The following is a 144,179-nucleotide window of genomic DNA, read 5'->3' on the forward strand; positions in this document are numbered from 1 at the left end:
CAACTCCCTTTCTCCCTGCTAGTATTTTTGACTGGTTAGCGTGTTCTCGATTAGGTTAAAAAACCTTGCAGTGTTATAGTCTCTAAGGACACTTGGGTGCGCATAAAACTGCCACCCAATGTGGCAACTCTATTAGGGATAAGATAAGTTTATTCTAGTGTATTCTAACATTTTAATCTTATCACTTAATAGTCTATTCTTGCATCACTACACCATTTTCTCACATTGTGCACATTGGTCCCTACAGCCCCGATGGTGTCGGTTAGTAGTTTTTTGGCTCCACTTGAGTGGGGAGTTGAGCAAAGGAAGGGTATTTGATTTGTAAGAGCCTTTATCCTTACCTCAGACTTAACTCATAGTAATTATAGTAGAAATCTCTGTTAAAGTATGCCTTAAAGACAAATAATTGTTAGATAATCTTATACATCATAATTGATGGTATACAATTATACTAAAAGCATTATTTAAGTATAATAATATGAGTAGTCAGGTATTATCAAGGAATAATTTAAACCATTAGAGATGAACACAATAGAATGTAAACAGAAATGTAAAGAGAAATTATAAAGCGAGTTTAAAATGATGAGGTTCTCATTATATATGTACATAATCTTTGTTCATAGTCGATGTTTGATCAAGAATTAGATATTGATCATTGGATATTGATCAAATGCTCGAGACTACCATAATGCATTATCACTTACTTATGATGTAAGAAATCTATCTTATAAGGTTGAGGAATAGGGATTCTGAGATAAGCATATAGGTGCACGTTACAAGAACAAGTTCAATGAACACGACCCTACTGAGTAGTCCATATAGAATTTACCCCAAGTGTCTATGGACAATGCTCTTATGAAAATCATGTAAGACATCATCCTTAGACTTGAGAGAACAATATATTATCTTATATGAAGATTACTATACTTTGATGCTAACTTATGCTCTCCTATTCATAAAGCGCTCAAGGGATAATCTTTGGGTATAGTAAGAGTCATATGAAGATAATAAGTTAGTAATAAATAATTCATTGTCTAAGGTAATATGGCATGAGACCTTATCTTGTTGATTCTTAATATGCTTTAATATGGAAATCCTTGGCCAAGGTTGTATGAATGAAGATTATGAAAGCGTTTTACAGATCTTATTCAAAATGTTATGTGCAATTAACAATAACAAATATGATTAGAGCAATTATAGAGTTGACACTTGTATCCATGCTCTATGAATTAATTAGGATAAAAGTACATTATAAGGATTGAATTACATTATAAGATTGTTCATTACAAAAGTTGATTAAAGCACTTTCATTATTCCTACACATTTGGATGGTCATGATGCATTGCTAGATGCCAATTTTGATATATGAATATGGATTAAGTCACATTAGAGAATTAACATTGAATTAAAGGAGATTAATTCATAATCCATATTCATTTCCAACATGTTAGGAATCTTTTGGGTCACATAAAAATAGGCTTAAGTGAGGTTTAAAATGAGGCTTTAAGCTTTAGGCTTAAGTTGAGATATATTGGGCCTAATTAAAGGTTGATTAATTAAGAGCTAATGGGTCTTGTATAATGAGCCTATGATATGTTATTATCCATGTATTAATTCTTATATCAATTAAAGTCTATTTAAGATAACAAAGCCCAACTTAAAGTAAGTTAGGATTTTGTAGAAATCCTAAACCTATAAGGACTTTGATTAAAGGCCATATAAATTGAAAGAGATGCATATGGGACGACAAGGGTGAATGGTTGAATGTTGGTGGCACATCTAAAAGAGAAAAAATATTTTCTTTGAGATACATATCCTAGCTGAATCAATCAATAAGATTAATTGATTCATCCCCCTTGCTTGGAACTAGTATTCAATAGCCAACATCTCTTTTTAATCTTCTAAAAGTGGTTTAGTGAGATCTTTGCTTAGAAGCTTGTGTGGATCACCAAAAGAGGCTAGTCACTTAAGTATCTTTAAAGTGCATCAGTCATCCTTAAAGAATTAAGAATCAATAAACCAAGAAGCTCTCTTTAGATTGGCTGAAATCTCCCTTTGTAAGCCTTCTTCATCTTTTGCTTGTTTTGTGTATTATGATTATCTTAATCAATGAGATCCTTGATGGGAATTAAGAAAAGTTTTAAATTGCTTCCTTAGGTACCCAGTTGTTTGCTGTTTGAGATATTTTCTCTTGTAAGAGTTTAATGCCCACATCTTGAAAGGCCTTGGCATAAAATGTGCAGGCTTTATCCTTATATTGGAAAATATCATCTTGCCTATTTATTTCTTTGAGAGTTATTAGCATGTGCATCGGTATTTACTATCCCCTGTTGCTAGTAAGCCCAAGACCAAAAAATCCTAGGAAAGAGACTCACCTTGAACCGTGTACAAGAGTAATAAGGTTGGTAGGATGGTTATATTATACTTTATCTTTGTGTTTGATAACCTTTGTTTGTATGCATTTCACTTGCATCATGCATTGCATGCATCTCATGCATCATTCTGACTCTCTATTTTAAAACTACATATATTCTCCTTTAGATTAGAAAAGACAAGAGAGTAGGCTGGAGAGGGTACCAATAGCACTGAAGATCTAGTCAATGTTGGAATATCTAGAAAGACTGAGGAGTCAACCAGTTGTAACTGAGATCAAAATTGTGATTGAAACTGAAATGGCTAAGGAAAAGGCTAATGAACAAGATCTTGAGATCCTCAAGAATGTTGTTATTGATGACCTGAGGGGTGTGATTCGGGAAGAGCTCCAATAGCTATTGGCTGGGATGGCTACCACCCAAGCTCCTCCAATTGCCCCTACAGCACCAAACCCTCCCGTTATTGTTGATCTTGTTATTGATGTTGCTGCTGAAAGTGATACTGGCACTACTACTGCTACCGCAACTGCTACCATTGCTGATGATGCTAGAAGAGGGGTGCCCCAAGACTTTTGGGATTATGATGAATACTTATTGAATAAGGCTAAGAAAGAAATTGCACTTGTTACTAATGAAGTTGTGAGTGGTCTGAGTCAGAGGTTGGACAAGATGCAAGGGATGTTGGAGGCCAAGGTATTAGATTCGACTTATAATTTTGATGAGTTAGACAAGTTGCCTTCGAATGTCAGAATGCCTAAAATGAATAAGTTTAATGGAACCAGGGGTCCGTAGATCCATCTAAAAATAATATGATGCTTTTATGGGAACTACTCAACTAAGTAAATACCAAATTGTTAAGTTGTTTGTGTTGTCCTTGGAAGGACCTACTGTAAAATGCTACTATGGTTTAGAAAGATCTGTCAAAGCTGAGTGACGAGATTTGTGTTACTCTTTTTGAAATTATAGATCTTGAATCCACTAAGTAGAAATGGGGCGAAACATTTTCTAATTTTCTGACCAGATGGAAGAATAAGGTTAGACTAATAAAGAACAAGCCTTCTGAGAAGGACCAAGTGCGTATGGTATTTGAAATGTGCTTTTGTCTTGGGTTGAGAGGCCTTAGATGATGAATCCAAAGACATTCATGGACTTGTATGACTAGGGGTTGCAAGTCGCGGAGATTGAGAATGATAAGAGGAAGAATGCCCGAACTAGTTGAAGAATGAATTATCAGGTTGGAAGGAGCAGAACTCTTGATGTAAATGTTGTTCAGCAACCAAGGAGGTTTTCCAACTTCAAGCAGCATCTCTAGAAGATTTTCAAAAGGCTAGTGCAAAATGGCATACTACAACCAACTACCTTTAAGAATCCACCAAACCTTAATGGATACAAGCCAAATGCCTATTGCAAATTTCACCAATCTCTCAACTACCACACCAATAAATATATCCAACTCAAACACAAAATTCAAGACCTAATCAACATCAAAAACTAACCGACCCTCACTATCCTAGTACCAAAAGACATTACCAAACTACAACAGAACACCACCCTTAAACCAGTTTCCATAATCAACCCTGATTTCAGTGAGGAGGAGATCATGAATTTCTTCCAAGATGTACCTGAGCCTAAACCAAAACTAGAGAACCCACAAAGAACCTTCACCGAGCTACGGGCATCGTTTTCTATAGTGTCCCATCACTTAGTAAGAAGTAGGAAACTGATGCCTTTGACACTAAGGCATGGTCTGATTCTACACAATGGCTAGTGTTGTGAATTGCACCAAACCTTTGGGCGCATGACTGATCAATACAATCATAATGGCTTAGAGGTTAATTCTTGTTACCATTCCTTGATGAAGAATAGTATTTTAAATATTCAGCAAATTATTGATCTGGAAGCTATGATTTCGTCTTTAGGATAATGCATGATAATGTGCTAAGTGCTCTAAGATGAGCTTAATGAGCCTAGAGTGGCTTCTTTGCGATAATGCATTGATAAAGTGCCAAGTGCTCTAAGATGAGCTCAATGCTCCTAGAGTGGCGTCTTTAAGATAATGCACTGATAATGTGCTCAAAAGAAAGTATTTTATTAATGAGCAAAAATAGAAAATGAAATGAGAAAATAGCAATAAAAAGTTTACACTTTAAGGTGCCTTGGACTAAGCTTTCCTCAGATGATTACTAGTAGTATTTCTTGAGTACTTAAACATTCCATGACCTAGGAAGCTCTCTCCCTACCGTGTCGGCTATTGAATATGCACCTCCTTTAAGTACTTTGATGACCTTATAAGGGCCTTTCAGTTAGGTTGTAGCTTACCAACACCAGCTCTACTGTTGCCAATGCTGGCTCTTCTCATTACTAATTCGCCTTCCGGGAATGATCTAGGGCAGACTTTCTAATCATGTTATTTGGCTATTCTGTGCTTATAAGCCTCATTCCTTAGCTTGGCCTTTACTCTTCGCTCTTCCAACAATCTAGGCATAAACTCATATAATCCTCATTTTTCTTTTCATTAAGAAATTGAATCCTCAAGGTCGGCATTCCCATTTCAACTAGTATTACAACTTCTACTCCATATGCTAATTTAAAGGGCGTATCTCTTGTTGCGTTCTAGGTGTGGTTCTGTATGACCAAAGAACACTATGAAGGTCATTAACCAAATCTCCTTTTCAACCCTTGGAGGATTGTTCGATTTGTGACCTTTATTAGTCTATTAAACTGTGGATCGGCAATAGAGGTAATCCTTAGGTTGATTTTAATACGAGTATAAAATTCCTTAAACTCCTTACTATCAAACTACTTCCCGTTGTCGATTACCATGGTATGAGAAATGCCATATCTACACATGATTTCTCTCAAAAAGAAGTTGGTTGTTCTTTTCTGTAATGGTCACCACAACTTCTGCCTCAAGCCATTTTATAAAATGGTTAATGGCTACTAGTAGGAACTTCTACTGACCTATTATAGTTAGGACAAGCCCGAGGATATCCATGCCCTAAATTGTAAAGGACCACAAACTAGTTAGTGCATATTGTAGTGCATCAAGTATATGAGATATACTTTGATGTTCTTAACACTTTGTGCAAGTCTATGTGAGCTTCTTCACATCTTTATACATGATCGGCCAAGAGTATCCTTGGAGGATGGCTTTTCTAGCAATAGTGTTGGTTGTTTCGTCAGCACCACAAATCCTTCATGGATCTCTCTAAGGACATAATCTGCTTTTTCTCTTGAGATACACCTAGACCAAGGATGAGATATTAATTTTTTGTACAAGATACCCTCTTGAAAAGAGTACATAACCGAGGTCTTTACTATGTTGTCCTCTAGTAACTATCCTTCTTCAAGGTACTCAATGATCTCTTTCATCTATGGATCATACTCTTCAATGACTACTACCTCTTCTTTTGATATGCTAGGCTCTTCAAGTATGTAGAACAGGACATTATTGGTCAGCTCAATTTATGAGGCGAGCTTGGCTAGATAGTCTACTTATTTTTTCTCATGTCATAGGAATTGGATGATACTCCATTAGCCCCCACCATCCTTAATTTTCTACAACATAGCTTTTACTTGACTTATATACTTGGCGAGATCAAGTTTTTAATTGAAAACCCCTATTATTTGATTAGCCACCAATTATGAGTAGTTGATGGTACTCAAATGCTTAACTCGCACTATTAGTGCCATTTTTAAACTTGCAAGTAAGGCTTTATACTTGACAATATTATTAGAAGCTTTAAACATAATTTTTATCGAACTTTTAAGTTGTACATTGTTCGGTCCCTCGAGGAGTATACCTATTCCTACCCCATCAATATTTGATGCTCCATCAAAATGCAATGTCTATTTAATAAGAGCTTCATCAACTTTTTCTACACTTTTAGCCATGCTCATCTTTAAGACGAAGTCGACTTATATATTTGCTTTCATAGCCTTTCTAGGGTCATACCGAATATCAAAAGCTCCCACCTGGACTGACCAATGAACAAGTCGCGCAGATGTTTCTAGCCTCTGTAATGCCTTTCTCAGTAGCTGACTCATTCTAACTATTACCGTGTGCGCTTGAGAATACTGTTTGAGCTTAGTACTAATGATGATGATAGCTAGGGCTAACTTCTCTATCATAGGATACCGAGTCTATGTGCCTTTCAAGACCTTACTTGTATAATAAATAGGCTTCTACTTGCCATCATCCTTCCAGACAAGGATGAAGGTGATGGTTTCCTTAGTCACCGCTAGATATAAATACAGATTTTGCCCAGTCAAAGGTCTACTGTGTAGGGGTGGCAAGCTTAGGAACTTCTTCATCTCTTCTAAAGCCTTTTGACTTTCATCTGTCCATTTAAAATTCTTAACAGTCTTCAAAGTCTTGAAGAATGATAAGCATATTCTAGCTGAGCAAGGAATTAACCAACCAAGAACTATTATTTAGCAATTTAACTTCTACACCTCATTATTGCTAATAGGTGGTCTTATATCTATGATTGTCATGATTTTCTTAGGATTAGCCTCTATCCCTCTTTGCGAGATCATGAGTAGGAACTTCCTAACTTTAACACTAAAAAACACACTTGTCAAGGTTTAACTTGAACTGGTATTTCTCTATGACGTTGAATGCTTCCTTTAGATCCCTAGCATGACCCTCAGCTGTAGCTAACTTAATGATCATATCATCCACATATACCTCCACAGTTCTGTTGATCTTATCCTTGAACATAGTGTTTACTAATCTTTGGTATGTTTCTCCAGTATTCTTTCTATCAAAAGGCATTACTGTATAATAGAAGGTACATATATCCATGCCAAAAAAGTCTTCTCTTCATCAGACTTAAACGTCTTGATATGATGATACCCTTGAGCAACATCAACGAAGCTATAGACCTTATAACCACTCGTTGAATCCATTAACTAACTAATATTGGGGAGAGGATAGCTATATTTTCGGGCAAGCCTTATTCCATACACACATCCTCCACCTACTATATGTCTTCTTAACTAAAACCATATGCAATACCGAGTTAGAAAATATTACCGGCTTGATGAACCCAGCTTTCAATAGCTTGTTCACTTCTTTAGCTATAGCGATATGCCTTTCATGAGCAGAGTTTCTCTTCTTTTGCTTAATCGGTTTAAAGCCTGGATTGACATTTAACTGATGGGAGATTATAGTTGGATTGACCTAACTATCCTAAAGGTAAGTGATGGGCTCTTTATGCAACCTACACCTAAGGCAGTGGACCTACCGATGCAGTCTAGCACTAATGGCGAGTATCAAGGTCGTATTCCTCGGGAAAGTGAAAGCCCAGAGTTACTCCATTGTTCTTTGTTATATTAACCTAAAATGGATAATGAATAATTTCTAAACTAACTATTAACTACAAGCTAAGTTCCGAGGGAGATGCAGGAGTAATTGATAAATGAAATAATCAAGACAAGAAGACAAACCCAAAGGGAATCTAAACTAGTTGGCAACCGAACAAAAGATAAAGGATCGGTGAGTCTAATTATGCTACCCGTGGATGAATTCTTAACCGAATTCAGTTTCTCTCTCTCGATAACCGAATTCCTAAACCTAATAACCTAAAGTTGGAATCTCTTCCTAACGATTGATTCTTAAATTAGCATTAAGCTTTAATCTGCCTCTATTAAGCTTTGTTAATTCTTAATCCGGCTAGTTAATTATCCTTATCTCTAAGCGATTATTAACCAGTTCTTGTTATTCAAAATTCCAATTGCCAAACGGATTTCTCAATCTCATAAAGCAATCTAAACATCACAATTCACAACGTCTCATGAATAATGCATAATCTTATTAATACTGAAAACAAGAAGAATACAAAACCAACTCAAACAATCCAACAATATAATATCAAGCCAACATAGTAAAGAAATCCCAATGGATTAAATCAATCTAGCTAAACATGTTCATGTTTAAAACAATCTAGGAAATCAATTACAATGAAAGAATAATGAAAATAAAACATGTACACCCTTTTCTCTCGAATTGGATGAACAGCTCCAAATCTAGATCTACACTTTGATTAATCTCCCAAACTGCCTCTTGAATTGCTTCCACTACGGTTTTGCACTCGGAACCTTGCGATTCCGGGATTCTTACTCCCCGCAACTCTCTCTAGTACTCAATAACCGAACCAGCCTCCAAGGCTCTATGTCACTTCTTTTTTTTCCTCTCTCCTCTCCTAAGAAAAATTCATTTTTCTTATATATTCTTCGGCCGGCCGTGTTCAAGGCCGTCTTTGTCGGCTAAACGAAGTCAGGCCGTCTTTGGCTATGGATCTCACCAAGTAGGGTTTCACCACGGCCGTGTTTCTCCTCGTGTTGGCCACCACGGGCCGTGCTGAAGGCTATGGTGGCTACGGAAACCGTGCCCAAAGTGCAAATTTCAAGAATCAAAGCCAATGGTTGAGCACAGCCAGAGTCCAGGCCGTGCTCAATGTATGCATTGCGGGCTCTTGTCCGATCTTGATGAATTCTCGTCCATTTCCGCACGTATTGATCTATAATTGCTTAAACACCGATGATGGTCCTATAAATGTTCCTGAAATGCAAAAGAACAGAAAACACGGGTGATGTGGGAATAAAAGCACAATAATTGCTAAGAACATACGCAATAATATGCAAGCAAATATGTGTAAAACTATGCTCATCAGTAAGCTAGCAAATATGTGCTTTTTCTCTCGGTAAACACTCATTTTATACTTTGTATCACTTGATCGAAAAACTCGGTGTCGACTTAAACTGCTTTAATTGGATGCTGTCCTAAAAAGAACTTTCTTAACTCTCCTATTGGCTTTACTTTTGTCGGACCTTCCACTGTTGGATGCATCAAAGTTTCTACAGTGAGTTCTTGGCATATCCCTTCTAGCGTAGTAAGATAGCAATCCCTCACCATCTTCTAATTACCAAGCATAGTAATGACCCCTCTAGAAGTTAAAATTTTCAACTTTAGATAGTTGATACTTGTGGTTGCCTTTGTTTCCATTAGAATAGGTTGTCCAAAGACTACACTGTATGCGAATGGAATATCGATAAACTTGAAGAAAGTTTGCACTTCTTAATCGATCCTTTAAAAGTTCTATTTGCTTTTTGAGTTTCTTCTTCGAGCTCTACTATTAGCTCGGCTATCCCTAAAGGCTACATTGGCTGGCTACCTAACCCGAGCAATGGAGTTGTGCATGGCTTTAGATTCATCACTCCCCTCCATCCATAGCTTTATAACATTGTAGAGTCATAATGTTAACTACACTTCTATGATCCACAAATAACCTCCTTACCTAGTAGTTTATAATGAATAATAAGACGACTAAAGCATCCTAGTGAAGCATTTCAATTCCTGCTCGATCTTTGATAGGCATCATATTATACATATTTATATGCCCAATTGTTTATATTCTTGTGCATAATTATCTCATTTTATACTAGAATCACCTGTCTTTTGGTTCCTTTCACCTTTTAAGTCATTATCGAAGGACATTGTCTATAATCGAGGGAAATACGCGCAAGTACAGACCAGAAACCATCAAATTGAGCAAGGACTAGCATTTCGAGGTTGAGCACGGCCTAGACTCCGGCCATGCTGAATTGTCAAGTAGCTACCCCAAGAGTGCCATTTTGGCACGGTTTCCATAGTCACCACGGCCCTCGATGGCTCAACACCGGCTAGGGCACGGCTTGGAAGAGGTCAACAAAACTGAATGTGTAGGTTTAGCATGGCCTGGACTCCGCCCATGCTGATTAGCACAGGCTTGACCACGACCGTGCTGAAGGGACTATATAGGCAAAAATGATTTGGTGAATTGGGGTTCGATTTTCTGACTTGATTTCCATTACACAAACTTAAATCATTTGTTTCTAGAACTCAATTGTCGACTTTGGGAGATCAATTTCATCAATTGAAGGAAGGATTACACTTGTTTCAACATTAATTTGAAGATCAAGGCAAGATTTGGGAACATTCAAGAGGCAAATAGGGTTTGCTATTTTGAATTGAAAAATTAGGGTTTCTTATCCAACTTATTAAAGAAAGGTATACATGCCTTTAATTTACTTTTCTAATTTTATTCCTTATTTTGTGATGCTTATTAGTATGAGTAGCTAAATTGTTGAACCCAACTGGGGTTCCTATGTTATTGGATTGATCTTAATGTTATGAGATTTTGATTGTCAATTTTTGATTCTTGATAGGCTACTGATGCAACTTACACCTAAGGCAGTGAATCTATCGATGTGGCCTAGCACTAGTGAGTATCAAGGTCGTATCCTGGAGATCGGGTGAACTTAGAGTTACTACTGTTTGCTATATTATCTAGTCTGAACAACTCAATGAAGTGTTATGCTATAATTGAATATGAACAAACAATTAATCTGAAAGGATAATGGAGCAACACAAGAAGAAAGCAAACCCAAAGGGGACCTAATTGCGATGAAATTACTAAAGGTGATTATCTTGAATACCAAATTGATTATCCGTGCCTGAATCCTAAAATGAACTCGGATCCTCTCTCGAGCTCACCGAATTCCTAACTCTGGGAACTAAATGCAGGAATCTCTTCCTAACAATTAATCTCAGCACAGCATGGAGCTTAGATTCAAGTCTATTAAGAGTTGTTAATCCTTAATCCGGCTAGCCAATTAACCTTATCTCTAAGTGTTATTAACTAGTTCTTGCTTAATCAAGTTTTGACTATTTAACGAATTTCTTAATACCAATCAAATAATCTAAACAACATTTTACTCAACGTCTCAAGTGAAATGAAATTAACTTTTATTATTGATAAGCAAGAAGGTTACAATTTGGTAACTTAATAATAAAAATAAATCAAACAATCCATCAACAATAGAAACCCCAATGGGTTCAAAAGCTCTAGCTACTCATGTTCATAGTTAAAACAAAGTAAGGAACAAATAAGGAAAAGTAAATTGAAAGCATTTACACCCTTCTCTTTCAAGTTGGATGAGAAAATGTAATTTTCCAATTCAAAATCTCAAACCCTAATTTGCCTCTTGAATGCTCCCAAATCTTGTCTTGATCTTCAAATCGATGTTGAAACAAGTGTAATCCTTCCTTCAATTGATGAAATTGATCTCCTAAAGTCGACAATTGAAGTCTAGAAATAAATGAATTGAGTGTGTATAATGGAAATCAAGTCAGAAAATTGAATCACCATTCACCAAATCGAATTTTCCTATATAGTCTGTTCAGCACGGCCATGGTCAAGCCTGTGCTAGTCAATACGGGCGGAGTCCAGGCCGTGCTGAACCTAAGGATACCATTGTGTTGACCTCTTCCAGGTTGTGCCCAAGCTGGTACTGAGCCACCACGGGCAGTGGTGGCTACGGAAACTGTGCCAAAAGGCACTCTTAGAGGGCAGCTAGTTGGGAATTCAGCATGGCCAGAGTCCAGGCCGTGCTCAACCCTCGGGGTGCTAGTCCTTGTCCAATTTGATGGATTCTAGTCCGTAATCATGCGTATTTCCCTCGATTTGTTGATAGTGTCCTTCAAAAATGACCTGAAACGTGAAAGGAAACAAAAGACAGGTGATTCTAGCATAAAACGAGATAATCATGCACAAGAATGTAAACAATCGGGCATGTAAATACGTATAATATGATGCCTATCAAATCATCCCACACTTAAGCGTTTGCTTGTCCTCAAGCAATCAACAACTCACTCTTCAAACAGATACCAAATAACTCAATCAAATACATTGTAGGAAGTCAGCTCAAAACAAATCTCAAAACTCCGTAATGAGTTTTCCTAAAATCCCAAAATCATTAAATCCTTAAGAGAGATAACAAAGTTAATAAAGCTGCTAAAATTAAAATGATAAACCATCCAAACTGAGAATTTGAGAACCATGCCTCACAAGATGTCACTCAAAACACACAAGTGTATATAGGTGAAAGAAGATCGCCAAGCTCTCAACGCAAAAATACAGAAAAAGTGCTTACCATAAGCTTGCTTATAGATCCAATCTCCACTACTGTGAAATAATCAATAATCATGATCAAAGGGTCTTGAGCCAAGTTGTAATGGGGTTAAGGTAGGGTATGGAGAAATATGGAAAGTAGGTTAAAGTTGCTGGAAAATTATGCAGGTAATGCAAGAAAATAGCCAAGGATCAAATGTTGTACCAAAAATGAACACTAAGTTGCTTCAACAATAAGATGATGCTCAAAATGAACTAAAAGAATACTCTTCTCTTTTTTTTCTTCTTTTTTTTGTTCTTTTTATATATACTATGTATATATTACAACAGCTTATGTAGGGGCTGCTGTGGTTATTGACATAAACAATAAGAATGAATAACTCATTTTGGATTGAAGGGAGCATCTACGAAAAATCTAGCAACTTAGTGAATAAATATAAAAAGAATGCAAATTGATCCAAAATGAAATGCGGCATAAACTTACATAATTTCCAGCAACAATGGAAGAAAGAATGGTAAAATGAATAGAAGTGATAAAATGAGTGTCAAAGGTGAATTACAATGAAAGAAAAGGCTAAGGCTCAAAATTGGTTCACTAAGGGAAGAAAAGAAAAGGGTTAGACTTTTGGCCAAATTGTGTAAATCCTAAGTGCCCAAATCATCTCATGACTGTCAAAATTTCATGTAATCTCAAAAGGCATCATAAAGCAAGTTCTAGAAACAAAGATTTTGCACAATGCTCACTACTAAAAAACAAAAGGAGCATAAAAAAATAATGATACCCAAATTGGCTCAAAACCTCACCATTGGAGTGGGTTAAAATTGCATGAATTCTCAAACCAAAGTTTAAACAATCAATCATAATAATAAGCAACAATATTAACAGTGTTCTATATCCAAGATAAAGTAAAATGAAAAAATTAAGGAAAAATACTAGTTTTACCTGGCTCGATTGAAATTAAGAGATTCGTTCATTGCCTTCTTCCAACAAGATTCGATAAAAGCAATAAGGGTATCCATTCAAAAGAGAAAAATCATCAACTACTCGATTGAAACAAAACTCAAGATAATAACAAAATCGGTACCTGCACAAAACTAAGGTACCTAACCCATATTTGAGTATAACACTGTCCACAGTGTTAGAAAGATTAAAACTGGGTAAGCATATGACTCGCACATCATAGTTATTGAAGATCATGCTTAGTTTTCAAATTAGGAAAGCATAATATTCTACTAAAATAGCTTAACATAAAAAGGAAAAATGAAAGGAAATAACATAAAATTAAGCATGCAAAAAGCAAGAAAATAAAATAAAATAAAGAAAATAAAAAGAAAAAGGAAAAAGAAAAGTAGCATAATTTTTTTTCATTACTAGGAGTCTGCTGATGGTGTATCCTCACTGGTTAGATCTGCTAGAAGACGAGGAGCAGGGAAAGTCGCTGAAGGAGGGGGTTGTGGTGGATCAGGGTCCGTGAAGCATCCTGCCAGATTGAACTCCATATCATCGATGAGCCGCTGATTTTGTGCTCTAGCGTCTATCATCTTTTTCATTTGCTCCACTATGAAGCCTATCTAGGTGGCCTTCCTCTCCAACCCGCTCATATCTTGAAATAGTGTTCATTCCGCTTTAGCTGCCTTTTTCTCTTCTCTTGACTGCGAATTGGTATAGTCTTTGCTGCTTGTAGATCGCGGACTCGATCTAGTCGATCATTAAAGCACTAATCTGAGCACTCGATGTCCCTGCAGAATAAGAGGATGAGGCTCTAGATGGAGGCATAAACACTCTATCTGGGTTAGGAATCCTAACATCCGGGATCCCAGCTGATGGATCTTAGGCTTCTCTAGCCGCTGCCTCTCTACCCTCCTTGACTATTGTGTTCACAAGCCTGTACTCTATACCATGTGGATGTCTAGTAGCCGTGATCATCTACATGTTGATCATCTGTCTGATCCCTAGTGGTATTATGTCACTAATAATTGAAAGCTCTGATAGACAATCGTCTAATACATCTAGTCTCTTGGCTAACCTAGTTACGTACGGGCCAAAACAACAATGCATCTTCTTCTAGGCGTCTACTATAAATGATTAGACTTGACGAGCCAACAAATATCCCAAGTCCAACTTCTTCTGATGTTGCATAGCTGATGTGCGTAAAATACACACATCTAAATGGGGTTTTTAAGATCGATTTTATGGATATTTGGACGTGAATCGGTACCAACACTCACCCTATGCGTATGTTTGTGTGCATTAGGTCTAAAAGAAGTCAAAGAATGAAAAAGGAAAGAATTGGAGCATAATTGGACGTCATAGTTGCCGAAACGAGCTAAGTACGAGCATGAGGAAGCTGAACATGGCCGTGTTGGTCTCGACAGGCCAACACGGGACCCAACACGGACGTGTTGGTCATCAAAGAAGAAGTAGATCTTATGGAGCACGGCCACGAGTAACGGCCGGGAACACCGGCCGTGTCACGAACCTGACCGGAGAACCGGCCGTGTTTGAGGCGACATGGGGTATTAATTAAAAGAACGAATAGAGGAAAAAAAAGGAAGGCAGCTAGGGTTAGAACGTCCAAAACTCATCTTTTTCCCTGTCTAAGGGTTTTCTGAGTTGAAACTAAGAGAAAAGGAGACTTGGATCAAGGTTTTACTTGGATTCTCTTCAAAGATCAAAGATTGGCGAGGATTGTCGATTGGTTTCAATCTGAGTAAGAGGAACAAGAATCGATCCAAAATTGGGCACGAGGAATTAGAGCTGTTCACTCTCATCCAAGGGTGTATTCGGGTTCCTCTACCTTTACTCATTTTTTTTTGTAATTGAATTCTTATTGGTTGTGATTATGAACATGATTAGCTAAGCTTATTAACCCATTGGGGTTCTTTATCTAGGGATTTTTGTACTTCAATTTTGAATTGAATGTATTGATTGTCAATATTGGTTTGCAATGGAAGTATTTATTGATTTGTTCTTCATATCTTGTTGAATGATTTTTGAAATTTGAATGATCTTGAGAAAGACGTTTAGGTTTTGGATTGTCCTTTGCAACCTAGAATTGAATTCACCTAGAGATAGGGTTTTCGTTCTACCGGATTGAGAATTAACAACTCTCAATAGTGTTAAATGGTACATAATGCTAATTTGGGTAATTAGAGTTAGGAAGAGATTTCAACCTAATTAATCTAAGTTAAGATGTTAGTGTCCTTGAGAAAGGCATTAATTATATAGAGACTTTCCTATGGAAATTGGATTCAATCAATCAATTCCACCCTTAGTTTCCATTCCTTAGAGACAAGAATTCCCAAAGGGTTATTCTTTTACTTGAATTAATCATTCCCTAGTATACGTAGTTCGACAACAATTAGAGTAGCTATTATTTAATTTAGAAATTATTCATCAACACCATTTATGTTCTGTGATTAGATAATAGAGAAGATTGAGTAGATTTAGGTTCACACGTTCTTTGGGGAATACGACACTTGGTACTCGCCATTAGCTATACTCCACTGATAGGTACACTGCCTTAGGTCATAGTCTTGCTTGACTTAGCACACATCAAGTTTTTGGCGCCGTTGCCGGGGAATGGTTTCTGTGAACTAAGTTGAAATTTTTATATTTGTTAGTCTAGTCATTTCTCTTTTTGTTCATAATTTATTTTCTGTGTATAGTTTTGTTCTTATCCCGTTTGTTGGTGTTGTTGTTCTTTATTATGCTCAGGTAGTTTATGACCAGGAGCTCTAATCCTAATCTTACAGAGCCTTTATCTGAACCCGAGCGCTCTCTTAGATTGCTAAGGAGGCGTGTATGCGAGGCGATGAGGGAGGAGATTGAAGCAGAGATTCACATTCATGAAACTAGTGAGATGGAGAACCATAATGCAAATGGAGGTAATGATGAGAGGACCATGTACGAGTTTGATAGGCCCTCTCTAGCAGGGACGCAAACTGGGATAGTGAGGCCTCACGTGGCGGCCAATAATTTTGAAATAAAGCCAAATGTAATCCAGATGATCCAGAATACGGTGCAATTTGGAGGATTAGCGAGCGAAGATCCGAACGAGCATATCGCCAACTTTTTGGAAATATGTGATACCTTTAAGATTAATGGAGCAACTGATGATGCCATACGGTTGAGGCTGTTTCCTTTTCCTTGAGGATAGAGCGAAAAGATGGTTCTTGATCCTTGCCACCAAAAGCGATCACTACTGGACTTCTTTGGCTGAAAAGTTTTGAATAAGTATTTTCCTCCTGCTAAGGCACTCAAATGCGAAATAACATATCTTCTTTTGTGCAGGGTGAAGGAGAATTGATGTACGAAGCTTGGGAGCGCTTCAAGGACTTGTTAAGGTGTTGCCCACACCATGGTCTTCCTCTCTGGATGCAAGTGCAAACATTCTATAGTGGCATGAATACAACCACTAGACAAATGGTAGATCATTTGCGGGGGAGCTATTAATAGTAAAACACTGAGCAAGCCCAGGGATTTGATAGAAGAGATGGCCACTAACACTTATCGTTGGCAAATTCCACAGGCTAGAGGTCAGGCCGTTGTATATCGGTGGCGAGATCTCTCGGTGACCTTGGCGGCACAAGTGAAGCTACTTTCCAAGCGATTCGGCCGGGATGTAGAATTCTGTGGTGGACCGCATTACAGTGCCAATTGTAATGCGGGAGGTATGTTTGCATCTTCTATGCCTACTAATGTTTCTAACGTTGAGCATGTTGATTATGTAGGTAGGCAGCAGAATAATCCCTACAGTAATACATACAACCCAGGGTGGAGGAATCATCCTAATTTTGGATGGAGGAACTCCAATAACTAAGGGAGCATGCCAAAGCAATTACTTTGAGATCAGGTAAGGAACTTACTAGCTCATTTAAGCCTTTCGCTAATAATGATTCTAATGTGCAGGTGGATGAGTCAGAAAAGAAAGACAAGCCTGAAGAGAAAGAAAAGGGAGCAGTTGAAGAGAAGGAGGATTCAAATAAGATTCCCTTGAGGCCATACCAACCTCCCATTCCATATCCTACAAAACTCAAGCAGGATAAAGTTGATCAGCAATTTGGTAAATTTTTAGATCTTTTTAAACAATTGCGGATTAACTTGCCGTTTTGTTGAAGCTATTTCACAGATGCCAAAGTATGCGAAGTTTTTAAAAGAAATCCTAAGCAACAAGAGGAAGTTAGAGGATTTGGGATTGGTGACTGATGGGTTGCTAATCGTGTTAGCTACAATCTAAAATGCGGTGTACTGTCGATCGATCTAGCAATAATGCGAGTATCAGGTCGTATTCCTCGGGAAAGTGAAAGCCCAGAGTTACTCCATTGTTCTTTGTTATATTAACCTAAAATGGATAATGAATAATTTCTAAACTAACTATTAACTACAAGCTAAGTTCCGAGGGAGATGCAGGAGTAATTGATAAATGAAATAATCAAGACAAGAAGACAAACCCAAAAGGAATCTAAACTAGTTGGCAACCGAACAAAAGATAAAGGATCGGTGAGTCTAATTATGCTACCCGTGGAAGAATTCTTAACCGAATTCGGTTTCTCTCTCGAGATAACCGAATTCCTAAACCTAATAACCTAAAGTTGGAATCTCTTCCTAACGATTGATTCTTAAATTAGCATTAAGCTTTAATCCGCCTCTATTAAGCTTTGTTAATTCTTAATCCGGCTAGTTAATTATCCTTATCTCTAAGTGATTATTAACCAGTTCTTGTTATTCAAAATTCCAATTGCCAAACGGATTTCTCAATCTCATAAAGCAATCTAAACATCACGATTCCACAACGTCTCATGAATAATGCATAATCTTATTAATCACCGAAATAAGAAGAATACAAAACCAACTCAAACAATCCAACAATATAATATCAAGCCAACATAGTAAAGAAATCCCGATGGATTAAATCAGTCTAGCTAAACATGTTCATGTTTAAAACAATCTAGGAAATCAATTACAATGAAAGAATAATGAAAATAAAACATGTACACCCTTTTCTCTCGAATTGGATGAGCGAGCTCTAAATCCGGATCTACACTTTGATTAATCTCTAAACTGCCTCTTGAATTGCTTCCACTACGGTTTTGCACTCGGAACCTTGCGATTCGGGATTCTTACTCCATGACTCTACAGTACTCGATCACATGCGGCCAGAACCGGCCTCCAAGGCTCTATGTCACTTCTTTTTTTCCTCTCCTCTCCTAAGAAAAATTCATTTTTCTTATATATTTAACTTCGATGTAGTGTTCAGGGCCGTGTACAATCAAGTCACAGGCGTCTTTGAAAGCAACAGATCTCGCTGAGTAGGGTTTCCATGGCAGTGTTTCTAGTGTTGGCCACCACGGTAGTGTTGCTCCCCGTGTTATCCACCACGGGCTGTCTTTGAAAAGTACGTGATGGCTATGGAAACCGTGCCCAAAGTGCCAATTTCAAGAATCAAAGCCAATGGTTGAGCACGGCCGGAGTCGAGCCGTGCTTTCGATGTATACGTGCGGGCTCTTGTCCGATCTTGATGAATTCTCGTCCGTTTCGCACGTATTGATCTATAATTGCTTAAACACCGATGGTGGTCCTATAAATGTTCACGAAATGCAAAAGAGCCAGAAAACACAGTCACGGAATAAAAAGCACAATAATTGCTAAGAACATCTTAATAATATACAAAGCAAATATGTAAAACTATGCTCATCGGTGACCTTGAATGCGAATGCTCGGCGGTGTTTGAGGCAAGATTCCGGTCAAGCAGCGACCTAGGGAGTTTTACTATATCTTGTTTGATTGGAGATAAATTGAAATTGCTAGCATTAGTTGATTTGGGAGCTAGCATCAATTCGATGCCTAGTTCATTGTTTGAGGAGTTAGGACTAAGCACTTCTAAGCTAACTCCTACTAGGATGAGTATACAACTAGCGGTAGGTATTAAGTACCCAAAAGGGATTATAGAAGATGTGCTAGTTAAAGTTAACAAATTTATATTTCCTGTGGATTTTGTTGTCATGGATATGAATGGTGAGAGTGATGTCCCATTGATCCTAGGTAGACCATTTTTAGCTACATCTAAAGCTTTGATAGATGTTAGTAGCGGAAAGCTGGAACTTAGGGTAGATGATGAGAGCATTACATTTGATTTGACTAAATCCTCGAGATACCCATATGAGCATGATGGTACCGATTGATTTTATCAATGATATTGTGGAATCTCAATTGCAGGAAATAATGATTGATGATCCTTTCGCAAGTGGCAATGCAAGAAAATGAGGACAATTTATCCAATGAACAAGTGTTGGAGCGGTAGAGCACTTATTAGGCTGGCGATGTTGATGATGAAAAGGACTGATGGTTTTGTTGATCTTGACAGTCGGGGAGTAAAGAAAGTCAAGCCTTCTTTGGAGGAGCCGCCCGTTCTTAAATTGAAAGAGTTGCCGGTAGCACTTAATATATGCCTACCTAGATGAAGCAAACACTTAGGTTATTATTTTCGCCATCTCACACTTTGAGAGGGGAGATGGTGTTGTGTATTTTGAGAAGGTATGCAAAGGCATTTCGCGTATAAGATGGTGACATACCAGGAATAAACCCGAGTTCGCCTTCATAAGATTTTGATGGAGGATGAGTTCAAACCGGTGAGTGCAGCCCACAAGCGGTTGAACCCTCATATGAAAGAGGTGGTTAAAAAGAGGTAATTAAACTTCTTGATGTAGGTTTAATTTACCCTATTTCCCGGCAGTGCTTGGGTGAGTCTGTGCGGTGGTTCCTAAGAAAGGGGGCATGACGGTGGTGAAAATGAAAAGGAGGGCTGATCCTTACCGAAGCAGTAGCGGGCTTTCGGGTTTGCATAGACTACCGACGCTTGAATGACGTAACCCAAAAGGACCACTTTCCCTTTCCTTTTATCGATCAAATGCTTGAGAGGCTTTCAGGCCATAAGTATTACTGTTTCCTTGACGGTTTTTCTGGTTATTTTCAAATTCCCATAGCACTAGAAGACCGAGAGAAGACGACATTCACTTGTCCTTATGGCACATTTGCCTATAGGAGGATGCCGTTTGGCTTGTGTAATGCGCCTGCGACCTTTTAGCGGTGTATGATGGCCATTTTCCATGACATGATAGAGGAGTCGATGGAGGTCTTCATGGATGACTTCTCTGTATTCGGTAACTCTTTTTCCCATTGTTTGAAAAATTTGGAAAGGATGTTAGCTAGGTGTATTGAAGCTAACCTGATGTTGAATTGGCAAAAATGTCATTTTATGGTCCAAGAAGGTATAGTCTTAGGACATAAAGTGTCACATGCAGGGTTGGAAGTAGATAGAGCTAAAGTGGAAGTTATAAGTAAACTACCCCCCCTACTTCGGTTAGGGCTGTTAGAAGTTTCTTAGGGCATGCAGGGTTTTATAGAAGGTTCATTAAGGACTTTTCTAAGAATGCTAGGCCTTTAACTCAATTGCTAGTAAAAGATATACCTTTTGAATTTGATGATGATTGTTTAAGAGCTTTTGAGTTATTAAAGGAAAAACTAACCACGGCTCCCATCATGGTTTCTCCCCGATTGGGAGGCGCCGCCTGAGCTTATGTGCGATGCTAGTGATTTTGTAGTTGGAGCTGTTTTAGGCCAGTGCAAGGAGAAGAAATTCCAACCTATTTACTACGCTAGCAAGACACTTACGGACGCCTAAGAACACTATACAACCACGAGAGAAGAATGCATGGGCGTCGTGTTCGCTTTTGACAAATTCCGTTCCTACCTTGTGTTGTCAAAGACAATTGTTTACACGGATCATTCTGCTTTAAGGTATTTATTTTCAAAGCATGATTCGAAGCCAAGATTGATTCGTTGGGTTCTTCTATTACAGGAATTTGACTTGGAAATTAAGGACAAATGAGGAGCTGAAAATCTTGCAGCAGACCATCTTTCTCGATTAGAGAACCCGCACTTGGAGGAGCTTAATGAGCAAGAGATCGACGACTTCTTCCCGGGATGAGCACTTATGCTCAATGCGGTGGCAAATGATATTCCTTGGTTTTCCGATTATGCAAATTATTTGCTGCAAGGGTACTCCCAAAGGTATAGACGGGCTGAAAAGAAGAAATTCTTTCTTTGACTTGAAGTATTACATTTGGGACGACCCTTCTTGTTTAGAATTTGTGCGGATCAAATTATCGGAGGTGTGTATATGGGAGGAGATCATTCAAATTCTCAAGCATTGTCATGAGGGACCGATTGGTGGACACCAAGCCGCAAATCACTCTGATCCGGAAGGTTATGGATGCTTTGGTTTTTATTGGCCGACTATCTTCCGGGATGCACGAGCTTATGTCCAGTTTGTGATGCATGCCAACGGTCGGTATATTCTGCCCGAGATGAAATGCCCCAACATAGTATACAAGTGTTGGAAATTTTTGATGTTTGGGGCATTGATTTTATAGGTCCTTTTCCTTCTTCGTATGGATGTAAGTATATAATGGTGGTCGTTGAATATTTTTCTAAATGGCACGAGGCTGCAAGCCTTGCCTACTAATGATGCTAGGGTAGTTGTGAGGTTCCTTAAGAGATTATTCTCTAGGTTTGGAACACCTCGAGCATTAATTAGTGATAGGGGAACCCATTCCTGTAATTCTCAACTTGAGAAAGTGCTGAAAAGATATGGATTATCTCAGCGATTCTCCACACCTTATCACCCACAAACGAGTGGGCAAGTAGAAGTTACTAATATGGGACTCAAGCGTATTTTAGAGAAGACTGTAGGAGCCAGCAGGAAAGATTGGACTACAAAGCTAGATGATGCTTTATGGGCATTTAGAACTGCCTATAGGACTTCTACAGGGTTCACTCCCTTTAGGCTTGTGTATGGAAAAGGTTGTCATTTACCTGTGGAGCTAGAACATAAAGCATTATGGGCACTTAAATCATGTAACTTTGATTTGGATACCGCAGGTAGACAAAGGCAATGGCGGATAAATGAGCTAGAGGAGTGGCGTCAACAAGCCTATGAAAATTCAACAATCTACAAGGCGAAGACCAAACAATGGCATGACAAGTGATTGAAAAATTGGAAGGAATTTAACGTAGGAGATAGTGTGTTATTATTTAACTCTCGTCTCTGTTTATTTCCAGGAAAGCTGAAGAGTCGTTGGTCGGGGCCATTCTGACCTGAAGTCTTTCCTTATGGTGCGGTTGAAGTGCATCATCCAGAAAAGGGAAATTTCAAGGTTAATGGGCAGAGGTTGAAGCATTACCTTAGAGGGTCACTGGATGTGGAGGAGCGGGTGAATTTGGTGCTCCATTTCTGATTCAAAGAAAAGAATAAAGTCCAACTTATGACTTTAAAGAAGCTTGTTTCTTTTAATTTCGTTTTAATTCTTTAGTTTTCGTTGTGAACTTAGTTTGATTAGATTTTACAGTTTGTTTTTGGTAAGTTTTATTTATGTTGAGTGTATGAGTTGAGGACTTATTAGTTATGCAGGTGAGAAAGAGTGAGAAAGTGCTGGGAATCGCAACTTTTGCATTTTCTAGAGTTCAACATGGGCGTGTTCGAGACCGTGTTCGTTAACACGCTCTGTGTTCTAATTGAAGAAAATCAAATTAAGATGAACATGTTTACAGTAGGCAACAATGGAATTTATGCCCAACCGTGTCCACAACACGTTCTCGTGTCCAAGACCATGTCAGAAACACGGGCGTGTTCTCAGAAGTGGTAAGTCAGCACGTTTTAATTCGCTTAACGGCGATACGAATGAGTGTTCTGAACACGGCCCTTGTTGGTGAACACGGGCGTGTTCCGTACACTGCCTATATATACCACTTCATTTCAAAATCTCTGAAAATTTTATTCTCCCCTTAGTTTTAGCAATTCTTTCCTCTCTTACTCTCTTATTTCTTATTTCTCATCTCGAAGGCTTTGGATATTACGTTTGTCAAGTAAGTATCCTCCAACTTCATTTTCCATTATTTTATTTTGATATTAGTTCAAATTTATGTTTTCTTTGTGTTCGAATTTGTGTTTCAATTTTTTCTATTTTATTTAATTTATTTCCTTATTTTATTATACGGTGGATGCATTTACATTCATGTTTGTGCTTAATTTTCTTTTATTTTCTGTAATGTAGTTTATATACTTAACTTGCTCATATTTTCCATTTTTATTTTTCACCATTATTTATGATTGTGATTAATTCCTTATTTTTCTCTTTATTATTATTGTCGGCCATTAGCATGTTGGTTTGCCTTGTGATAGATTATGGCAAAGTAAACTCCATATGGATGAATTGCAAATTTAATTGGTTAGCATTGCTTGGCAGTGTTGTAGATTAAATTTTCTTTGCAGGACATTGAGCAGTTTAATTTATCGAGTTAAATCGTTTGGTTTGTTCATTTATGTCGTTATGCTGCCAGAATTTTGTTGATCCTTAGTACTAAAAGTTTCCTTTTTAGGTACCATGTCCACCAGACGAGGATTAGAAGTTTACAGGAGGAGGCAGACCGATGGTTCCTCTTCCTCGCGATCGTCAGGCGCTGTACCGACTAGTTCAGGCCAAATTAGACCACCGCAGCGCCATCGATTCCTACTTTTCCAAGGGCAGCCCACCTTTGAGCAGAGATATCAATCGATGAGGCACAAAGATTTAGGAAAGGGGGCGTGGGATAGGTAGCTGACCTTTGGAGACTATCGGACTTGCAAGCTGATCATGATATGAGGCGCCCCCATTTTAACATTTTTTGACATTGTTGAACCAACGTATAGGGAGTTGACTGTGGGTTGCCAGCACTTTCTTTCCGCAAAGCCGTTGCGGGACTTCCAACAACCGGATGGATTAGTTTCGGACTAGCAAAGTAAACTTTCACGATGAGTGTCTGACAGTTTAGGGTACACTTAGTATGGTGAGGAGGATGTGGTACGGAGGTTCTGATCGCTGTATACACCGCTGGTGTGTCATATCCATGAGATGGTAGAGATTTCGATGACACTAGGGATCTGATGCCGGCCGGTCCAAGGCGTCTAACTTGCTTGAGGGACTGCGGTACTTGCATGCATTGCTGCCTAGGACCATCACTGGCAGAGGAGATAGCGGTGGTGTAGTTACCCAGCCGGACCTGTCTATACTTTACAGCATGCACCAGCACTAGTTTGTCGACATGGGGTACTTATTGGCCAGACAGATCAGTGCCTTCTACAACAACTCAAAGAAGGTATTTTTCTATTTTGGGACTTACATCACTCGACTGGCTAGGAGTTTAGGAGTTTTGGAGGAAGCAATACCACATTTGACAGAGCTAGGGGTGATGGAGACGTTGGGACTTCCCCAAATGGTTAGTATGGGGATGGTGACTCGTAGGCAGGGTCCGCTAGGACCAGGTATAGGCCCGAGGAATGCTCTCTTGGCGGCACTTTCGAGAGGAGTGACACCTTACGAGCTCATGGTACAGGATGTCCCGCCTTGATATTAGGAGTCTTCCTCAGGACCGTCTACTTGACTCCTTCCGGGTCTTCTTGACTGTTTTAGGAGTCTCCCCAATTGAGTTTAGAGGCTGTGAAGTGCGAGGAGGTTGGTGGGGAGGCGGCGGACATTTCATTCGACAAGAGGCTTTTCAGCAGGGATCTTTTACAACGTCGGTGAGGTTGAGCCGGATGATGGCTCGGTTTAAGAGGCGAGGGCTATGCTTGAGGCCCCGATTGAGGCAGGGAGGTAGGTTAGAGGCCTCTATGGCCAATGACATGTTTGATGATATTTTGCTACGGACTTTGCACTGCGTCAGGGTTCAGGCGAGCCATTTGACATCCTACAGCGGATGATCCGGTGGCCCTCCCTCTCCGACCGAGCACCCTTCAACCTGATAGCCTAACGAGCCTCATATTGGTGCTACTCCGCTGATCCGCTCATGTGACACCTTGTCGATCCTCATGGGCGCCACTCCTCACAGGACCCGGCCCAGCGATATACTGCGATGCACCTCTTTTCACTCCCGGAGCCATAATCAGGGCGATAGTTTCTTTTTCCTTTTCATTTCATATATTTTGTACGCGAGGGCGGTGTGTCCTTCAAGTGTGGGGTGGTGATATCAATATATACTTGCTTTCATGTTCTATTATTTTGTATATGAAATTCAGATCCTTTTCTAGTGTATATATCGCATTTCATTTATTCCATCTCAGTTATTTGTTTATTCTTTGTGCAATTTTTTGTAAAATTTTGAAATTTTTTCACTTTGTTTCGATGCTCTTACTGTTGACTTGCTTTTGAAATCCTGTTTATGTTCATGTGATCGGGTAAAACTGATAGTGTTGAGTCTTGCGGAAGAACGTAAGACAATTAGTTTGAGTTTTGCACTAAGTTGCTTTGGTTTATTTAATTCTGTTTTGATGATTTTTGTTTAGAACCTACTCAAAAAGCACACTTGTGAGAAATTAAGCCTCAATTGTAAGCATACACTTTATATGCTTGTATTTATTTCTTGTTGAGAGTGTCGATTACTGTCTTTACCTTTAGAACTTGCTCGGTAATGCTTATGAGGGCCACAAGGAGAGTTTAATACTTTGGTATGATAGAGGCACTTAGGTTTTTCATTCTAGCCAAATAGCCTTCATTTGTTTATTGATTCTGTAGATAACCCCTTCTTTCACCATTTCTTGTATCATATTCCATTACCACTTAGTTTTATTCTGCTTTGGGTTATGATTTTGCACATGAGTTGTTTTATTGGGAATTTTTATCTTGGGAATAGCTTTGGAATCTTGTAGCAGCTTACTTCAATCCAAAAAGAAATTCACTCTATTATGTGAATGTTCTTCCCTTATGAAAAAAAAAAAAAAGAAGAAAAATATAGAAATAGAAGAATAAGAGGGAAAGGTGATGAAAAGAAAGAAAGTAAGTGAGCTAAACATTTTGACTTGATTCTTATTTCCCACCTTGGACTACTGTTCATTGTTTATCCCTTATAATTTTTGTGGCTTGTGTGCATGTCATGTATTTCATTGCAGAACACCATAGGTTCAACTCTGACTAAATTTACCTACCCCTACCTAATCCCCATTACAACCCTTATAAAGACCTCTTGACATGGTTGTTGACTCTCCATAAGTGGTAGGAGTAGGATTTAAGAGCAAGCATATAGTAAGTAAGGCAGTAGTTGATGCATTGAGCGATTAAACACTACCCCTTTAAACACCGTGAGTGATTTAGAGTGAATCTGGTGAGGAGTTGGTTCTAAATAATTTTGTTGAGATAGTATTTTGTGAATCAATAGCATCTTGGTTGTGATACTTGAATTGATTGCTTCGTTTCTTTCTGTTTGACTTACACTTGTTAAGGATATGTGCAGGAGCTTTCTAGTTTGTCTGTCAGTTTAAGTGTTGTCTCTTTGTGGTTTATTTTCCTTATTTTACTTTTGATTGTTTGAGGACAAGCAATGAGCTAAGTGTGGGGTTATTTGATGTGCGTAAAATACACACATCTAAATGGGGTTTTTAAGATCGATTTTATGGATATTTGGATGTGAATCGGTACGACACTCACCCTATCACGTATGTTTGTGTGCATTAGGTCCAAAAGAAGTCAAAGAATGAAAAGGAAGGAATTGGAGCATAATTGGACGTCAAAGCTGCGAAGCAGGCTAAGTACGAGCATGAGGAAGTTGAACATGGCGTGTTGGTCTCACCAGCGTGTTGTACTTACGGTCCTGAGCAACGGCGTGTTACCAATACGGGACCCAACACGGACGTGTTGGTCATCAAAGAAGAAGTAGATCTTATGGAGCATGGCCACGATAACCTGACCCGAGGGCAATGGCCGTGTCACGAACATGGCCGAGACACCCGTGTGTGAAGCTGAGGGGTATTAATTAAAAGAACGAAGAGAGGAAAAAAAATGAAGGCAGCTAGGGTTAGAACGTCCAAAACTCATCTTTTTCCCTGTCTAAGGGTTTTCTGAGTTGAAACTAAGAGAAAAGGAGACTTGGATCAAGGTTTCACTTGGATTCTCTTCGAAGATCAAAGATTGGCGAGGATTGTCGATTGGTTTCAATTCAAGTAAGAGGAACAAGAATCGATCCAAAATTGGGCACGAGAAATTGTAGCTGTTCACTCTCATCCAAGGGTGTATTCGGGTTCCTCTACCTTTACTCATTTTTTTTTTGTAATTGAATTCTTATTGGTTGTGATTATGAACATGATTAGCTAAGCTTATTAACCTATTGGGGTTCTTTATCTAGGGATTTTTGTACTTCAATTTTGAATTGAATGTATTGATTGTCAATATTGGTTTGTAATGGAAGTATTTATTGATTTGTTCTTCATATCTTGTTGAATGATTTTTGAAATTTGAATGATCTTAAGAAAAACGTTTAGGTTTGGATTGTCCTTTGCAACCTAGAATTGAATTCACCTAGAGATAGGGTTTTCGTTCTACCGGATTGAGAATTAACAACTCTCAATAGTGTTAAATGGTACATAATGCTAATTTAGGTAATTAGAGTTAGGAAGAGATTTCAACCTAATTAATCTAAGTTAAGATGTTAGTGTCCTTGAGAAAGGCATTAATTGTGTAGAGACTTTCCCACGGAAATTGGATTCAATCAATCAATTCCACCCTTAGTTTCCATTCCTTAGAGACAAGAATTCCCAAAGGGTTATTCTTTTACTTGAATTAATCATTCCCTAGTATACGTAGTTCGATAACAATTAGAGTAGCTATTATTTAATTTAGAAATTATTCATCAACACCATTTATGTTATGTGATTAGATAACAGAGAAGATTGAGTAGATTTAGGTTCACACGTTCTTTGGGGAATACGACACTTGGTACTCGCCGTTAGCTATACTCCACTGATAGGAACACTGCCTTAGGTCATAGTCTTGCTTGACTTAGCACACATCAATAGCCCAAAGGATGAAGACATCGGTCTGTGTTACCACTCCAAAACTATCTCCTCTGCCTGTAATGGTGTAAGCTAATAGGGTATGGAGATAGCGGAGATGATCCGAAAGGCTAGACGCCTTAGACCTGCTTAGGTAGTATATTTCTAGCCTAAGTACCAATGAGTCCCACAGGGTGTCGTAGGATATTGGGTTGATGTAGAGGCATCCTTGATACTCCTCCCACGAGATCTCCTGTTCATTCCATAATCCTAAATGCATGCCGAATTATGGGACTGACATTGAGAACTCTTTTCCACCAAGTTTGAAATAAACTGCATCAGGCTGATGCCAGTTTGTGATCTGTTGCTACAGGAAGAAGGTGCTAAGGAACTCAATTGTAAGCTCACAGTAGGTTTGCTCAATGATGTCAAAGAATCGCGCATACGGCAGAGTCTCGAACAGAGTGCGCACATCCTGAACCAATCCCACTCTTTCTAGGGATACGAAGTCGATGCAACGACCCGCCATCACTTGCTTCCATCTCATGACTTGGAATGGACTCTCATTATCTGCATTAGGGAATGTCCACAATGGATGACAACCAGGTGCAGGTGGGTTCACAGCTGGTGCTCTTCGAGCTCGGACTAGTTGCTGTTGCGGTGCTGGTACTGGTTATGGTGTTGTGGAGGAAGATGTTCCTTCACCATACGATCGCTTGCTGGTAGTGACACATTTTGATTGCTTCCTATAGGATTGATGGCGGTCCGTCATATTACCTGATGCAATGAATCATTAGTTATTCGTACAAGAAATCAAGTTAATCAAAAATCCTACTGAAAATTAAACAGCATAACGGCTATGATTCGACTAACAAAAAACTTTAGACTTAACAAAAGACTAAAGCCTCAATCTCCTGCATAAACTAATTAACCGATATATTCCAACCTACTTTATTATGCACCAACTAATGCAACTTTATTCTAGCAATTATTCATAATAGAGTGCCATAGACAAACTTTATTTCCGCCAAACCCCACACTTATCAAAATTCATAATCGACTTTACAGCAAACATAATAACTAATGTAAATTAAATCTAACTGAGGTCATATTGAAGCAGTGTAACAATGTAAAACTACCAAAACATACTAGCATGTCCTAAATAAAGTATATGCATAAAAGAAAAACCAAATTAAAAATAAATAAAAGCGAAAAGTGAAGAGACTTACTTGGAATTGTTGAGGAAGTTAAGAAAGATGAGAGAAATGGAAGAAAACAACACCTTGGAGCTTAGAAAATGGGGTAGCAAAATTTTTTGAAAGCCTCCTTTTTTATAGGCACAAGGATCAGCACGGGCGAGGGCAAGTGTTCTAACTACTATCAAGCAAATTAAAATGAATGAAGCCAAAAGAAAATAACGAAATAATAAAAACTAACAAAAACATGAAAGCATAACCAAAGTCGAATGTACAAAAGTGCTTATTTTTGCTGAGTCCTAAGCTTGACTCATCCGGATCAACCCTTCAGGCATAAAGTTGTGTCAACTCGTTGCTCACATCCAACGAGTTACCATGGTAAAGCTTCAACCGATGGCCATTCACTTTGAAATCTCCCTTCTCGGGATGATGCAACTCTACCACTCTATACGAAAAGACCTATCTGACCTGAAATGGTCCAGACCAATGACTCCGCAGCTTTTCAAGAAACAGACGAAGGCGAAAGTTGTAAAGCAACACTCGATCCCCGACCTGAAACTCCTTAGGCCCATGAATCCTTTGATCATGCCATTTCTTCATCCTTGCTTTGTAAGTTAACGAGTTTTCATATGCCTACTGGTGCCACTTATCTAGCTCACTCAACTGCCACTGTCTCTCCTTACCTGCAGAATCAATATCAAAGTTACAAGTCCTAAAGGCCTAGAGTGCCCTATGCTCTAACTCAACAGGCAAATGACATGACTTTCCATAAACAAGACGATAGGGCGTAAAACCTTTAGATGTCTTAAAAGCAGTTCTAAACGCCCACAATGCATCATCCAACTTAAGAGCCCAATCCTTCCTACTAGTACTAACGGTTATCTCTAAAATATGCTTAATACCCCTATTAGTTACCTCAACCTGCCCACTCGTCTAGGGGTGATAGGGAGTAGAGAACCGCTGAGTAACCCCGTACCGCTTAACTACCTTCTCTAATTGTGCATTGCAGAAATGTGTTCCTCTATCACCAATAAGCGCCCTAGGTGTGCCAAACCTAGCAAACAATTGCTTAAGGAACCTGCAAACAACCTTGGCATCATCAGTAGCCACAGCCTGAGCTTCAAGCCACTTAGAAAAGTACTCAACAACAACCAAAATATACTTATTACCATATGAAGAGGGAAAGGGTCCCATGAAGTCGATGCCCTAAACATCCAAAATCTCAACAACTTGCACACTAGTTTGGGGCATCTCATCACGAGAAGAGATATTACCTGCGCGCTGACAAGCATCACAAACCTGAACAAATTTTCGTGCGTCTTGGAAGAGCGTAAGCCAATAGAATCCTGCCTCTAGCACCTTCCTCGTTGTATGGTTTGCCGCTTGATGACCTCTAGTGGGTCCCTCGTGGCAATGCCTCAATATTTGGAGAGTCTCTTCGCCGTACAGATAACGACGAATCACCTGATCTACACACACTCTAAACATAAAGGGATCTTCCTAAATGTAGTATTTCAAATCAGTAAAGAATTTCTTCTTTTGCTGATAAGTCATACCCTTTGGTAGAACCCTAGCAACCAAATAGTTAGCATAATCTGAAAACCAGGGAGTATCAGTGCATACCTAAGTGACATATAAATGCTCCTTTGGAAATTGATCGTCTATGGTCGTCTTATCAAATGCATCCAAGTGAGGATTCTCCAATCTCGATAGATGGTCCACTGCCAGATTCTCTGCGCCCTTCTTATCCTTGATCTCGACATTAAATTCCTGCAATAAAAGAATCCATTGAATCAATATCAGTTTCGCATCATTTTTCAGGAATAAGTACCTTAATGCCGAGTGGTCCATGAAGATAATGGTCTTAGAGAAAAAGAGGTACGATCTAAACTTGTCGAAGGTATAAAAAACAGCCAACAACTCCTCCTCTGTGGTGGTGTAGTGCTCCTGGGCTCCTGTCAAAGTCTTGGTAGCATAATAAATGGATTGGAACTTCTTTTCAATCCTCTGTCCAAGCACCGCTCCAACTGCATAATCACTAGCATAGCACATCAACTCAAAAGGCAGCCCCCAATCAAGCGAAACCATGATCGGGGCTGTAGTCAGAAGTTTCTTAAGTAACTCAAAAGCAATCAAGCATGCATCATTAAAAAACAAAAGGTACATCCTTAACTAACAACTGAGTAAGAGGCCTAGCAATCTTAGAGAAATCTCTAATAAATCTCCTATAAAACCCTACATGGCCTAGGAAACTCCTAACTGCCTTAACAGAAAAAAGAGGTAGCTTAGATATAACCTCTATCTTAGCTCTGTCCACCTCCATCCCAGCCTGAGAGATCTTATGCCCTAACACAATCCCTTCTCTCACCATGAAATGGCATTTTTCCCAGTTCCATACCAAGTTAGCCTTAATACACCTAGCTAACATGCACTCAAGATTTGCCAAACAAAGAGAGAAAGAATCACCAAAAATAGAGAAGTCATCCATAAATACCTCCATAGACTCCTCGATCATGTCCTCGAAGATAGCCATCATGCACCGCTGAAATGTAGCCGGTGCATTGCACAGTCCGAATGGCATCCATCTGTAAGCGAAAATCCCATAGGGGCAGGTGAAAGTAGTCTTCTCTTGGTCCTCAGGTGCAATAGGAATCTGGAAATAACCTGAAAAACCATCAAGAAAACAATAGAACACGTGACTTGCCAAACGCTCAATCATCTGATCAATAAAAGGAAGAGGGAAATGATCCTTCCGAGTTGCATCATTAAGCCTCATGTAATCAATGTAAACTCGAAAGCCTGTTACCGTCCGAGTTGGGATCAACTCATCCTTCTCATTCCTTACCACCGTCATGCCTCCTTTCTTGGGCACAACCTACACAGGACTCACCCACGAACTGTCAGAAATGGGATAGATCAAACTTGCATCAAGAAGTTTAATTTCCTCTTTCTTCACCATTTCTTTCATGTTCGGGTTGAGCTGTCTCTGAGGCTGAACAACCGGCTTGAAACTGTCCTCCAACAAGATCTTATGAGAGCAAAAACTTGGATTTATTCTTAGGATGTTAGCTATCTTGAAGGCAAAGGCCTTTTTGTACTTCCTTAGAACTTCCAAAAGCATGGCTTGTTCTTCGGGAGTTAGATCAGCTGCTATGATCACCGGTAAGCACTTCTCTTCATCCAAGAAGGCATAAATCAAGTGGCTCGGTAACTCCTTCAATTCTAAGACTGGTGGGTCCTCGAATGAAGTCTTTACCTTCTGCACTCCAGACCTGTCAAGAAAAAGATAAGAATCAATTGACAAGCTCGGCTCAAAAGCCAATAAAACAACGAGTTGCTCCAACACTTGCTCGTTGGACAACTCCTCCTCATCCTCAGCTAATGCTACCTGTAAAGGGTCAGAACATAACATTTCCTACAAATGGGACTCAACCACATCATCAATCACATCAACACAATACATAACATTATCATGGTCTAGTGATTGTCTCATAGAAGTGGCTAGGTCAAAGGTAATGGTCTCATCATCAACTCTAAGCTTAAGCTTCCCATCGCTTACATCGATAATAGCTCTAGATGTAGCTAGGAAAGACCTACCTAGGACAAGAGGCACAGTGCTCTCACCTTCCATATCCATCACCACAAAGTCCACAGGAAAGATAAATTTATCCACCTTCATAAGTACATCCTCAACAATACCTCTAGGAATCTTAACAGTCCTATCAGCTAACTGAATGCTCATCCTAGTAGGCTTGGGTTAATGCAATCCTAACTTAGCAAACAAACTAGTGGGCATCAAATTAATACTAGCTCCTAAATCGGCCAATGCACCACTAATTGGCAAATCGCCAATCACACAAGGGACAGTAAAACTCCCTGGATCTCGCCGCTTGAGTGGCAGCTTGTTATGGAGAATAGCTGAACACTCCTCATTAAGTACTACCTGACTAAGATCCTCCAACTTTCTCTTGTTGCTTAAAATCTCCTTTAAGAACTTGGCGTACTTCGACATCTGCAAAATTGCCTCAACAAAAGGTAAGTTAATTTTCAGCTGCTTAAACAAGTCAAGAAACTTACTGTATTGCTTGTCTACCTTATCATGCCTCAACCTCGTAGGATATGGAACCGGGGGCTAATACTCCTGCACAGGGCTCCTTTGCATGTCTTCTTTCTTCCTCTCAATCTCCACCACCTCAGGCTCTAGTCCTTCCTTAGCTGGCTCATCCTACATAATCATATCATCCTTATCAGCTAAAGGCAAAGAACCAGACAATTACTTACCTGATCGCAAAGTGATAGGCTTGTAATGCTCCCTCGGGTTTGACTTTGTAGTGCTGAGGAGAAATCCTGAGGGTCTCTCTGAAAGTATCTTAGAAATCTGGCCAATCTGAGTCTCCAAGTTCTGAATCGAGGCTTGCTGATTCCTAAGTGCACTATCAGTCTGCTGGAATCTCGTCTCCGTAGATGTCACAAACTTCATCATGAGCTCCTCTAAATTTGACTTCTTTTCTGGTGGAGGAGGAGGTTGTGCAGGCCCAGCTGGCTGTTATTGTGGACGCTGATGAAGTCTTTGAAAACTTAGTGGACCCTGGGCATTACTGTTCCTCCAATTGAAGTTGGGATGATTGCGCCACCTAGGGTTGTATGTGTTGCTGTAAGGGTTGTTCTGCTGCCTTAAGGCATTCTCCATATAATCAACCTGCTCAACATCAGAAGACAAAGCAGAAACAGATGGAAAAGTAGAAGAAGATGAAGCAAACATACCTCCCACAATACAGTTCGCACTATAGTGCGGGACACTACAAAACTCACAGCTAACGTTCGCTGCATGAACCGGCATCTGGAGTTGGTCAATCTTCTTGGCTAGAAGCCCCACTTGAGCTGCCAAGGCTGCTGTAGCCTTGGTTGACCACTCCCTATCTTCCTGATCGGCTTCTAGAGTATTGCCATTGATAATTGTTCATGGCCATTTCCTCTATCAAGTTATGAGCTTGCTCGGGCATCTTATTATTTAGCGCCCCACCTAGTGCAACATCCACCATCTGCCTCGTCGTAAGGTTCAACCCGCTGTAGAAGGTTTGAACCTGCATCAACACTGGCAATCCGTGATATGGGCAGCATCTCAAAAAATCCTTAAACCTCTCCTATGCATCGTACATGCTCTCATCATCAAACTGCATAAAAAAAGATATGTCATTTCTAAGTTTAGTAGTTTTAGTGGGAGGAAAATACTTATAGAGAAAATTTCCGGCCAACGCCTTCCAGGTAGTAATCGTATGCTGTGGAAGAGATTGCAACCATCTCTTTGCTCTATCCCTCGAGGAAAATGGAAACAATCTCAGCCAAATGGCGTCATCGGTTGTTCCATTTATCTTGAATGTGTCACAAATCTCTAAAAAGTTAGATATATGTGCATTGGGATCCTCGCTGGGCCATCCTCCAAACTGCACGCTCTGCTGGATCATCTGGATAACATTGGCTGTTATCTCAAAATTGTTGGCCGCTACAAGAGGTCTAACTATACTAGTTTTTCGTCCCATCCAAATATGGTCGAGCAAACTCGTACATCGTCCTCTGATCATCATCGGCCTGAGGGTTGTGGTTCTCCATCACGTTAGCTCTATGAACCTGAACTGTAACTCCGACCTCCTCCTCAACTGCCTGCAAACGTTGTCTCAATAATCTGAGAGAGTGATCCGGGTCGGATAAGGGTTCTATGGGATCAGGGTTAGAGCTCCTAGTCATAAACTACCTGAAACCGACAATCCAAACAACCACCAATCAACAAAAACAATAAAATAAATAATAAAGAATAAATAAATAAAAAAATAATGACTAAAGTAACACAAAAATAATTCACTCTAGTTCACCATTACGATTCCTCAGCAACGGCGCCAAAAACTTGATGGGCTACTGATGCAACCTACACCTAAGGCAGTGAACCTATCAATATGGCCTAGCACTAGTGAGTATCAAGGTTGTATCCCTAGAGATTGAGTGGACCTAGAGTTACTACTGTTCGCTATGTTATCTAGTCTGAACAACTCAATGAAGTGTTATGCTATGACTGAATACGAACAAACAATTAATTAAATGACAATTAATCTGAAAGGATAATGGAGAAACACAAGAAGAAAGCAAACCCAAAAGGGACCTAATTGCGATGGAATTACTAAAGGTGATTATCTTGATTACCAAATTGATTACCCGTGCCTGAATCCTAAAATGAACTCGGATACTCTCTCGAGCTCACCGAATTCCTAACTCTGGGAACTAAATGCTGGAATCTCTTCCTAACAATTAATATCAACACAGTATAAAGCTTAGATTCAAGTCTATTAAGAGTTGTTAATCCTTAATCCGGCTAGCTAATTAACCTTATCTCTAAGTGTTATTCACCAGTTCTTGCTTAATCAAGTTTTGACTACTTAATGAATTTCTCAATATCAATTAAACAATCTAAACAACATTTTACTTAACGTCTCAAGTGAATTGAAATTAACTTTTATTACTGATAAGCAAGAAGGATTACAATTTAGTAATTTAATAATCAAAATAAATCAAACAATCCATCAACAATAGAAACCCCAATGGGTTCAAAAGCTCTAGCTACTCATGTTCATAGTTAAAACAAAGTAAGGAACAAATAAGGAAAAGTAAATTGAAAGCATTTACACCCTTCTCTTTCAAGTTGGATGAGAAACTGTAATTTTCTAATTCAAAATCTCAAACCCTAATTTGCCTCTTGAATGCTCCCAAATCTTGTCTTGATCTTCAAATCGATGTTGAAATAAGTGTAATCCTTCCTTCAATTGATGAAATTGATCTCCCAAAGTCGACAATTAAAGTCTAAAAATAAATGAATTGAGTGTGTATAATGGAAATCAAGTAAGAAAATCGAACCACCATTCACCAAATCGAATTTGCCTATATAGTCTCTTTAACACAGCCGTGGTCAAGCCTGTGCTGGTCAATACGGGCGGAGTCCAGGCCATGCTAAAGCTAAGGATTCTATTGTGTTGACCTCTTCCAGGTCGTGCCCAAGTCGGTGCTGAGCCACCACGGGTCATGGTGGAGGCCGTGGTGGCTACGGAAACCATGCCAAAAGGCACTCTTTGAGGGCAGCTAGTTGGCAATTCAGCACGGCCGGAGTCCAGGCAATGCTCAACCCTCGGGGTGCTAGTCCTCATCCAATTTGATGGATTCTGGTCCGTAATCACGCGTATTTCCCTCGATTATTGATAGTGTCCTTTGAAAATGACCTGAAACATGAGAAGAAACAAAAGACAAGTGATTCTAGCATAAAACGAGATAATCATGCACAAGAATGTAAAGAATCGGGCATGTAAAAACGTATAATATGATGCCTACCAATTCTTCTTGCTTTCATTATTAATGAGAAGTCACTTTATTCATGAGACATTGTGAATTGTAGAATTTAGATTGCTTTATGTAATTGAGAGATTCGTTTAGTAATCAGAAAATTGAATAGCAAGAACTGGTTAATAATCACTTAGAGATAAGGGTAATTGACTAGCTGGATTAAGAATTAACAAAGCTTAATAGAGGCGGGTTAAACCTTAATGCTAATCAGATAATCGATCGTTAGGAAGAGATTCCAACTTTAGGTTATTAGGTTTAGGAATTCGGTTATCTCGAGAAGGAGACCGAATTCAGTTAAGACTTCGTCCGCGGGTAATTGCAATTGATAATCAATTTAATCTCTATCTTCACTAAAATCCAATTAACTTAGGTCCCCTAGGGTTTGCTTTCCCTTCGAGAGTTTTCCTAAATCCTTTTAGATAATTTGACATTTAATTAATTGTTTGCTCATAATTAATCATAGCATAACACTTCATTGATTTATTTAGGTTAGATAACATAAGATGCTACAGTAGGTCTAGGTTCACCATTTCCCAAGAATACGACCTTGATACTCACCATTTATGCTAGTCTGCATCGATAGGTTCACTGCCTTAGATTGTAGCCACGTAAATAGTCTATAAAGTTTTTGGTACCGTTGCCGGGGACTCACTTTTTGTGTGAACTATAACGAACTTGTGTTTTTGTTAATTTAGCCATATTTATTTTTCTGTCTTTATTTTGCTTTATTTCATTCTTTCATTGTTTTAATTACTTTTGTTCTTCGGTCACTACATTCCACTTGTAGGTAGTTTATGACTAGGAGCTCAAACTCTGATCTTATAGAGCCTGATGTGTGCTACTTGTGTTAGCTACAATATAAGGCAGTGTACCTATCGATGCAGTCTAGCACTAATGGCGAGTATCAAGGTCGTATTCCTCGGGAAAGTGAAAGCCCAGAGTTACTCCTTTGTTCTTTGTTATATTAACCTAAAATGAATGATGAATAATTTCTAAACTAACTAATAGCTACAAGCTAAGTTCTAAGGGAGATGCAGGAGTAATTGATAACTAAAATAACCAAGACAAAAAAGCAAACCCAAAGGAAACCTAAACTAGTTGGCAATCAAGCAAAAGATAAAGGATTGGTGAGTCTAATTATGCTACCCGTGAACGAATTCTTAACCGAATTCCTAAACTTAATAACCTAAAGTTGGAATCTCTTCCTAATGATTGATTCTTAAATTAGCATTAAGCTTTAATCCGCCTCTATTAAGCTTTGTTAATTCTTAATCTGGCTAGTTAATTATCCTTATCTCTAAGCAATTATTAACCAGTTCTTGCTATTTAAAATTCCAATTGCTAAATGGACTTCTCAATCACACAAAGCAATCTAAACACACAATTCACAGCGTCTCATGAATAATGCATTATCTTATTAATACTGAAAGCAAGAAGAATACAAAACTAACCCAAACAATCCAACAATATAATACTAAGCCAACATAGTAAAGAAATCCCAATGGATTTAATCAATCTAGCTAATCATATTCATTATCAAAAACTACAAGAATTCAATTACAACAATGAGTAAAGGTAGAGAAACCCGATTACACCCTTGGATGAGAATAAATAGCCCCAATTCCTCTTGCTCGAATTGAATGGATTCTTGTTCCTCTTGCTCTATTTGAAAACCAATCAATGAACCTCGCCCAATCTTCAATCTTTGAAGGGAATCCGATTGAAACCTTGATCCAAGTCTCCTTTTCCCTTGGTTCCAGCTCAGAAAACCCTTAGAGAGAGAAATATTAGGGTTTGGAACGTTCTCCCCCGCTCTCCCCCGCTCTCCTCTCTTTCCTCTTGCTCTTTCTTTTAATTAATTCGTCTTGTCGTTGCGAACATGGTCGTGTTGGGAACACGGTTTGGTGTTCCTGACCGTGTTGGGAACACGGTTTGGTATTCCTGGCAGTATTACTCTCTGTGGTCGTGCTCCCTAATGCCTCTTCTTCTTTGATGTCTAATGCACCTAAAACAGCCGTATTGGTGCCCGTGTTGGGAACACGGCCTATATTGAAACCAACACGACCATGTTCAGCTTCCTCATCCTCGTACTTAGCTTGTTTCAGCAGCTTTGACGTCCAATTATGCTCCAATTCTTCCCTTTATCATTTTTTGACTTCTTTTGAACCTAATGCACACAAACAGACGCATAGGGTGAGTGTTAAGACCAATTCACATCCAAATGTCTATAAAATCAATCTTAAAAACCCCATTTAGATTTATGTATTTTACGCACATCAAATAACCCCACACTTAGCTCATTGCTTGTCCTCAAGCAATTAAAAGTAAAATAAGGAAAATAAACCACTAAGGAACAACACTTAAACTGATAGACAAGCTAGAGAGCTCTTGCACATATCCTTAACAAGCGTAAGTCAAACAAAAAGAAACGAAGCAATCAATTCAAGTATCACAACCAAGATGCCAATAATTCGTAAAATACTGTCTCAACAAAATTATTCAAAACCAACTCCCCACCAGATTCACTCTAAATCACTCAAAGTGTTTAAAGGGTAGTGTTTAATCGCCCAATGCATCAATTACTGCCTTACTTACTATATGCTTACTCTTAAATCCTACTCCTACCACTTATGGAGAGTCAACAACCATGTCAAGAGGTCTTTATAAGGGTTGTAATAGGGATTAGGTAGGGGTAGGTAAATTTGGTCACAGTTGAACCTATGGTGTTCTGCAATGAAATACATGACCTGCATAAAAGCCACAATGATCACAAGGGGTAAACAATGGACAGTAGTCCAAGGTGAGAAATAGGAATCAAGTCAAAATGTTTGGCTCACTTACTTTCTTTCTTTTCATCACCTTTCCCTCTTATTCTTCTTTTTATATATTTTTCTTCTTTCCTTTTCTTTTCTTTTTTTTTTCTCACGAGGGAAGAACATTCACATTATAGAGTGAATTTCTTTTTAGATTGAAGTAAGCTGCTATAAGATTTCAAAGCTATTCCCAAGACAAATTCCCAATAAAAACAACTCATGTGCAAAATCATAACCCAAAGCAGAATAAAACTAAGTGGTAATGGAATATGATAAAAAAAATGGTGAAAGAAGGGGTTATCTACAGAATCAATAAATGAATGAAGGCTATTTGGCTAAAATGAAAAACCTAAGTGCCTCTATCATACTAGAGTGTTAAACTCTCCTTGTGGCCCTCATAAGCATTACCGAGCAAGTTCTAAAAGTAAAGACAATAATTGGCACTCTCAACAAGAAATAAATACAAGCATATAAAGTGTATGCTTACAATTTAGGCTCAATTTCTCACAAGTGTGCTTTTGAGTAGGTTCCAAACAAAAATCATCAAAAAATAATTAAATAAACTAAAGCAACTTAGTGCAAAACTTAAACTAAATATCTTACATTCTTCCACAAAACTCAACACTATCGGTTTTACCCGATCACATGGACATAAACAGGATTTCAAAAGCAAGTCAATAGTAAGAGCATCGAAACAAAGTGAAAATTTTTTAAAATTTTATAAAAAATTGCACAAAGAATAAACAAATAACTGAGATGGGATAAATATCACCCACCCCACACTTGAGGGACACACTGTCCCCAGTGTACAAAATATATAAGAAATGAAAAAGGAAAAAGAACTAATAATGCCCTGACTATGGCTCCGGAGTGAAAAGAGGTGCATCATTAGGGATATCAGGGCGTTGGCTAGTTTGTGGTAGAGGAGTGGCTGCAAATAATAAAATGAAGAATTAAAATTGAAACTGAAACAAAAATTAAATAAAATATGAAAACTAAAACTAATACAATGTTTCAAAATAAAAGGTTAAAATATTAGAGATTAAAGATAAAAATTGGGGTGCCTCCCAAAAGCGCTTCTTTTTGATATGATGAGTCTTCTTAGCTGGACTCATGGTGAAAAGCAAACGGGCGTGATCGACGACCATCCATCCTTCTTCTAAGGAAATGGCTTCAAGTATCTGCTTAGAGGGATAATCATCAATTTCCTCTTCCCGACTGTCAAGCAAGCTGCCAGTATGATGGGCAAAATTCGCTTCTCGTATAATTGCATGTAGTCATAATGCTCTAGGGTCTCTTCCAATTTGAAAAATGAAGTTTCACTAATTGGAAGGATCGACGGTTGGGCAATTTCTTCAGGAATGTCGATGGTTTTCTCCAGTCTTTGGCTTGGTTCAATTACTAGAAGAAACTCGAGCTCCTCCAAGACTTCTTCATTGGATAACTCGTGCTCATCTTTCATTATCGAAGGGACTTATGGAAAATCCACCAAAAATTCCTCTAACTGCAACTCAGCATCATCAACTGTACATTCTTATTGATAGTCTTTCAGATGAATCATGTTCGCCTCTTCCTTTTCTGGTTCTATCTCCATGTTCAAAGAGTCGTCCTGCATAGAAGCATCATCATCAAACATAATAGATAACCCAGAAAAATTCTCACCTGAACACAAAGTGACGGCGCTCAAGTGTTCCTCGGATTCAGTAGCATTTGATGGAGTTCCCAATTGCTCTTCAGCTAGTAACTTGGAGATTAAGCCTACTTGATGCTCTATGTTCTTAATCAAGGCTTGTTGATCTTCAAGTGTCCTCTCTGTTTGTTGGAATCTATCCTCAAGACTTGCAATAAACCTCGTCATCAGCTCCTTTGACACTAACTCTTCACCTTGAGTTGATGGTGCAAGATTAGGCTGCTGAAATTCTGGTGGTTCTTGGCCATCTAAGCTCCATCCAAAAGGTGAATGAATGCTCAACTCTTGATTGTAGGTGCTTCCATACGAGTCATTTGTACAACTTCCCATATAATTCACCTGTTCATAGTTATAAGAACAATGAGCAACATCACTATATAATGGACAATCATTACTCAAATGTAAACCACAACAAAATTTACAAAAAACTTGAGATGAAAGGATAGGAGTGGAGAGTTGATCGGTAGCCCTGCAAAATGATTCCATGATGTGTGCTACTTGTGTTAGCTATAATCTAAGGCAATGTACCTATCGATGCAGTCTAGCACTAATGGCGAGTATCAAGGTCGTATTCCTCAGGAAAGTGAAAGCCCAGAGTTACTCCTTTATTCTTTGTTATATTAACCTAAAATGAGTGATGAATAATTTCTAAACTAACTAATAGCTACAAGCTAAATTTTAAGGGAGATGCAGGAGTAATTGATAACTAAAATAACCAAGACAAGAAAGCAAACCCAAAGGGAACCTAAACTAGTTGGCAATCAAACAAAAGATAAAGGATTGGTTAGTCTAATTATGCTACCCGTGGACGAATTCTTAACCGAATTCGGTTTCTCTCTCGAGATAACCGAATTCCTAAATCTAATAACCTAAAGTTGGAATCTCTTCCTAATGATTGATTCTTAAATTAGCATTAAGCTTTAATCCGCCTCTATTAAGCTTTGTTAATTCTTAATCCGGCTAGTTAATTATCCTTAACTCTAAGTGATTATTAACCAGTTCTTGCTATTCAAAATTCCAATTGCCAAATGGACTTCTCAATCATACAAAGCAATCTAAACACACAATTCACAACGTCTCATGAATAATGCATTATCTTATTAATACTGAAGGCAAGAAGAATACAAAACTAACCCAAACAATCCAACAAAATAATACTAAGCCAACATAGTAAAGAAATCCCAATGGATTTAATCAATCTAGCTAATCATGTTCATTATCAAAATACACAAGAATTCAATTAGAACAATGAGTAAAGGTAGAGAAAACCCGATTACACCCTTGGATGAGAGTAAACAACCCCAAATCCTTTTGCTCCAATTGAATCGATTCTTGTTCCTCTTGCTCGATTGAAAACCAATCAACGAACCTCGCCCAATCTTCAATCTTTGAAGGGAATCCAATTTAAACCCTCATCCAAGTCTCCTTTTCCCTTGGTTCCAGCTCAGAAAACCCTTAGAGAGAGAAAATTAGGGTTTGGGACGTTCTCCCCCACTCTCCTTTTCTTTCTTTCATCTCTTCTTTCTTTTAATTAATTCCTCCCGTCGCCGCCAACACGGCCGTGTTCCTAACACGTTATGGTGTTCCTGGCCGTGTTACTCTCTGTGGCCGTGCTCCCTATGAACTTATTTTTCTTTTATGTTTGATGACACCCAACACGGCCGTGTTTGTGCCCGTGTTGGGAACACAACCAATGTTGAAACTAACACGACCATGTATAGCTTCCTCATGCTCGTACTTAGCTTATTTCGGTAGCTTCGGCATCCAATTATGCTCAAATTCTTCCCTTTATCATTTTTTGACTTCTTTTAGACCTAATGCACACAAACAAACGCACAGGGTGAGTGTTAGGACTAATTCACATCCAAATGTCCATAAAATCAATCTTAAAAACCCCATTTAGATGTGTGTATTTTACGCACATCATTCCACTCGAGCATTTAAAGATGCACGGGTATCCCAATTTTTAGCTCTCTCTTGGTTCCTGATCCCATTTTCCAACGTGTCATATAAAGAGTTTAGCATTGAACCTCCTTATCATCCACTACCCGAATCATAAACTTAACTAAATAAATATGTACAAACAAAACAGAAATAAATATTAATAAAAAAATGGCTAAATTAACAAATAGCAAATTTCACTCTAGTTTTCAAACAATCCCCGGCAACGGCGCCAAAAACTTGATGTGTGCTACTTGTGTTAGCTACAATATAAGGCAGTGTACCTATCGATGCAGTCTAGCACTAATGGCGAGTATCAAGGTCGTATTCCTCGGGAAAGTGAAAGCCCAGAGTTACTCCTTTGTTCTTTGTTATATTAACCTAAAATGAATGATGAATAATTTCTAAACTAACTAATAGCTACAAGCTAAGTTCTAAGGGAGATGCAGGAGTAATTGATAACTAAAATAACCAAGACAAGAAAGCAAACCCAAAGGGAACCTAAACTAGTTGGCAATCAAGCAAAGGATAAAGGATTGGTGAGTCTAATTATGCTACCCGTGGACGAATTCTTAGCGAATTCGGTTTCTCTCTCGAGATAACCGAATTCCTAAACCTAATAACCTAAAGTTGGAATCTCTTCCTAACGATTGATTCTTAAATTAGCATTAAGCTTTAATCCGCCTCTATTAAGCTTTGTTAATTCTTAATATGGCTAGTTAATTATCCTTATCTCTTAGCGATTATTAACCAGTTCTTGCTATTCAAAATTCCAATTGCTAAATGGACTTCTCAATCACACAAAGCAATCTAAACACACAATTCACAACGTCTCATGAATAATGCATTATCTTATTAATACTGAAAGCAAGAAGAATATAAAACTAACCCAAACAATCCAACAATATAATACTAAGCCAACATAGTAAAGAAATCCCAATGGATTTAATCAATCTAGCTAATCATGTTCATTATCAAAAACCACAAGAATTCAATTACAACAATGAGTAAAAGTAGAAAAACCCGATTACACCCTTGGATGAGAGTAAACAGCCCCAATTCCTCTTGCTCGAATTGAATGGATTCTTGTTCCTCTTGCTCGATTTGAAAACCAATCAACGAACCTCGCCTAATCTTCAATCTTTGAAGGGAATCCGATTGAAACCTTGATCTAAGTCTCCTTTTCCCTTGGTTCCAGCTCAGTAAACCCTTAGAGAGAGAAATATTAGGGTTTGGGACGTTCTCCTCCGCTCTCCTCTCTTTCCTCTTACTCTTTCTTTTAATTAATTCATCATGTCGCCGCGAACATAGCCGTGTTCTTAGCTGTGTTGGAAACATGGTTTAGTATTCCTGGCCGTGTTGGGAACACGGTTTGGTGTTCCTAGCCGTGTTACTCTCTGTGGTCATGCTCCCTAACGCCTCTTCTTCTTCTTTGATGTCTAATGCACCCAAAACGGCCGTGTTGGGAACACGGCCAGTGTTGAAACCAACACGGCCATGTTTAGCTTCCTCATGCTCGTACTTAGCTTATTTCGGCAGCTTTGACATCCAATTTTGCTCCAATTCTTCCCTTTATCATTTTTGACTTCTTTTGGACCTAATGCACACAAACAGACGTATATGGTGAGTGTTGGGACCAATTCACATCCAAATGTCTATAAAATCAATCTTAAAAACTCCATTTAGATGCGTGTATTTTACGCATATGAGAGCCTCTATCTGATCCAGAATGATCCCTCAGACTTTTAAGGAAGCGTTTGCAATTAGAAGAGGAGAAGATTAAGGTTGAGGTACCTATAGATAGACCAGAAGGGATGGAGAATCACAACGAAAATGTCGCGGTAAACGCCAACAAAACGATATACAAATTTGTTAGACCGTCATTGGATGGGACACAAACGAGTATACTGATGAGCATAGTTTTACACATATTTGCTTGCATATTATTGCGTATGTTCTTAGCAATTATTGTGCTTTTATTCCCAGATCACCCGTGTTTTGTGTTCTTTTGCATTTCAGGAACATTTATAGGACCATCATCGGTGTTTAAGCAATTATAGATCAATACGTGCGGAAACGGACGAGAATTCATTAAGATCGGACAAGAGCCCGCGTTGCACACATTGAGCACGGCCTGAGTCAAGGTCGTGCTGACCATCATGGCCTGGACTCTGGCCGTGACCAACCATCGAAACTTGGTCTTCAAAATAATGGTTTGAGCACGGTTTCCGTAGCCACCACGGCTTCGGCAAGCCTACCGTGGTGGCCAAAGACGGGAGCAACACGGTCATGGTGAAACCCTAGTTGGTGAGATCCACAGTCTCAGCACGGCATGGACTCCGGCCGTGCTGAGTTAAATATATAAGAAAAAATGAATTTTTCTTAAGGGGGAGGGAAAAAAGAGTGACATTGAGCCCTAGTGGCTGGTTCGGTTTCTGCACAATACTGAGTGCGAGAGAGAGTTGCAGTGAGTAAGAATCCCGGAATCGTAAGATTCCAAGTGTAAAACAGTAGTGGAGCAATTCAAGAGGCAGTTTGGGGGATTAATCAAAGTGTAGATCTAGATTTGGAGCTGTTCATCCAATTCGAGAGAAAAGGGTGTACATGTTTTATTTTCATTATTCTTTCATTGTAATTGATTTCCTAGATTGTTTTAAACATGAACATGTTTAGCTAAATTGATTAAATCCATTGGGATTTCTTTGCTATGTTGGTTTGATATTAAATTGTTGGATTGTTTGAGTTGGTTTTGTATTCTTCTTGTTTTCAGTGTTAATAAGATTATGCATTATTCATGAGACATTGTGAATTGTGATGTTTAGATTGCTTTATGAGATTGAGAAATCCATTTGGCAATTGGAACTTTGAATAACAAGAACTGGTTAATAATCGCTTAGAGATAAGGATAATTAACTAGCCGGATTAAGAATTAACAAAGCTTAATAGAGGCGGATTAAAGCTTAATGCTAATTTAAGAATCAATCGTTAGGAAGAGATTCCAACTTTAGGTTATTAGGTTTAGGAATTCGGTTATCTCGAGAGAGAAACCGAATTCGGTTTAGAATTCGTCCACGGGTAGCATAATTAGACTCACCGATCCTTTATCTTTTGTTTGATTGCCAACTAGTTTAGATTCCCTTTGGGTTTGTCTTCTTGTCTTGATTATTTCACTTATCAATTGCTCCTGCATCTCCCTTAGAACTTAGCTCGTAGTTAATAGTTAGTTTAGAATTTATTCATCATCCATTTTAGGTTAATATAACAAAGAATAAAGAAGTAACTCTGGGCTTTCGCTTTCCCGAGGAATACGACCTTGATACTCGCCATTAGTGCTAGACTGCATCGATAGGTACACTGCCTTAGATTGTAGCTAACACCAGTAGAGCCCATCATATACTCAGATCGGCGGTGGCAGCTAACAATTTCGAGATAAAGCCAAATGTGATCCAAATGGTACAGCAGAGTGTACAGTTTGGAGGGCTACCAAGTGAGGATCCCAATGCCATATAGCCAACTTTTTGGAGATATGTGATACTTTCAAGATAAATGGAACTACCGAGGATGCCATCTGGCTGAGATTATTTTCATTTTCTTTAAGGGATAGAGCAAAGAGATGGCTACAGTCCTTTCCACCGCACACTGTTACAACCTGGAAATCTTCGGCTGAAAAATTTCTTTACAAGTATTTTCTTCCAGCTAAAACTGCTAAATTGAGAAATGACATTTCTTCTTTTATGCAGATGGACGACGAGAGCATGTACGACGCTTGGGATAGGTATAAGGACTTGTTGAGATGCTGTCCACACCACGGTCTACCAATATGGATGCAAGTTCAGACCTTTTACAGCGGTTTGAACCTTACTACGAGGCAAATGGTGGACGCTGCAGCAGGTGGAGCTTTGAACAGCAAAATGCTGGAGCATGCGCAGAACCTGATAGAAGAGATGGCCATGAACAACTACCAATGGCAATCCTCTAGGAGTCGGCAGATCAAACAAGGAACGGTTAATCAGTTAGACTCCACAATAGCCTTAGCAGCTCAAGTGGAGCTTCTGACTAAGAAGTTAGACTAGCTTCAGATGCCGGTTCATGCAGCCCAAATAAGCTGTGAATTTTGCAGTGGCCCGCACTACAGTGCAAACTGTAATATGGGAGGTATGTTTGGTTCTAGTAATAATTCTTCCTCTATTGTTTCTGCTGACATGACTACATGGGTAATGCCCCTAGACAGCAGAACAACCCATACAACAGCACATACAACCCCGGCTGGCATAACCATCCAAATTTCGGGTGGAGAAATAACAACGCCCAGGGTCCACCAGGCTTTCAGAGACTGCATCAGCAGCCACCACAACAGCAGCAATAGGCTATACCATCACAGCCTGCTCCACTAGCCAAAAAGAAATCTAACTTGGAGGAGCTTATAATGAAGTTTGTCACGTTGACAGAGACGAGATTCCAGCAGATAGACAATGCTCTTAGAAATCAGCAGGCATCCATCTAGAATTTAGAGAGTCAAATTGAGCAGATTTCTAAGATGCTATTTGAGAGGCCACAAGGATCGCTCCCTAGCACAATAGAGTCAAATCCTAAGGAGCATTGCAAGGCTGTCACCATGCGGTCAGGTAAGAAATTGCCTAGCTCTCTACCTTTAGCTGATGAAGAGGATGTTTGTATGCAGGATAAGCAAGCTAGGCAGAAGCCAGAGCCTGAGACAATGGGAGGAGAAAAGGTGGAAGACAGGTAGAAGAGCCTTGTGAGAGAGTACCAGCCACCAGTCCTCTACCCTGCTCGAGTTAAGCAAGAGAAGGTTGATAAGCAGTTTGGTAAGTTTCTTGACTTGTTTAAACAACTACGGATTAACCTGCCTTTTGTTGAAGCTATTTTGCAGATGCCGAAGTATGCAAAGTTTTTAAAGGAAATTTTGAGCAATAAAAGGAAGTTGGAGGATTTAGGACTCGTGACTTTGAACGAGAAGTGTTCGGCTATTCTTCAAAACAAGCTGCCACTCAAAAGAAGAGATCCAGGGAGTTTTACTGTTCCCTGTGTCATTGGCAATTTGCCTATTAGTGGTGCATTAGCTGATTTGGGAGCTAATATAAATTTAATGCCCACTAATCTGTTTGATAAATTAGGTTTGAATGAACCTAAGCCCACTAGGATGAGCATTTAGTTAGCTGATAGAGCTGTAAAGATTCCTAGGGGTATTGTTGAAGATGTGCTTGTTAAGGTAGATAAGATTATTTTTCCTGTAGATTTTATAGTTATGGATATGGAAGGTGAAAGTACTGTACCTTTAATCCTACGTAGACCCTTTCTTGCAACGTCTAGGGCTGTAATAGATGTTTGTGATGGAAAGCTAAAACTTAGGATAAACGATGAGACCATTATCTTCAACCTAGCGACTAATATGAGACACTCTTTAGACCATGATGATGTTGTATTTTCTATTGATATTGTGGATAATTTGGTTGAGTCTCACTTACAGGAAATGTTACTTAATGATCCTTTGTAGGTAGCCTTACAAGGAGAGGAGGAGGAGCTGTCCAACGAGCAAGTGTTGGAGCAGCTTGCTAGTTTATTAGCTACTGAGCCTAGCTATTCTACTGATCCTTTTCTTTCTATTGACAGGTCAGAAGTGTAGAAATTGAAGTCTTCTTTCGAGGGCCCCCCGGCCTTATAATTGAAGGAGCTGCCTAAGCACTTAATCTATGGATTCTTGGATGAGGAGTAAAAGTTACAGGTGATTATTACAGTAGATTTAACACTTGAGGAGCGAGCAAAAACTCTAGATGTGCTCAAGAGGTATAAGAAGGCCTTCGCCTACAAAATCGCTAATATTCCCTGGATCAACCCAAGTTTTTGTTCTCACAAGATTCTTATGGAGGATAGCTATAGAGCAGTAGTTCAACCATAGAGGTGGCTTAATTCGAACATGAAGGAAGTAGAGAAAAAGGAGGTAATTAAGCTCCTAGATGCAGGATTAATTCACCCTATTTCTAACAGTTCTTGGGTGAGCCCTGTGCAAGTTATGCCGAAGAAAGGAGGCATGACAATAATTTAAAATGAGCAGGATGAGTTGATACCTACACAGACGGTAACAGGATTCCGAGTGTGCATCGATTACAGGAGGCTTAATAATGCAACTGGGAAGGATCACTTTTCTCTTCCTTTCATTAATTAGATGTTAGAAAGATTGGCAGGACACATGTTTTACTGTTTCCTTGCTGGTTTTTCAGGATATTTTCAGATCCTAATTGCACCTGAAGACCAAGAGAAGACAACTTTCACTTGCCCCTACGGGACATTCGATTATAGTCGGATGCCTTTTGGCCTATGTAATGCGCTGGCTACGTTTCAGCGGTGTATGATGGCCATTTTTTATGGTATGATTGAGGAGTCGATGGAGGTATTTATGGATGACTTCTCTATTTTTGGTAACTCATTCTCTCATTGTTTGGCAAATCTAGAACGCATGTTAGCAGGTGCATTGAGGCTAACTTGGTGCTAAATTAGGAAAAGTGTCATTTTATGGTGAGGGAGGGAATCGTTCTAGGGCATAAGATTTCACATATGGGGATGGAAATCGATAGAGATAAAATAGAAACAATATCTAAGCTACCACCCCCTAGTTCTGTTAGGGCTGTTAGGAGTTTCTTAGGCCATGCTGGATTTTATAGAAGATTCAGTAGAAATTTCTCTAGGAATGCTAGGCCTCTTACTCAATTGCTAGTTAAGGATGCACCTTTCGTTTTTTATGATGCATGTGTATCTTCTTTTAAGTTATTAAAGAAACTTTTGACCATGGCCCCTATCATGGCTTCGCTTGATTAGAGGTTGCCCTTTGAACTAATGTGCGATGCTAGTGACTATGCAGTTGGAGCTGTGCTTGGACAGAGATTTGACAAAAAGTTCCAACCCATTTACTATGCTAGCAAGATGTTAACAGGAGCCCAAGAACATTACACTACTACATAAAAGGAGTTGTTGGCTGTCGTTTATGCCTTCGGCAAATTCTAATCATACCTCGTCTTATCAAAGACCATCATCTTTACTGAACATTCAGCTTTGAGGTATTTGTTTAATAAGTATGATGCTAAGCCAAGATTGATCAGATGGATTTTATTATTGCAGGAGTTCGACATTGAGGTTAGAGATAAGAAGGGCGCAGAAAATTTGGCAGCAAATCACCTATCCAGACTGGAGAATCTGAGCTTGGATGCACTTGATGAGAGCATGATAAATGATAGATTTACAGAGGAGCACTTGTATTCATTAAAGGTATATTTTGATTCTCCATGGTTTTTTTGATTATGCTAACTATCTTGTGGCTAGGGCCTAACCGAAGGGTATGACTTATTAGCAAAAGAAGAAATTCTTTGCCGATTTGAAATACTACATTTGGGAAGACCCCTTCCTATAGGGAGTGTGTGCAGACAAGGTCATCCGCCAATGTGTTTATGGCAAAGAGAGCCTCTAGATCTTAAGGCATTGTCATAAAGGACCTGCAGGAGGCCATCAAGTGGCGAACCATACTGTTAGGAAGGTGTTGGATGCAGGCTTTTATTGGCCAACTATCTTCTAGGATGCTAGAACCTTTGTCCAGGTTTGCGACGATTGTCAGTGCTCAAGTAATATCTCTGCCCGTGCTGAGATGCCCCGAAACAGTATGCAAACAATTGAGATATTTGACATTTGGGTATTGACTTCATGGGACCCTTCCCTTCCTCAAATGGTAATAAGTATATCCTGGTAGCTGTTGCATATTTCTCCAAATGGCCGGAGGCACAAGCCTTACCTACTGACAATGCTAGAGTTATTTGCAGGTTCCTTAAAAAGTTATTTGCTAGGTTCAACACACCTAGAGCGCTAATTAATGACAGGGGAACGCATTTCTGCAACGCTCAATTAGAGAAGGCATTCAGGCGCTATGGTGTAATGCATTGATTCTCCACTCCCTATCACCCACAAACCAGTGGGCAAGTTGAGGTTACTAATAGGGGTTTAAAATGTATATTAGAGAGAACTGTGGGTGTAAGTTGAAAGGATTGGGCCTTGAAACTAGATGATGCATTATGGGCATTTAGAACTGCATATAGGACCTCCACAGGTTTTATACCCTATAGGCTGGTATATGGGGAGTCTTGTCATTTACCTGTCGAATTAGAACACAAGGCTCTTTGGGCCCTTAAAACTTACAGTTTTGATGTTGATTCTGTAGGTAAGGAAACACAGTGGCAACTAGGTGAATTGGAAGAATGGCGTCAACAAGTGTATGAAAACTCCTAAATTTACAAGGCGAAGACTAAGAAGTGTCACGATTAGAGGCTCAAAGGTCCCAAGGAGTTTCAGAATGGAGATAGAGTATTACTATATAACTCATGTCTTCGGTTGTTCCCAGGGAAGCTCAAGAGTCGATGGTCGGGGCCCTTCGTGGTTAAGCAGGTTTTCCCATATGGCACAGTCGAGCTTCATCATCTCGAGAAGGGTGATTTCAAAGTCAATGGACATAGGCTCAATGTGTATCATGGAAACTCGTTGGAGACTGAGCATCGGGTTAACATGATTCTGTACCTGCAATGATGATTCATATTGAGTACAGCTAAATGACTCAAGAATAAAAAAGAAGCGCACTTGGGAGGCATTCCCATTCTAGTTTTATGCTTTTTTTTTCTTCGGTCCACTTTTATGTTATCATTCGTTGCATGCTTATTGATCTTTAGAACAATTACTTTATATATTAAACATAGTTGCATGAACTTAGGGTTGGAATAACTTATGTCGGATTTGTAGTAATCGGTGAAGTGGGACTCTTCCGTTTGATTCACTTACTTGATTTACGACCTAAATGTGTGCGTATATGTGTCAAATGCAGGTAAGGAGTTTGACGACTAGAGATGGCGAAGGAAATCCCGGAATCAACCCTTTCACCACTGTTTCCATGGCCATCACGGGCTACAACATCAGGTCATGCTCATCAGCACGGTCGGAGTCAAACCCGTGATGGGAGGACACGTGTAGAATAGGGGATTTCAGCCATTCACCACGCTTCCGAAGGCACCACGGGTTACATCACCAGGCCGTGTTGGTCACCACGCCTGTGCCCAAACCCGTGATGAATATACACTTAAAGCACAAAGGAAAAACTCAGCCCTCACCACGGTTCCGAAGGCACCATGGGCAACAACACCAGGCCGTGCTGGTCCGCACGGCCGTGCCCCCACCCATGCCAAATTATGCAACATTGAAGCTTTAGGGCTCAGCACGGGCCGAGTCCTGGCCATGCTGATCAGTGCGGCCTTGCCCTCGCCCGTGCTGACCCCCGTGCCTATATAAAGGGGAGCTTTCAAAAATTTTGCTACCCCTTTTCTAAGCTCTAAGGTGCTGTTTTCTTCCATTTCTCTGCTTCTTCTTACCTTTCTGAGCAATTCCAAGTAAGTCTCTTCACTTTTTGCTTTTTTATTTGCTTTAATTTGGTTTTTCTTTTATGCATATACTTTATTTAGGACATGCTAGTATGTTTTGGTAGTTTGACTTTGTTACACTGTTTCCATATGACCTCAGCTAGATTTAATTTATATTAGTTGCTATGTTTGTTGTGAATTTGATTATGAAATGATAAGTGTGGGGTTTGGCAGAAATAAAGTTTGTCTATGGCATTTTATTATGAACAATTGTTAGCATAAAGTTGCATTAGTTGGTGCAGGATAAAGTAGGCTAGAATGTATTTGTAATTAGTTTATGCAGGAGATTGAGGCTTTAGTCTTTTGTTAAGTCTAAAGTTTTCTATTAGTCGAATTATAGCCATTATGCTGTTTAATTTTTAGTATAATTTCTGATTAACTTGATTTCTTGTTCGAATAACTAATGATTCATTGCATTAGGTAATATGAGGGACTGTGATCAATCATGAAGAAAGCAACCGAAACGTGTTGCTACCAGTAAGTGATCGTGTGGTGAAGGAACATCTTCCTCCACTTCACCAGCACCAGCACTAGAACCAGCACCAGCACCTCCACCTCCATCGCAACAACAACTAGTCCGAGCCTGAAGAGCACCAGCTGCGAATCCATCTGCACCTGGTCGTCATCCATTGTGGACATTCCTTAATGCAGATAATGAAAGTCGATTCCAAGTCATGAGATGGAAGCAAGTGATGGCGGGTCGTTGCATCGACTTCGTATCCCTGGAAAGAGTGGGATTGGTTTAGGATGTGCGCACTCTGTTCGAGACTCTGCCATATATGCGATTCTTCGACATTATTGGGCTAACCTACCGTAAGCTTACGATTGAGTTCCTCAGCACCTTCTTCCTGCAACAACATATCACAAACTGGCATCAGACTGATGCAGTTTATTTCATACTTGGGGGAAGGGAGTTCTCAATGTCAGTCTACAATTCGACATGCATTTGGGATTATGGACTGAATAGGAGGTCTCGGGGGAGGAGTATCAGGGATGTCTCTACATCAACCTAATATCATATGACACCATGTGGGACTCATTGGTACTTAGGTCGGAATCATACTACCCAAGCAAGTCTAAGGCGTCTAGCCTTCCGGATCATCTCCGCTATCTCCATACCCTATTAGCTTACACCATTACAGGCAGAGGAGATAGTTTTGGAGCGATAACACAGATTGATGTCTTCATCCTCTAAGCTATGCAACATCAGAAGAAGCTTGACTTGGATATTTATTGGCTCTACAAATCCGTTCATTTATAGTAGACGCCCAGAAGAAGATGCATTGTTGTTTTGGCCCGTATGTGACTAGGTTAGCCAAGAGACTGGATGTATTGGACGACTGTCTGTCAGAGCTTTCAAAGATTGGCGACATGACACCATTAGGGATCAGACAGATGATCAACATGCAGATGATCACAGCTACTCGACATCCACATGGTATAGAATACAGGCTTGTGAACACAATAGTCAAGGAGGCTAGAGAGGCAGCGGCTAGAGGAGCCCAAGATCCGACGGCTAGGATTCCGAATGTTAGGATTCCTAACCCAGCTAGAGTGTTTATGCCTACTTCTGGAGCCTCATCCTCTTATTCTACAGGGACATCGAGTGCTCAGATTAGTGCTTTGGCTGACCGACTAAATCAAGTCAACGATGTACAGCAGCAGCACTATACTCAGTTTGGGCAGTTTTAAGAGGAGACGAGGGCGCAGTTTCGCGATTTGAATAGTATGCTTTAGTAGCTTATGACAGGGTTAGAGGGGCAGGCCACCCAGATAGACTTAATAGTGGAGCAGATGAAAAAGATGATGGACGCTGGAGCACAAAACCAATGATTAATCGATGATATGGAGTTCGATCTGGCAGGATGCTTCACGGACCCTGAGCCACCACCGCCCCCTCCTTCAGCGACTTTCCCTACTTCTCATCTTCCAGCATATCCAACCAGTGAGGATACACCATCAGCAAACTACCAGCAATGAAATAAAAACTTGTGCTATTTTTCTTTTTCCTTTTTCTTTTTCTTTTTATTTTCTTTCCTTTATTTTATTTTATTTTCTTGCCTTTTACATGCTTAATTTTATGTTATTTCCTTTCATTTTTCCTTTCATGTTAATTTATTTTAGTAGAACACTATGCTTTACCATTTTAAAATGAACACTAAGTATAATCTTCAAAGACTATGATGTGCTAGTTATGTGTTATACCCAGTTTTAATTTCTAACACTGTGAACAGTGTTATACTCAAGTGTGGGGTGGGTATCCCTTAATCATTTAAAAGCAATGATAATGGACCATTCTTAGGTTGTTAGGACTTAGGGTTTGCATGACATTCAAGTTTAGTTTTTTCTTTCGTAATTAATGACTTAATTCACACACTGGTGTTACTTGAGTTCCTTGCAAATTTACAACCTTTGACTGTGAACTTTGATTATGTCAATCTCGTATTCAATTTATATGATGATTCAATTGATAAGTTTGGGAACCAATTGTAAATTTTAGCCACTTCAAACTTGAGTTTTTGAATCAAAAAATTGAGCATCCATTGCACATTATGCTCATGAATTTTCTTGTTTGAGTGTGCATTGTACTTACTTTCGTTTCTAGAACTTGCTCTATAATGCTTGTTACCGTTACATGAATTTTTGAATACCATTAGATGATTTGGGCAACTTAGGATTTCATCATATCTGGCCAAAAGCCTACCATCTGTCTCCATGAGTCAGCCAGTTTGAGCCGTAACCTTTTCTTCATAATTTACACCTAATCACTACGCATACACCATTCTTTACATCAGTCTTTCCTTTCATCTTGTATACTGAGTGATTATGTGTTATGTTTCTTCATTTATGGAATCATAGTGCCTAACATTATTTTTAATTCACTTAATCTTTTCAGTCATTCATTGATGCTCCTTTCAATCCAAATTGGATATTTATTCTTATTGTTTATGTTAATAACCACAGCAGCCCATATACAAGCTGTTGTAATATATATACATAGTATATATCAAAAAATAAAAAAGAGAAGAAAGATATAGAAAAAAAAATTATTACTTACTTCTTAGCTTTTAGCTCTTCTGAATCTAACTCTTGTGAGCATCCTTTACTTCAAATAAGGCTTAGTGAATACTTTTATTGTTTAGCATCAGTTCAATTAAGTGCATAATTTTTCAGTATACTTTACACTTTTATCCAAATATTTGTACCTTTACCTCAGCCTCATTACAACCCTTGAAAAGACATTTTGATTTTGGTATTCAATTATTCGCAATAGCGAAGATGAGATTTATGAGCAAGCTTATGGTAAACAGGTTTTGTGCAGCTGCATTGAGGGAATTTTCTTATTTACTTGTAAACACTGTGAGTGATTTAAGAGATTCTTGTGAGGCAATGGTTTTTAGTCTTTAATGCTGATTTGTTATGTAAGTTGTGTTTAGAGATGATATCATTATAGTTCTTTCTTAAAGGTTTATAACTTGTTAGTTACTTGAGTTTCATTCTTTATATGTTGAATACGGTTGAGTTATGAACTTTAGCATGGATTCTGAGGGGTGATTATTGCTTGTGCATGTATTGAGTTATTGATTGCTTGAAGACAAGCAAAAGCTTAAGTGTGGGGTGATTTGATAGGCATCATATTATACATATTTACATGCCCAATTGTTTACATTCTTGTGCATAATTATCTCATTTTATGCTAGAATCACCTGTCTTTGGTTCCTTTCACGTTTCAAGTCATTATCGAAGGATATTGTCTATAATCGAGGGAAATACTCACAAGTATGGACCAGAAACCATCAAATTAAGCAAGGACTAGCATTCCGAGGTTGAGCACGGCCTAGACTCCGACCGTGTTGAATTGTCAAGTAGCTGCCCCAAGAGTGCCACTTTGGCACGATTTCCGTAGCCACCACGGCCTCCACCACGACCCGCGGTGGCTCAGCACCGGCTACGGCACGGCCTGGAAGAGGTCAACAAAACTGAATGCGTAGGTTCAGCATGGCCTGGACTCCGCCCGTGCTGATCAGCACAAGCTTGACCACGGCAATGCTAAAGGGACTATATAGGCAAAAATGATTTGGTGAATTGGGGTTCGATTTTCTGACTTGATTTCCATTATATAAACTTAAATCATTTGTTCCCAGACCTCAATTGTCGACTTTGGGAGATCAATTTCATCAATTGAAGGAAGGATTACACTTGTTTCAACATCAATTTGAAGATCAAGGTAAGATTTGGGAGCATTCAAGAGGCAAATTAGGGTTTGCTATTCTGAATTGAAAAATTAGGGTTTCTCATCCAACTTATTGAAGAAGGGTGTACATGCCTTTAATTTACTTTTCTGATTTAATTCCTTATTTTATGATGCTTATTAGTATGAGTAGCTAAATTGTTGAACCCAATTGGGGTTCCTATATTGTTGGATTGATCTTAATGTTATGAGATTTTAATTGTCAATTCTTGATTCTTCTTACTTTTATTATTAATGAGAAGTCATTTTATTTATGAGACGTTGTGAATTGTGGAATTTAGATTGCTTTATGTAATTGAGAGATTCATTTAGTAATCAGAAAATTGAATAGCAAGAACTGGTTAATAATCACTTAGAGATAAGGGTAATTGACTAGCCAGATTAAGAATTAACAAAGCTTAATAGAGGCAGATTAAACCTTAATGCTAATCGGATAATCGATCGTTAGGAAGAGATTCCAACTTTAGGTTATTAGGTTTAGGAATTCGGTTATCTCGAGAGGGAGACCGAATTCAGTTAAGACTTTATCCACGGGTAATTGCAATGATAATCAATTTAATCTCTATCTTCACTAAAATCTAATTAACTTAGGTCCCCTAGGGTTTGCTTTTCCTTCGAGATTTTTCCTAAATCCTTTCAGATAATTTGACATTTAATTAATTGTTTGCTCATAATGAATCATAGCATAACACTTCATTGATTTATTTAGGTTAGATAACATAAGACGTTACAGTAAGTCTAGGTTCGCCCTTTCCCGAGAATAAGACCTTGATACTCACCATTTGTGCTAGTCTGCATCGATAGGTTCACTACCTTAGATTGTAGCTACGTAAAAAACCTATCAATCTTTTTCTGAGAAAATTATGTCTGAGAGTTTCTCATTCTTAACCATTACAGATGATCTCTTTTTCTCTTGGAGCTCTTTGTCACAAAAATAGCTCCTCCAAAGATCACATAAACATCACCTTTCTTAGAGTTTCTCTTTCCTGAGGGACTCCTCTCGATCTCTATCTCTTGATCCTTTGAAGCCCCTAAAATTTTGTCCTTGTCAGACTAAGCATCCTTTCCAACGATAAACCTCTTAAGGTGCCTTCTTTTTGTTACCCTATCAATCTCTCTCTTGATGTGAATGCAATCCTATGTATCATGACCATGCCTGTTGTGGAACTTACAGAACTTGTTTTTGTTCCTAGAATTTATAGTTTGCTCACTCATAGGGTTTGGATACCGCATATCACCCTTATTCTTTTAAATCCACATCAAGGGTCCTTGATGTGTTTAGAAGAATAAAGTCTTTCTCATTACTACTCATGGAATCACACTTCCTCCTGTCATCCCTATACCCCAGCTTAGGCTGATCAAATTTCTCTTTTGACCGATTATCATGGTCGATCCTTCTTCTAACTCGGTAATCTTCCTCAAACCTAATAAAGTTATGAGCTCAGTCCATGAGCTCTGTATATGACTTTGACGGGTCTATGGTTAGCGAATCTTTGAACTTATTCATACAGGTATTGCTAGTCATCACATTTATAGATTTGTCCTAGTTAAGCTTCTCTACCTAGACAGCTTCTCTATTGAACCTTTCCAAAAAAATCTTTCGAGCTCACATCATACCTCTGAATACACTTCTTTAGATCGTTGAACCTCTTCTTCAGATGTGTGCTGGTGATGAACCGAGATTTAAACAATTTACCAAGCGTAGCAAAGTCATATATATAGCCATCTGGCAAGCTCTAATACCACTTTTGAGCACTTTCCCTTAAGATTGTTAGAAAATCCTACACCTAATTGGATCTGACATATTATGCAACCCCATCTTAACGTTAAAATTATTAACATGACCGAATGGATCTCCTAAACCATCACAAAAATTAAAATGTGCAAATCTCAAATTCTCGGAGAAATGCTCTATTAGGATGCTCAGACATAGGGGATTACCCTTAAAGAGGACCTCATCTCTCATTATTCTTCCCGTACGATATTTTTTAGAGCCTCATTTATTCTCTTATTGATAGTCTCCTCAGTTTATATAGAATCATGGGTTTGAGAATCAGAACTCTCCTCCTCCATATCTCTAGCTCGGTTATTCCTTTCTTGAGACCTATTATCCTCCATCAGAGTATTTGTTGTTTCTCAGAATTTGTATGGTCGATGGCAGACCAATATCAATGGTATGCTCGGTTGTTACAAGAGCTCAGCTGGTTCTTGCAGGCATAGCTTGCCTTGCAAGTGTCTGAGCTCGAATACTCTCATAATACTTCTTGATCTCCTCTACTAATTATACAAAGTAACAATGTCCCCTAATGATGCTTGCCAAGGACTTTGAGGAATATTAGGTGGTGGAGGAAGGTTTTGAGGTGTAATGGATGATGAGAAGAATGGAGGCTGAGACATAGGTGCTGGAGGTCTCTGCCTCATATCCCTTTGCCAAACAGCTAAATAATAATCCACGAGTGGTGGACCTCTCTAGGTATAATTTCCACTGATGATCTGCTCAAGTGTGAGGTTGATATCGAAAAGATTTCTTATCCAAGACTAGAAAGATAATATGATCGATCTAAGAGGACTTGAGAATCGTTAATTGACTTGCGAAGGAATTGGAGGTCCAATAGTTGATAAAACATTGCAACAGAACTAGAGGATCATGCTTTTCTTTTTTGTCATTTCAAAGGCAGCAGGTTGGAATTGAGTTTTTTATTTTATCATTTTCAAAATGTGTTTTTAAATGATAAGTGTAGTGAATGTGCCAAAATTCTGTTAAGCAAAAATTTAAAAATAATAAAATCAGAAGTTAGAAAACTAAAGCAGTTCCATAGCAACAGTTAGTGACAGATGATAAATCTATTTTGTTTCTGTTGAGAGTTTTTTATTTAAAGAAAATTAGATATTTACTATATAAATTTCAAGGATTCTTTCAGAAATATCTAAAAAACGTTAAAATATCATTTTTACTACTAAATTCATACTATAAATTAAAAAATTATTTTAAAAATACGGTAATATATTAGGTATACTTTTTTTACAAAATGGTATATGTTATTAGCAATTTGGTATATATTTTCATAATTTTTATAATATTTAATTTTTAGTGTATGTTAGTATATGTCTGACATATGTTTAGTATATATTCAATAATATTAATTTGATTGCAGGTCAAACTATTGGAGAGCTGAATATATACATAAATAATATCTAAAACTATTTTTTAAGAATATAATTTATTTTATATATAAATTACATTTGTTTAAAAAGAATTTAAAAATCATCATAAAAAGAACTTTTTTTATAAATGTACAGTAAAAAGTAAATATTAAGTATATGCTGGATATATATTAATCCAAAATTTCAAGTTTTTAATTTTAAATCTTTTGATTTTAAAAATTATGTTTCTCAATAACAATAATATCAGTTTTAATTAATTTATTTAGTTTAAATTTATATAATAACTCTCGTGATTATTAGAAATTAAGAAATACTATTATGATAATTATATTATTATTATATGTTTTTATAAAATTATTAAATATTTTATATACTTATAACATAATATAATACAAAAGTAGAAGCAAATGAGATCCATTCGACAAAATATGAAATACATTAAGTATATATTTGATATTCAAAATATTTTAATATATATATGTAAAAAAAATAAAAAGATAAACTCTAAAAATTGGTATACATTATATTTATTTTAGTATCTGTTGTATATATTTATAGTATATTTTTAAAATATTTATACCTTTAAAAAGGCCAAAGATAGCAACAAATGGTATATGCTCAACAAAATATGATATAAATTAAATTTATATTTGGTATCTGTAACTATTTTAATTCATATAGATTATATATTTATAAAAAAGGTACACTCTTAGAAAATACTATACATTATACTTATTTTATTATATATTGGGCATAAAATGTATATGTTAGCTATATATTAGGTATATGATAGGTAACTTTAAATCAAAAATTTAATTTTTTTAATAATATTTATATTCTGAGATTTAATTTTTTTAGTAGCAAAGATATAATATCAGTATTTATTCAAAATAATGGAATACATTCAATTTATTTTAATATATTTTCCTTATATATAATATACTCATTATATTTATATCTTTAGAAAAATATAAGGAAAAGTTATAATAAATACTATACATTTTACAGCTTTTAATATATGTTTCATATATATTTGGTATACATATAGTATATAAATAGTATTCGAAATTGGTCTTTAGTTTCAACTTGTATCTTTGGTATCTATGCACCTATAAGTTTAGCCATTATTCAACAAATTTTACTAATTTTTTAAAATAAGCATATTATCAAACATCGTAAGTGTAGACCATAATTCCATTTAATTCAATTTATTAACCAACTCCAGTAGTTATTTCATTGTTTGTTCATACATAGGTAACATAGGTAGTAAAATACATTTTAAGCCAATTCAACACTTACAGTGTCTCGAAAAAGGAAAAAAAAAATCTTTTTGATGTGCACAAATAACATATCAAAAACTAAAAACTTTAAAAAAATCGGACTCAAAATTTGTCTATATTTCTGTAAAAAAGAAAAAGGAAGAGAGAATTAATAATAAACTATTTTATGGTTCAAACATATTAACAAACAGTTGGAAGACAAGAGAATTTGAAGTCATAAGTTACCATTTTATTCATTTTAAGACATCCAAAAAACTATTCAGTTTTTCAATATTTGTATTCATATTTTATTCAACAATACCACAATATAAATTTTGAATCAAATATCAATAAAACCATTGACACAAATCAAGATCAAATAATTTTAAGATTAAACTATTTTTTAATTATTTCTTCAAATCAAACCAAATTAGATAACAAGAACTTAATATCAAAGAAGATACAACTCATAAAAATTGTGAGAGCCTTTGCCAACCAAATACCCATACCTCTCCATCACTAATGCTTGTTGCTTTATAATTATATATTTTTAATATGAGCTTTGGAGTTATTAAATTATCTTTCTTCTTAATATTGATTTAAATATTTCTTCAATTTTTGATATTTGTTGAAGCTTCGCGCAACACATCTGATGATGATAAAGAAAAGAGTTTTGATATTCTTCTTTGGTATTGTTAAAGCGTAATAAAGAAGAAGAAATAAAAAAAAAGAAGAAAAAGAAGAAAAATAAATGATTATGGAAGTGTCAAAAGAGATGCAATATCATAAAAAAATTACGGTATAAATAAAATGAAAAAAATCAAACAAAGTAAAATAGAAATAGAGATAAAATAAAAATAAAACTACAGTATACATGCTATATTTTCAAAGAAAAAACAGTATATAGTGTAATTTCCCCTAAATTTTATTCGAACAGAATTTATATTGCTGAAGTAATGTGAATTTATATTTTAAGGCCTTTGGGTCACAACTAAGAACTTCAACTTATGGATTGAAAACTAAGGCCCGAAGAACGGAAAAACACTATTGCAGTGAGAGAGAGAGAGAGAGAGAGAGAGAGCGCACGAAATGATCTCAAATATGTGGCTATGTGGCATCATAGAAGGCTAATGTGCCTTATCTATTACAGTTGTGGCCGTTGTTCCTTAACCATATTATCCCTACTCTCCATAATATCATCATCACCTCCAAAACATAGCATAAGTTAATTTCTTGTTCAAGAATTCTCCCATCTATCAATGGCTTCCTCTACTCTCTCCCCTCCAACTACCTCACAGGTAAACTCCATTATTCAAGAATTTCTGAGTTTTCATCTTCTTCGGTTTCAATTACGGATGTGTGTGTGTGCGCTTCTTTGTTTTCCTTAGCTATGCTCTGGCAAAAGTGGAATGTTCTCTCCTACACATGCTGTGTTTCTGAGACCAACAAGAACCCACATGGTGACAAAGGACAGAGCAATGAAACTTACATGCCAGGCTACAAGTATCCCTGCTGATAGAGTTCCTGACATGGGTAAAAGGCAGCTCATGAATCTTCTTCTTCTGGGTGCTATTTCCCTTCCTACTGGTTTTATGCTGGTTCCTTATGCCTCCTTCTTCGCTCCTCCTGGGTAAGTGCACTTGTAAATGGCACTCCATAAACTTTTCATTGGCTAATTTGGGCTCGGACTTAATTTGAATAGAAAATTGGAATTATGATTATTCCAGTGTTAAATATCCAAAGTTTATTGGTTGATGATTAATCTTCATTGTGATTAAATGAAAGCTACCGTTCTTTCGTTTTTTGGCTTACTACAAATTTTATTTTCCTTCATCTTAATGGGAAACCTTCAACAGGACTGGTGGTGCTGGAGGCGGTACCGTTGCCAAGGATGCTGTTGGAAATGATGTCATTGCAGAACTGTGGCTTAAGACTCATGGCCCTGGAGACCGCACTCTTACTCAAGGATTAAAGGTGCTGAGAGCTCCATTGATTGTTATTCATAAAAATTGCATGTGGCTTTCATATTCTTAGGAATGATTGATTCCATAAGCCATTCACTTACCATCGGGGAGATATTGATAATTATGTTGCTCTTAGGATTTAATTTGTGTTTATGAAAACTTTCCTCTATCTGATTTTCCAACAAATTCATTTTGAATCACTTTGAAGACGTTTATTTTTAATATCATAAGAAGAACAATCATTTCCATCTGGCTAGTTAAAGGCAACATGTATCAGTGGCATAATTGTATGTTGCTCGAGGACATATTCGAGGAATTTGATATGTATTACTCAGAATAATTTGAGTTCTTTTATGGATTTCAGGGAGACCCAACTTACCTTGTGGTGGAGAAAGATAGAACTCTCGCAACATATGGAATTAATGCAGTCTGCACACACCTTGGGTGTGTTGTTCCTTGGAATGCTGCTGAGAATAAGTTCATCTGCCCCTGCCATGGATCCCAGTACAACGACCAAGGAAGAGTTGTTAGAGGACCTGCTCCACTGGTACGAACGGGACTTCTCTATTTCTGTTTCATGTTTTAATTTATCATAATACACTTCAAAAGAACTTGAAAGAACTCTAGGCACAATATGCTACATAGTTAATTAATGAGAAAATTACACCCAGTTATCTGTTGTGCCTAGTTGATAAATCCCATATAATGCTGACTATTTTGTGTACTTGTAGCCCTTTGGAAAACTACCTTATTGAATAACCTTTATATTTTATTTATTAGTAGTGGGAAAACTCTTGTCTAATACCAAATCTATAATGAATGACACATATTTATGAGTTTTGAATAAGTGAGCATGTGTTAGTCATTCAACATAAAAAATGTGAAACGGTATGTAATTGTCATTCATCTATTAGTTGTAGTATTTATATTTAATATAAAGCTAAAGATTATCTTTAATAGTGTATTTGTGGGTAAATTATATTGGCGGTTATTGAATTTTACATTTTATAATAAAATAATATTAAACCTTTAATTTGTTACTAATTGGTTCTAAACATTAATTCTAATAACACCAATAAATTTCTCCGACACACTTAGAGAGTAAATTATATGGATGATCACCAAACTTTGCAATTTGTACCAAAAAAATACTGCCCAAGTATCTTTTAAAATTAAGATTTTAGTATTTTTTTATCACAAAGTGGAAAGTTCGTTAACTACCTATATAATTTATTTTACACTCGCTGGAAAAACATATCGGTGTTATTAAAATTAAAGTTCAGTAACTATTTAGTTATCAATCAAAAGTTTGATACCTTTTTAGTACAAAAATATAAAATTTGGTGACTGTCAATGTAATTTACCCGTGTATTTATGTTATTAGACCCTCGAAAATACTATCGTGGTTTCTCACTCTTGATCCCAATGACCATTAGTCTTAATACCCTTTCCCCTATTAGTTCAAAATTAATCTAGACCTAACCAATTGATCTCATTGAGTTGCATTTCTAGACATTCAGATTGTTCACAAACTATCGTCACCCCCAGAAATGTCACCGTACCAGACGCTCGATCCTGATGATCCATTGGTCCCTGTCCTACATTTTCCTAGTACTTGACAATCATTTGTGGAAGTAAGCAAGCACACATTATTGTAGTGTGCTTCATGGGGAAATTCAAATATGAAGAGCTGTTTGTTGGGAGAACAATAATTGTGAAAAGTGCATCCCCATAAACAAGGATTTTCCTTCTACTTACATGCTGGAGCACCAGGATCACACCTTTAAAATTCACTTTAGTAGTCATTACAGTTAAGAGTTGCTTCAGTATCCAATGATGAATCCTCCTATGCACCCTAATGCTCACTTCAATACCAATAAGTCTTGTATGTAATAGTATTGAATGCACCTACTACTAGTAGAACTGTTTTTAAATTTTTGTATGTTAGAGATAACCAAATTAATTCTTCTTATCTGTACAGTCACTAGCGTTGGCCCATGCTGACATTGATGATGGGAAGGTGGTCTTTGTCCCATGGGTAGAAACAGATTTCAGAACTGGAGATGCACCATGGTGGGCTTAAGCTTTCTATTGTCAACATACTCCCATTCAAATTAAAGATGTAATGAAACAGTTTGTTTTGCAGCAGCGCATAAACATACTGCATGATAGAGGTGAACTTCATAGAATAGAGCTCATAAGTTATCAGGACAATAATATTTTAAACATCGATAATCTTGTGATGCTCGACATATATTTGATCTATTCTTTGTGTCTTAATCTCTTATAATCATCCTGAATATTAAGTGGTAGATCATTCATACTTGGCGGGCATATACTTGTAGATTAAACATCAAGAATTTCTGTCATGTTGATTTCTTTTTAGGATAACTTACACTTGTTCACTACCATTTCATCTGATCAATCTGACCCTCACAAGTATTTTTTGTTTGAAGCCTAAGCATTAAAATGTGGATATTATACGCATTACATTTTTTATTTTTTGGGAAATTAACTTGCATTAACCATTAAAGAACATTTTTACATGAAGAGCAAGAACAGAGAAAACAGAGAGTTCGGACTTATTCCAAACCCGGAAACAGAAGTCTACAATATTACAAGCATGCGGTGCTGAGGGACCACATTAGCTGATCGCCTAACTAGAGTAACCTAATAGTCTTCCAGTTATTGAGAAGTAGCATTAGTGAATGCCCAGAGCAGATGCACCAAAAGATGGCTGGTTAAAATCCTCCCAAAAAAGAGACTTGTGAATGTTCAAAACTAAGCACTCTGCTAGCTACTATTGTAAAAAAAAAAAAAGGAAATTTCTCATAAATATCAAAAACACATTTAATATTTACAAAACTATCCACAAAAAATTCTTAATAACAAAAATGTCCTAACATTGAATTTTATTTACAAAAATACCCCATCTTATTTCTTCAAATATAACCAAGAATAACACACAAAAACATTAAAAAATAAATAAAATACCAAAAAACAATTTGCATATATCAAGTAACACAAGAAACCGACCAATAAGATTGGTTTAAGAATTGTTTCAACATTAAAAAAAGTCATTCTCAGCAAATAAATATATATAAAAAGTAAATTTTGAATTTTTGAAAAAAATCTCTAGATTCAACAATGTGAATGAGAAAAATAAAATATATATTTAAAAATCCTTAAAAAATAAACTAAATGTTACTCTTTTAATATAAAAATATATTTATCTCTCAAATATATAAAAACGCTAAATTATAGACCAATTTTTTAAATTTTATACTATTTATAAATCCAAGTTTAATTTAATAAATATATTTCAATAAATTAATTTTAATTTAATTCATTCTGATACAAATTTTATGAGTTTATAGACAACTTAAACATTATCCATCGTATTAGATTATCAAAAGCACATAAAGTTAATTTGTTTAATATGGCATCGAAGCTTAAAGGTTCCATTGCAAAACTCCTACTACCTAAAGAAAATTTAGACTGCAAAAAAAAAAATAAATAAATAAAAAATCAATCCCCATTTAAACTACCCGCCAAAAGAGCTAGTCAATTTTTACATGTCCAAGTAATAATTGGTTGATAATATTGAGTCAGACTATTAGCACGTCAGAGGAACATTGGAACGGAAACCTCACATTCTTAAAAGAGAAAACAAACTAATGGCATATAAACAAACCTCAATAAATACATGGATTTATTAATTAAAATATATAATTAAATAATTAAAGAAATAAAACAACTCATAAAAGAAAATTTATTGCATTAATTTTGAATCAATTCATACAAAATAATTTAAAATTCATCAAAACCCAAATAATAAAAAAATTAGTTTCTAAACATTATAATAGAGAAATAATAATTGTGGAAAGAAGATCTCAAACTATTCATGTAAGAGTAAAGATGAAAATCTTCAATGTTGGAAAATAATGAAGGAATTGATAATCTTTCTTGAGAAATGACCAATCAAAATTCTTAAAATAAAAGGAAAATGAAATATCTAAGTGTTTCTCTCTCTAGAAATAAATAAAATGATAGAACTCCCTTAAAATAACCCTAAAAGTTTCTTTATGGCACCAGAGCTCTCACAGCCCAGGCACAACGATGCAATTATCAGTGGCCATGTAACATCCTTAGTTTTTCCTAGCTTGAATATGTTTTTCTTTCCATTTCTTATATTTCAGGCTATTTTAAGGTATCGTAAAAATCAAATTTAGGCTTATGTTCTACATTAAAGTTGTAGCTATTGAAGAGTAGTTCATTTTAGAATTTTGAATCACTTCAATCAGATCTCTTTAGCTCTTGATAAGGTCCAAACACTGAGACTGACCTAAATAGAAACGGACTGCATAACCTCTAACTTCTATCCAAATTTTCTTATCCTTAGCAACCTAATATGGAGTTGAGCCATCATAATAATTTTAGCTTAGGAAGTCCTCTACAGAGTTGATGAAGATCACTTTTCAATTTTGGACTTGTAAAATTACAAAAAACTGCACTAAAGCTAATGCGATCAAATATGCGTAGTGCTGAAATTTGTCTATTTCTTCCACACGGGGAGCACATGGCCATTATTAAATCCCAACCCATACTCAAAGTTATTAATCTAATTTGTTAATTAATTATATATAAGGTCCACCTAGTCTAGTCTAATTACAAGTTATGCTTTAGCTTTCAGCCTTTAAGCCAAATTAACTACTCTTTATGAAGAGACTCAATTTAATGATCCTAAATCTAATATAGCCAATTTAACCTAATTAAGATGATAAAACCCAAGTACCATCTTAATTAAGCTAATAGACTATAGTTTCCATGCCAAGTCTGATTTTAAGGTCTAAGTTTATCTGTCCAGTTTTAATTAGGCAATCATACAGCATATATTTGGTATCCATCATAAATAAAAACAAAAATAAAGGAGCAGGAAGTAAATATAACTATTTTAATCCATCTACAACTAAAAGGAAACACAAGTAAAACCCTAAAACTAAGTTAAGGTGCAAAAAATTGCCAAAATACATAAAAAAAATTCAAAAAATAGCCTAATTATTTAGAAACTCGATCGGCTCAAGTTGAAGACGATTGGTTCTAGAGGCTTGGAGGGGCTTCTTGCATTTTTTTCCTCGACTTTTGCACCCATAACCAATTTATTACATGCATAAAGAGAAAAAATTAGGTTAGGACATGTGTAATTAATAAAAAAGAAAATATAACCTAATTATCTAGTCATATTCAAAATATAATCAAATCATGTTCAAAACCTTAGGTATCTTATTATTAGATTCAAAATCCAATAAAATCAACATATTTAGTAGAAAAAGAAATCTTACTCTAATCATGTGAGTTATGTAGAATAATTATTAGAAAAAAATTCCTAGTATATTTTCGTAGATTAAAAAAAAATAGAAGCAAAAGAAAAAGAGATGTTGATGATGCTGATATAGGGAAACCCTCAAGTTGTCACCGTTAGTCGTCATTCTGTGAGTCTCAGGAGATAAGCAAGTTGTTGAATCAAAGATGGGATGAGAATCCAGCTTTGCCTTTTTTGGGTTTAAGAAAAGTTTTTATCGTTCTTCAATGAGTTTCCTAACTTGGAAGTTGTTTCTTAGTTGCTTGCTAAGAGTTTCCTCTTTGTATATATTGATGTAAATTTTTATGCTTAGCTTTGTTGCTTAATGAATGTCGCTAATTCTAGATCTAGGTCATACTCTTCTATTCATAGGAGTAGGGTTAGGAAATCCTAGTGAATGTTGATAATTATTAAATTATTAAGAAAATAGGTTGTGATTATCCTTTCCCTTTATTAGATTAATATCAAATAAAAAAGATTTATTCTTTTAATTTCAAAAATTATCAACAAGTACTTAAAAATTCCAATTATCTTAAATACTTTTTAGAAACTTATTTTTACCAATTTTTTTACATTTTAGGTCGAAAATACACAAAGCGGGTGAAAATTTAAAAAAATAGCCAATCAGCCTGTGTAGAGCCAATCGGCCATGCATAGAGCCGATTCAGCTCTATGCTTAGCCGGTTGGCTCTATATAGAGTTGATTCAGCCGTGAATAGAGCCAATTGGTCTAAGGAGTAAAATTTTTGACAATTTAGTCCTTAAACTTGTAAAAATTATCGTTCCCTCAAATTTTTTTTTTCTATCAATTGGGTTCAAATTGATTTTAGAAAAGTAATTTTAAGTCTAACTATTCCCATCCTTCTCTCGGATTCACCCTTCTCAATCTCCGAGACTCGAGAAAGATATTAACTTTCATCATTCGGTTTTTCGTAATTCGCTCGATATCTAAATCCAAAATGGGTGCTAGTAATACAAATATATATTAAAAAGACACCAAAAATATAAAATATAAAAATAATTTCATATATCAGTTTCAGATAATAGTTGATACCACATATACACTAAATAAATACTGAAATATGTGAAATTGATACTAAAAATACAAAATAGATACTAAAAGATAATTTCAAATAATATGTACATACTAATTATCCTAAATTTATTTAATATAAAACTTTCTAACTAATTATATATATATATATATATATATATATATATATATATATATATATATTATATACTAAAATATCAAATATATGAAATGAATGTGAAAGTATGAAATAAATACTATAAGATAATTTTAGATATCGGTTTCAGATGTCGAATATATATTAAATAGATACCAAAATATGTGAAATTAATTACCAAATATTCAAAATAGTGATATAACACTAGACAATCTATTGAATAGAACCAATATTAATCCATTTTAAGGATCTACTAAGAACAAATTAAAGGATACGCAACTAAGAACTCACAACAATTTATTGAAGGAACCCTTAGCTATCAATAAACCATCAACAAAGTTGCAATTTTCAAAACAATAAGTCCTCGTAAGAACTTAGAAAGAGAACACTCTCAAGCATCAAATTATAATCAAAGTTAAAGTCTTACAAGATGATAACCCTTAAGTATTTATAGTGAATACTTTAGAGTTTAAAATAACTAAAGAGTGTGGGATATATACAAGGGGCGACCCACTCTAAACAAAACTTACTAAGCCTTAACTAAGGCCCAACTCAACAAATAACAAAAAAGGTCCAAAGAAATATAGTTTAAGGTAGTAAGACACTCAATGGCCGAAATACATAAGAAGCTAAACATAGTAGTTTCGGCCTAAAAGAAAAATAATGAGTCAAGCTTCTTGAAGCCCATTCTCATTTACTTGAATCATCAAAATACAATCTGGCTCATTGGGCTTATTTAAGGCTTGTTTTTTAACAATGTGAATTGTCACTAAAGCTTGAGCAAATAAGGTCATTGCATCCTTAGCCTTCTTGGCTCTTGCTCTTGTGATTGGACCACTCCCCATAAATAAAGGATCTAGCTTGGATTGGTTTATAGGAGCATTAGGATTTCTATCATTCTCTCCTTCCTCAAGTGAATTCGTCCTCGGATTAGCACCTTCAAAATCCAAAAGAGATAAATCAGAGGTTGTAATATTATATTCACTTGGAAAGTTAAGTTTGTCAGCATTATCACTAATCCATATCCTCTTGCTTGCAACTTAGAGCGCTTTTGAAGAGGAAACCTCTCCTTGCGCATATGCAACCACACCCAATCACTAGGTTGAAACACAACTCTTTTTCATCCTTTATTGTAATAACGAGCAATTTGCTCATTTCTCTTCTCAATTTCCCGTCTTACCTTATCATGAAGTTGCCTAATATATTTGGCCTTCTTGGAGCCAGTCAAGTTAGCATGCTCTTGTAATGGTAAAGGTAATAAATCCAAAGGGGTTAGTGGATTAAATCCATAAACAACTTCGAAAGGGCTACAATAAGTAGATGAATGCACTCCCATTATATGCAAACTCTACATAAGGCAAGAAATCTTCCTAAGACTTGATATTCTTCTTGATAATAGCATGCAATAATTGTCTTGAAGTCATATTAACCACTTCGGTTTGACCATCCACTGAGGGTGAAAAGTAGTAGAAAATAATAGTTTAATACCTAACTTGGTCCATAACATCTTCTAATAATAGGACAAGAATTTTGCATTCCTATCACTAACAATAGTATTAGGCATGCCATGCAAACATATTATTTCTCTAAAGAATAAATCAGCAATATGTGATGCATCATCAATTTTATAACTTGCAATAAAGTGTGTCATTTCATTAAACTTATCATTACCATGCTTAGACCTTAACAATCCTAAGATAAAATCCATAGAAACATCAATCTAAGGTGAAATAGGAACATGCAATGGCATATACAATCCATGGGGCTTGCTTTTCGACCTAACACACAAATAAACAACACAATTAGCATAATATTTCTCAATATCAACACACATTTTCGTCCAATAAAATTGCTCATGTAACATATCTAAAATCTTAGCAACACCAAAATGCCCCATTAATCCTCCCTCATGGGATTCTTTTAAAGATAATCTACGCATAAAACAATTAGGCACACATAATCAATTATCCTTAAACAAGTAGCCAATATGTCTATAATATTTATCAAAAGTTCCATCCTTGCATGAATCATACACACTTCCAAAATCAGGATCATCAAGATAATGTTCTTTAAGTAATTCAAATCCAATCAATTTAGAATTAAGTGTTAATTAAGGAAAAGTCTCTATAAATGAACTCCAAGTTGTATGCTTTTTGTTCAATTTATTTTGACCCTTCAAATACTTCAAGCTCTCATTATCAATATGAATTATGAACTCCTTGAGCAATAAATAATACTGCCATGTCTCCAACGCCCGCACCAATGCAAACATCTCCTTATCATAGGTACGATATTTTAAGCTTGTACTACTAAGCTGTTCAATAGAATAGGCAATTGGCCTACCCTTTTGCATCAACACAACTCCAATTCCAATACTATAAGCATCACATTCAATCTCAAGCATAGAATCAAAATTAAGCAAAGCAAGTAAAGGAGCATTAATCAATTTATCGTTCAAAACCTAAAATACCCTATATTGTGCTTCCCCTATTTAAAACCTGCATGCTTCTTAATAACCTTAGTTAAAGGGGCAGCAAGGGTAGAGAAATCTCTCACAAATCTCTTATAAAAGCTAGCTAGGCCATGAAAAGATCTCACCTCACTCATACTCGTAGGTGTTGGCTAATAAGCAATAGCCTATACCTTTTCTTTATCCACCTCAATCCCCTTAGTACTAACAACAAATCTAAGAAAAATTACCTTAGAAGTGCAAAAGTCACACTTGTTGAGTTTAGCATAAAGCTTTTCTCTTTGCAAGACATCAAATAAAGTCCTAAGATGCTATAAATGCTCATGCATGGAATTGCTAGAGATTAATATTTCATCAAAATACACAAACAAACTTGCCAATAAAAGGATGCAAAACAAGGTTAATGAGTCTCATAAAGGTACTAGAGGCATTAGTTAGCCCAAAAGGCATCACTAGCCACTCATACAAACCATACTTAGTCTTAAAGGTAGTTTTTCCTTCATCCCCTAATTTCATGCATATTTGACGATATTCAGACTTAAGATCAAATTTAGAAAAGATTTTAGCACCATGTAATTCTTTTGAAATATCATCTAATTGATGTGTGCTACTTGTGTTAGCTACAATCTAAGGCAGTGTACCTATCGATGCAGTCTAGCACTAATGGCGAGTATCAAGGTCGTATTCCTCGGGAAAGTGAAAGCCCAGAGTTACTCCTTTGTTCTTTGTTATATTAACCTAAAATGAGTGATGAATAATTTCTAAACTAACTAATAGCTACAAGCTAAATTCTAAGGGAGATGCAGGAGTAATTGATAACTAAAATAACCAAGACAAGAAAGCAAACCCAAAGGAAACCTAAACTAGTTGGCAATCAAACAAAAAATAAAGGATTGGTGAGTCTAATTATGCTACCCGTGGATGAATTCTTAACCGAATTCGGTTTCTCTCTCGAAATAACCGAATTCCTAAACCTAATAACCTAAAGTTTGAATCTCTTCCTAACGATTGATTCTTAAATTAGCATTAAGCTTTAATTCGCCTCTATTAAGCTTTGTTAATTCTTAATCTGGCTAGTTAATTATCCTTATCTCTAAGCGATTATTAACCAGTTCTTGCTATTCAAAATTCCAATTGCCAAATGGACTTCTCAATCACACAAAGCAATCTAAACACCATAATTCACAACATCTCATGAACAATGCATTATCTTATTAATACTGAAAGCAAGAAGAATATAAAACTAACCCAAACAATCCAACAATATAATACTAAGCCAACATAGTAAAGAAATCCCAATGGATTTAATCAATCTAGCTAATCATGTTCATTATCAAAATACACAAGAATTCAATTACAACAATGAGTAAAGGTAGAGAAAACCCGATTACACCCTTGGATGAGAGTAAACAGCCCCAATTCCTCTTACTCAAATTGAATCAATTCTTGTTCCTCTTGCTCGATTTGAAAACCAATCAAAGAACCTCGCCCAATCTTCAATCTTTGAAGGGAATCCAATTGAAACCTTGATCCAAGTCTCCTTTTCCCTTAGTTTCAGCTCATAAAACCTTTAGGGAGAGAAAAGTTAGGGTTTTGGGACGTTCTCCCCCGCTCTCTTTTTTCTTCCTCTATTCATTCTTTTAATTAATTCCCCCTGTCGCCGCCAACACGGCCATGTTCCTGGCCGTGTTGTGGACACGGTTTGGTTTTCCTAGCCGTGTTACTCTTTATGGCCGTGCTCCCTAAGAACTACTTTTTCTTTGATGTTTGATGCACCCAGCACGGCTGTGTTGGTGCCCGTGTTGGGAACACGGCCAGTGTTGAAACTAACATGGCCATGTTCAGCTTCCTCATGCTCGTACTTAGCTTGTTTCGGCAGCTTCGGCGTCCAATTATGCTTCAATTCTTCCCTTTATCATCCTTTGACTTCTCTTGGACCTAATGCACACAAACAGACGCATAGGGTGAGTGTTGGGACCAATTCACATCCAAATGTCCATAAAATCAATCTTAAAAACCCCATTTAGATGTGTGTATTTTATACACATCAAATAAACCCACACTTAGCTCATGGCTTGTCCTCAAGCAATCAAAAGTAAAATAAGGAAAATAAACCACCAAGGAACAACACTTAAACTGACAGACAAGCTAGAGAGCTCCTGCACACATCCTTAACAAGCGTAAGTCAAATAAAAAGAAACGAAGCAATCAATTCAAGTATCACAACCAAGATGCCAATAATTCTCAAAGTACTGTCTCAACAAAATTATTCAGAACCAACTCCTCACCAGATTCACTCTAAATCACTCAAAGTGTTTAAAGGGTAGTGTTTAATCGCTCAATACATCAACTAATGCCTTACTTACTATATGCTTGCTCTTAAATCATACTCCTACCACTTATGGAGAGTCAACAACCATGTCAAGAGGTCTTTATAAGGGTTGTAATGGGGATTAGGTAGGAGTAGGTAAATTTGGTCAGAGTTGAACCTATAGTGTTCTGCAATGAAATACATGACATGCACACAAGTCCCAATGATTACAAGGGGTAAACAATGGACAATAGTCTAAGGTGGGAAATAGGAATCAAGTCAAAATGTTTAGCTCACTTACTTTCTTTCTTTTCATCACCTTTCCCTCTTATTCTTCTATTTCTTTTCCTTTTTCTTTTTTTTTCTTTTTTTTTTCATAAGGGAAGAACATTCACATAATAGAGTGAATTTCTTTTGGATTGAAGAAAGCTGTTATAAGATTCCACACTATTCCCGAGAAAAAATTCCCAATAAAAACAACTCATGTGCAAAATCATAAGCCAAAGCAGAATAAAACTAAGTGATAATGGAATATGATAAAAAAATGATAAAAGAAGGGGTTATCTACAGAATCAATAAACGAATGAAGGCTATTTGGCTAGAATGAAAAACCTAAGTGCCTCTATCATACCAAAGTGTTAAACTCTCCTTGTGGCCCTCATAAGCATTACCGAGCAAGTTCTAAAAGTAAAGACAGTAATTGGCACTCTCAGCAAGAAATAAATATAAGCATATAAAGTGTATGCTTACAATTTAGGCTCAATTTCTCACAAATGTGCTTTTGAGTAGGTTCCAAACAAAAATCATCAAAACAGAATTAGATAAACCAAAGCAACTTAGTACAAAACTCAAACTAATTATCTTACATTCTTCCTCAAGACTCAACACTATCGATTTTACTCGATCACATGGACATAAACAGGATTTCCAAAAGCAAGTCAACAGTAAAAGCATCGAAACAAAGTGAAAAATTTTCAAAATTTTACAAAACGTTGCACAAGGAATAAACAAATAACTAAGATGGGATAAATATCACCCACCCCACACTTGAAGGACACACTGTCCCCAGTGTACAAAATATAAGAAATCAAAAAGGAAAAAGAACTAATACTGCCCTGACTATAGCTCCGGAGTGAAAAGAGCTGCATCAACAGGTATATCAAGGCGTTGGCTAGTCTGTGGTAGAGGAGTGGCTGCAAATAATAAAATAAATACTTAAAATTGAAACTGAAAAAAAAAATTAAATATTTCAAAACTAAAGGTTAAAATATTAGAGATTGAAGATAAAAATTGGGGTGCCTCCCAAAAGCGCTTCTTTTTGATGTGATGAGTCTTCTTAGCTGGACTCATGGTAAAAAGCAAATGGTGGGGATTGACGACCATCCATCCTTCTTCCAAGCAAATGGCTTCAAGTATCCGCTTAAAGGGATAATCGTCTTCCTCTTCCCGAATGTCAAGCAAGCTGCCAGTATGATGGGCAAAACTCGCTCCTCATATAATTGAACGTAGTCATGATGCTCTAGGGGCTCTTCCAATTTGAAAGCTGAAGTTTCAAAAATTGGAAGGATCGATGATTGTGCAATTTCTTCAGGAGTGTCGATGGTTTTCTTCAGTCCCTGGCTTGGTTCACTTGCTAGAAGAAACTCGAGCTTCTCCAAGACTTCTTCATTGGATAACTCGTGCTCATCTTCCATCATCGAAGGGACTTGTGGAAAGTCTTTCAGAGGAATTATGTCCGCCTCTTCCTTTTCTGGTTCCATCTCCATGTTCAAGAAATCGTCCTGCACAGAAGCATCATCGTCAAACATAGTAGATAAACCAGAAAAATTCTCACTTGAACGCAAAGTGATGGCACTCAAATGCTCCTCGGATTCAGTAGCGTTTGATGGAGTTCCCAATTGCTCTTCAGCTAGTAACTTGAAGATTAAGCCTACTTGATGCTCTATGTTGTTAATCGAGGCTTGTTGATCTTCAAGTATCCTCTCTGTTTGTTGGAATCTATCCTCAAGACTTGCAATAAACCTTATCATCAGCTCCTCTGACACTAACTCTTCACCTTGAGTTGATGGTGCAAGATTAGGCTGTTGAATTCTGGTGATTCTTGGCCATCTAAGCTCCATCCAAAGGGTGAATGAATGCTCAACTCTTGATTGTAGGTACTTCCATACGAGTCATTTTTCTAACTTCCCGTATAATTCACATGTTCATAGTTATAAGAACAATGAGCAACATCATTATATAATGGATAATCATTACTCAAATGTAAACCACAACAAAATTCATAAAAAACTTGAGATGAAAGGATAGGAGTGGAGAGTTGATCGGTAGCCCTGCAAAACGATTCCACTCGAGCTTCTAAAGATGCACGGGTATCCCAATTTTTAGCACTCTCTTGGTTCCTAATCCCATTTTCCAACGTGTCATACAAAGGGTTTAGCATTGAACCTCTTTATCATCCACTATCCGAATCATAAAATTAACTAAATAAATAAGTATAAATAAAAGAAAATAAATAATAATAAAAACAATAAAATAAAATAATAAAAAAATGGTTAAATCAACAAATAGCAACTTTCAGTCTAGTTTTCAAACATTCCCCGGCAATAGCGCCAAAAACTTGATGTGTGCTACTTGTGTTAGCTACAATCTAAGGCAGTGTACCTATCGATGCAATCTAGCACTAATGACGAGTATCAAGGTCGTATTCCTTGGGAAAGTGAAAGCCCAGAGTTACTCCTTTGTTCTTTGTTATATTAACCTAAAATAAGTGATGAATAATTTCTAAACTAACTAATAGCTACAAGCTAAATTCTAAGGGAGATGCAGGAGTAATTGATAATTAAAATAACCAAGACAAGAAAGCAAACCCAAAGGGAACCTAAACTAGTTGGCAATCAAACAAAAGATAAAGGATTGGTGAGTCTAATTATGCTATCCGTAGATGAATTCTTAACCGAATTCGGTTTCTCTCTAGAGATAACCGAATTCCTAAACCTAATAACCTAAAGTTGGAATCTCTTCCTAACGATTGATTCTTAAATTAGCATTAAGCTTTAATCCGCCTCTATTAAGCTTTGTTAATTCTTAATCCGGCTAGTTAATTATCCTTATCTCTAAGGAATTATTAACCAGTTCTTACTATTCAAAATTCCAATTGCCAAATGGACTTCTCAATCACACAAAGCAATCTAAACACCACAATTCACAATGTCTCATGAACAATGCATTATCTTATTAATACTGAAAGCAAGAAGAATACAAAACTAACCCAAACAATCCAACAATATAATACTAAGCCAACATAGTAAAGAAATCCCAATGGATTTAATCAATCTAGCTAATCATGTTCATTATCAAAATACACAAGAATTTAATTACAACAATGAGTAAAGGTAGAGAAAACCCGATTACACCCTTGGATAAGAGTAAACAGCCCCAATTCCTCTTGCTCAAATTGAATCGATTCTTGTTCCTCTTGCTCGATTTGAAAACCAATCAACGAACCTCGCCCAATCTTCAATCTTTGAAAGGAATCTGATTGAAACCCTTATCCAAGTCTCCTTTTCCCTTGGTTTCAGCTCAGAAAACCCTTAGGGAGAGAAAAGTTAGGGTTTTGGGACGTTCTCCCCTGCTCTCTTTTTTTTTCCTCTCTTCTTTCTTTTAATTAATTCCCCCTGTCGCCGCCAACACGGCCGTGTTCCTGGCCGTGTTGGGGACACGATTTGGTGTTCCTGGCCATGTTACTCTCTGTGGCCATGCTCCCTAATAACTACTTTTTCTTTGATGTTTGATGCACCCAACACAGCCGTGTTGGTTCCCGTGTTGGGAACACGGCCAGTGTTGAAACCAACACGGCCCTGTTCAGCTTTCTCATGCTCGTACTTAGCTTGTTTTGGCAGCTTCGGCGTCCAATTATGCTCCAATTCTTCCCTTTATCATCCTTTGACTTCTTTTAGACCTAATGCACACAAACAGACGCATAGGGTGAGTGTTGGGACCAATTCACATCCAAATGTCCATAAAATCAATCTTAAAAACCCCATTTAGATGTGTGTATTTTACGCACATCACTAATCTAGGAATTGGATGGCGATACTTTATCATAATCTTGTTCACGGCACGCAGTCGATGCACATCCTCTAAGATCCATCTTTCTTGAGCACCAAAGGAATAGATACAACATATAGGCTCATACTCTCTTTAATCAAACCTTTAGAAAACAACTCTTCCACTTACTGTTGTAATTCCTTGGTTTCTTCCGAGTTGCTCCGATATGAGGGCGATTAGGTATTTGCATGCCAAATATGAAATTGATATATGATGCTCAATTCCTCTAATGGGAGCCAATCCATGTGGAATCTCCTCTAGAAGCACATCCTCAAAATCCGGCAAAAGATTCTTAATGCTTTGAGGCAGATCCTTAAGCTTGGAGTTCGAAAAAGATAACATGGCACCTTTAGGAATAAACTATAAGCATGCTTTGCTTAGCCAAGTAGGCTTTTATACATCATCCTCTTTGGCATAGAAATTGTCTTTTAACTCTCTTTTGTTCATTTTTTCACTAAACTCTCATTTTTCTTGCGCCTCACTTTTTCTATCACTATGCAAACACTCAAACTTTCCTTTATCCTCTCTTTTCGCACACCTCTCATTATTTTTCTCACAACACTCATTTTTCTCGTGCACCTTTTTATTTTTCACGTGCACTCTCACTTCTTTGTAATTGAATTTGGTCTTCATAGACCTATTTAGGAGTAATAGTTTTGTTCTGAAAAATAAAGGTATGGCGATTAGTAAAACCATCATGAACAACCTTTCAATCAAACTGTCAAGAACGTCCTAACAAGATATGACTAGCTTGCATAGGAATCACATCCCACAAAATTTGATCTTATACCATCCTACAAAGAAAGAAATTAATGCTTGCCTAGTAACCCTACTGTCACCACAATTATTCAACAAATATAATCTGTAGGGCTTAGGATGTTTAGTTGTTTTCTTACAAAGTTTGTCAACTAAACTAACATTTACAATATTAGTACAACTTCCACCATTTATAATCATACTACATAACTTATTAGCAATTCTACATCTAGTATAAAATATATTTTCACGTTGTACCTCTTCCTCTTTGGCTTCTACACTTAAAGCATGCATAGTCACAAAAGAAAAGAGCTTACCATCACGAGCATATTTGGCATCCTCTTCGTCTTATGTGTCATCATCCAACATCGGCTCATAATCATTATCATCTCCTTCGTTTATCATATCGCTATTGTAATACCTGGAATTTTTCCCTTAATAATGATTATATTAATCATAATTAATAAATAAGTTTTTATTTAAATTAATTTTACTTTATTTTTATTTGGTTTAATTTGAAATGATTTAATAGAAATTTTAATATTAGACAATTAAATGAGTTATTTTTGTATACCCAATTAGTTGGATCTTTAAGAAATTAATTAAGTAAATTATTTGAGGAATAAATTATATTTTTAGTTATTCAAATTTTTTCCAAATGTATATATATATATATATATATATATATATATATATATATATTGGAGAATTATGGAAGAATTTTTAAAGGGTGTTTTTATAAAAGAATTTTGGGAAAATTGGTATTTTAATTAGCTAGTGGTATTTAATTTTAAGTTGGAAAATACTTAGCAAATTGGTTATTTAATTTAATTGTGTGTTAGGACTAAATTGGAAATTTCTTTTGGAATAAGGATTAAAAGTATAATTTCATTAATATGGGGTTTTAATGGAAATTTGTAAGTTTTATATTTTTGTAAATAAATATGTCGGTCAGGGCATATATGAAATTATGTATTTTCAATATTCTAGTTTGACCCAAATTAATTAGCTATAGGCTTAATTGAAAGGCTAAAGGAAAGTTTAGGGGTTAAATTGATATTTCGCTCGACGAAATTTTAAGTAATTAAAAAAGTTGTGGGGCTAAATTGTAATAAGAAAAAGTTGAGGGAACAATTGTCAATATAGGAAGAAGAAAAAAGAAGAGAGGTGTCGGGGAGAGAGAAAAAAAAATCGGGGAGAAGAGGGTGGCTCACGCCACGCAGTGGCCGATGTTCGCGTCCACGGGCCTCGCCGGCGCACGATGTAGAAGGTGGCGGTAGCTGGCAGCGGAATCGCGCGAGGAGAGGCAGCAACTTCCGTAGGTTGTTCCGGCCTTTTCGGCCGATCTCGGTGGCAATCGGCTCCCCTTGGAGAGAGCTACCTTTTGGCGGTGGCGACGTCAATTTTGGTCGCCGGAGGAGGGAGTTCCGGCAAAGTAGGTGGCAGCCGCGTTTTTCAGCTTTTCCGGCGAACTCCGGCGGAGGATGGACGATCGGAGGACGTATTCCGACTCTCCTCAACTCAAGCTTCGCAATGGCACCGGTTTCGTGGCGGTCGGGCTCCGTTTGCAAATCGACGACCGAGATCGTCTGCAAATCTCTCCAGATGATCAGGGGGGTGGATCAGAAAATCAGAAGCGGGGATCATCATCAGCGCATTGTTTCGAGTCCGATGGTGTATTCGGATGGTCGATCGGACTCCGGCAGCTGGGGGCGAGTCCACCGAGCGATCAAGCGTCTCGGTAATTTTTCTCTGGCCCATTAATTTTAGAATTCTTTGATTTAATTTATGCTTGTTGATTTGTGTTGAGTATTAGATGATATTTGTGAGTCAAAAATAATAGTTTGTCGGACTTCCTGCCGTAGTGGTGATTTTTGTGCTGTGTGGCGGAGTCGAGAAAGATAGTAAAGTCTTAGGCACCCAACTCCCGTTGTATGAATTATTGGATATTTGTAGTGTTTTTCTGGCAGGTTTTGCACCCGTTTTACGGAGGTAAATGTCCGTAACTTAGGAGAGGTTCTGCCGAATTTTTGGCAGATTCCTAGAGTCTAATTTAAATTTAGACAGTCTACTTTAAGGTCTAAGTTTAGGAAAAATTTACGAATGTCTATTAATTGTATATCTTTTGTTACTAGATAATTCAGCCTTCCCGCCAGCTCCACCCGAGGCATAGGAGCGAACTGCGGAACGTGTCAAATGTGTGAGTTAAAGTCACTTAATTGTTGCACTATTGCTAAGTCCGAATTTAATATGCTATTTTAGAAATTTATGCTTAATATAATTATTAGTATTGCAATATAAATAAATTTCACTTGATTATTAATTATTGAAAATAATATAAATATTATTATTAGTAACGTTATAATAATACAAATATTATTATTTTTCCACATGAATTGCACGTTGCTTTACCCTAAATTTTTAATCTTTATTTCGATATGTGTTGAATGATTTCATTAGACAATGATATTTATTAAATGTGATGATTGCGATTTGGAAAATGTGGCTTTCGTAGAACATGCCACCTGATGGGTTACATCAGGACCGCGTGCGCCCGATAATGATCATGGACCGGTAATAAGATTATTATGAGTTTTGCCCTGGTCGAGCATGGCTCTCTGGGCTGATTTGAGTAAATTGTCGCAGGTAAGGTCCCTGGTCGAGCAATGCTATCTGGGCGCCGGCTTGGTTGGAATCAAGTGTTCAGGCTGGAGGTAAGGACTCTGGTCGAGCTTTGCTCTCTGGATGCCAGACCTGTTGGATTAAAAGAGCCGAAAGACTACTAGAATTTGGGGTTAGGGTTCTATTGAGCCACTCGTCCCGTAAAAGTAAAAATATATTTTTATTTATTTATTTTTTTATTATGGTATGATTATATTATGATTTGTATTTATGTTCAGGGTTTGATATACTGATTTGAATAATTAATATTTTCTGTGAAGACTGCAATAGTCTCTAGATTATTTGATTTTAACTCACTCTCGAGACTGACAGTCTCATTTTTACTTTTTTTCAGATTCGTGACTGTTAGTCTTCCCGCGACTCTTAATTAGTAACCCGACTCCTTCATCATCGGGTGGTGTATTCGATTTGGTATGTTAATTTGTAAAATCTTAGATTCTTCGCAGTAGTAATAGTAGATGTATCAGTTGTAAATTTTCTGAGTTTCGAGTCTCACCAAATTCTTCTGGTAGACCGAATTAGTTATATAAAATTTAATTGTTAAGATAATTGTGGCATCTGATACGAACTCGAACCGGATACGTTCAAACACCAAGATAAGTAATGGTGAGAAAATCAAACTGATAAACGCCTCCCTATTTAAGAGGAAGCACCCTTACTAATAAGTTCGAATTTGTCGCCCCAAAATCTAACTTGAAAGTTTGCAATTGATTATGGAACTAACAAACTTAGCAATAGAACTACTAAGCCCTTTAGTTATAAATAGATGAAGAATGTTCAAACAACCTAAGAAACTAATAAAAAGTTAATTGATTGATCAAACATATAGATGTGAAACTAAATCAAACAAGTTAATTTAATCTCAAGAAATTCTTTAAGGAGCACCTTAAGGAATAAGAGTTAACAACTCAAATAAAACTTTATTCAGAAATATATATTGATCTTCTTGTTTTAGCCGAAATACATAGCTCTATTTATAGAGCTTTGAAATGATTCTAAACCCTAAAAGGACTAAGAGATAAGGAATCAAAATCAAACCCTAAAAGACTCCTAATATGTGGCTAATCTTATCCCTATAAGGAAGGATAAGATAAAGAGTAATCTAACCCTAATTAAAATCCTAAATTCATGGGAGGAAGTTCTCTTTATCCAATGCTTCCAAAAATAGAGTAAATTAACTAAAAATGGGTCCATTACGAATGTTTTCTTGAAAAATTCAAAGCTCTTTTTGTAGGCAGCTTATATAATGTAAGGCGTGGTCACGCCTTATGGAAGTTGAGCTTCTGCCCCCTTTGCTCATTAATAGCAATTAATAGATATGCTCTTCATAGACAAACTCGGGATTTGCGATCCCAGGTAAGATCGGTTCATTATCTTCAAGGCATTGTTATCATCACCAAAAGCATCAAAAGCACCATCATTAGCCATCTTCAAAACATCCTCCAAGTAAGAATTTAAGGCTTGCTTGAACTTCTTACTCCTTGATCATGTCATTGGTCCTCCATAGGCTAGTGGATCCATGCTAGTTGACTTAGATGCATCCTTGGTTGCATGGCATCAGAAAAATGAGATTGAGATTTATTTAAGTCAGTGAGTGCCAGGCTTACTACGGGATTCGGTGGCCTTATGCCTACCCAATCCCTAGTGCCGGTCACGGGCCTACAGATGGGGTCGTGACAGCTATTATCCATGATTGTTATAATCTTTTTATTAGGACATTCAGCTTGCTTATGGCCATATCCTTTGCATTTGAAGTATTAGATCTTTGAGCTTGAACCACTAGCCTTCCCTTTGCCCTTATCGTCTGTGGTCTTATCTTTGTATGTCGGCTTGTTGACACTAAAACTACTCCCACCCTTTTGATTAGTCCAATTAGACTTATATGAAAATTTAAGGGTAGAGTTACATTTAACTGAAGTCCGAAGTTGTTTTTCAACCTTGATTGCGACATGAAGTAGATCTTCCATATCCACATAAGGCTGTAATTCAACTAAATTAGCAATATCTCGATTGAGTCTATTTAGAAACCTTGTCATCGTTGCCTCCCTATTCTCATCAATGTTGGCCCGGATCATTGCTACCTCCATCTCTTGGTAGTATTCCTTCACGGACTTAGTTCCTTGTACAAGCTTTTAAAGCTTATTGTATAATTTCCTATAATAGTGTGAAGGAACAAACCATTTGCGCATGATTCTCTTCATCTCTCCTCATGATGAGATTGGATCCTCATCATTGCTCCTTCTAGTTGTAATTAACTGATCCCACCAAACACTATCATAGTCAATAAACTCAATAGAAGCAAGTTTTACCTTTTTGTTTTCTATAAAGTTATGACATTCAAACACGTGCTCAACTTTCTTCTCTCATTCCAAATAGACCTTTGGATCTCCTTTCACTATAAAACTAAGGATCCTTAGCTAAATGGATCCTAAATTCCCATCCCTCCTTTCTTGGCAAAAATTTTGATTGGAGGCACCATCTTCCTTATTATCATCATCAATCTGATTTTTCCTCTTAGGTGGGGGTGGAGGTAGTGTTCGGGACCTCTCATCCCTTTCAAGCTTTAACTCATCCAATTGTGCTAAGATCCCTACGAAAGTATCTTGCATGGACTTATTTCATAGTTTATCATCATCATGTTTGTCCATAGTAACTACCTGTAAAGAAACGTTATAGTGAAAACTAACTCCCTTACATGTTTTCTCTCAAGTATTTATGCACACACCCTTAATTGCACTCACTATCTCACACCACTTGTTTCTTTCTTAAGTTCTTACAAACACTTACCACTTTGCTAATCACAACTTGCAAGTGATCAAAGAAAACTAAGAGTTGTTTTAGAGAAGAAAATAAAAGAATAGGATTGAGAAAAGAAGACTTGTTTTCATTCTTGTGTAAAAAAGCAAGAAGAAAAGAAGATGAGTTTTGGTTATATTGTTCTTGGTATATGTTCGCTAGGAAAATAAGAAGTTTAATAATTTAGTCAATCTAATTAAGAAGGATATGACTAAATCAATCAAGTTATATTCCTAAAATGACCAAGATATGCAGTTGTTTTAGTTTCCTTTTCAAGTTAGCGTACTTTCAAAGCAACAAGACACAAAGTAGCATCTCTTTGATTTCCTCTTTAAGGAATTTAGTCCCTCCCTTGATTTTTTAGCATATTCAGCCCAACAAGCTTCTTCATAGCCCAACATACTGAATTAGATTAATAATACTTGAATTAATTTTAACTCTCCGTGTGTTGATATAGTTTTGACCCAAATATTTTGTATGAGTCTTTTAAAGCCTCTTTCATTCTCTTAGCTTGTAAATTGGACCTCTTAAATGTGTAATGGTTCCTTTAGATTTTAGAGTAGAATTTGACTATTGACTTTAAATTGGATCATGATTTGGCTTTAACTCTTCATTCGCATCAAATAGTTATTGAAAATTAATCTCAAATACTAGTCATATATTAAATAAATACAAAACAAATATTAAAATATATAAAATAGTTTTAGATACTAGTCATATATATATCTGGTTCTCTAATGGATTAATTTACAATCAAATTAATATTATCGAGTGGATATTAAACATATATTAGATATATACTAACATATACTAAAATTAAATACCATAAAATTTTTTAAAATATATGCCAAATTCTAATAACATAATAACATTTTATAAGAAAAATATACTTAATATATACCACCATATTTGTGAAATAATTTATTAATTTATAGTATATTTTTTAAAATTTTTTTTTTTAAGAATGATATTTTTCTTATTTTAAGATATTTATGAAAGAATCATACAAAAAACACCAATGTAGTTTACAGGGCATATAGATTAAGGTCCGCATTGGGCCTTTCGAAAATCTCAATCAAATCAAGTGCTTACTCTTAATGGTTAGGTAGCCATATGGAAAAATTCCAAACAGGAAATGATTTTTGATTTCACAATCAATATGGAGAAGTTTCAAATGGAACGAGTGTCGACTCCACAATCAAACCTGAGCACATTACCATTTTTTAAGCCACGAAAGAAGCAGTTGGAATCAAGTAGGCCACTAAACTAATTGTGGATACTCGACCAAGAATCCAGCATACTAAACTTCTATCGCAATTTTTGAATGTGCAATTAACATTACATAAAAGAGTATCTCGTAACAAATTTAGGAAATACAATTCCCACATGGCAAAAGCAGTTTTTGTAAATCATCCAAAATGGAAAAATAGGGAAGTTACAACTGTGTAAAGGCAGAAACAAATCTTCCGCCCTGTAGTTCCTGTTCAATCACTATATTTGACAAAAATTCCCATGTAATAAAAAATGAATGGGCAAAAATATTACATATCAAAAGCAATTCAGCTACAGGTTTTTAATGCTTCTAGCGTTTCTGCTACTGGTCCTATCAGTCGTCTTCTGCAAAACCATTTCCCTACAACAACTCAGACATGTTTCTTGTTTTCTAAATTACTGTCAGCCAGCTGCTGTCGTTTTCTCCAAGCTGGAATCCGACCTGGGAAAGCCCATCTCAACAATCTCTCCCACGTATAGCAGATCAGAAACATAAGAAATGCCCAAATCAAAAGCTTATCCCTCAATCCAGGAGGCAAAGGCACCAACTTCAACCAATCATTCAAGTCCCTGAATAGATCAGAAGTGATAACAGTGAAGAAACCTACAGCAGCCAGAAGAGCATACAGAAATGGTTTATTTTCTGTTATACTCTGATTGAAGGGATGGCCCATATAGTTCACCGCAAAAGTGGCCACCTGGAGCATCATGCTGACCATGTATGAAACTGTATTCACCAGGTTTGGATGAAAATCAGAGTCTGGCTCAATGCATTCATCTGGCATATGCTTCTCAGCCTCTTTTACGGAAGTCATTAAGAAAAACAGGTGGATTGTAAACTGTCCCATAAGGGAAAGGAATACATAAGAGCAGAAAATATTGGGATGGGGCCGTTCAGCTGAAAGGGTAGGAAGAGGGCGTGCATGCGAGATAAACAGAAAAAAGGCAGCTGTAAAGACACCGCTGATTGTGGCCTGGACATCACCAAGCTTGACACCATCCAAATACATGACGCTCAACACATATGCCGTAGCAAGGCAGTTGAGCCCAAGTATTTTAAACATCTGGAGAGTAGTCACAAGGGTACTGCGACCCTGACGAATTACGTCAGTGGTAGGAGAAACTGATGCATGTTTTGCTGTAAAAGGAGAGGCCATTGAGGCATCTCCAAGCTTGACAATGGGAGCTGAGCGACCATCACCCTCCTCATTCATCTCATCCATTAGTTTTTTCAGCTTCTGTCGTTGCATTTCTGCAGCTGTCAGATGACGATTACCAGCAGATTGATTACTGGAATCTGGTTTCGCAACAACCTTGCCTTTTGAGGAGCCTTCTCCATTTAGATTACCAGCCTTCCTAGCCACTTCTGATATGAGCTTAGACTTTTTTGATTTGACAGACTTCAGATTTCCATCTTTAGATATTTCTGCAGAAGAATTTCCACTTTGTGCAGGAGGTACTGCATTTAATAGTGCAACACCTACATGAGCCTGAAAAATGTTCAACATGCTTAGCTGTTCCTGATGTTGGAAATATCTATCACATGATGATAATTGAAAAATAAAATGGACCTTTATCAACGTGTATTAACAAAATAAATCAGTTTCATCAGAACAGTGTTTGCCAGAATCCCACCTAAGACTGCCCATGCACGTATTCTACAGAGAGTAAGCTAAAGCAGTTCACATTTACTGTCTAACTCTTTGGCTGTAAACAAGTCGAGGGTTGGCAGAGTTTGGATAATCCAAGCTAAGGCTCGGTTAAGCTTAGATTTATTTTCTAATTGCACATATGCTAAATTGCTTCCAGAACCAAAAATCGCTACTCTCTAAGTTCAAAGACAGTCAAATATTAAAAAACTTAAAAGCATTATAAGCTACAAATATGTTACAAACGAATCTAATCCGAGCTTCATTAATCAGGCTAATGGTTTACTGTGAATGCACTTGACAACTGCAAAGCTAAGCATAAGTCGAATGTTGGCAAAACAATATACTAGATCTATAACCAGAAAAGAAATATCAATAAGAGTATAGATGCATATATACCTGCTTCAAAGCTCCAACATCATTGGTACCATCCCCACACATCAAAGTCATCCTTCCCACCATCTTGAAAGTGGTCATGATTAGTTCCTTTTGCTCGGGAGCAACTCTTGCAAAGACCTGTTATGGTAACTGAGATGCATCATCAAGAATAATTTTTCATCAATACAGAATTTAAGAAAAGAAAACACCATTTAGGACCTTGACATGGGGAATGACTTGAAGAGTAGCAGAACCCTGCTCCAACATTGCAATGCAATCACCTCCGATGCAAAGGTCGTGTGTCTCTGCTAAAGCTCCAACCTCTTTGTCACTGAAATTAAATGCATTACAACTAAAAAGTCAAAAGATTAATATTCTGAAAAGAAACAAAAACATCAAACAGTCTTAGAATCTAGCATAACTCAGCTCAAAAATCATAAATTACTTAAAAACATTTTGATGGAGAACATTGGCATTGCCAGGGCTCAAAACTGGGACACCTTCATAATAGTGGTTTCTACCCTGATACTGCTACAAGTTAAAAAAAGTTTAAAAAGAGAGAGAGAGAGAGAGACCGCCACGTCTGAATGGAAAGGCAGCCCAACAACACAAGACATTAAAGCTTATGGCACAAAATAACAGCAAAATGTTTACCTCCAAGTAAGTTCTTGGCATTTAACAATAGCAAACAGTGGGTTGGCAAATACAATTTACAGTATCGAGGTCATAATTAGACAAACATTGTGAATAATAAGAAATGATAAAACTGGGAAAAGAATATGATACTTTACCTGTAACGGATAATCTCTGACTCATCAGGTGATATCCACTCATATCCTTCAGTATCCCTTGCTGGACCAAGAATCAGTGCTGGTTTAGTTATAATATGTACTTGACTAGCAACATGGCACGCTGTCAAAGCCTGGTCACCGGTGATCATCACCTAACAGAAGAACCTTTTTGATAAGGATATTTCCAATCAAGTAGTAATGTTATATGTACTACACAAGTGTAAATCAGAGGATAAGGTATCTCCCCAGCAAGGCAAGGCATCGCAAGCAAATAGAGAGCCTCCACTTATTCTAATTAAAAATAAATAATTATATTATTCCATATCTATCTAACAAAAAGATAATCATTTTAATTCTTCATTCCATTCCTCCTGGAATAGAGAAAGGTCCCCTCTTTCTGAGAAAGCAATGAACTCCAATAATGCCAAAGAAGGCTTAGAGATAACCCTCCTAAAAGCCCCCAAAGCAGATGCCAAGAAAACAGCCAACTACAACAGAATAATACACTTACGCTTTCATCCAAATACACCTCATTACTACAAAGAATGTCAACACGGGATTCATACTTAATAGACAACAATTATTTATTCCTAGAGTTGTTGACTTGGCAAAAATTCATACTAAAAGTAGCAAACATGACAACAATATGTTATGGGCCCTAGCGTAGTATATAGTCACCGTTTGAGACACGGGGAGGAATTCTCTCTTTTCCTTGGCCGTGTTCCCACTTCAAAGAACCTATGCTGCCAGCCAAGAGACCTGTCCTTGACAGGGTCTAAGGCACGTTCGCAATTTTGATAAAATTCTGCTTGTCCTTTATTAATGACAGCCTCTCTTTAAATAGGCTTAAGAAATAAACATCCCTAATAAGGATTCCTAATTAGGTATAATGTCTATAATAGAATTTTAACGAAACTAGGAACCTAAACCGTAAACTGAATGCAACTAGGAAACTAAACTACTGAAATAAGATTATTAAAATAAATCCTAACAAAATTAAAAATTAAAGTCCTCTTGTATTCTTATGTGAGTAGACCTTGCGCACCAAGGCATCCTCAACATTTCTCCCCTCTACTTTGAGCTTGTCCTCAACCTTCGAATAAACCTCCAGAAGTGTTGCAAAGTCTTCCCAAAGTTGCATTTTTTTTCAAACTATCTTCCTAATGTACCAACACCTCCTTATCTGCCTCTGCTAAGCCTGGACCATCTAAAAGATTGAGGAATAGGTACCAAACAGCCATCATGAAGAGGTGGAAGTGGAGTAACCACAGCTGGGTTCTCTCCCTCGAATTTCTTCAAAAGTGAGACATAGAAGACATTAAGAACACAGCTGCCTTCTGGTAACTCCAACCTGTATGCCACATTGCCCACCTTCTGCAATACCTTGAAATGACGAAGTACCTGGGAGACAACTTGTGATATTCCTTAGACCGCAAGGAAAGTTGTCTTGTAAGGATGAAACTTCAACCAAACCCAATCCCCTTCGTCAAAGAAAACTTCTCTATGATGAGCATCATGTGTAAGCTTCATTCACTGTTGAGCTTGCGACAACTGCTCTCTTACTAATCGCAAAACCGAACCACTTTCCAGAAGAGCATGGTCAACCGTTTCCCCTCTTGTTTATCCAACAAGATAATTCAGCAAATGCGAGAATTCACTTCCATATACCACCTGAAATGGAGTAGCTCGCAAGGAAGAGTGGAAAGAAGTATTATAACAGTATTCTGCCCATGGAATCCATGCAATCCAACTTCGCGGCTGATCACCAGTAAGCAAGGAAGATACATCTCAATTGTGCGATTGGCCACCTCGGTCTGCCCATCCCGGATGATAAGTAGAAGAGAATATCAACTTTGTACCAGATAAACGAAACAATTCTTTCCGAAAAAAAATAGTAAAGACTTTATCCCTATTAGAAATAATTGTCTTAGGTAATCCATGTAGACGAAATACTTCTGTAGAAGAAACATGGGTCACAGAAATCGCCGTGAAAGGATAAGCAAGTGGAATGAAGTGGGCATATTTGGAAAACCTATCAACAAAAATCTAACTTTCCTTGAACTTTAAGTAATCCTTCAATGAAATCCATCGAGATGTTAGCCCATACTTGTTGAGGCACAGAAAGAGGCTGAAGGAGCCAAGCAGGATGTAAATTTTCCCATTTATTGCGTTGACATAATAAGCAACTCTCCACAAATTCTTCTACTGTTGACTACATGTCTTTCCAAAAGAAATTCCCTGCACCTATTGCAAGGTCTTTTGGACCCCCTCGTGGGCCATGTTATGAATACCGAGAAGAATGATCTGCACCATAGGAGAAGGGGGTAGCAGATAGACTTGTCCCTTAAAGAAATTCAAGCCATTCCTTACTTCCCAATCAGTGTTGGCTTCTCCGCTATCTATCCATTCCCGTAGCTACTGCAAGCTGTTCGAGGTTGTCCCCCCGTGCCGTATGGCATCAAAAATGTAAGCTTGAGGCTGAGAGATTGCAAAAAGCTGGTTATTCTCCACTTCCCAAGAAAGTGCATCGGCAGCCCCGTTCAGTCTCCCTACCCTGTACTCCACCCTAAAATCAAAACCCATCAATTTACTAATCAATGCTGCTGGGGTGAAATAGTCACCAGTAGCTCTAGTAAGAATCTGAGGCCATAATGATCGGTTCGGATAAGGAAATGCCTCCCCCACAAGTAACACCGCCAATGAGCCACAGCTTTAGCAAGTCTAATAAGCTCTCTTTCATATGTTACGAGGTTATAATGGTGATTTGCCAATTTCCTGCTTAAAAATGTGATTGGGTGCCCATGTTGTTATAGGACTGCAAATGCCGCTACCTGAAGCACCAGACTCTTCCTCAAAATTTGGTAACTTCAGACGGGAGCTTCAGAGAGAGCCTTCTTCAAGTTCGAGAATGCTGAATTGGCTTCATCACCCATCGGTATGCATTTTTCTTCAATAAGCTAGTCAATGGTGCTGCTAAATGCCCATAATCCTTGATCAACTTTCTGCAGTACCCCCACTAATCCCAAGAAGCCCCTTAGAGCCATGGCTGAATGTGGTACAGGCCAAACCACAATAGCCCAAGTAAGGGAATCCAATGATCACAATTTCGACTTGGAGGCGATCCTAAAGGTTCTTCAAACAAATCTGCAAATTCAGCCGGTAGATTATCCATAGCTGTGGAAAATGCATCTTGTCCCTCCATTAATGCCACCCTCAGTGCTGCACTATGATTCTGCCCTTTCCATTGCACTTTCTTCTCATCCAGCTCGAAGCTTATTGTGAGGTTTGCGAAGTCCCAAAGTATAGATCCCAATGTACTTAGTCATTTAACCCCTAAGACCACATCAAAACCCTCTAAAGGAATAGAGTAAAGGTCAGTAATAAAAGAATCAAAATTAACTTGTAGAGTTACCACCTTGCAGATACCCAAACTAGGGACCTTTTCTCCATTAGCCACGGCCACCTGCAATCTTGTCCTTTTACTTACTACTATACCAATCTTTGGAATCGCCCTTTCCCTGATAAAATTATGCACGCGCCCGAATCCACTAACACCCACATCGGCCACCCTGCCACAATAGCTTGCAACTGCATTGTTTAAGAGCTTCGAGTTCCACTTATCGCATGTAAACTAATTTCTGGATCCCTCATAATTTCCTCATTATCTTGCTCGTTGTCCGAGTCAGGTACATCAATCCAAAAAAGTCTCTTGCAGTTATGGTTGGTTGTGGATAATTCATTGCAGTTAAAACACAGTCCCTTGGCCCTTCTTTCAGCCATCTCCGCTCTTGAAAGTTTTTGAAAAACTGAGATGGAGTGCTGCCTGAACTGCTGGCTGTTGAACCTGCCAGTTTGTCCCCTCCCTTTACCCCTTTGTGGCTTCAATTTTCAGCAGAGACAACTCTGGTAGCACTGGATTTAGGGCCTGCCCATCCAACCGTTACTCGAATACTTCCTGATGGCATACATTGATGTTTCCTTTCCAGAGCTCGTGCCATGTTCATTGCAATTCCCAAGCTTCTGGGTTGTTGCAGCTCCATGTCAATCCAAAGGCTTTCCATAAGTCCTGCCGTGAATAAATTCACCTGTTAGCAGGGCTTTAGGTCTATAGTTCTTGCTAACAGGGATTGGAATTGCTGCTGATAATCCTCTATAATTCCTGTCTGCTTCAAGTGATAATCCTCTACAATTCCTGTCTACTCCGAGTTCGCCAACTCTCCCAAAGGATTGTTGCTCATTGGTAGCCCAAACCTGACATTGCAATGCTCCTTAATTCCTTTCCCAAGTCAACTCTAGCTCTTCTTGCTCCAATTGATAGAACCACAACTGTGCTTCTCCCACCAAGTGACACGCTGCCAATCCAACTTTCTCTTCTTCCTGAATTTTCTGATTTCTAAAGAACTGCTCGCACCTTCTCAGCCATCCAAGTGGGTCCTTGGTTCCATCAAAGGATGGAAATTCTAGTTTGGAGTACCGAAGCACTAGCTGACCACCCGTCTGCCAGTCTGTCCTCTGCTCTGAATAGTCGTGGCTCCCTTGGTTGCCACTGCTTGCACAACCAGTACCATTTCCATTCTCTCCCGACTCCTTCCCTGATCTGCAGATATGGCAAGCGAGTTCCTCCATCTGCTCTTCTAGAGCTTTTTGTCTTCCTGCCATGGTCTGCATAAAGGCATCAAGCTTCCTTGCTAAACTCTCTAAGTCACCCATGACAGTAGGCTCTGATACCAAGTTGTTATGGGCCCAGCATAGGATAGTCACGAATTGAGACACAGAGGAATTCTCTCTTTCCCTTGGCCATGTTCCCACTTCGAAGAACCTATGCTTGGCAGCCAAGAGACCTGTCCTTGACATAGTCTAAGGCACGTCTACAATTTCGATAAAATTCAGCTTGCCCTTTATTAATGACAGCCTCTATTTAAGTAGGCTTAAGAAATAAACATCCCTAATTAGGACTCCTAATTAGGTATAATGTCCATAACATAATTTTAATGAAACTAGGAAACCTAAACTGAATGAAACTAGGAAACCTAAACCGTAAACTGAATGCAACTAGGAAACTGAACTACTAAAATAAAATTATTAAAATAAATCTAAATAGAATTAAAAATTAAAGTCCTCTTGTATTCTTCCGTGAGTAGACCTTGCCCACAAAGGCATCCTTAACACAATAATAATATAATACAAACTATAGAAAAGAAGAGCAAAAAGTAATACTTAATAAAAGTGAGAAGGAAAGGTAGACATAGGGCTCCATATAATCAGAAAATAAAATAACTACATCCAGAGATTGAGGAAGGGGAGAAAAAGAGAAGAAAAAGTATTTCAACAAGGGCATACCAGAATGCAAGATCTCAGGAGAAGTTCTAACTTCCCAACTGTCTCATTGGAAACACGTTGAGGTATTTCAACAATGAATAATGAATTTGGATTTTCCCACAAGAAGCCAAACATGGATCCAACAGTATATTACTTAAAGTAACAATATCTTATGCATTTGACTCATGGTAAAATGCTCAAATACACTGATAAAAATGTGTCTGTAACAGACAAGTAGAAGATTTATAAGAGGTCAGGGCGCATAGCCTGTTGTTCAAATGCAAGAGCATTTCAAGACATGAAGATTTAAATGTACTTCTGAATGAAATAATCCCTCTATTCCGTATTAACTGTCACCTTTTCAAATCAAAAAAATTTTAATTATCTGTCATTTTTTTATATCCAATGCAACATTAATTTTTTCTTCCCTATTTTATCCTTTTATTGGAATAGGTGTAATAAATTTTGCAATATGTATAGAAGGGTAATTTAATCTAATTTAGCTAGTTTTTCCTTATAATTAAGCCTATTAAATGCTTTTTAAATCCAAGTGAACTATTAAAAAGTGACAGTTATTATAGAATAGAGAAGAGTAATAAATAGTACTTCACATGAAGGCAACACCTCAAGCTCTGAGTCAAAAAATGGATACCAGCTAGCCTCATCAAGGACATGGCATAACGGACAAACAAGTCTGTTGTCCATACATTTAAATAGTTTGTGCGAAATGGTTAAATTTCATGCAAGGGCCCTAAAAAGATATGTCAACTATTCATAATCTAATACTAGATAAAGCCAGCACCTGCATGCCCTCCATAAAAGAGGTTTCTCTAAACATTCACATATTTAGTTACAAAAGTTTTGCTTCATTCACTCTCTAAAGTAAGTTTAAGAGTTTAGTTCCTATTCTTGCAATTCAAAAGAAGAAAGAAAACATGAATCCAACTTCTGTTACCTTAACCACTACACTCCAATTCTATTTATGCACTTTAAATCTTATTGGGTTGCACTTGGATAGAGGATCTGAAATCTAAAGCAAGGACTTTTGATTCAAAACAATTAACTACTGTGTCACGTACCTATCCACATGCATATTTAAGATATTTTACACTTGCACATCCACAACATGTACTCCAATTTCTGGCTTCTATTATGGCCAAGAAAACTTTGTTGCTTACCAAGTCATGTGATGAATTCTTTAATTCAGATAAAATTGTAGCTGAATCTGCTCTTATAGGACAATTAAATACCTGAGATTCAAATAATGAAGCTTTAGTGAAATAGCTATTTATCCGCTAAAAATCAAAACCATCTAATATATCACAAGCAGTAAATTGTAAGGACAAAGGTGCAAGGAAAAAGGGGCAGAGTTAGAGAAAGACCCAGGGAAGAATTCAGTTTGATGTGGTTGGCTTACCGCAAAACCAGCAAAAATGAGCCCATTCTCTACTACATCTCTATCCATGCTTCTAGCTTCACTAACCTTCATATAAAAGAAAGATGACATGTAGCATTAGAAGCATACTCGTTTCTGGCAACTTAATAAAAAAAAGAAGATAAAAATAAAATAAAAGAAATAAGCAGATACCATTAAATGCATGTCATCCAGAAAAACAAAAAGAATACTAATTTCAAACTTCAAACACCCAGGGCCAGAACCCTTAGTACCAAGCTGCCATAATAACTCAAATACACCCATGACTAATGCAAAATGACCATGCAAAATATATTTCTTTAAACTAAAGGGTATTTGCACTTTGAATTGACCAGGAATAAAACATATAAGATAATAACTGAAGGAGAAGGTTAACAAATGGAAGAATATGTTATACTAAAAAAGGATACAAAATTCATAAAGAGAATATTGAGAAAGCTATAAGTATATTTACCAGAAATAACAACAATATACATCTTCAATCCCCACAACCATAAATGCATTTACCAAATACAAGATGTGGGAATAAGGGGCAAGGTTGGTTGTGTCTAAACACATAATTGCATTAAGGAGTGAAGACTCGAGTGTCCTCAACATCTGACCTCATGCATTACTCAAGACAGTAAATCCTCATATTAAACCAGTTTGCGGCACTAAATAACTTCTTTTATATAAATAAGATTCTGAAACCCTAACAACTAAGCTTATAATTGAGACATAATGGACAAGAAGAGAAGATTCTGAAAACTTACTGTCATGTCCGGAAGGGACTTGTAAGCAAGGGCCAAAACACGAGACCCTTGACGTGTGAATTTCTTATAGGTAGCAATATAGGATTGTGGCAAATCAGTGAGTCTATCCTGTATAGTTTCTGGTGCTCCCTGAATAAAAACAAGATTGTCAACTAGCATAAAATAGTATAAGCTGCAATCAGGTTGCCCTTCATATGTTTGGCCAATAATATATCATCAAATAAGTCATTGAGAAATTGAATGGAGCCTAGCACTCCTATTCTATAGAATGCCTATATGCATTAATTAATGAAAAGAATAGGATAAGAATGAAATGTTAGGGTTTTACTTCAGTTTAAAGGTGCAGGATCATTAATGCCTAAGTGATTATGTGCTTTAAATTCATCACCTTATATAAAACATGGTATTGAATTTCACAGAATTGGATCTACAGAATAACAAATGAATTTTTATTGGCTTCTAAGAGATACAACGGCGGACTTGAAAAGAAGTTCATAATCCTTTGTGGCATTAAAGATACCAAATCACGGCAGAATATTGTACAACAAACTAACATATTTAGTTTTAAGCAATTAGCGCAAATGCTGCAATCGGTGGCAACTTGTAAGCAAGAGACCTTCACAAAAGCAAAAAATTCTTCGTTTATGCGAACAACAACTGCCATTCGTTTTAAATGGGATGCAAAGTGATGTCTCTGAACAATCTGCACAGCATTGCCACCTCCCCTGCCATTGATTTAAAATAATCCCATTGAACTCATCCAATAATATAAACAACATAATAAGAATAAAGCAGAAGCAGAGAACACCATAGAAACAGAAAATGAAAAGGAAACACGTAGATTTATTCTTAAACATAAACATTAAAAATGCAACAATGCAAAGGATAGTATTCCACATCAGGTGGGAATTTGAAAAAATATAAGGATGAACTTGCTAATTTGGCAGTGGGGCTTAGAGAGTATGAAAGACGAAACCAGAAGTGTAAGGGTTACTTTACTGCATAAAGAAAACTTCCAAAATCACCCTTAAATGTTTCCCAAAATCCCATATTATAGCCAACTTTAACGAAAATTTGCAAATGATGACCAATAAAATGGAACCATTATGCACTATTTTATGATCCCAACTGTAACTCCATTGAGCCAAGCATAATTCAACTATTACAAAACTCGAATCAAGTAGCTTGTGAGCATAATTTGAGCTTTTCATTTCTTTCACTATAATTACAGATACTTTTATATGATGCATAATATTCAAGTAATACATTAATAATATTTACCATTTTACACTAATGTCAAAGATTAAAATGCCAATTTGAGTTTGAACTCAAGCATACATGATCTTATTGGTCATAACCAAAATTCATAGAAGAAAGAAAAAAGAAAGAAGAGGAAGAAAGGTAAGTTTTGTCTTTCTCAAAATAAGAGAACAAAGAAACCACTCAAAAATGAAAGTTAGATAAAGAAGTTTCAGTAAGAACTAGCACTAGACTTCTTTCCCCCTTTTTCCGCTCTCTTTTTTTTCCTGCTTCCACCCGGCCTTTTAATTCTGTTTTATTTTATAAAGAGACCCGAGGAAAAATGTGTTTAATAATTTATATAGATATAGAAAGGTGAGGATTGATGTTAATTGACTCGATCAATAATCAAATTGAGTTGAATTGGCTATCTCAAATAACTTATTCAGGCTAGTTCCTAGCCTGGAGTTCTTACTCGCATTGAAATTGAGTAGTTAACTGTGTTGACTAATATAAAACTACTTTATAAAAACTCATGATTTTCCTTTAATTTATCAAAGAACAGTACCAGTATTAGGATTTGAATCAGGATGGAAATAAATGAGAAAAATAAATTTGCAAACTTTCAAATAAATTTGGAGCAGTTTAAATTAAACAAATATCAAAAAAGAAAAAACATCACAGCTAACTTTTTTGGCATGGCCTTCTCATCAGATTTGTAACTCCAGTCTATTCCTTTAAGTGCAGCTTTCTCAAGAGGATCACCGACCTGCATGCAACAGTGGAATATTACAGGAAGACAGCATATAAGCACGAAAGTTCTTTCAACCAAACTGAACAAGTCATTATGAAAGGATAATAAACATAATAACAGGAATCCAGCCCAAATGCACTCACTAGTTATACCAAGATGAGCTTTGCTTCTCTTGAGGTAGAAGGCATTATATAGTTGCGATGTTTCAAGATGCTCAAAGGGAAGCAAATCACATATAATCTAAACATTCTATTGAGGAAGATATGACGATGATAAAGTATATTGATCGGGATGAATTCTCAGACATTGTCAGTTATGCCTAATTTTCAAATGGACCTTTCCATAAAAGCGGTGGCAGACCGTATAACAGGAAAAAAGAAACTTGACACCATTAAAGGCTGAGAAAGAAGATAATCAAATGAAAACATGAAAAATAAAGTAGCCAGGTAATCCTTACAAATTTATTCTGATGAAAATATCATCATGTTTATTTCATTCTTGTTTCCTCACTATTTGGATTTGCCACCGTTACAGGTTCAGTATGTGAAAAGGCCCATCTACTATATCTTCTGTTTTCTTGATTATAATTCTAAATAATAAGAGCTGGAGGATACAGACTTTGAAATTTTAAGGAAAAGAGATTTTTAAGTGAAAATGAACATTAATGGAAAACATGCCTAAGTTCAGAGACTTCAAGTGAAATTTACCCAAACTGATGGGTTGAGACAGTGGAAAACAAGGAGAGGCAGAGGCATAGCAAAATCTTAAACCAACCTTAGGTTTCTCTGCCTAAACCAAAGGAAATGTCTCTGAGGGTACTAATTCATGCAAATCTAAGTTCTTAATAACTAGGCAGCCAAAGAATAATTCATTATCAATCATCCAGCGCTGCACCAGCCTCTATTTATGAGATACTAAACCTTAACAGCATTAAGTCCATAACCTGTAACATCTATGATCCAAGGTAAAAGGACATGACACGGCTAAATAATATATCTCAATAATGTGAATAACAACTCCCTACATTACCTGTACAGATGAATTATGCTAATAGAGGAATCTTATAGTAATGTAATTGATATTTCCTCGCACAAATGGCAAGCTGATATCACTGGGTTATTGGTGATATCTAAACTGAGTTGTTTGGTTTTCCTTAGGTTCAGATCTACCAAGGTGACATATTAATTAAGATGATGGCTTTAAGGTGAAATTTATTTTTCATATTAATGGTTGTCTTAGATTTCTTGTTTTCTAGTTCATAAAGTTCTGAATTTATTTATCACTTGGAATTCATTTTTCAATTGATTGTGGCGAGAGGCAAGACAGTACCTACTTGAGTGCTTGTGAAGGGATGGAGTTTACTGTTGTGAGATATATGTCCTTAGTTGATAGAGCTGTGAATTGAAGTTGTTGGTTCAGGGTTATGGTTTCATTTTTCGGCATTAGGTGAGGATGGTAAGAAAGTTGGCCAAAGGGAAAAAGCTAATCTGATGAAACATGTTTCGAGGAAGTGGGAGGGTGGGAGAAACAAAGGAGAAAGGGAATGTTGAAGAAACAATGCAGTTCAACTAATTAAATGAGTCAAGAATTATCTTAATAAATTATTTCATTTTCTTCACCAACTGATAGGGCAAGGAAATTATAGATTTCAATATGAAGGGTCATATGCTCTTCAAAACCAATTGACCCTATTGTTAAAAGCATATAATTATAAAATAAAGTCATAAATAAATCAATGAGCCACCAAATATGACCAATATAAAGGCAATGGATACAAATATCAATGAAGTGAGAATGCCCCTCAATGCAACAATAAAGATGCTCCATTATAACTGGGAGGAAAAGGTTTAAACCACAAAAACAGTACCCACCCAATGCAAGGGAAGGGCTCCATACAGCTAACCCTCCTCAAAGCCCAAAAATGGAAAGAAGAAAGAACTATGAGCAGACAGCATAACTATTTTGAATCTAAATCCATCAAACCCCTAAGGCACACACCTTGATGCCTCAGAGAAAGGGTCAAGCCTAAAAAAGGACCAAGCGCCTGGCAGGTCCAACCTTGCCTGAGGCTGTCTAGTCACAGGACCTTGGACCCCACTGCACCTCCTGCCTCAGATGCACATTGACAACTAATATTTCTTTTATGCCTGATGTAAGCATGAAAAAGGGTCACCAAAAGTACCCATGCGTGATTACAAAAGCCTTTTGTAGTGCTTACATCCTCTTTTGATTTATAAGACTACGCTAGTGCTTACAACCTATTTTCACTGTATAATATAAATAAACCATTCCCATCTTTATAATACCCATGCAGTGGGATATATTGCACTGGAATGCAATTTCAACATTATTCCATTCATGAATAGCAGATTGGGGTGGCTAAATAGCTCAGAACCTAGATATAAGTATTTCAGGATCAGCATAACAGATAAAAATGACATTGACATACCAGTTTGTTGTCCACAAAAACCAAGGCATGACAAGAAGCCAAAACTTCTACAGTTCGAACAGGCACTTTGGACATATCAGATTCCAAATCCATTCCATCAGTCAACCCAACAACTCCACAGAACTCCTGCAAAGGAGGAAATAGGGAAAAATAAATACATTAAATTACATAATACTAAGGTGATTCTAGCATTACATCATCTCATAGGCATACCATGTCATCAGACGTGAGCGTTCCAGTTTTATCAAAGCAACATATGTCAACCTGCAGTTATGAAGATATTATTCATCGTTAGATGCCATAAAATACAATCATTCCAATCGACAACTAACAATATTCTGAATTACCATATAGACCGTGGTTAGACAATAGAATCATGAAAAGATAACAAGAGTACATTTATATTTTCCAATAAATAAACCCTTGTATTGTTTGCATAACCAAATTCCAATCAAAAGAAAGACAATAAAGGTAAAGTAACTAGATAACACGATGGCAAGAACTTTCTTTTCCCAAAGGGAAATAGATAATTCAAAGAAATTCATGCCTGCACAAAAGGAGTTCTTGGTAAGCCAACTTACTTTTCCAGCAAATGGAATGCGAAATGGTTCCGTACAAAATATTCCACGCCGCGCCAGCGCAATAAGAGACGTATTAACTGCTATCGATAATTCCATAGGTAATTCAGGCGGGATCACAGAAGTTATAATAAGTGAACAGCTTAGGAAAAGCTTGTATTTGCTCCTTGTCGGATCTTCTAATCCCTGTATCAATGATCTTACCATTAACAGAAACAAATTGTTTAAGATATTAGAGTTCATTGAAAAGGAGCACTAAATTACCTTTTTAAGTACATAACCAGCAGCAATAACTGCAAATACAACTAAGAATAGAATAAAGAGCCCACTTTCCCAGCTGTTGGCAGTAACCTTCAACAAGCATATAGAAAATTGAAATTATCAGTAACAAGCTGGAGCTGATCTAACTTTAACTAATTATTATACTATTGATGAAGTATCAATTACCCGCTCAGTGGAAAATAAAATTGTCCTCATCAGTTTCCCTTGACTTGTTTCAAACCCAGTTCTTAGAACAACAGCCAAACAACCACCATCAGGTGTTCTCAGAGGAAAGGTCTAAACCCCGGATGAAAATTAAAAGCATTGATTAGAACAGCATAATGTCAACTGAGAAAAAAAAAAGGTCACCAAAGAACTTAAATGTGTTTTTTATATTTCAACCTTATCTGGGGTATGCTGCAATACTTTAGTTCCACCAAATAAAACATGAGTTTTATCTCGCTTAGCTGATAACTTCTCCTCATTTCCTCTACCCATTATAGAAACCTGAGAAAACATAGAGACCTTAATACTTAATATCCCGCAGTTCTCTACCTTCCACCTTTCTCCATTTCTCCACAAAATTTCTTTTCTTAAACAAATAGAGGAGGAGACAAAAGAAACACTCAGCTCAGTGAACTAAGCCTTAAACCCAAAGTGTTAGTCAGCTGTATGGATCATTTTTATCCACCCTACTTGGTTTAAGGCTATGTTTTCAATTCTCCATTATGAACCTTAAATTTATATAAGAAAGCAATAGTTATAATAATTTAAGACTTTTAAAAATAAGTAAATTAAACAAAAAAACCAAAAATAGAACAGTCAAAGCATATGAAATATGCATAATACTTTGTTGCAAAACCAATTTAATTAAAAAAGAATTAGGTTTGAAATTATAATATTAAGGTTGATAAAATATATATTCCAAAGGATAAACTTAATGTATAATGAGTGTCAATATCCCTGACCATAAAACTGAGTTGTAATGACCAAAAGATTCAAACCATTAAATTTTTTTTCAATTTGAGCCAAAACTTTTTATTTGGCAGTTTCAGCTAAATTCTTAAGTTTGTTTTCTCTTCATTCCTGTCTCCCTTCTCCTCCACCCTTCCCCTTTCTCAATCTTTGGCAGCGACAGGGACCTTTCCTTCTCCGACTGACATATAAACTAAAAGGAAGTCTAATTTTATATGCCTTAGGTGTTGCCTATTCCAATTTGCAAAAAGTCCATGTTATTGCACCATTGTTCCAGAAACCAGTGGTTCTCCTCTCTTTGCTAGGCAGCAGCATGAAATCCGAGCCCAGTAGTTGGAGATGTTGAAGCTACTCTTGGAGCTTTGAAGTTTATGGGTGTGATTTTATGTGGTGCAAGCCACATAATGTCAAGATAACTTCCATAGCTAGGATAGGTGTTATTTCTTTAATAGAGAAGACATACAAGTGGAGGAGTTGAGATTGGTCTGGAGGGAAGAAGAAAGGAAAAACAGATGGGGCAGATGGGAGAAGGTATGTCCTGGAGAGTGAGAAAGAGAAAGATCTAGAGAGGAGGAAGAGAGAGGAGGGGAAGGAGAAAAGGGGACTACTATTAAAAAATATATCTTTATTTTTGGTAGAGATAATATTTTTCTTTTCCTTTAATATTAACTGGTTGAATAAAATTTGAACCAACTTCTGAGTATGAGATAAATTTGGCAAAACTAAGGTTTGGTCAAAGTGAAAAATCACAAAAAACAGGTTTGAATTCTTTCGGTCATTAGGCCTAAATAGAAAAAATCACACAAGTTATTATCGTCAAACTATACCAAGCAGCTACTGTTTGTTACAGCCCAAACTTGAACTTACCTCCAGAAACAGAAACTTGAATTTAGCATATAATAACGGTTTATTGAAACTAAAAAGCATTCTGACCCATATGTCAATTGCAAGTGTCAAACAATAACTTCAAGTGCTTTTATTGCCAACAGTATGATAAAAGAACACAAAGAACAACCTTCCATTGCGGAGTAGACTCGCCTGTGAGAATAGCTTCATTTACAATGGCACTTCCAGCTATTAACAGCATGTCTGCTGGCACCGACTTATCTTCTCCATTCTGTCCAGAGGAGCGCCCAATGGAGACAACATCACCGGGCAAAAGATCAGTCCCAGAGAGTTTCACCCACCTGAAATTGTAATATGTGCATAATTCTAAAGATCTACAAGTAATTACAAAAAGAAACTCTGACATTAAATAACATACTTCCCACAGCGGTGGACCATTAGGGTCTGGCCATCTACTCTAACACGCCGTAGTTCACTAAGAGTCTTCAACCTACTTTTCGCCATTGTGGACTCGAACATAAACAGCATGAAAAGAGTGAACAAACTGTAATACCAGTATTCATCCAAGCACCAAAGCCCCACACAAAAGACCTATTCACAGCAATGTAGGGAAAAGACTTTTCAAGACCAAATCAACTATAAACTGAGAAAAACTCGAGTAATCGTAATTTGCAAGCATAAGTTAAGATTCTAAGAAAATGCGTGTCTGCGTGAGAGAGAGAGTTAAAACCTGAAACACAAAAAAGGGCTCCATGCAGTGCTCTTTCATTAATTTCTGGAATGTAGGTTGCGGATATTCAAACCTACATGACCCAAAAACAACCAACTCAAGGAGCAGAAAAGTATTTGATGTCAATCAAATAAGAAATATATACTAATACAATGCAATATCCACATAATCTAGTCATAACATGTGAATAACAGTCCAATAGTTACATTATGGGCCATACTTGCATAAAACAAAAGCATGACATGTAGTAAGTTAAAATATGGAATTAATGCATAGTTTCACCGCTAAACTTTACCAATTTAACCTTACACCCCTCAACTATTAGTTTAACGTATGACATCTCTCAACTTCTCTCAACATTTTATATTTTTATTTACTTTTATCCAATTTCACTATATAAGTTTTAGATTCCACTAATGAAGCCACGTTATAATAAAAGTAGATTGGTTATGTCCCTCAACTATTATTTTAATCAATCACTCCTCTCAACTTCTGTTTTTTACCTCTTCCCCCTCTCTTTACATGTATTTTTATATTTTTATTCACTTTTACTCCATTTTTCACAATATAAGTAAATAAAAATATTAAAATACGTGTAAAGAGGTGGAAGAGGTCAAAAACAGAAGTTGAGAGGAGTCCTAGATTAAAATAATAGTTGAGGGACATAAGCAATCTACTTCTACAATAACGTGGCTTCACTAGTGGAGTCTAAAACTTTCATCATGTCCTAGGTTCAAATGAAAATTGGTGACTTACCATATTCACAAGATGAGAGCCAACAAGTGCATCATGGGACATAATTGCATAAAGCAAAAGCATGCCAAATGTAAGTTAACAATCCATACAAAATCTAGAACATTAATGCTTTGAGTCGATATTAACATATTTTTAATGTAGGAATCTAATATTATGTGTTCATCTATTATGTTCAAAATATCAGCTTACAACTAATTGGTGCCTATGGAACTTAGGCCATCACCCAAATTACACAAAGCATGAACCAAAAAAGAGAGCAGAAAAGCATTCATTTAATTATCGTGTTCATCCAAACCACTGAAATAGAAAGAAAGCAAAACTGATTGTTACAAATATATTAAAGATACATGGCACAAAGTAAAACATGTATACTGCCCCTCCCCCATGTCCCCCTCTCTTTTTTGTGTTACTCGACAGGATTCTTTATCTCTATTGCTTTTATCAAAACATAATGTCACAGTGCATATTTAGCCACCTGAATTTTGATCATTTAGTCACTTTAACACCTTAATTTTTAATTTAACTTAATAAACATCTTAACTTTGTTTTTATAATATATTAAACACTTTTAATTTTTGATTTAACCTAAAGGAAACTATGTTGTATGATTACATTAAAACACCTATATATAATACACATAGACGTGTTGAAAGAAGCCATATGTCAAAAAGTGTTTAAATACTAGAAAGAATACAAGTTGAGGTGTTTATCAGGCTATATCAAAAAGTTAAGGTGTTAAAGTGACAAAATTCAAGTGTCCAAAAATGCATTTGGTCAAAAATAACTCCACATAAGAATTTAAAATACACACATATATGCACACACACCAACAACAACAAAGAACAAAAAGTTGTCCTTTTTGTTCCTTTTATCAAATGGCAAGCCCAGTTAATCTCAAATGCTAGTCATCTTGTATTTGATATATAAAGAGTACAAGGAATCAACTTTTTCACTTTTCCCAAGAGCACAATAAGATTATTGCAGGACCATAAATTTAATAAATGTACTAGAAGGAGTATTAATCTCTCATTGATGATAATACAACATTTCCATGAGAACCAGCAAGTTCACATTATACACAAGCAAATAAGACACCAACAGTAAGGTATGCCGAATCAACACATTGAAGCACAAACAAAGAAGGTACACACCAATATGCACAAGAAAATAGCCAATTAGCAAAGTCAGTTAAAGAAAACGTGATAAAAGTAAAACTAGACACACTTTCACCTGCAACAAAAGTTGTTAATGTCCAAAATCTGAATTTAACAATATGGAGAAACAAAACCAACAAACAGAGTATTGTACAAAAATGCAAATGTTAAGGTTACTCACGCATTCCGTCCCCATTTTTCAGTAGCGGCAGCTACTTTACTCTCGGAGCCATGACCAGAACATTTAAGGTAGTAACCAAAAGTTTCCTTGGTAGGGTAAGGAAGCTTGCAAAATGTGTTCTTCTCTTTTGAGTAGATGAAACGCTGCTTTCTGAAATCAAAGTAAATTTCTTCTACATGCCCTGGGGTTGAAGAACTTTCCAACTACGAAAGTGTAGGAAAGCGTCACTAACAGACCCAATAAATTGGGAAGAAGTTGTATAAATATAGAAACAATTTTCAAACACACAAGCCAACTGGAGGAGACAAATACCATCAAATGAACACCTCAAAATCTTAAATGTATTAGAGGATTTAATAAACCCAAAAGGAAAGAATAATCGATGATTACAGAAAGCAAATGAATACATGTGCATGCTGTACAAGCAATTGTTAATTATACTCAAGTATACTGCACAAAAAAATAAACTAAAAGCATGCTAACTGCAATTGACTTGAGAAATTTTTAACTTTTCCAACAAAATAGCAGGTGCCTTTATTTAAAAACACTTTTTTAGGTGCCTTCACTTTTTCCCTTTACATGACAATGTAGGTAAAGTTGACAACTTACTTAATCACAACCTCCAAAGTTTTATGTTGGCCCTTCCCAAAGCAATTAAATATCAATCTATCTTCACCCCAGGTAACATTAGCTTAAACCACAAGAACCCCAGCATAACGATGATAAGTAGCATAATGCTAAAAATCAAAATTTTCAAAGAAAAAGTGCATGAACAACAAACTTAGTGACTATCCTGTGACCCCAAATTCGACCACTAATCTGTGCATGCACACACACACACACACACACATATATATATAGAGAGAGAGAGAGAGATGATACAAAAAATAATAGAGAATGATTCAAAAAAATTCAAAGCTTTTAAGCATAAAGTAAAATATAAAATTGGGTTCCAGAAGTTCTATCAACTTACAATCACCTGTCACCTGCTAGCTAGTAGTTTAAATAAATTTTGTTCTTCACCGCTTGAATACCATTCTCAAGGAAACCCAAAAAATATTTTAAAACAAAATAACAAAAGAATATTTTGCTAGCAGAAAGTATTCAATTCTGTAACGCAATCAGATAATGAATCTAATCTCAAGTCTGACAGCCAGTCTAAAGTAACAAAAACAATAAAAAAGAAAAAAGAAAAAGAAAATAAAGAAAGAACAACTCAAGAATTCATTTCAGTAGAATGCTAGCAAAATCGTGTCATGTTTGTATGATTTCATTTTTTTTCATAAAACCTTGTTTTGTTTTGAAATTGAAAGAATCGAAGTCTAACAGCTACAACATTTCCAGACAGAAGATATAATTGAATTATTGCACTTTTAGATTTTCCAAACACAATGAGATCTAATGCTAGGCCAACCTGTTTACGTAAATGCAATGGCACTACTTCTTTGGAACCGGAAAACTTGGCAGGAGTTATTTTACATGCATCAGCAACATGAATATCACTACCCTGCAAAATTAACCAAAAAAACAAAACAGCAAATAGAGAATCAAGCGTTCAATTATCACCCAGTACAGCTGAACAACGTTCTATAATCTAAAATAATAATGATGCTTTTTAATCCCAAATACCTTACTATACTGAACAAAGCATTTGAAATCAACAGACCAAGCAGTGAAGAGCCAGGAGAGAATGTGAAGAGCCACAAGAGCCCCAAGAACAATAGTAGCATCACCGAAATCAATGCTAGGGACGACAGCAGTAACCCAAATAAGGTATAAAATCGCAAAAGGCCAAACATCCAAACGCCATCCCCAGTGTTTCTTCCTTAATAAATCCACTCTCTCCACCACTTTACCACCAACATCAAATCTCAACATCTTTAAATCCCTAGTTCCAAATCAGACCTTCTTCTGCTCATAGACAATCAGCAATTTCAATTAAAATGCGTTTGCAATTAATCGTTCTACGATATTTAAATAAACGATTCAGAAATAGATATAGCTACCTGATGTTAAAAACACATAGAGAGAGAGAGAGAGAGAGACAGAGACAGAGATCAGAAACCCACGCTAGATCGATTTCAGGAGAGATTGGTTATCAAGAGAGAGAGAATCTCTGCGATACACCGTATGAGATTTGCTCTTTTCGCGGCTCAGTGTAAAAGTTGTCCCAATATCTCAATACGCTGCGTGCTATCGTCACTTCATCATCAAGTCGCTAATGCATCTGCAGTGAGGGAGGGGGGACGCTTATTATGCTTGGAAAGCAAATATTAAGGTTTAGAGATGGATAACAGCGCTTGTTGGGCCTCCAACTTTCCGCTAATGTTCAATTCAGTCCAACATTTATATTAAAACCAACTTTTCAATCTATGAAAAACTGTCAAATTTTTATCAATTTAATTTGATTGTCTAACAATAAAATAATAATCTAGATAAAACAATAAAAATGAACCCCCACTTCTACAAAATTGATTTTGCCTCTCGTATTTACTATTCTGCCTTCTCTAGTTTTTCCATAAAACAACATTTAAAGTTGCACCATTTAATACTAATAAGAAAACCCTGATGAATAATACTTGATATAGTACTTCCAGATTGATTTGTTAGGAAATTTTGCATTTTCACACTCTATACCCCTACCATTTTGCCCATCTCGCTCTTGGCTCGCTCCTTACTCGATACCGAAAACAATGTCGATTTAAAAGGTTAAGGATGTCTTTTCCTATAAAAATGGAGTGACCTCTAAGCCCTTAATGACACATGGCATGACTCAACACGTTGTCGTTTCATGACAAGCAGATAGGACACACCCTTTACCATCCTCAAACCTAGACCTTTTTGCATTCTATCCACCTATTTCACTCTCTAGCTTTGACCTCACATAATCTCTAGATCCTCACTTCTTCCACATTGTCATTGTCTCTTTCTTTTCTTTCATTAACAGCAGAACAAGTGTTCTCTACGATCGAATTCTATGGGAAATCCTATTGGTTTGGATCTTCTTTTTTTATTACGGTAAATTTATTCAATAGTCTTCTTTTCTTTCTATTACAAAAGACTGATTTCTTTTTAGTTTCTGCGTTTTTTTTATGTGATCTCAGTCCTTCACTATTGTTTGCTTATGGCAACAAGGATGATTTTTTTAATTTTTTTTGCGTTATAAAAGAACGGGAAAAGGCTCAAATTTGCCCCTAACGTATAACCTCTGGTTCAAATTGGCCCTATAAGTTTTTTTTTTAGCCAGTTGCACACAATATCTCGCCAAACAGAGTTCTTAAGCCCCTCTTTAGAACAGAGCTAAAGAATGTTAAGTTCAAAATATATAACGGTTAGTAGGACCCACATGTAAGGAAGCAACTTAATAAAGAAGCGGGACACGTTTGCTAGCCATCTTTTCCTTCTGATATAAAAAAATAATTAATGGTGGGAGTTATTGTCCTGTACTAAATAGGGATTGTAACTTGCTGTAAAGAATCCTAATAACCAAGCTGGTGTAAACTGTAAAGGCTATATCAATCGATTAAGCTCGTTTTTTCTAACCCTAAGACATACTGAAATTACTACTCAACCATATAGCAAGGAAGTGAGTTACGGCTGTGTTTGTAAGTTGGAGTTACCAGGTATGTTAAAATGAAACATGTGGGTCTCATTATTTTATTCTGTTTTAAAATATAATTACTTTTTGATATTTTAATATTATATGTTGAGTTGTCCCCTTCGAAATAGTGGTCCTCATATAGTGTAAAGTGAGTTAACTATTGCGGTTGCTTTAGCATTGCTTTATTACTTGAGCTATATGTGGTTGTATACACTACGTCTGCTTGCTGTCATAAGAAAATGATTTTAAAGTTATTTTTTTATTTTATTTTATGCAGAATGTCTGGTGTCGTGAATCTAAGATTTAACTATGGTGGTAGATGGCAATTACATCTAAAAATTGGTTATCTAGATGGTGATATTGATATACTATATGATTTTGATTCTGACTTCCTTTGTTATGGACATATTAAGGATAGGTGTAAGAATTTGCTTGGGTATGCAAATGTGGAACGTATTTTTGTACTTGAATCTAGAAAACAAATGGAAGATGGATTGTATTTAGTTGAAGATGATGAAGGAATTAGGAGAGTTTTGAATTATATTAGCAAATACAATTGGGTAGGAGAAATAGATTTCTATGCTGATAACTCCAAAGATTTTTAACCAAATATTCTAGGAATTGAATGGAATGTTGATATAGATGCATCTGCTGCAGACATTAACAATGAAATACCTACACATAATAGCTATTTCAATCCAAATAATAGAATTGATGCTAGTCAAATTGAGTCTATTATTACTAAAGAACCTGTTAATAGATCCGGACCTACAGACTATATTAGCAATGAGGAAGAGGATGGTGAAGATGATAGTGCAAACATAAATGAAAACGATGGAAGTCAAGAATCTAGTGATGAGAAAACTGATCCTGAACAGTTTGCACCTAGAGAGAGGGTCATATATGATCAAGGTGATGGGTAAAGTCATTTCATGCTTGGAATAACCTTTGCTAATGCTAATGAGGCTAGACAAGCAATAGCAAAGTATGGAGTAGTTCTACGTGTTAAGCTAAAAATCAATCCAAATGAACCATTTAGACTTAGGGTTAAATGAATAAGTGAGGAAAGCTGCCCTTTTGTGCTTTTCATTTCAAAAGATGGCAAAAACCCTGGATTAGCAGTAAAGACATTAATACCTGAGCATAGGTGCTTTAGGGATTTCTCACTCTCTAATGCTACTGCTAGGTTTTTAGCCAATTATTTTAAGGGTAGGATTTACAAAAATCCTTCAATAAAGATAAAATAAATGAAAGATGATGCAGAGAGCTTGTTAAAAATTAATGTTAGTCTGGCTAAGTGTAAAAGGGCTAAGAGGATGATAATCCAAGAAATGGATGGGAGTTTCAAAGTGGAGTTTGGTTATTTGGAAGCATATGCAGCTGTACTTAAAAGAAGCAATCCTGGTACAAAAAGCAGAAATTGAGTTATGTAAGGAAGCATTGAAAGAAGGAAGAAGGGTGTTTAGGAGGATGTTCTTGTGTTTTGATGCTCCTAAGAGGAACTTGAAGAGTGGATGCAGACCTATCATAGGTCTGGATGGATGTTTCTTAAAGAGGGTTACTAAGGGCCAGATTCTTACTGCAGTAGGCAAAGATAGTGATGATCAGATAGTGCCTATCGCATGGGCAGTGATAGACAAAGAGAATAAGAATAATTGGAGATGGTTTTTGCATTGGCTAAAGCAAGAACTTGAACTTGGAAATGGAGCAGCCTATACTGTAATCTCTGACATGCAAAAGGTGAGCATTTTTCATTTTCTTTGCATGTATTTTTATTTGGGAAAAGGCTCAAATTTGTCCCTAACTTATAACCTCTGTGTGCAACTGGCTAAAAAAAAACTTGAAGGGCCAATCTGCACCAGAGGTTATACGTTAGGGGAAAATTTAAGCCTTTTCCCATTTTTATTTTTATAGTATACAACCTTTTACAGTTGTAGTATTGGTTTCTCTTTTATGCCTTAAGGTCTCATTGATGCTGTGGAGAATGTCTTATCCCTTGCTGAGCACAGATGGTGTGCGAGGCACATTTACTCCAACTGGTCTAAGCAATGGAGAGGGGGGAAATTGAAGAAAAAGTTTTGGATTTGTGCTTGGAGCACATTTGAGAAGTTCAAAGATAATTTTAGAGCTTCTTGGTAAAGTGTCAAAGAAGGCAGCAAAAACCCTTCTGAAATATCCACCCCATTGTTGGTACAGGGCCTATTTCTTTAGCATATCCAAGTCATACATGGTGGATAATAACATCTTTGAATGTTTTAACTCCTGGATACTAGAGGCAAGACATAAGCCTATAGTTAGTATGTTAGAGGAAATAAGGCTACAAGCAATGAATCGAATTAAAAAAATAATGGTTGACAGGTGGATTAATGACTGAAGTCCAGCTTGTATGGCTTTGTTCCAAGACAATAAAGAAAATGCTTCAGGTTGTAGAGTAGTGTTCAATGGTCAGGATGGTTATGAGATTGGGGAAGGTAACAATAAGCACACAGTCCTTTTAGATAGAAAGTTGTGCACCTGTAGGGCATAGGATCTTACAGGAATCCCATGCTAACATGCCATTTGTGCTCTATATCATTCCAAGCTTGATCCTTTTTCATATATCAGTCATTTTTATCATAAGTCAACTTATCTAGTCTCATATCAGTTTTTATTATTGCCAGTCCGTAGTAAAAGGTTTATGAGATGTGAGGAATACCAGGGAATTGAACCTTCTCCATTGACTAAGATGCCAGGCAGGCCTAGAAAGAAGAGAATTTGAGGATCAAATTAGCCTAATACAATAGCAAAATTAGAAAGCTTACTGAGAAATGCAAGAAGCAGAGTTGTGGGTTGTGTACAGAAGAAGGACATAATAGAACTAAGTGTCCAAATAAGAACAAGAAGGTAAAATACATAGTTCTACATCACATTGAGTATTTATATTATCTAATTTTTAAAATTCTAATGAGTGCAATTGTTTGCCTTCAACTTTATAAGGAACAACAACAAGTACAATGACAAGTCTTGCAACAAGTGCTCCGAAGCAGCGAAGTGGTCCAAATGAAGACACCACAATCGCTTCAAGCACACTGCAATCGGTCCAAGAAGCACAAAGAAGAATCGGTCCAAATAAGCACACCACCAACTGCTTTAGCAAGCATAGCAGCAACTGGTCCAGCAAGCATACCACCAACTGCTTCAACAAGCACACCACCAACTGGTCCAGTAAGCACAACAAGAATCGCCCAAGAAGACACCACCAATCGCTCAAAGAAGCACACCAAAGAATTGGTCCAACGAGCACAATAAAGAATCGGCCGAGCAAGCACACCACCAACTGCTTCAGCAAGCACACCAGCAACTACTCCAACAAGCACACCAACAATTTCTCCAGTAAGCACACTAGCAAGTGCTCCAGCAAGCACATCACCAACTGCTTCAGCAAACACACCGGCAAGTGCTCCAGCAAGTGCTCCAGCAACTGAAACTACAAGAAGCTTAGGAGGACAGTGTGTAACAAATTCAAGGAGGACAATTAGTTTTGGATGTTATGTGGATTTGAATACAAGAAGAACAACTTATAGTGTCAGGGAACTTTTCCTACTTATTCTTTTCTTATAAATATTAGCTTGTGGCATGTTTCATCTGACATTTTGACATTCACAGCCTGGACAAACTAGTGAAAGAGTAATTAGTGAAGGTCTACAAGTAGAGGAAATGGAAACTGATCCTCAAATTAGGTTCCCAATACCATGTGAAAGAGACTTCAGAAGAAGCAAAGAGAAAAGGGATGCATCATCCATTACAAGGAAAATTAAATTCACTGATGATGGCTTAGAAGTTACATTTGCTACTAACCTGCCATTTGAACCTCTAGGACTGCAATAGAGAGGAAGAGTTGCAATTACCTCTTCACAATTGCAAGCTCAAAAAGAGCAACTAATAGGCAGACAGAAAAAGAAAGGCAAGATAGTGATGCTACTATAACAGACCAATAGTTTACCATAAATTATTAGTTTGACTGGAGCACATTTTCTATATTTTTTTTTTGCCACTTTGGTGTTTTGTGCCTTAGAGCAAGCAATATCTTTTTTTGTATTCTGTTGCTACTTTGGTATTTTGTGCCTTAGAGCTTTCATGTTTTTTTAATTTTATTGCTACTTTGGTGTTTTATGCCTTAGAGCAAGCATTATCTTTTTGGTCAACATTTAACTGCAGTAACAGATGATGCCGGTAACTTTTATATATTGTTACTACTTTGGTGTTATTTGCTTGTGAGCAAGTGGTGTTGATACTTTAGCTCAATATTGACTGTAGTATGCCAATGTCATTGCTTTTTGCTCATTGGTTATGATTATAAATGTCGTTTAGCAAAGCTTTTCCATTTACAATAATTCATTTCAGTGTATAGCCAGTGTTCAAATCAAATGTCATAATTTCATCTTATCAAACCATTAACAAAATTACACAAATAATAGTTGTACTCCAAGCAATTTACCACAACTAATTTCATTTGACCAAATCCCTATAAACAATCCAAGCTAATAATGCAATTAACTAGACAACAAAATCATTTTTCATTTTCATGTTTTCATGTTGAAGCTGTTCAATTTCTGTTTCTTCGCTAGCTTTCAAATTCCTCGGCTCAGTCCACATCTTTTCCATTTCAGTTTGCAAATCAAGTCAGCAAATCTCTTTCATTTCTTCCCTTTCATCTTTTTCTCTATCTTCACACTTTGGACTTTTATAGCACTTTCGAAACTTTCGACATTCACACAAATCTTCGACGTCCAGAAATTTCAACCTTCATAGAACCTTCGACATTCATCGAACCTTCGACGTCTAGGACTTTCGGCATTCGCAAAACCTTCGACATTCACAGAACCTTAGTGTCATTGCTTCATGTGGTTGTTGATGATGGCGATGTCAGCGTTAATTGGAATCAATTGATTAATTTAGGGTTCCTTATTTTCTATGAAAAGAAAAGTGATGAAAGAGAAGGGATATTACCATTGGATTTTAGGTCCTACTATTTGCCACTTCAGTTGCATTTAACAGAAGTTTCTTCCGTTCTAAAGAGGGGCTTAAGAACTCCGTTTGGCTAGATATTATGTGTAACTGGCTAAAAAAAAACTTGGAGGGCCAATCTGCACCAGAGGTTATACGTTAGGGGCAAATTTGAGCCTTTTCCCTAAAAGAACTAATTTTTGTCTGCAGTTCTTAGTCTTTTGCAAACCTTAACTCTTGCTCTACCACCTCCTACATCTCTTTTCTATTGCCTATTCCCGATTCTATCAAATATTATTGTTTGCTCACAAAGCTCTTTACCATTTGTGACGTCTTTAGTTATTTTTTTGTTCATGCATGTATCTTTAGGCTGAATTGAGCAATATGTATGCTTTTCGTTGAGTGGTAAGATCGAATACTCCGTATATTTTCCTTTTTATTAATTAAAACTCAATTTTTCTTCTAATTTCTAACAAATTTAGGCTAATTTCCTTTTTCTGTTTGTGTATACATTCTTTTAACTAATTTCTTTTGTTACAACGTATTCTTTTTACGGTAATTTCCTATTCTTAATTCTTTTTCCTATCTGGTATGATTAGTGTTTGTTGTAGTATTTTGTTATTTAAATTTTTTATGCCCTCTTGATTATCATGTTTGAATTGATATTGAGTTTTTCTATTATTTTTGCCTTTCTACTCGTCTAATTGTTTTATTTCCATTCTATTATCATGGCTTTTGATATTTCGCAACTGAGGATTATAATGAATTTTTATTTTTATTTTGTTGGTTCGGGTATGGTCTTTCCATTCTCTTTGTGATTCATTGTTTTACATGCTCTTAACTTATTTTTACCTTTATATGTATATTTTGATTGTTATTAAACTTTTTATGTGTTCTGCTGCCTTTGTTTGAATGCCAAATAGTGGGTTAATTAGTCTTTTATTTTTCATTTTACATGCTGATTTATGAAGTATATATCTATCATAATATCTATTAAATTAATTTAAATGTCTATATGCAAGTTGATCTATAAAAAAATTAACTTTAGCCTCTAATAAATAAGCACCTTCCAAAAATAAGCTTTATTATTATGTCTTTTTTGTTACATGCGATGTAAGCATATTTTTGCAATGCACCAATTTATTTATTTTTCTTCATTTCTATTTTTCTCTTTCATGAGATACTAATATTCACATCTTTATTGCAATTTTGTATCTAACCTTTATGCTTGGATGAACAATGGTCTACAAAATGTATTAAAAGCAACCTTTGATCTATAAAATATATCGATGGACTATTTTAAAAAATGTATCCTTTTAGGTAATTGTGTAATTCCTTTTATTACTATGTTTAGTATTTTATTGGGTGACTTTTTTATAATGTTTTTCTCTTCATACTTACTAATTAACCTATTTTAACTCTTGATTTTATTTTTTCTATCATGTGGTTATTTCCATCAATTATAAATAGTTTATGTTGTTTCATAATTGATTGTTCATGTATGTATTTGATATCGCAATTACATATTTTCCTTTATTTTGAATTTCTCAACTTTTTATTATTAATTATTGCTTTGCATGGCTTGTTGGCATGAGTTTTATTGCCTTGTTGTCCATTAATCATGCCTTGGTTATTTGCAAGGACATAAAATATTCTTTTACATGTCAGTGGTGCCTGAATTTGTCAAATTACATATAGCTCTTACATGCCTAAATTATTCTTATTTTGCTCTCATTTTAAATGGCTAAATTATTATTTTTTATTTATCAAATTTTGATTTGTAAAATAATTGGTATGCTATGGTATTTGTCATTGAGCGGTCTTATACTTTTTTATTTTGATTTTGATTCCTTTTATTGCTCGGCTTAGTATTTATTAGATGATTAATGTTTATATGTTGTTTTAGATGGCATGTATGTTTATTTTTTCCTTGGCCAAATACATAATTATGCTCCTGAACTTTGATCATTTAGTCAATTTAATACTTTTAACTTTCAATTTAACCTAATACATACATGAATTTGCTTTTTATGATATTTTAACATTTTTTGACACGTGTCTTTATTCAATATGTCAAAATCTATTGTAAAAAGGTGTTTAAATATTGCTAAAGAATAAAGTTAAGGTTTATGTTAGGTTAAATTGAAAGTTAAAGATGTTTAGATATTTAAAAAAGTAAAATTCATGTATCAGCTAGATTAAATAAAAACTTAAAGTGTTAAATTGATTAATTGATACAAGTTTAAGGGCATATGTCTTTTTCTTCAGTGTAGTTGTTGTAAATTTGTTGTTCCCTTCTTGGTGCTGCTCATGTTCTTTTACAGTGGTCCCTAAGTTTCAATTTATTTGGGGATCTTCTTCCATTTTGTGTGCTAAGAGCCCCATTATCTCTTTGTTATTGGAAAGTGGAATTAACCATCCTTTTCTTTCTATTACTCTTCTTCACGTTACCCTCAATTATTAACTAACTAAGCTAACTAATTAATTAAATATAATTTATTTAATTAGTTAATTAATAATTATGGACTTTTGGTTTTTTGGCTTTTTTCTTTTATTCTTTGGACTCAAACTATTTGTAGGTCCAACAATTGCCCCCCTCATATATATATGCCTGGCCCATGGGTCAAGGCCATATATATGAATTTTCTTTCTTTTAATCTTCATTTTTGTTATCCTTGCCCAATTTAATGTCAAAAATTTTTTAGACCTAAAGTCTAATATCACCCATATGACACGCGGTATTAGAAAATCGAAGCAAAAGAGTCTCAAGAGAATTCAATTTCAAGCTCTTCATCTCCTATTCGGACTCTGAAATCCCCTTCCTTTTAACTGTCTTCTTCAAAATCCATCTCTTTTCTTGACTTTGCAGATTAAAAACCCATTCAAAATCACTAATATATCTCAAAGTCTCTTCTCTTTTTCATAAAATCTCTAAAATTCTATTTTTTTCTCATTTCTATCTCCTCCCTGTTGGGCTCCTTCATCGTTAGTGCTGTTTTATGGTCCTCACTTTTCGCCAGCAAGGATAGTTCCTCCATATCACTTAACGCTGGCAGCCTTCTATTCAAATCGTCACAAGTGCTGCCTTCAAGTGAACAACAGTTGCCATCTGCAGTTGAGAGCTTTGTCACCCACGTTACTGTTGTCGTTCACCTGCACATCATCTCGCTGTCGCTCGTTGTCTTGCCACCATCTGCTACCACTGTCATTTCCTCGTGCAACGTCGCTGTTGTACGCCTACCCTCCTCAAATGAGACTGTTTTCTTTAGTGTTTTTGGACCAAACCGATGACCAGCTGGTTCGATTCTAACTAGATCCATTTGCTCTGATTCTTTGAGTGATTTGTGTGACTCTGTTTGTATAAAGACTCAACCTTGGTATTGGGAAGTATATGTGACTCTGTTTGTATAAAGACCCGACCTTGGTATTTGGAAGTATATCTACCCCCTACAAAAGAACTCCAAGTATATCAGAGAAAGTAAAAAAAGGTACAATTTTTATCCATTACCTTCAATTATTGCACTGTATTTTTCGCTAATTTTTTGTGTATAAAAAAATATATTTTTAAGACATAGCCTGATGTATATAGAATATGTTTGCTTTGAGGCACTGCAAATTTGTATGAAAAATTTTATTTTTTTACTTGAAAAAGTGGATCTCCAAATACCCATTTTACTTGGGGTCTTGATAAAATATTTTAAAATATTAACTGAATTTCCAAGAATATTTCCAACTTAGGGAACTGGATCTCCAAATATCCATTTTACTTGGGGCTCCTTTAATAAAATATTTTAAAATATTAATTGGATCTCCAAATACTCATTTTACTTGGCTCTCTTAATAAAATATTTTTAAAATATTAACTGGATTACTAAAAATATTTTCAACTTGGGGAACTTCTTCTAAATACTGAGTTAGTCCTATTCTTTGGGGAACTTTGAGAAACTTAATCCAACAAAATATCTAGACTCTTAACACTTCTTGTTTTCATGATAACACCACACACAATCAGGATTATATCTTAAAAATGATTTAGTGCTACAAAATAATTGGAACTTATGCACCTTTTCCTTTTGTTTTGCAATCGTGGACTGAGGCTCTATTCATCATTCTTCTTTTGAGAATAAGGCTTCTTCTGATGCTGCCATTGCTGAGGTATTTTCTTTATTGGCTTCTGCTTGATATTTTTCTTTGTCTTTACCACTAACATGTTTGCACCTTTTATTTCAGGAACTTCTTTCACTCGGTTCCTCTCCTCCTCTTGCTAGGCCTCTTACTACAAATCTGCAAGTGAATATTATTCCCACCTGAGAGGTAATTTTCCTTTCTTCTTTTTTAAGGGCTATCTCCTGCTCCTCGACCTAAAAAGAAATTGAAGACTACAGCTACCATTGTTACTCAAAAGATGTGTAGCAAAAGGAGAGTTTCTCCTTTCTCAATTAGACCTCTTTCTTCACCAAAGACAAAGGTGTTCAGGCCAAAACCTCCTCCTAAAGTTGCTCATAAAGCTCCTTCTACTTCTAAGGCTGCTTCTAAGGTAGTGAGGTGTTCATGACGAATTGAGCAGAAGAGTGATTTTTTCAACACTTCTCCAGATCCATTAAGCCCTTTGGATTATTCTTCTGACTAGAGTGAGGATAACTCCTCTTCTTCTTTTTCCTCCCAAGTGAAATGCTTTTATTTCCCTGTCTTTGGTAAATAGAGCTCTATTTGTAAATGTTTTAAACATTTACATTATTTTTCTTATAGAGTGAGAAATCTCTCTAGCTCTTAATGTTGGTGACATTTTTGGTGGAGGTCAACCACATGAATCCATAGATTGACCAGTGAATTCCTGACCCTCCCTCTAGGAGCGGTGTCTCCAAAAATTCTAAATCGCTGATGCTCCTACTCCTTTCATCTTCCCTGAGGTATTTCTCACTTTTTAGAACTTCTTTTTATTTGTACTTCATCTTGTTTTCTTTATATAGCTGATTTGATGTGACATATTATTTACAGGTTGGCTTTAGTGCCTAAATGTGTCAATCCCCTTTCTGGCTTGATTTTGGATTTCTCACCAAGGCTTCTTCAGATTAACGCTCTATATCTTCTTTTTCTTCAGAGGCTTTTGTCAAGTCGGTAAAAGTTAATCTTCAGCATTTATTAAGCCTTGACCTGATGAGCTTGAATGAAGCCCAGCAAGAAGTGGTTCATACTCCTCTCCATATCCTTAAGGTCGTTGCTTCTTCACTAGAAAATCAGCCCCTGATTGGGGATATTGCCTCTGAAGTTAAAATAATATTATCTTCAGCCGAAAAGACACATACTAGCATTTCCTGTCTCTCTTAGAGAATATTTTCCTTTAAAGCTTTGAAGGATAACTTTGATATATTGATTACCACGGTTGGAGCTGCTCAAAGTGCCTATAAGAAGTTTCAGATGCCTATGAGGAGACTTATGATGATCTTTAGGCTTTGAGAGCTCAAATAGTTGTAAAAGAGGCCAGACTTGTTGAACTTTTGGCCAAGAGCTAGAAGCTGAAGACAGATTATGGTGCTGCTTCTTCCAGGGTAGTTGCTGAAGGTCAAAAACTGAAAACAGATTACTCTTCCATTTATGCATGCAATGAAGAACTCAAGGTTGCCTAGGCTACTCAGTACTCATATGTCAGAGATGGATCGATTTAGTTCTCTTTTGTCCAACCACCTTGAGTTGTAGTACATTTCTCCTTTTGGTATCAACTTTTATACTCTCTATTGCTTTTTTTTAGATGGTTTCTTATACTTGGTTAGTGACGGCAATGGGTGTTGGCCATCTTAATTTGGTCTATTTGAAGTTATGAACTATGGTTTTCTTTAATATTTATTCAAGTTTGATATTTTTTTAACTATGCTTTATGTTTGTATCTTCTTTTTCTAGAACAGATGGCCTTGTTTCCCTCTTGCCACTTCATGCATCCATTTCTCTTTATTTTTCACATATTTGCACCACAACCATGCCATCTGCATCATGCAACCACTCCACTCTGCTTCTGCACACTTACACCTCCAGCCACTTTGTGTCATGCATCCATGTGTTTTATTATATTTTTGCATAGTCTTATTAGCCAAAATAAAAAATAAAAGAAATAGGAGAAGTGGCCAAGAGGCCTACTTTCATTGATTTAAATTTCAATGGCTTTAGAAAAAGAAAAATAAACTAAAGCTATCATAAACTAATAAAAGAATGGCCATTTTTTGGCTTTACAAATCTCTAAACAATTGGAAATGTCATTTCCAGATCCTTCAAGCCATGGATCGGCTTACTTCAACTCTCTTCTTTTTCATCATCTCCCTATAGTAGAAAAATATTTATTCAAGTACTTTCAGTTGATGTATCTTCTGTATGGTTCGTCTTTCAAACTAGACAACTAGGTATTCATTATCTTTTAATACTTTATGAATTTTAAATAGACCTTCCCAATTCAAAGACCATTTGCCTAGTTCTCTATCCTTCATTTCCACATGTAATATCATTTTCCAGACTAAGTCCCCTTCACCAAATGACTTTATCCTTACTCTTTTATTGTATAGTCTGGCTACCTTCTTTTTCTAAGAAAATTAGATTGTTGAGAGCTTGCATTCTTTCCTCATCTAATTATTCTAATTCCATCACCATGGCCTCATTGTACTCTAAAGGCTGCATACCATTTTGTTTTGCTACTCTTAATGAAGGCACTACTATCTCCTGACACGGGAGCACACGCCCGTGTGACCTTCCCGTGTGAATTATGAAAAATGGCAGAATGATGGTTTGCATGACACGAGAGCCACACGCCTGTGTGGGCATCCCGTGTGAGTTGGCAAAAATGGCATATTACTCAAGGCATGACACGGGAAGACGACACGTCCGTGTCGATAGAGGGTAATTTCAAGAACAAATTTCGGTCAAAGGCGCCACACGGATGCATAGTACCCCTATGGCACTTGTGTGGTTCCTAAAAGGACACTATTTCATTGACTTCTTAGGTTTTCTTTAGGGGAGTTCAGTCATATTCTCATTTCTAAAGAGAGAAACACCTAGAAACTTCACTTTCCTTTCACTTTTAGGGTTTTGATTAGTATTTCTCAAGGAAGAACATCATTTCCTTTATTACTTTTGAAGATTAAGGATCCAAAATTGAAATTTTTTATTTCTACTCTTTCATGACTAATTTGAGATCTTCTTTTCCTAATCTTTATTTCTTTATTGTAACGTCTAGGAACTAATATTCTTACTATTTGGGTTTTGAAGAGCCCTAACTTATTTTGTATGGATTGATTCAAAGTTGATGTAGATGATTCTATACATATTTATTGATTATTTATCAGTCGTTATTCGTGTATTTGAGTCATATTTATTCCTGTTTGATCGCAATTTGGTATGTTTCTGAGTTTTTCAGGTTTTCAGACTCATTGATGGGAAATTGATTGATTTCCAGGCATAAACCAAGCTATATGGATGATTTACACATATTAGATGTTTGTCGGAGTCAATTCCTTGATTAGCGCGCAATTCGAGGCCTTTGCACGAGCAATTGCACAGCCATGAACTTTTGCACGGGCTATGGCACAGGCGAGAGCACTTCCGTCTATAAGTAGGCGCACGTAAAATGAGACAGGGTTCCGCTTTTGATTTCTGAACTTCTCTACGTGCGTGACCCCTAACTTCTAAACCTCTGTTCTTGACATTTTGGGAGACCAACGTTAGTTCAAAGACTGATTTGGGAGATTCAAGCAAAGATTGAAGTTTCTAGACGATTGACAGAGACATCCAAGATCCATACTTGAGGCTGGTTTCAGAATCGGTGCTTGCGACATTTCCACTTCGATTCGAGAGAAGAGGGGTTACATGTTCCATTTCCTATTCTGTTGTTTATTTCCTTTTGTATTTGTTTCTTTCATTATGAGTAACTAGGGCTGCCGAACCTATTGGGGTTCATTTTGTCGATGGATTGTGCTTAATTATTGGATTTTTATTTGCCATTCTTGTAATTATCTTGCTGTTTAGTAATAAAGTTTGATTCAGTTAATTTGAGACGTTGAATTAATTGTCTTTTGGGTTGTTTCTTGACATTGAGAAATGCTTGTTACAACTGGAAATTGAATAGTAAGAACTGGTAGTTAACACTTAGAGATAAGGTTAATTCACTTGCCGGATTAAGGATTAACAACTCTTAATAGATCTAAATCATGCTTAATGCTAATCTGTAATAATCTGATAGGAAGAGATTCCATTAGGTTAGTGCAGATTTAGGAACTTAGTGAGCTCGAGAGAGGAGCCGAGTTCGATTCAGAATTTAGGCACAGGTAGCAAGATTGGTAATTTATAAAATCAACATTAGAATTCCATCACTTAGGTCCCATTCGGGTTTGCTTCTTTTGTTACAGTTGTCTTTCAATTGTCAGTTGCTGTTCATTCATTTATTTGCATTCATAGTCATTAGTTAAGTAATTTCGACTTCTCATACCTTATTTAAGATTAGATAATATAGCGAATAATAGTAACTTTAGGTTCACCTGATCTCCAAGGATACGACCTTGATACTCACTAGTGCTAGGCCACATCGATAGGTTCACTACCTTAGGTGTAGGTTGCATCAGTAGCCCATCAAGTTTTTGGCGCCGTTGCTGGGGAACAAGTAATAGTGAACTAGAGTGAATTGTTTTTATGTTAATTTAGTCATTATCTGTTCATTTATTTATTCTTTATTCTTTATTTTATTATTTTTGTTGATTGATGGTTGTTTGGTTGTCGGTTTCAGGTAGTTTATGAACATGAGCTCTAACCCTGATCCCATAGCACCCTTATCTGACCTAGAACGCTCACTCAAATTATTGAGACGATGTTTGCAGGCAGTTGAGGAGGATGGAGTTACAATTCAGGTTCAAGGAGCTGACGTGATGGAGAACCTCAACCCCCAGCCGATGATGATCATAGGACGATGTATAAGTTTGCTCGACCATTTTTGGATGGGACAAAAACTAGTATAATTAGACCTGCTGTAGCGGCCAACAACTTTGAAATAAAAGCCAATGTTATCCAGATGATCCAGCAGAGCGTGCAGTTTGTAGGATTGCCAAGCGAGGATCCTAATGCTTATATCTCCAACTTTTTGGAGATTTGTGACACATTCAAGATAAATGGAACAACCAATGACGACATTCTGCTGAGATTGTTTCCATTTTCCTTGAGGGACAGAGCTAAGAGATGGTTGCAATCTCTTCCACAGCAGACGATTACTACTTGGAAGGCGTTGGCTGAAAAAAATTTATATAAGTATTTTCCTCCCATTAAAACTGCTAAACTTAGAAATGACATATTTTCTTTTGTGCAGTTTGATGATGAAAGCATGTACGATGCATAGGAGAGGTTTAAGGACCTTTTGAGATGCTGCCCATATCACGGATTGCCAGTATGGATGCAGGTTCAAACCTTCCACAGCGGGTCGAACCTTACGACGAGGCAGATGGTGGATGCTGCAGCAGGTGGGGCACTGAACAGTAAGACACTCGAGCAGGCTCAAAACTTGATAGAGGAAATGGCCATGAACAATTATCAGTGGCAATCCTCTAGGAGCCGACCAGGAAGATCAATCAATCAACGAACCTTGCCCAATCTTCGATCCTTCAAGGAAATCTGATTGAAACCTTGATCCAAGTCTCCTTTTCCCTTGGTCTCAGCTCAAAAAACCCTTAGGGAGAGAAAAATTAGGGTTTTTGGGACGTTCTAATCCTAGCCTCCTCTCTTTTCTCTTCTTTTCGTTCTTTTAATTAATACCCCCTGTCGCCTCCAAAACGGCCGTGTTCCTGGCCGTGTTATCAACACGGGAAGGTGTTTCTGACCGTGTTACTCTCTATGGCCGTGCTCCCTAAAATCTACTTCTTCTTTGATGTCCAACACGGCCGTGTTTTTCCCCGTGTTGGTAACACGGCCCATGTTTGATCAGTTGAGAACACGCTGCCAGATCAACACGCCATGTTCATTTCCTCATGCTCGCATTTCTTAGCTCGCTTCAGCTTTCGCCTTTGCGTCCAATTATGCTCCGATTCTTTTCTTTTTCATCCTTTGACCTCTTTTAGACCTAATGCACACAAACATATGTATAAGGTGAGTGTTGAGACCAATTCACATCCAAATGTCAATAAAATCAATCTTAAAAACCCCATTTAGATGTGTGTATTTTACGCACATCAAATAACCCCACACTTAGCTCATTGCTTGTCCTCAAGCAATTAAAAGTAAAATAAGGAAAATAAACCACTAAGGAACAATACTTAAACTGACAAACAAGCTAGAGAGTTCCTGCACATATCCTTAACAAGCACAAGTCAAACAAAAAGAAACGAAGCAATCAATTCAAGTATCACAACCAAGATGCCAATAAATCACAAAATATTGTCTCAAGAAAATTATTCAGAACCATCTCATCACCAAATTCACTCTAAATCACTCAAAGTGTTTAAAGGGTAGTGTTTAATCGCTCAATGCATCAACTACTACCTTACTTACTATATGCTTGCTCTTAAATCCTACTCCTACCACTTATGGAGAGTCAACAACCATGTCAAAAGGTCTTTATAAGGGTTGTAATGGGGATTAGGTAAGGGTAAGTAAATTTGGTCAGAGTTGAACCTATGGTATTCTGCAATGAAATACATGACATGCACACAAGTCACAATGATCACAATGGGTAAACAATGGATAGTAGTCCAAGGTGGGAAATAGGAATCAAGTCAAAATGTTTAGCTCACTTACTTTCTTTCTTTTCATCACCTTTCCCTCTTTTTTTTTCAAATATTTTCTTCTTTCTTTTTTTTTTGGATCAAGTAAGTCGCTACAAGATTCTAAAGCTATTCCCAAGACAAAAGTTCCCAATAAAAACAACTCATGTGCAAAATCATAACCCAAAGCAGAATAAAACTAAGTAGTAATAGAATATGATAAAAAAAATGGTGAAAGAAAGGGTTATCTACAGAATCAATAAACGAATGAAGGCTATTTGGCTAGAATGAAAAACCTAAGTGCCTCTATCATACCAAAGTGTTAAACTCTCCTTGTGGCCCTCATAAGTATTACCGAGCAAGTTCTAAAAGTAAAGACAGTACTTGGCACTCTCAAGAAGAAATAAATACAAGCATATAAAGTGTATGCTTACAATTTAGGCTCAATTTCTCACAAGTGTGCTTTTGAGTAGGTTCCAAACAAAAATCATCAAAACAGAATTAAATAAACCAAAACAACTTAGTGCAAAACTCAAACTAATTATCTTACACTCTTCCGCAAAACTCAACACTATCGGTTTTACCCGATCACATGGACATAAACAGGATTTCAAAATCAAGTCAACAGTAAGAGCATCGAAACAAAGTGAAAAATTTTCAAAATTTTACAAAAAAATTGCACAAAGAATAAACAAATAACTAAGATGGGATAAATATCACCCACCCCACACTTGAAGGACACACTGTCCTCAGTGTACAAAATATATGAAATGAAAAGGAAAAAGAAACTAATATCGCCCCCGATTATGGCTCCGGGAGTGAAAAGAGGTGCATTAACACTGTGTGTATATCAGTAGCGGGCTGGTCTCCAGCGGGTTGATGAGCGGTATCGCTCCCGAGGATCTGGCAGGTCACATGCAGGAGCCGGTGGATCAGCAGAGCAGCTGCCACAGGGAGGCCTGAGCCGCCAGTCACGTGTTGAAAGGTGCTCAATCGGAGAGGGAGGGCCGGCCTAGATCATCCGCTGAGGGATGTCAAATGGCTCGCCTCGAACCCGGCTCTGTGGACAGTGCAAAGTCTGTAGCAAAATATCATCGAACATGTCATTGGCCATAGAGGCCTCTAACCTACCTCCCCGCTCAATCGGGGCTTGAAGCATAGCCCTCTGCCTCTCAAACTGAGCCATCATCCGGCTCAAACTCACCGACTGTAAAAGGTCCTGTTGAAAAGCCTCTTGTCGAATGAAATGTCCGCCGCCTCCGCCAACCTCGCACTCTAAGTCGTAGCTCTCTAAACTCAATTTGGGAGACTCCTAAAACAAATTGAAGAAAACCCGTATGAGCTAAAGTAGACGGTCCTGAGGAAGACTCGAATATCGGAAGAAGGTGGACATCCTTGTACCATGGGCTCGCGGGGGGTGTCCCCTCTCGAAAGGCCGCCAAGAGAGCATTTCTCAATCTATACCTAGTCCTAGCGGACCGCCACGTAGTCACCATCCCCATACTAACCATCCGGGGAAGTCCCAACGTTTCCATCACCCCCGTCACAAATGTGGTATCGCTTCCTCTAAAACTCCTAAGGTCCTAGCTAGTCGAGTAATGTAAGTCCCAAAACAGGAAAAATACCTTCTTTCGAGTTGCTGCAGGCACCGACCTGGCTCTGGCCAATAAGTACTCCCATGTCTACAGCATCAGGCCGGGTGCATGTCAGAAGCATAAATCAGTTCTGGCTCGGGTAACTACACCACCCCTATCTCCCCGCCAGATGATGGTCATAGCCAAGAATGCATGTAAGTACCGCAGCCTCGTGTGTTGGGACGCCTTGATCGGCCGGCATCAGAATCCCCAAGATTATTAGAAATCTCGGCCCCACATCCGCGGATATGACATACCAGCGTATACAACGATATAAACCTCCAAATGCATCCTCCTCACCCACAGTTTCCAAGTGTACCCTAAATCAGACACCTATCGTGAAAGTCTCGCCTAGTCTAAATCGATCGATCCGGCTGTTTGAAGTCCCGCAACCGGCTTTGCAGTAAAGAAAGTGCCGGCAAACCCATACTAACTCCCTATACGTTGGTTCAACAATGTCAAAGAAATGTTGAAATGGGGTGTCTCAAGATATCACGGACCGCAAGTCCGACGGCCCAGGCTGCCGCCTATCCTACGCCCCTTTCCCAAATCTTTGTGCCTTATCGATTGATATCTCACGCTCAAAGGTGGGCCGCCCTTGGAAAAGTAGGAATCGATGGCGCTGCTAGTGGTCTAATTTGGCCTCGAACTAGTCGGGTTGGCAGCTACCGACGATCGAGAGGAAGAGGAACCACCTGGCCCGCCTTGTAAACCTCGATCTCGTCTCAGGATATGGTACCTTAAAAGGAAACTTTTAGTACTAAGGATCAACAAAATTCGCAAGATAACAAAGATAAAATGAACAAACCAAACGATTTAACTTGATAAAATTAAACTGCTCAATGTCCTACAAAGAAAATTTAATCCACGACACTGCCAACTAATGCTAACCAATTAAATTTGCAATTCATTCATATGGAGTTTACTTCGCCATAATCCATCACAAGGCAAACCAACATGCTAATATAAAATAGATACAAATAGAGTCGACTATCTATGACAGAGCCTATTGTTTAGCGACCGACAATAATGATAAAGAGAAAAATAAGGAATTAATCACAATCATAAATAATGGTAGAAAAGAAAAACGGAAAATATGAGCAAGTTAAGTATATAAACTATATTAAAGAAAATAAAAGAAAATTAAGCACAAACACGAATGTAAATGCATGCACCAAATAATAAAATAAGGGAATAAACAAAAAATAAATAAATAAATAAATAAATAAAATGAAACAAAAAGAAAATATAAATTCGAACTAATATCAAAATAAAATAATGAGAAATGAAGTTGGAGGGTACTTTCTTGACAAACGCAATATCCAAATCCTTCAAAATGAGAAATAAGATGTGAGAGAGTAAGAGATGGGAGAGCAAATTTTTGAATGAAGTGGTATATATAGGCAAGTGTACGGAACACGCCCGAGTTCGATGAACACGGCCGTGTTCATGAACACCTGATGGATATCAATGTTGTTTAATAAAAACGGTCGACTTACCACTGTGAACACTGTGTTACTGACACCTGCCTCGACACGGAATGTTTGCGGATACCAAGAGGGCATAAATGCCCGTGTTAGCTTCCTGAACGTGTTCATCTTAGTTTGATTTTCTTCAACCCACCCGTCAGCAGCTAATGAACACTGCCCTAACACGCCCGTGTTTATCTTCGGATAATGCAAAAGCTGCGATTCTCAAAGACTTTCACTCTTTCTCACACCGCAAAACCAATAAATCCTCAACTCATATACTCAACATAAATAAAACTTAACAAAAACCAACTATAAAACCTAATCAACTAAGTTCACAATGCAAGGGTAAAGTATTCAAATTGAAAATAGAACTTGGGGTACCTCCCAAAAGCGCTCTTTTTGATGTGATGAGTCTTCTTAAACTGGACTCATGGTGAAAAGCAAACGATGGGGATTGGCGACCATCCATCCTTCTTCCAAGCAAATGGCTTCAAATATCCGCTTAGAGGGATAATCGTCAACTTCCTCTTCCCGGTACCAAGCAAGTCGCCAAGATGATGGGCAAAACCCGCTCCTCATATATTTGCACGTAGTCATGATGTTTCAGGGGCTCTTCCAATTTGAAAGCTAGAGTTTCAACAATTGGAAGGATCATTGGGCAATTTCTTCAAGAGTGTTGATAGTTTTCTTCAGTCCTTGGCTTGGTTCACTTACAGGAGAAACTCGAGCTCCTCCAAGACTTCTTCATTGGACAACTCGTGCTCATCTTCCATCGTCAAGGGACTTATGGAAAATCCACCAAAATTCCTCTAACTGCAACTCAAAGATCATCAATCGTGGTATTCTTGTTGGTAGTCTTTCGGAGGATCATGTTTGCCTCTTCCTTTTCCCCGGTTCTATCTCCATGTTCAAAGAGTCGTCCCGCACATAAGCATCATCGTCAAACATAATAGATAAACCGGAAAATTCTCACCTGAACGCAAAGTGATGGCGCTCAAATGTTCCTGATTCAACAGTCACGATGGAGTTCTCAATTGCTCTTCCGCTAGTAACTGAAGATTAAGCCTACTTGATGCTCTATGTTGTTAATCGAGGCTTGTTGATCTTCAAGTATCCTCTCCGTTTGTTGGAATCTTTCCTCAAGACTTGTTATGAACCTCATCATCGGCCTCCTCTAACACTAACTCTTCATCTTGAGTTGAAGGTGCAACATTAGGCCACGATGTAGTTACGAATTCCTAAAGTGGTTCTGGCCATCTAAGCTCCATCCAAAAGGTGAATGAGTGCTCCACTCTTGATTGTAGGTGCTTCCATACGAGTCATTTGGCCAACTTCCCGTATAATTCACCTCAGTTATAAGAACAATGAGCAACATCACTATACAATGGACAATCAGTACACATATGTAAACCACAACAAGATTCATAAAAGACTTGAGATGAAAGGATAGGAGAAGAGAGTTGATCGGTAGCCCTGCAAAACGATTCCACTCGAGCTTCTAAAGATGCACGGGTATCCCAATTTTTAGCACTCTCTTGGTTCCTAATCCCATTTTCCAATGCGTCACACAAAGAGTTTGAGTTTAGCATTGAACCTCCTTATCATTCACTATCTGAATCATAAACTTAAACTAAATAAATATGTACAAATAAAATAAAATAAATAAACAAAAAAAATCATTAAATAATAAGAAAGAAAAAAAAATGGCTAAATTAACAAATAGCAAATTTCACTCTAGTTTTATATAATTCGCAAGAACGGCGCCTAAAACTTAATGGTGCTACTCGTTAGCTACAATCTAAGGCAGTACCTATCGATGCGATCTAGCAATAATGGCGAGTATCAAGGTCGTATTCCTCGGGAAAGCGAAAGCCCAGAGTTACTCCTTTGTTCTTTGTTATATTAACCTAAAATGGATGATGAATAAATTCTAAACTAACTATTAACTACAAGCTAAGTCCTAAGGGAGATGCAAGAGTGATTGATAAACGAAATAATCAAGACAAGAAGAAAAACCCAAAGGGAATCTAAACTAGTTGGCAACCGAACAAAAGATAAAGGATCGGTGAGTCTAATTATGCTACCCGTGGACGAATTCTTAACCGAATACGGTTTCTCTCTCTCGATAACCGAATTTCTAAACCTAATAACCTAAAGTTGGAATCTCTTCCTAACGATTGATTCTTAAATTAGCATTAAGCTTTAATCCGCCTCTATTAAGCTTTGTTAATTCTTAATCCGGCTAGTTAATTATCCTTATCTCTAAGCGATTATTAACTAGTTCTTGTTATTCAAAATTCCAATTGCCAAACGGATTTCTCAATCTCATAAAGCAATCTAAACATCACAATTCACAACGTCTCATGAATAATGCATAATCTTATTAATACTGAAAATAAGAAGAATACAAAATCAACTCGAACAATCCAACAATATAATATCAAGCCAACATAGTAAAGAAATCCCAATAGATTAAATCAATCTAGCTAATCATGTTCATTCTTAAAATATACAAGAATTCAATTACAACAATAAGCAAAGGTAGAGAAAACCCGATTACACCCTTGGATGAGAGTAAACGAAATTTGAATCCTTTTGCTCCAATTGAATCGATTCTTGTTCCTCTTGCTCGATTTGAAAATTAATCAACGAACCTTGCCCAATCTTCCGATCCTTCAAGGAAATCTAATTGAAACCTTGATCCAAGTCTCCTTTTCCTCGGTCTCACTGAAACCCTTAGGAGAGAAAATTAGGGTTTTGGGACGTTCTAACCCTAGCCTCCTCTCTTTTCTCTTCTTTTTGTTCTTTTAATTAATACCCCCTGTCGCCTCCAAAACGGCCGTGTTCCTAGCCGTGTTATCAACACGGGATGGTGGCCCATGTCAGGATCAGGTTGAGAACACTGCCAAGCAGATCAACACGCCATGTTCAGCCTTCCTATGCTCGCATTTTTAGCTCAAGCCGCAGCTTTGACGTCCAATTATGCTCCGATTCTTTCCTTTTTCTTCCTTTGACCTCTTTTAGACCTAATGCACACAAACATATGTATAAGGTGAGTGTTGAGACTAATTCACATCCAAATGTCCATAAAATCAATCTTAAAAACCCCATTTAGATATGTGTATTTTACGCACATCAGGAACCTAAGGGACAAAAGGTGAAATCAATTCCAGCGAGGGAATATCAACCTAAGATTCCTTATCCTGCTAGAGTCAAACAAGCAGAAGCACAAGAGCTGTTCAGTAAGTTTTTAGATATTTTTAGACAACTGCATATTAACTTGCCTTTTATTGATGCATTGGAGCAGATGCCGAAGTATGCCAAGTTCTTAAAGGACATACTTAGCAGAAAAAAGAAGTTGGAGGAGGTAGCCTATGTTCAGCTTAACAAAGAATGCTCAGCAGTGTTTCAGAGCAAGTTGCCAGAGAAACGTCAAGATCCAGGGAGTTTCACTATTCCTTGCACTTTAGGTAATTTGTGTGTTGATGATGCATTAGCTGATTTGGGGGCTAGCATAAATGTCATGCCCACTAGTTTGTTCAATAAGCTAGGTTTGGGGGAGGCAAAACCTACTAGAATGTGCATTCAATTTGCTGACCGTTCTGGTAAGCTTCCTAGGGGGATTGTGGAGAATGTGCTAGTCAAGGTAGATAAGTTCATATTTCCTATGGACTTTATGATTATGGATATGGATAATGAGCATGGTGTATCGTTGATTTTGGGGAGACCTTTACTTGCCATAGCTAGAGCTAAAATAGACGTATTTGAGGGAAAGTTAGAACTTAATATAGGGGATGACTGTGTTACTATTAGTTTACCCTCATTTGATAGTTCTTCCACCGACCATGTTCATGCCATTTGTTGTATTGATGGAATTGGTCCTGCATGTGATAAACAACCACAGGATGTACAAATAGATGATGCTATACATGTTTCTTTCCCTGTTAATATGTGCTATTCATCTGAAGAAAACAACTTGTATTAATTTGAGACTTTGTGCTATGATAGACCCGAGAAGGGTAGTCGCAAGTTTGTTTATGACAGGTCACCTAGCCAGAATTTAGAGTGGATGAATGGGCATCCCAACTCGGTGCGGAGAGCACCCCCTTGGTCATCTACCGCACACATCGAACCTTCTCTTTACGCTTATATGCCTCAGGCCCCAACTTACATTGATCCCACCTTCTCAATTTGCCCGCGATGCAGGAATGCTGCTGCAGAGTCCAGCTAGACGACTCGAATAAAAAGAAGCGCCTTTGGAAGGCATTCCCAAATCTATTTATGTTTTTTTTTGAATTTTTGGACATCTTTTGTTTATGTAGTTATTTTTCTAGTTAGATACTTCAGTTTGTTTTTAGTTTGTTTTATTTTGAGGAGATTTTATTTTATTGAACCTTTTACTAGATGTTGCTTGGGATGTGTCTATTCTTGAGTTTTGCAGGAGTTAGCCTGCTTGATGCTCATACGTAATTTTGAGGACTAAAATATTTTGGAGTGTTAAAGCACACATCAAGGGCAGTATCCAGTAGACTTTCTAGTTTTTATCTCTTTTTGTTGTCTTATTTTTCTTTTAGTTCTCCAGTTTTTTCTATGGACTCCCATAATTTGCTTCTTTATGCGTATTTTATTTCTTTTTCTTGGAGTGCTTACCTTGTTCATACTGAGGACAGTGTTTTTCTCAAGTGTAAGGTAGGTACCTTAGTTTTGTGCAGGTACCAATTTTGTTTCTGCTGTTTTTATCTTGCTTTTATTTCCCTTATTGATTGAGTCTGTTCATTCTTACTGTCCTTATCTTGAGTTTTGTTTTAATCAAGTAGTTGATAATTTTTCTCTTTTGAATGGATACCCGTATAGTTTTTTTATCGAATCTTGTTGAAAGAAGGCAATGAACGAATCTCTTAATTTCATTCAAGCTAGGTAAAACTGGTGTTTTTCCTTAATTTTTTTCATTTTACTTTATCTTGGATACAGAACACTGTTAATATTGATGCTTATTAGATTGTTTAATTGTTTAGATTTTGGTTTGAGAATTCATGCAATTTTATCCCACTAAAATGGTGAGGCTTTTATGCTCCTTCTATTTTTGATTAGTGAGCATTGTGTAGAACTTTTATTTCTAAAACTTGCTTTGTGATGACTTTTGAGATTACATGAATTTTTGATAGTCATGAGATGATATGGGCACTTAGGAATTATATAATTTGGCCAAAAGCCTAACCCTGTTTTTCCCTTAGTGAACCCATTTTGAGCCTTAGCCTTTTTCTTTCATTGTAATTTACCTCTGACACTCATTTTATCACTTCTATTCATTCTACCATTCTTTCTACCATTATTGCTGGAAATTATATACGTTTATGCTGCATTTCATTTTGGATCAATTTGCATATATTCACTAAGTTACTAGATTTTTTGTAGATGCTCCCTTCAATCCAAATGGTACATATCATTTTACTACTTTGATTGAGCATTGTATTACTTCATCCTGCGTTATCTATTGTTGCAGGAATTAAAACAAAATTTCGAGCATCATCTTATTATTAGAGCAACTTAGTGTTCAATTTTGGTACAACATTTGATTCTTGGCTATATTCTTGCATTACCTGCATAATTTTCCAGCAACTTTCAGCTCACTTTCCATATTCCTCCGTACCCTACCTTAACCCCATTACAGCCTGGCTCAAGACCATTTGATCATGTTTATTGATTATTTCACAGTAGTGGAGATCGGATCTATAAGCAAGCTTATGGTAAGCACCTTTTCCTCAGACTTTGATCGAGAGCTGCATATTCTTTCACCTATATACACTTGTTTGTTTTGAGTGACATCTTGTAAGGCATGGTTCTCGAATTCTCAGTTTGGAAGGTTTATCATTTTAATTTTTAGCAGCTTTATTAACTTTGTTCTTTGTCTCAAGGATTTAGTGATTTGGGAATTTTAAGGAAATTCGTCACGGAGTTTTGAGACTTTTTTTGAGCTAACCTCCTACAAAGTATTTTATTAAGTTATTTGGTATTTGTTTGAGGAATGAGTTGTTGATTGCTTGAGGACAAGCAAACGCTTAAGTGTGTGGTAGTTTGATGTAGATGATTCTTTGCATATTATTGATTGTTTATCAGTCGTTTATTCATGTATTTGAGTCATATTTATTCCTATTTGATCGCACTTTGGTATATTTCTGAGTCTTTCAGGTTTTCAGACTCATTGATAGGAAATTGATTGATTTTCGGGCAGAAACCAAGCTATATGGATGATTTAAGCATATTAGATGTTTATCGGAGTTGATTCCTTGATTAGCACGCAATTCGAGGCCTTTGCACGGCCATGCACGTTTGCACGACCCGTTGCACGGCCTCCCTTGCTCGTTGCACCGGCCGTGGCACGGGCCATGGCACGGGCAAAGGCACTTCTACTTATAAGTAGGCGCATGTAAAATGAGACACGGTTCTGCTTCTGATTTCTGGACTTCTCTACGCGCGCAACCTCTGACTTCTATGCCTCTGTTCTTGACATTTTGGGAGACCAACGTCAGTTTAGAGATTGATTTGGGAGATTCAAGCAAAGATTGAAGTTTCTAGACGATTGACTGAGACATCCGAGATCCATACTTGAGGCTGGTTTCAGAATCGGTGCTTGCAACATTTCCACTCCGATTCGAGAGAAGAGGGGTTACATGTTCCATTTTCTTTTCTATTGTTTATTTCCTTTTGTATTTGTTTCTTTCATTATGAGTAACTAGGGCTGTCGAACCCATTAAGGTTCATTTTGTTGATGGATTGTGCTTAATTATTGGATTTTTATTTGCCATTCTTGTAATCTTCTTGCTGTTTAGTAATAAAGTTTGATTCAGTTAATTTGAGACGTTGAATTAATTGTCTTTTGGGTTGTTTCTTAACATTGAGAAATGCTTGTTACAACTGGAAATTGGATAGTAAGAACTGGTAGTTAACACTTAGAGATAAGGTTAATTCACTCGCCAGATCAAGGATTAACAACTCTTAATATATCTAAATCATGCTTAATGCTAATCTATAATAATCTCATAGGAAGAGATTCCATTAGGTTAGAGCAGGTTTAGGAACTTGGTGAGCTCGAGAGATGAGCCGAGTTTGATTCAGTATTTAGGCACGGGTAGCAAGATTGGTAATTTATAAAATCAACCTTAGAATTCCATCACTTAGGTCCCCTTCGGGTTTGCTTCTTTTATTACGGTTGTCTTTCGATTGTCAATTGTTGTTCAATCATTTATTTGTATTCATCGTCATTAGTTAAGTAATTTCGCTTTCTCACATCTTATTTCAGATTAGATAACATAGCGAACAATAATAACTTTAGGTTCACCTGATCTCTAGGGATATGACCTTGATACTCACTAGTGCTAGGCTGCATCGATAGGTTCACTGCCTTAGGTGTAGATTGCATCAATAACCCATCAAAAGTTAATGCAATTAATCTTTTCTATGAGTTATTTTGTACTTTTGGTTGCTTCATTATCTATTTCAATTAATAAGTCGGTGTATTGATTCGAATTTGTTTTTATAAACTAATTACAGATAACTTTTTATAAATTCATCACATTTTAAGGATTCAAGATTGATTGGGATACTAGAGATAGATCAACAAGATCATTTGGTTCAATAGTTTCTTGATCATAATGCGTGACCTAAGTGAGTGGGTTTGAGAAGAGATTCATCTCCCTCCTCTTAGGAATTAGGAGTCTAATCACTTGAGAAAGGTTTAAGGCCTATCATCGCATGTCTTAGGCTAAGGCCATCCAAGATGTTGGCTTAAACACTTATAAGGGAAACTATCTCACATAAGAAGTAATTAAGTTCCTAGGGGAGATTATTATTGTTATTACAATGAGCTGAGTCTTGGATAGGATTAAAGGCTCCCACAAGTAAATAATATCTTTCCTTTGCTCCTTGATAATTGCTAGAAGTACTTACTTATGAATCTTATTTTGCCTCGGTTTCACTTTAAATTGAGTTTAATTTGTTTGTGAGAGTTTGTTTTTAGCTTCTTTTTAGGTATTTGGAAACCTTGTATGATAAGAGGAAGATTTAGCTTAAAATTATAAGAGAAATCAGCCAATGGGCACCTATCATCAAGGACAAGAGTGTCACACGGGCATGGCACGATAAGGAGTTTCCCGTATGAATTATGAAAAATGGCAGAATGATGGATTGCATGACACGGGAGCCACAGTGTGAGTTGGCAAAAATGGCAAATTACTCAAGGCATGACACGGGAAGACGACATGTCCGTGTCGATAGAGGGTAATTTCAAGAATAAATTTCAGTCAAAGGCGCCATACGGATGTGTGGCACCTGTGTGGTTCCTAAAAGGACATTATTTTAATGACTTTTTAGGTTTTCTTTGGGGGAGTTCCGTCATATTCTCATTTCTAAAGAGAGAAACACCTAGAAACTTCAATTTCCTTTCACTTTTAGGGTTTTGATTAGTATTTCTCAAGGCAGAACATCATTTCCTTTATTGCTTTTGAAGATTAAGGATACAAAATTGAAAATTTTTATTTCTACTCTTCCATGACTAGTTTGAGATTTTCTTTTCCTAATCTTTATTTCTTTATTGTAATGTCTAGGAACTAATATTCTTACTATTTGGGTTTTGAAGATCCCTAACTTGTTTTGTGTGGATTGATTCAAAGTTAATGCAATTAATCTTTTCTATGAGTTATTTTGTACTTTTGGTTGCTTAATTATCTATTTCAATTGATAAGTCGGCGTATTAGTTCGGATTTGTTTTTATAAACTAATTATATATAATAAATTTTTATGAATTCATCACATTTTAAGAATTGAAGATTGATTGGGATACTAGAGATAGATCGACAAAATCATTTGGTTCAATAGTTTCTTGATCATAATGCATGACCTAAGTGAGTGGGTTTGAGAAGAGATTCATCTCCCTCATCTTAGGAATTAGGAGTCTAATCACTTGAGAAAGGTTTAAGGCCTGTCATCGCATGTCTTAGGCTAAGGCCCTCTAAGATGTTGGCTTAAACACTTATAAGGGAAACTATCTCACATAAGAAGCAATTGTGTTCCTAGGGGAGATTATTATTGTCATTACCATGGTCTGAGTCTTGGATAGGATTAAAGGCTCGCACAAGTAAATAATATCTTTCCTTTGCTCCTTGATAATTGCTAGAAGTACTTACTTATGAATCTTATTTTGCCTCGGTTTCACCTTAAATTGAGTTTAATTTGTTTGTAAGAGTTTGTTTTTAGCTTCTTTTTAGGTATTTGGAAACCTTGTATGATAAGAGGAAGTTTTAGCTTTAAATTACAAGAGAAATCAGCCAATGAGCACCTATCATCAAGGACAAGAGTGTCACACGGGCATGGCACGATAAGAAGTTTCCCGTGTGAATTATGAAAAATGGCGGAATGATGGCTTGCATGACACGGGAGCCACACGCCCATATGGGCATCCCGTGTGAGTTGGCAAAAATGGCAGATTGCTCAAGGCATGACACGGGAAGACGACACGTCCGTGTCAATAGAAGGTAATTTTAAGAACAAATTTCGTCAAAGGCGCCACACAGATTGTGGTACCCTTATGGCACTTATGTGGTTCCTAAAAGGACACTATTTCAGTGACTTTTTAGGTTTTCTTTGGGGGAGTTTCGTCATATTCTCATTTCTAAAGAGGGAAACACCTAGAAACTTAAATTTCCTTTCACTTTAGGGTTTTGATTAGTATTTCTCAAGGAAGAACATTATTTCCTTTATTGCTTTTGAAGATTAAGGATCCAAAATTGAAATTTTTTTATTTCTACTCTTCCATGACTAGTTAGAGATCTTCTTTTCCTAATCTTTATTTCTTTATTGTAATGTCTAGGAACTAATATTCTTACTATTTGGGTTTTGAAGATCCCTAACTTGTTTTGTATGGATTGATTCAAAGTTAATGTAATTAATCTTTTCTATGAGTTATTTTGTACTTTTGGTTGCTTAATTATCTATTTCAATTGATAAGTCAGCGTATTGATTCAGATTTGTTTTTATAAACTAATTATATATAACTTTTTATGAATTGATCACATTTTAATGATTGAAGATTGATTGGGATACTAGAGATAGATCGACAAGATCCTTTGGTTCAATAGTTTCTTGATCATAATGCTTGACATAAGTGAGTGGGTTTGAGAACAAATTCCTCTCCCTCCTCTTAGGAATTAGGAGTTTAATCATTTGAGAAAGGTTTAAGGTCTGTCATCGCATGTCTTAGGCTAAGGCCCTCCAAGATGTTGGCTTAAACACTTATAAGGGAAACTATCTCACATAAGAAGTAATTGAGTTCCTAGGGCAGATTATTATTGTCATTACCATGGGCTGAGTCTTCGATAGGATTAAAGGCTCCCACAAGTAAAAAATATCTTTCCTTTGCTCGCTGATAATTGCTAGAAGCACTTACTTATGAATCTTATTTAACCTCGGTTTCACCTTAAGTTGAGTTTACTTTATTTGTCAAAGTTTATTTTTAGCTTCTTTTTAGGTATTTGGAAACCTTGCATGATAAGAGGAAGTTTTAGCTTCAAAGTACAAGAGAAATCAGCCAATGAGCACTTATCATCAAGGACAAGAGTGTCACATAGACATGGCATGAAAATAAGTTTCCCGTGTGACCTTCCCGTGTGAAGTATGAAAAATGGCAGAATGATGGCTTCCATGACTAGGGAACCATACGCCTGTGTGGTCATCCCGTGTGAGTTGGCAGAAATGGCAGATTTCTCAAGGCATGACACGGGAAGACAACACACCCGTGTCGACAGAGAGTATTTTCAAGAACAAATTTCGATCAAAGGCGCCACACGGATGTGTGGTACCCCTATAGCACCTGTATGATTCCTAAAAGGACATTATTTAAGCGACCTTTTAGGTTTTCTTTTAGGGAGTTGCGTCATATTCTTATTTCTAGAGAGAGAAACACTTAAAAACTTCATTTTCCTTTCTTTTTTAGTGTTTTGATTAGTATTTCTCAAGGAAGAACATCATTTCCTTCATTACTTTTGAAGATTAAGGATTCAAGATTGAAAATTTTCATTTCTACTCTTTCATGACTAGTTTGAGATCTTCTTTCCCTAATCTTTATTTCTTTATTGTAATGTCTAAGAACTAATATTCTTACTATTTGGGTTTTGAAGAGCCCTAACTTGTTTTGTATGGACTGATTCAAAGTTAATGCAATTAATCTTTTATATAAGTTGTTTTGTACTATTGGTTGCTTAATTATCTATTTTAATTGATAAGTTGGCGTATTGATTCAGATTTATTTTTATAAACTAATTAGAGATAATTTTTTATGAATTCATCACATTTTAAGGATTGAAGATTGATTGGGATACTAGAGATAGATCGATAAGATTATTTAGTTCAATAGTTTCTTGATCATAATGTGTGACCTAAGTGAGTGGGTTTGAGAAAAGATTCCTCTCCCTCCTCTTAGGAATTAGGAGGTTAATCACTTGAGAAAGGTTTAAGACCTGTCATCGCATGTCTTAGGCTAAGGCCCTCCAAGATGTTGGCTTAAACACTTATAATGGAAATTATCTCACATAAGAAGTAATTGAGTTCCTAAGGGAGATTAATATTGTCATTACCATGGGCTGAGTCTTCGATAGGATTAAAGGCTCCAACAAGTAAAAAATATCTTTCCTTTGCTCGCTGATAATTGCTAGAAGCACTTACTTATGAATCTTATTAACCTCGATTTCACCTTAAATTGAGTTTACTTTGTTTGTGAGAGTTTATTTTTAGCTTCTTTTTAGGTATTTGGAAACCTTGCATGATAAGAGGAAGTTTTAGCTTCAAAGTACAAGAGAAATCAACCAAGGAGCACCTATCATCAAGGACAAGAGTGTCATATAGACATGGCACGAAAAGAAGTTTCCCGTGTGAAGTATGAAAAATGGCAGAATGATGGCTTGCATGACACGGGAGGCACACGCCCGTGTGGCCATCCCATGTGAGTTGGTACAAATGGCAGATTGCTCAAGGCATGACACGGGAAGACGACACGCCCGTGTCGACAGAGGGTATTTTCAAGAACAAATTTCGGTCAAAGGCGCCACACGGATGTGTGGTACCCTTATGGTACCTGTGTGGTTCCTTAAAGGATACTAATTAAGCGACCTTTTAGGTTTTCTTTTGGAGAGTTCCATCATATTCTTATTTCTAGAGAGAGAAACACTTAAAAACTTCATTTTCCTTTCATTTTTAGTGTTTTGATTAGTATTTATCAAGGAAGAACATCATTTCCTTCATTGCTTTTAAAGATTAATGATCCAAGATTGAAAATTTTCATTTCTACTCTTCTATGACTAGTTTGAGACCTTCTTTCCCTAATCTTTGTTTATTTATTATAATGTCTAAGAACTAATTTTCTTACTATTTGAGTTTTGATGAGCCTTAACTTGTTTTATATGATTGATGTAAAGTTAATGCAATTAATCTTTTCTATGAGTTGTTTTGTACTTTTGGTTATTTAGTTATCTATTTCAATTGATAAGTCGGCGTATTGATTGAGATTTATTTTTATAACCAAATTAGAGATAACTTTTTATGAATTCATCATATTTTAAGGATTGAAGATTGATTGGGATACTAGAGATAGATCGACAAGATCCTTTGGTTCAATAGTTTCTTGATCTTAATGCATGACCTAACTGAGTGGGTTTGAGAAGAGATTCCTCTCCCTCTTAGGAATTAGGAGTTTAATTACTTGAGAAAGGTTTAAGCCTAATTTTGTGGAATGCCCACTCAACTCTTGATTTGAATTAATTATTGTTTATTTCATGAAATACTTAACTTATTAGGGGGATTCACTACCTAAATAGGCTTCATTATTGATAAATTCACTAATCATTTTAATCTTGGTTTTCAAGAATATTTTACTTTTTAATATAATTACACCCAAACAACATTTTGATTGCTAAACGTTAGTATAAGATTGAAGTTAGTATTCACAATTAGTTCCGTAGTAGAATGATACTCTTACTTATCATTATATTACTTGATATGATCGGTGCATTTTTCCGTGTGAAGATAGCGCGCATAAAGTTTTTAGCGCCGTTGTCAAAGAACCTTTTCTATTGTGATATTTGTAGTAAGTCAAAAGCTAGTGATTTAGCGCTTTTATTTTTTATTTGATTTATCTTAGTTGTGCTTGTATTTATTGAAGGTACTTGAATTTGTGTATGACCCAAGCTAGTTCAACGAAACTATTCGCTTATGAACCATAGTTGAAAAGAGCTTTGAAGAAGCAGCAAAGATAAGAACGAGAACAAGTTTTAGCCGAAACGGTGGTCGAGTTACAGAATCAGAATCAATAAGGAGAACCAAACTAAGAAGAGGAATAGTTAAGAATGGCAGTCCACCTAGGGAGAGAACCATGCAAGAGTACGCATGTCTAACTCTTAATGGGGCTATATCGAGTATTGTTAGGCCAAATGTTGCGGCAAACAACTTCGAGATCAAGCCCAACATTATTCAGATGGTGCAAAAAATAATTGCATGTTTAATAGTTTGCACAATAAGGATCCAAACACCCATTTGGATGATTTTCTAGAGATTTGCTATACCTTTAAAATTAATAGGGTATCGGATAATGCTATTTGATTGAGGCTATTCCGATTCTCATTGAGGGATAAGCCAAAGAAGTAGTTGAAAGCATTTCCAGCTGGGACATTTATGACCTGGAATTAGCTGGACGAGAATTTCTTGGAGAGATATTTTCCACCTTTTAAAACGGCCAAGTTGAGGAATGACATAGGAGGGTTTCTTCAACAAAAGAATAAGACTTTGTATGACTGCTGAGAACATTTCAAGGATTTACTGAGGAGCTTTCCATACCATGGTTTGCCTTTATGGCTGTAAATTTAGACATTCTTTAATGGACTAAATTACGTAACTAAACAGTCTATTAATACTGCAGCAGGTGGATTACTAAACAATAAGACTCATGAGCAAGCTATGGACTTATTGAGGATATGGCAGACACGAACTACTAGTGGCGGAATCCAAGAGAGCAAGTTCGAGTCAAAGGGAGTGGAATCCATACGATAGACCCTATGGTAGTTGTAAATGCACAGTTAGAGGCCATGAGCCGGAAGATGGATGCTTTGACTATATCTTCATCTGGAAGACAAGCACAAGTTATGACTTGCGATTTGTGTGGAGGGTGGTCATCAAAGTCAAGATTGCCAAAATGGCAATACTTTCGCTAAATTGGAGTAGGATGATTATATGGGAAATGCTCCTAGGTAGCAGAAAAACCCCTATAGCAATACCTATAACTCGGTATGGAGAAATCATCAAAATTTCTCTTGTGGGAACCAGAATCAGCAAAGACCTCCACCCCTAGGTTTTCAGTAACAAAACCAGTAGTAGACTCCTCCTAGAAGGAGTAATCTAGAGGAGATGATAAAGAAGTTTATCTCGGCGTCTGAAATAAGGTTTTAGAATACTGAGGTTGCTCTTAGAAACCAAAAGGCTTCAATTTAGAATTTGGATAATCAAGTGGGGTAGATTGCAAAGCTTTTTAGCAAAAGGCCTCAAGGAAATTTGCCAAGCAACATAGAAGCTAACCCTAAGGAGCAGCTTAAGGTTATCACATTACGCAGTGGTAAGGAGGTAAATTCTAAGCTGAATGAAGTATATGAGAAATCTACTACAACTGAGAAGGTCAATAATGAAAAAGAGGGTACACAGGTCGAAGTCGAGGATAAACTAGAAGCAACACGCAAGCCTACCCCTTTTGTGAAGGAATATCAACCTAGAATACCCTTTCCAGGCCGTCTTCAGAAGGATAAATTGGATACGTAATTTAGTAAGTTTCTTGAACTCTTTAAGCAGTTGCATATTAATATACCTTTTGTAGAAGCTTTATCGCATATGCCCAAGTATGCTAAGTTCTTAAAGGAACTCCTCTCTAACAAGAGGAAGCTCAAGGAAGTATTAATGGTGCAATTGTAGAAAAAGAGTTTAGCGATCATTCAAAGAAGACTGCCAAAGAAGCTAAAAGACCTAAGGAGTTTTATTATTCCTTACTTTATTGGTAATCTAAATATTAATAATGCACTTACTGGTTTGGGGGCTAGCATTAGTATTATGCCTTATAATTTGTTCAAGAAATTAGGGCGTGGAGAACCTAAACCAACACTTATGAGCATTCAATTTGCTGATAAATGTGTTGTATACCCTAGGGATATCATTGAAGACTTTTTGTTTAA

At 36.8% G+C, this 144,179-nt stretch overlaps 2 protein-coding genes and 4 non-coding genes across 6 annotated transcripts; 2 read left to right on the top strand and 4 right to left on the bottom strand.

Moving 5' to 3' along the window:
* Positions 1-16,584: 16,584 nt before the first annotated feature.
* On the bottom strand, positions 16,585-16,696 carry LOC112533863. Its single transcript, XR_003078216.2, has one exon. It is a non-coding gene; the product is annotated as a small nucleolar RNA R71 (small nucleolar RNA).
* Positions 16,697-34,484: 17,788 nt separating this feature from the next.
* LOC112533842 lies at positions 34,485-34,591 on the top strand. The gene has a single exon (XR_003078196.1). It is a non-coding gene; the product is annotated as a small nucleolar RNA R71 (small nucleolar RNA).
* A 12,327-nt stretch (positions 34,592-46,918) lies between these two features.
* Positions 46,919-47,025, bottom strand: LOC112533861. Its single transcript, XR_003078214.1, has one exon. It is a non-coding gene; the product is annotated as a small nucleolar RNA R71 (small nucleolar RNA).
* A 15,345-nt stretch (positions 47,026-62,370) lies between these two features.
* On the top strand, positions 62,371-65,595 carry LOC8287590 (cytochrome b6-f complex iron-sulfur subunit, chloroplastic). The gene is made up of 5 exons (XM_002513200.4): positions 62,371-62,649; positions 62,740-62,981; positions 63,208-63,325; positions 63,680-63,862; positions 65,297-65,595. Exons 1-5 carry the CDS (start codon positions 62,611-62,613, stop codon positions 65,396-65,398), a joined length of 684 nt encoding a protein of 227 aa, XP_002513246.2. The 5' UTR covers positions 62,371-62,610; the 3' UTR covers positions 65,399-65,595.
* Positions 65,596-86,376: 20,781 nt separating this feature from the next.
* LOC8287589 (probable manganese-transporting ATPase PDR2) lies at positions 86,377-108,797 on the bottom strand. The gene is made up of 22 exons (XM_015715568.3): positions 108,515-108,797; positions 108,138-108,419; positions 107,923-108,015; positions 106,509-106,711; positions 104,418-104,490; positions 104,106-104,278; positions 103,857-104,028; positions 102,269-102,373; positions 102,053-102,163; positions 101,870-101,956; positions 101,609-101,791; positions 101,241-101,291; positions 101,028-101,153; positions 98,514-98,593; positions 97,202-97,310; positions 96,586-96,714; positions 95,816-95,881; positions 95,577-95,648; positions 89,080-89,231; positions 88,508-88,619; positions 88,310-88,426; positions 86,377-87,751 (listed from the first exon to the last, which is right to left on the bottom strand). The coding sequence occupies exons 2-22, from the start codon at positions 108,384-108,386 to the stop codon at positions 86,633-86,635; spliced, it is 3,582 nt and encodes a 1,193-aa protein (XP_015571054.1). The 5' UTR covers positions 108,387-108,419; positions 108,515-108,797; the 3' UTR covers positions 86,377-86,632.
* Positions 108,798-124,396: 15,599 nt separating this feature from the next.
* On the bottom strand, positions 124,397-124,503 carry LOC112533848. Its single transcript, XR_003078202.2, has one exon. It is a non-coding gene; the product is annotated as a small nucleolar RNA R71 (small nucleolar RNA).
* Between the last annotated feature and the right edge of the window lie 19,676 nt (positions 124,504-144,179).

Source organism: Ricinus communis, chromosome 7 (genome assembly GCF_019578655.1).
Source record: "Ricinus communis isolate WT05 ecotype wild-type chromosome 7, ASM1957865v1, whole genome shotgun sequence".
NCBI lineage: Eukaryota > Viridiplantae > Streptophyta > Magnoliopsida > Malpighiales > Euphorbiaceae > Ricinus > Ricinus communis.

Coding starts and splice junctions, on each gene's coding strand:
- LOC8287590 (XM_002513200.4), top strand. CDS start 62,611: ATGGCTTCCTCTACTCTCTCCCCTCCAACTACCTCACAG. Junction 62,650..62,739: donor CCCCTCCAACTACCTCACAG/GTAAACTCCATT, acceptor TGTTTTCCTTAG/CTATGCTCTGGCAAAAGTGG. Junction 63,863..65,296: donor TTAGAGGACCTGCTCCACTG/GTACGAACGGGA, acceptor TTATCTGTACAG/TCACTAGCGTTGGCCCATGC.
- LOC8287589 (XM_015715568.3), bottom strand. CDS start 108,386: ATGTTGAGATTTGATGTTGGTGGTAAAGTGGTGGAGAGAGTGGATTTA. Junction 102,374..103,856: donor AGTCTACTCCGCAATGGAAG/GTTGTTCTTTGT, acceptor ATGTTTTCTCAG/GTTTCTATAATGGGTAGAGG. Junction 88,620..89,079: donor TCAGAGATTATCCGTTACAG/GTAAAGTATCAT, acceptor ATTTAATTTCAG/TGACAAAGAGGTTGGAGCTT.